Here is a 144,179-nt window from a genome sequence, read left to right as displayed (position 1 = left end):
ACGTAAAGACTGTGCCCTTCTTGCTCCAGCATATTAAAAACAGACCCTGGGCTTGTATTTTGTGGTGGCAGGATCCACCCCGAACCCCTTTTCTGGGTGTAAAGACCCCAGGGAAGAGCTCAGTTTTTAAGCCCGTCTGTCTCGCTGGGCTCACCCGTGCTGTGCGATGCCGCACATGGATGACCAGCTCCGGAGCACAGGCTTTCCCCAGCAGCCCTTTCGCAGCCGTTTCCAGGGCTGGGTGTGCTGCCTGTCCCAGGGATGCTGGCGGGCTGCCTCCCCCCGCCCTGACCCCAGGGACCGGAGACATGTCCCAGCTCGCCGGGGTGCCAGCACTGGCTGCTGAGAGGGGAGGGCAGAGCCCCAGACAAGCTCGTTTGCGGCTCGGTCTGATTTTGGCAGACAGTTTAAATAGATGCTAAGCAATGAGGGAGCTCTCGAGGAAAGGGGAGCAGGGCTTTGTCTCCTGCTGTGTTTGCACTGTGCCCAGCAGGATGGCACCCTCCATGCTGTCTTAATGGAAACAAATATCTCCCTGGTACAGGTGCTAATGAGGCTTCGTCTGTTTGGCTAAGGCAGCTGCCGCAGGAACCCTGCCAAATCCCCGGGTCCCGGCTGCATCGGAGAAAATAGCAGCCAGGGCAAAGGCTTAGTACTTTTGTAATGTAATGAGAGAAGAGGGATCATCTTGCCAAGCCTACTGGCCAAATAATGAGATTGAATCTCTGAAGTCATAATTTGGTGGTTAAGTGAACAGAGCTAATTCTATGTAAACTGACAGGTCTAATTATTGGCCCCATTTCTAGAAAAAAAAATGTGGGAGCAGGTGTCCGGCAGCCTGCTCCCGAACCAGGGGGGTTTGCAGGGGCCGCCAGCACCAACAGCCCCGGCCCCTTTGCCCTGAGGCTGCCCGGGTACCCGGCGAGCGTGCGGGCAGTGGGTCACACACTGAACCCACCCCAGGTGACGGGACACCCCTGCAGACATGTCTCACAGCGGTGGCCTTCTGCTGCATGAGGAACATCCCAAGCGCTTTGCAGGAGCGCTTTGGGTCTGGCAGGAGAGTGTTTAACTGTTGAGAGGCCCTCGTGCCAGCCCCGTAAGCTGCTTACAGCCTGCTGAGCAGCAAGCGGCCGGAATGGCATCAGCTTCCCTGCCCACCACATTAGCCCCGGCTAAGCAGCCTGACGAGAGGGACTGGCTTGCTGGGCAGTGACTGCCCTCCCTCGCAGCCGGCACACGCCTTGGGATGCTGCGCCAATGCCAAAGAGGGCTGCAGGGAGATGTGGCAGTTCTAGTGACACTGCTGTGCTGGGTCTCACCTGGGCAGAGGCAGCTGCCCCCTCCCCAGCAGCCACGTGACCGGGGTGTGAATCCGACCCTGCCTGGCTGTTCAACAGCCCGCGCAAGGAGGGGGCACAAGGGGTGGGCAGGGGTCGGGGAGTCACCGTGTCCCCAGAGCACCAGGGCTGTACACCCAGCTCCTGGCCAGCACAGCTGTGGCATCGTGTTTGCAGGGCTTCTCCCACCCCAGAGTCCCTGCAAAGAGACTGGGAATTTCTTTGACCCAGTTCACTTCCCCTTTGTCGTGATTTAACCCCAGCCAGCAACGAGGACCACGCAGCCACTCACTCGCTGCCCTCAGTCAGGATGGGGGAGAGAATCGGAAGAGTAAAAGTGAGAAAAATCTTGTGGGTTGAGATAAAGACAGTTTAACACATAGAGCAGAAGCCACGCACGCAAGCAACGCAAAACAAGGAGTTCATTCACTGCTTGTCATTGGCAGGCAGGTGTTCAGCCATCTGCAGGAAAGCAGGGCTCCGTCACGCGTAACAGTTACTCGGGAAGACAAGACAACGCCATCACTCTGAATGTCCCCCCTTCCTTCTTCTTCCCCCAGCTTATATACTGAGCACAACATCATATGGCATGGAATAGCCCTTTGGTCATCAGGGTCAGCTGTCCCGGCTGTGTTCCCTGCCAAGTCCTTGTGCCCCCTCAGCCTGCTCGCTGGCGGGGCGGTGTGAGGAGCAGAAAAGGCCTTGAGAGCTTAGCAACATCCAAAACCACCGGTGCGCTACCACACTATTCCCATCCCAAATCCAAAACACAGCACTACACCAGCTGCTAGCAAAAAAGATGAACTCCTTCCTAGCTGAAACCATGACACCCTTAAATAACATCATTGGTTTACACTGGAGGTGGCCATGAGCTCTCGCTGGGTTTGCAGCCCAGAAGGGCTTGCTGGTGTCACGGAGGCATTGCACCGTGGGGTTTCTCACCATAAGTCCGACCAACTGCCATAGGACTCTCCGGGGTCCCGCTGTTTTAGCGAACGGAGCAGGGAGACAAGGGCAAGAGGGGAGGCTGTGTGTCAGTGGGAGGACGTGCCTGCTGCTTCCCTGTCCTGCCCAACGCCTCGCTGGTCCTGGCTCTGGCCAGCCCGGTGCTCTTGCAGTTTGGCACCTGGAGGGAATGTTGGGCCCCTTGCCCTGCTTGTGACAGCAGTTCACCCTGGCACGCACCGGTGCAGGGCATTTGCTCGGCGCAAACTCGTGCAGCTGCATGGGCTCCCCAGCCCTTCCCCAAACTTTACAAATTAAAAAAAAAAACAAACAACCCCGGGATGTCAGAGTTCAGCTATAAGTCAGTCGGCAATCTCACTGGGCAGGAGTAAGCCGCTGCTTACCAGGAGCAGACCGATAGCTCTCAGTGTGCTCCCCAGAACACCTCCCTGCAGGGGCCGCTGACCCATGGGAGACAGCCAGAGGGCAAGGCGGATAAACCCATCGCCTTGCAGTCACCGACAAGGCGAGATGCCGCGTCTTTGCTGGGGTTGCTGCCTTGCTGTCTGAGTTATCTGGGTCAGTTACTGTAAGGTCACACCATTTTCCTCTCCCTCCCTGGGGGTGGCTGCTGCAGTGGCAGGGCAGGAGCATGACAATGTGCCCGAAGCCACCAGTGAGCCTGGCTGGCAGCAAGCCGTGGGTTAGAGCCGGGAATGGATTTGTCAGTAATGCGGTAGCTCATACCTGCTAGCAAATTGGAGGGTTTGTCAGAGAAATTCCCTGTGCGCTGTGGCGAAAGCAAATTTTGCAGCGTCTGTATGAAGAGGGGCTGCCTGCCCCAGGGCAAATCCAACAGGAAAGGGGTGGGTGACGGTGCTGCTGCGCTTACTGCGCTCCGCTGCAGAAAGGAGATAAATTACAGCATGGCAGAAAGATGCTGCATCCTGTGGTGGGGCATCCCCACAGCCATTGCCCCCGGCGCAGGCACTGCCCGCGGGGAGGACTCGGCAACACTTGTGGGTGCCTTGTACTGCCCTTCGTGCCGCTGACCTTCACCCTGGGCGTGCAAGAGCAGAGGTACGAACCCGTGTCACTGCCCCCTGCACCCCTCCCTTCCGATAAACACTGTCTGCAGGCCCCCGGCCAAAGGAATTAGTGTATAAGTGACACAGGCACCAAATGACCCTGACTTTGAAAACGGGAGTTTCTCTTTTGTGAGAAAACCGTGTGGCTGGTAAACATGATGAGAAGATAGTGGGGGTGAGAAAAAAGGTCAGATAAGGACACTTCCTTCACATCTCCTGGGAAAGCATAAAAAATACATTTTATGACTCTCTTGCAGGCTGTGTTTCCCCGCCGAGTCCCTGCCGGGCTAACGGCCACACGGGAGAAGACGAGCCAGCCCCGGGTCACCCCACACTTAAGGAGCGGGGAAACCTTGCGGCGGGACGGCCGTTCCAGCCGGGATGCACATCAGCTGGCTGCTTTACCCAAATGGCCACTCGAGGGGACCGCTGGCACCCCCCCACCATGTCCCTCCCAATGTCCCCCCCCATGTCCATGGGTCTGTCACCATCTCCCCCAGAGCCCCTGCCCGGCTGCCCTGCTGCTGCAGGGATCCTGCGTGCCAGGTCCCAGATTGATGCATTTAAACTTCATCTCCTTTCTTTGCTTTTCTCTAGTGGATAAAAAACTGGGGTTTTTTTTTTAATAATTATTTTTTTCAGCACTGATCAATATTAAAATGCATCTCCTTAGGGGTTGTTTAAAAAAAGGCAGAGCCTTTGAAAGGGGAAACACTGAACTGCACCAAACGACATAGTTTAATTTATATTAACTTGTTTAAATTAATGCTGGGTTTTAAAAGGCTGTTTAAAATCAGGACAAAGAAATCACTGGCAATGTTAACCGTGCCACTTAGAGTAAATAGGCTTTTGCAGAGAAATGTAAAAATAAATATGCTGTTCTTCTAGCGGCCCCAGTGATCATTTCATAATGAAAGCAGGCAGGCAGATAAATTTCCTTTCAGTGAAAACACACAGAAAAAATGACAAGCTCATGGTTATTTACTTTAGGTTTTGAAATGAAATTATGGCAATTATTTTGCTCTTCAGAACACGAAGCGCAGAATTAATAGAATTCACAGAAGATGAATATTCAATTATCCAGATTTAGGTTTTTTTTTTTTTGTGGCTGGTGCTGAAACAATAAACAAACATTCCTTGAGAGCCATCTCCAGTGGGGCTGGCTGATGGCAGGTCCCTATTAGGTGCAGTTTTTGCTCTGTTGGGGACCACAAGGTTGAGGGGCTGCTGGGGCCGCCCGGCTGGGCGATGCTCCGGGTTCTGGCCAGGGCACCTTCCCAGCTACCGGAGCCAGGAGCGGCGGCAGGTGCCGGCGGTGGAAAGGGCCAGGCAGATTTTTTAGGAGCCTGGAGGGCAGCAAAGCCCTCGCTTCTGCGCTCGTGACTTGTTTACAAAAGGTTGTAGACAAACAGTTGAAAAGTTTGTACTCGCAAACTGCTCCCGTTCACAGAGAGGTTTTCCCGGGAAAGATGGACCAGAGAGTACGTGACTGGTGTTACCCACAAACAAACCAGAAATTTAGATGGTGGGACCCAGTGTGTGGATCTGGACACTCAGTGAGGGCTCAAACTCCAAGATATTTTTATGGTTCGACACCTCCATGAGTGATCCTTCTCGGTAAAGTTGCCAGCTGAAGGCGGCTGCTGGCCAAACGCCTGGCTCTGCAGAGGTCCTGTCTCTCTGTAGGAGGGAGCGGGTAAATACCCACACGCGCATGCGAGGTGACGACGTTACTGTGCTGCAAACCCACTCCCACCAAATAATGCGTTTGTGTTCCAGAAGCAGACCCACCGCAGCGGCTGCGCCCCGGCTCCCCGCACGCTGCCTCACAGTGCACAAGGACATCAGCATCCACAGCGCCGATGCTGTTAAAAGCTGATGAGTCCCACGCCTGGCTTTGGCTGCCATCTGGATCTAATGATGGAAAGTGCTACCTGTGGGGTCCTGACCCTGACCTTGCACAGGGCCATCAGCTTTGCCCGGACCCCGGAGCAGGACCTTGCTCCACAGGATGCTCTGGCCACGGCCCTGCGGCACCTCCATTTAAGGAGCATTAAGGGCAAGACTTATTTTTCCAGATACATATTAGAAAACACACAGGTGAAGATTTTTGAAAGCATTTTCCTGCTCCTAATGGCAAGGTCATTTTTGCTTTGTTTGTGAACGCAACAACCAAGCATATGGCAGTTATTACAAAAAATGGATGGGAAAAAATGAACTTTGAAACAGTGAAATGCATCGAAACTGGCTTATTCTAGTGCTTGCAAGAAAGCAGCTCCTTCGGCAGCAGTGTCCTCGAGCAGCCTGCCTGCCTTTTGTCCCCGGGGCCACAGAAGTCTTCAACATTTCTGTGTGTGTCCAGACATTGTACAAAGCAAGTATGGAGCCAAGCAATGAACAGGAAGATCTGCAGGCTACGGCTTCTAAGCCTGGTCCACACCAGAGCCAGGAAAACACCTTTCCTGCAGAAATCAAACCTATGGAAGCGTGTTTCCATCCTGAAGCTCTGACCAGAGGTGTGACACGGTGCAGATGTTCTGGGAACCATCCCGTCACCCCAGAATGTCCTTCCTCTCCTCTCCCCACGTCCCCACTGCTCTGGTGCACATCACTCAGCGGTGCAGGAGCAGAGCATTTCTGCAGGGGGGTTAAATCTCCCAAAGCAGACAATGTACCACTGTCTTTGAGTCCCACATGGCCCAGCCTCTCTACTGCCCTTCAAACCAGCTGGCCACTGCCAAAGCTCCACTGCTGACGGGGACACCCCGAAGCCACCTCCGAGTCCTGTGGGGCTCTGCTCAGGGACTGGTTCTACCAGTTCCACAGCTTAAATTTAAAGCATTAGAGAATATTTCCTCCTATTTCCCTTTTATAGGGTATTTCTTTAAGGTTCCCGCAGCCTTACAGAAGGAGGTATTAGAGCAGCACAAGCTAACATGTTTCCAGCTTCACGTTTAAATTTGAAAAAGTGTTTTCTAAACTGATGGCTGTATATTTTCAGACCTTTCCAAAGCGCTTGTTTCTCTTTGTATAGCTTCTGCTTCATTATTCTAATTTAATAAAACCGTAGCTAAGGCACAGCGCCGACTCTTTCTGGCTAATGACAGACTTTGATTTGTTTGTACTTCTTGTTATAGATTTTTCCTAATTACAAGCATTTTTCAGAGGCAGTTGAAAAAATAAACGAGCAGCTGGTTTGAATGTGCAACCTATTATTGTATTTCCTAGAGCTGCGGAAAAAGTATTACATTCACAGTAGGACGGTTTTCAACAGAGGAGGGCAAAAAAGGCATTTTCCAGTTGGGAGTCCATCTCACCTCCCTCTGTCCCCCCAGCATTACTGCCAAGAAAAAGCTAATTTTTTAGCCTTTGTGGCATCTCTGGAGGTACTCACCCAGCTCAGAGGCTCCCCCCAGGACCCTCCATAGGGCAGTTGGGGCAGGGAGGAAGAGGAGCAGCATCCCCGGAAGCCTGAGGACAGCTATGCTCAGTAAAGGAGAAGGGCATAGAAGGGACTGCAAATGTAGCAATAGCCTTTGGGTGGAAGATGCTTTTCAAAGTAAAGGAAAACAGGCAAGAAACAGGGTGACTAACTCTGCAGCAGCTTGAGTCCAGATCGAGAAACGCACCCAGAGCCGCCCCAGCACCCATCTGGCTCCCACCTTCTCCTGGCGTAGAGAAACCCTCAGCATCTCAGCTGCAGTCGGGCCACCAACCCTGGGAATGTGGCCATGGTGCTCCGTCCCCAGCCCAGGCACTGTCCCAGTGGTCACCAGCCACACGAGACACCCCCCCCTCCCAGCTGGACCACAACTACATGAGGTAGGACCTGCCGCGGCGGTCAGTAAGAGCACACAGGCACCATCCCAACGGGGGCTTCAGAAACCCGCCCACCAAACCAAAAGCCTTTCATACGAGTCTGGGAGTTGGGTGCGGTGTGACCCAATTCATACATATCCATACAACAATTCCTCATTACATACTGGTGGGAATATCCCATCCTCTTACTCCTGAGGTAAATGCAGACGTTTTTTTTCCAAGCAGGTGATATTTACTGCACGAATGTACCTATTTTAAAGTGATATGTAAGCTCTTGCAGTAAGCGAGCGAGTTTCTGTTTATGGGCAGGGCCATGCCGAATACTGAAGCAGACCTTCCTTCCCAAACACAGTCCTGCTGTTGCCAATCGCAGTTTTGGCCACTTCTTGTCATGCAGTTCATTAGAAATCACGCACATGTTACAAAACTGTATTGCTAAACGCCTGGTTAACTCATCCAAGTCAAAGTCCCTGCATGTTTGATTCATTCTCCGAACAAAGACTGATTTTCCTATGAAAACAAACCACTGCATGCTTCTCTTTACCCCTTAGGCAAGAGGATTTATGTAGGTGGTTTCTTTTTTTTTTTTTTTTCCTTACTGATAACATAATTGATTGGAGAAACCATTTTAAGACTTCAATCAAAAGAAAAATCGATTAGGAGTCTGTGTTCTTTATTAGGGCAAGTTAGGAAAAAGTTGTACTTAAATCAAACAGTTCACATTTTCCCTTGGCAATGTGTTGCAGAAACAACCCCAGAAAAGCCAGCCGACACTTAGCAAGTCTGCCTTTTAGCTGCCCCAATTTTTGCAAAGCGGCAAAGAAGCCCAGCGACAGGGTCACTAAGATAATGCTGGTGGAATTGCTCCGCTAACTCGCCATAGCCATGTGCGTTAGGCAGCAAATAGCTATTCTAGATACGAAGGTGCAGACAAAATGCCGAGCATTACATAAAGGAAGGAGCCCGCCAGCCTTCCACGTGTGCGTTGCTGCTGTGAGTCACCTATAGATTCACAGCAAAGCGCCCACCCGTCGGTCCCTCCCGATGCCCGCCGGCGCGGAGCCGCTCCACACTTCAATGCTGAAGCGTCTCAGAAGTGTTGTCAAGTGGTGCTTCCCTTCACCCCCTCCATCTGGAGGATGATTAAGTTAAAAAGCCATTAAACCGGAGCAATTAGGCACTCCTGCTGGTACATCTATTGCTCACTTCTGGGCCCGCCGTGCAGCGCTGCCGGGCCAGGCAAGATGCAGGACAAGCGCAGGGCTGGGGTGCCACCAGGGCACCCGGCTGGGGTGGCATGCCGTGCTGCCCGCCGGGTCGGCAGGGAAAGGGCAGGAGCGGGCAGGGGCTGCAGACCTGATGGCGGGGAAGCACTCGGCTACAGGGAGTGCAAACCCAGGTTGGGGTTTATTCAGCCTCCTATATTCACATTGCATTTCAAATTGGTGTTTTCTGGTTGAAATGAAACTCAAGGGCCTTTCCGTGATTGCGTGTGTGCACGCAGTCCTGCAGCAGTGGGAGGGAAAATTGTAAGAGAAGCCCACTTTGTGCAGGTGAGGAGCGGGCTGTGGTTTTTGGGTGACGCAGAGCCTGCAGATGTGATGCTGGGTGTGTGGCTAACACCAGCATCCCCCCAGCCCGGGTACCACAGGCTCGCCGGCTGCTCCGCGGGGTGGCCCTGGAGCAGAACCTGGTGGAAGGGAGGTCACTGCCCACGAAGCAGTGGGTCACCAGGAGCAATTTCATCGAGGGACGGCAGCTGGGCGCAGGGATGGCCAGGGACGGAGGGGTGGGCAGGGATGGCGAAGTGGCCAGGGACGGAGGGTGCAGCTGGGGCTGGTGGGCAGGTGAATCTTCCTTTCAGGCCCACTTTAACACCGATGGGCAATAAAAAAAGATGAGTTTTGCTGACCTGACCCTTCCCATCAGGATCACATTGATGCGGATGCAAGGTCACGCTCCCCGCCAAGCACGGGGCTGCAGCCCTAGCAGAGCCTCTCCCAGGGGTGGGGGGGCACACGGCCAGCCGCACACAGGGTGGGAGCCAGGGGGGCTTTTTCAGGAGGAGGGCGGGTTTTCATTATTCATAGGTTCTGCCTGCTGCAGGAAGCGGGGAGCATCAAGGTTTATTTACTTTACCGGGATCTGTGCCTCCTGCAGGCAAGGCTTCTTCCGAAAAATATTCCTTCTGCTCCCGCATCATGAATATTTTAGCATGATTCATTTAAAAGAAGAATTAATCCCAGTGTGGTTGTCCAGGCCGGGCTTTTCTAATAGAAAAGTGGAGGCTGAAAGGGAGCCTGGCATTCTCCTCTAGCTGTGACCCGCTCCGACAGGGAACAAGTCCCTTCACTTGTCCCTGCTTCAGCTTGCTGGTAAGGAAATGACGATAACCAGAATTAACCAGCCTGGTAAAACGCTTGGAAATCTAGAAAAGCAAAGGCTGCAAAAGAGCTAATGGTAGAGGGATAATAGAACTTTAACATTCAACAGATGCTATTTGTGACCCAAGAGTTAAGAGCTGCAAATGCGGACTGGGATTCCGCAGTGGGTTTTTTGCACCCACCGCCCATGCGGTGCCGGGAGAGGTGGGCTCTCCGGCCGCGGGCAGAGGGCAATGCTCACCGCTCCTCAAATGGAAGCAATAAGGAGGAGTCTAAAAGAAGAGAGGAGGAAAAAAACCCTCAGAAGTCCAGTTTAAAAACAAGGAAACAGCATTATTGGCTCATCAAATCATCCTTGGCTGTCCTCAGAGTGTGTGTAGCCAAATTCTTTGTTTTTTCTCCCTGGAGACCGTGCTTGGGTGTCAGCGCCCTTGCTGCTCGCACTGGGAGGGCCGGGAGGAGCGAGCAGCAGGACGCGGGCTGCAGCGCACAGCACTCTGCTGAGGCATTTCGAGACCGAGAGAAACCCCCTCCGCTCCTCCAGCCGCCGGAGCATCCGGAGCCGGCTGGGCTGCCGCGCTCGCACCAGGCAGGAAACAGATTTGACTCTATCTGATGGCGGCTGCTGCCGCCTGACCAAAACTGCTCTATTCTCTCCTCTGTGAAATGGAAGAGCAGCAAAGGGGCAGGCAGGGTCTCCTCCAGGGAGCCCGGCCTCTCTACAGCATCTCTGTTCTCTGTTCAAGCCGGCACCAACAGAAAACTCCTTGGGAAAACCTCCCCTGAAACCAGTGGAGGCCTTCAACACAGGATCGAAATAATCCCTCAGCAGTGCATTACACTGGTAATCAGCACATACTCAAGCGTGCAGTTACTTAATTGTGCATCTGACAGCAGGAGGACTCGATCACTGATTTGCCTCTTGCTAAAGCAGAGCAGAGCCTCACCCGGGCACAGCAGCACGAAGCCCAATGCAAACAAGCTTTCCATGAGCCCTGTTGTAATTAGACCCCGACCACCCCCCTTGCTCAAGACAGTGTCCGAAGGCCGATGCTTTCAGCCCGATTTGTGCGGAGGGAGAGGAGGGGAGCAGCCCAACACCAGCCTCCTCGGGGGCCGTTCCCTGCCTCGGTGAACGGCACTCACCGGGACGGCTGCCTGGGTCTGCTCTCAGCCTGGCTGGAACGACAGCTTCACAGGGGGGTTTCAACCTGGTTAACGAGCTAATCTTCAGATATAAATACAGTGTGCAAACAGTGAGACAAACAGGCTTGACTCACTGCTCAGGCCACCCGAGAAGCCCTTCTGCATCTCCCCTCGCATCACTCTCCTCGGCACCTCTGGGACCCCCCCCACTTCTCTGCTAAACATGCCAGTTCTGGCGATGCATAATGAATGCTGGAAACTGCATTGTGTTATGCATATGAGCTCAATCCGACCTGTAATTACAGCCAGTGGAAAAATCCCCAGTTCTTGCTGCAGAAGAGACTGCTCCCTCCCTGCAGTCTCAAGTCAGAGGGACGAGCCAAGCAAGGAGGTGAAGCAAAACCAGAGCCTTTGTGGTTTTCTGCTCTTTGATCTCCCTATTATCCCAGGTGCAGGATTTCAATGGCATCTCTTTAGGGCTGTGGTTTGTTTGGTTTTGTTTTTTTTAAGCGCATAGTTTTTATTATTTAAACAATAAAAAAAAAAAAAGATTGCACTCTTCACACAACTGGCAACCACACCTGCAAGTGCCTGTCCTTGCAGTGATATGCGAAACATCATTTGAGTTGTATAATTTGCGGTTCCCACAGTCTGGGAGCACATTTCTACACCAATTCCCTTTGTGCCGCTGCCCTTTCATTTTTCGTCTGGAAGCTACAGGTGTGCAGTGGGTCAGGGCCTCCCGAGACCCTGAGACCCCCACCAGCGGGTGGGCTGAGTGGGTCTGGTGCCAACCCCCAGAGTGTGGCCACTGTCCCCTCTGCTCACCCCAGCAGAGCTGTGGGAGGACACGGCACGTCCGCCCGGCCAGGTGGGATGAGGGGCAGGGGGACAGCAGGGGGAAGGTTGGGAACAGGACCACCAGGATGAAGGTTTGCCACAGCTCTGGGCACTGCCAGGCAGCTTTCCCTTTCCCTGCCCGCAGCCCGGCTTCTGCAGGCGCTGCCCTCGCCTCCCACCGGCCTCCCCATGCTGTTCCCAGATAACACGGGCCTTAATTGATGCATTAGGAGCTGAGAGCTAAAGTACACATGCTTTCCCAGTAAAGCTAATTTCACACAAGTGATTAGGGGTTTAAGTGTCGGTGGAGGATAACAAGAGCAGAAGATACAGGGAGCAGCTGCTGCTCTCCTCTCCCGGGATGCCTCGCAGCCGGCCGGAGTGAGGGCAGGTGGGGTGGATGGCCAGGCTCCGCTCCTGCCCTCTCCCTGCCCTGTGGGATGGGATGGGATAGAAGGGGACCAGCCACCCGGCTCCTGCACAGTCCTGGCCCCTGGCTGTGGGGCAGGGGGATGCAGGGGATGCCCCATGGGAGGGCAGAGCCCTGGGCCAGGGGAGCTCCTGCCCCGAGCCAGCCCAGCCCTGCCGGCAGCGGGGTGCCGGGGACTGGGATCACTCCATGGCTTCACAGGCAGGTCAAACAATTTTTACTGACGAAAAATCACAATCAGTTTTCAAAGACTGAGAAAAGCAGTCCCTAAAGGCTCCTATTTTATCTGAACGTTTGTCTATTCGTACCAGAGCCTTTGTTGACATTTTGTAGCTTTCTTATAAATTTTCTTCCCTCCACAGTGTGCTGCTCTGCAGAAACAGATGTTCCGCACAAATAGCTTTGCAAACAGAGTTATATCTCTTAGGCTAAGTTATCTCACCGACCTCAGATACATGCCTGCTTAATAATTAATGTCTTTTTTTTTTTAATAACTGGAATACTGTGCAGATTCCTCTGGTGCGCTGAAGGAGTAAACCAGACCTGCGCTTGGCGTTTTAATAGGAGTCTTCGGAAAAACACAGCAGCCCGAGTGCAGGGGCAGAGCAGGCTCCCCGGGGAGCTCTCCTGGCTACCTGGGCTAACACCCACTGGGAGGTCAGGGATTTGCAGGTTTTAAAGCTCGCCACTCCCCACAAGTTCTGGGAATAGTTTTCAGCCACAGAACACCCGCGGGCTGTTTAAATAAGTCACCGATTCTCAGAGTCACAAAATACTGTGAATTTCCAGTAGCAGCTTTGGTGGTGCAGGCCGGTGACCAGTGCCCTCTGAAGATGGTCACGCATCTATTGAAAATGCCGAATACTGAAAGCTTCCAGGGAAGCTCCTGGAAGTGCTTCCCCAGGCAGAAACCCGAGGGCGTTCTCCTCGCTCTGTGAAGGGCCAGGACCCGTGCGTGGGACACCAGCGCGGGGCTCTGCCCTGGCAAACCCCTGCGGGCCCTCCCCGGTCACCAACAGTTCTGCTGCAAAGACCCATTCCAGCTCCTTAGCAAGATCAGAGCTGGTCCAAAAACAAAAATTTAAAAAAAAATCCATATTTCCGTTCCCTGGGAAAATTTTGACGTTTTTTTAAATGAGCTGCAAATTTTTAGCATTCATAGTTGCTATTCAGTATTTTGACCTAAAATATTAATTTTTCACATTGAATAGTGTTAAAACAAAAAAAGCGCTAGAGCATGGCAGCATTTCAAGCCGCTAACATTGTACTCTAAAAAGTTCCTATAAATAGGAAAGACCAGATAAATTACACCACACGACTTCATAAAACTAACATAAACCCATGAACAGAACTAACAGGAAATGAAACCTCTCCTCACCAAAGCTTAATTCTACACTGTAATTCTGACCTCCAAAGTTTTCCTCGTTTAATCCTGTTTTTAAAAGACCTTTGAAAATGTTCTTTTTTTTTTTCTTTATAAAAAAAATCTGTGCAGTTTTACAGAGCGAGTTACAAGGAGTTCTCTCTCGTTGCCTTTACTCCCCTGCTAGTTGCAATCCCTGGCAAGTGATGGCAAACCTGGGATTCAGCCGGGGTGGGGGAAAAAATAGATGGTAAACCGGAGAGCAGCCGTAAGGCAGCGGTCCCGAGAAGGGGCTGTCCCCATGCTTGAGTTAACATGTCCCCTAAGCAGCAAGGAGCGTGGGTGGGGTCGTCCCTTTTCCTCCTCTGACAAATACATCACATATTTTCACGTTATCGCAGTAATGCCTGCATCTGTTTAACGTCAAGCAGGCTGCAGGAATGGGGCTCTAATGACCGCTCGGTCCCCGTTGCACAGCTGCATCACACTGCTGATGGGTGCAGGCCACATGGGGACAGAGGGACTGTCCCTGCCCCGGGGTCCCACGGATCCCCAGACACCGCCCGGGGAAGAGCCACAGAGTGCCTGCCAGGGCCACGGGGCTGGGCTCTTTTGGGGTGGTTTGTTTGTTTGGTGTTTTTTTTTTATGTTAACTTCCTTGTTTGCGTGCTGTCACAGTAAATCAAGCTTCTGTGTTGCTGTGCTCCTCCCTCCGCAAAAATCCCAGCTATGGCCAGCCTCGGTCACCCCCCGGCACGTCCTGCGGCCGGGGCTGCCTGTGCCCGCATCGGCCTCCTCCGGCCAGGGAGCCTTGTCAGCTAATTAAGAGATAAACTCAACTCTCACAACCTCTGTAACCCAGCGTGTGTCTGACAAGGCGACACTTAATTAAAACAAATCCCCACATGACTTGCAAACAATCTTTTTTTTTTTTTAAAAAAATAAAAATTACAGTGCATTGCCCATCAAGAAGAATATTTTTAATGAATTGTATAGTACCATGACCGTCCCCCATCAGCTAGTGAAACTCAGGAATACACGTTCATTTCCTCATATCCTTTTTTCACCCTGCACAAATGTTCAAAGACCAGAATCTGTCGGGAGAAACAAGCACTGAGATGCCGTGGTGATGCCCGCGGAGGGGCTGGGGCGTTACAAGACTGACAGTGCCTGTGGGACCTGGTCCAGGGCCACTCGTCCCCGCTGTGGCTTGGGGGCCGGGGACACAGCACCACACGTGAGGGGGTCCGGGCATGAGCCTGGCTCCCTCCATCCCAGCACCAGGGCTGTATCCGAATTCCCATTGCTGCAGGTTACGATAAAAGCCAGCAGCTTCCCCGGGGCCATGTGTTCAACATTTTGTATTTCAGCACGTGAGCGTTGCCCAGAGCAGAGCTGGGGGGCTGGTGGGGCTCCATGGCATGGAGCGATGGCGCTGGATCAGGTTAGGAAGGAGGATGCAACCAAAAACCTTACCAAAACCACCTTGAGCCAGCCATTGGAGCAACTCTGGGAAGGAAAGATGTGCGTGAAGCCAACACGCCTCAACTGCAACAAAATACAAGCTCCAGCATGGTTTTAATGCTCCTCTACCCCTTTTTTTCTAGGGAGAAGGTGTGAACACAGCCATATTTTAGCCTTAATTAAGGCAATCCCAACATATGCAGCGACAATGAGTGACCTGTGGGACAGGGTGGTACGCTGCCGGTACACGCCGTTCTCCAGGAACAATGACATTAAGGATGAAGTGGGAAGCCACCACGCTCGCACGGAGGCTGAAGCCGTGCGGCACAGACGCTCCGTGCCTGGCAGGGAGACAGCTGGGCCTCCTCCGGACTATTAAAAATGAGGGGATGACTCAGCCTCCCCCTCGGAGCGCAGCAGGAGCCGCGCAAACCACCCGGCTCTTGCCAGACACGCGAGCGGGCGGGTGGAGGTGTCCCTGCCACATGCCACCGGTCCACAGCCATGGCAGAGGACACCACTGGTCCACAGGGCTCCCAGCAGCATCCCCGGGGCGTGGATGCCGGCGGCGCAGAGATGCGCTTGGCAGGCAGCGTGCCTCGCCGAAAGGCATTGCCGACTTGGCAAGAGACGCTGCTTTCCCGGCAAGAAGAGACACGAAGTTGTTGACACATTTCTTCCTGTTCCCATTCAAAACTACAGCGCGAGCAGCGCTGCGAGAAAGTCACGTGCCGGATTTAACAGATTTCTTCCCAGAATGAGTCTTCAGCTCGGAAGGGTAGGACGTGAGGGATTAAAAAAATTAATACAAAATTCTGTTTGCCCGAGAGGACTGTCACAGCATGCTCAAAATAGGGTGCCAAATTCTTCACTGATTTCTGCCCCGTAGTAGCCTGAACCGATGCCACTTGGAAGGCAAAAGACTTAAGTAGCAGTTCGGTTCGTGTAATTATTAACATCCACTCTATTGGGAAAGAATTTACAAATAGCGTACAAGACAATATTGCCTATCTGCCATGAGGGGGTACCTTCAAACGCAGCGATACAAACCATTGCCTGGGATTGGGGGGTGGGGGGGTGGGGTGGAGGAGGAAAAAAAGGAAGGAAGAAAATAAAAACGGGAAAGGATTGGAAGCGTGTCCCTTCCCCTGCCATCTGTCCGTCCAGCAGCAGTCTGGAGGGACGCCGAGCTGCCCGGCAGAGTGGAGCCTGCGGGCGCTGCCCTCCAGGCGTGGGGCTGTGAACTGCCGGAGAAGGGGAGCGCCGTGAGTTACCGAAACAGGGCAAAATGTAAAATGCCAGAAAAATAAATTGGGAAGTGGCGAGGCCTACGTTTTAGCGCTGAATAAGAAATGACACAGGAGAGGCATGTGAAAAGCAGAGTTTGGTTCCGGCAGTTTCTGGCATTGGGTGCTGCCCGTGGGACGTCGCCCTGCGCCTGCGTGTTGGGGCATCTCAGGGCACGGGGGCCAGCCCCATCCTGTCCCATCCTACCCTGCCCTCTCCCCGCAGGAGCAGGGCAGTGCTCAGCTCCGCAGCAGCCCCCAGCTCATGGGGGCTCATGGCCCCCAGCTGCAGCGCTCACCCTGTGAGCGATGCGGCGTCGGCAGGATGCTGGGACATGGCACAGGCTGCAGGAAGGGACCAGAAGGAGCAGGTTACAGCCCTGCAAGGGTCATCGGGAGGGTGGGTGGTTGCCGGGGCGCCAGGCAAAGCCCCAGCTTCCTCCTTGCTAAGAATGATGGCTTTTGCCGGCATCTGTTGAGCAGCGAGAGAGATGCGTGTGTGAACTAGCAGCTGCATTAGGTTTTCGCTGTCCTGAAAGCAAAGCGAAGGCTGAGTTACCGAGAAAGAAAACAGATTGGGAAACAGAAGATTGCCCAATTTACCTAGTGGTGAGTCAGAAAGTGTCAAACCTGGCACGTTGTCTCTCCAGCAGCGCGTGCTTTTTGTTCGACTGGAGTACCCGAAGGCAGCCAGTAACTACCTGGGGGGGACCAACCCCCCCACTTTGCTGGCAGAGTACCTGCACGTCAGGCTCCACGCTGGGCTGAGCCCAGCTGCTGCTGAAGGCAAAGATTTATGAGGGGACCAGGCTCAGTTTGGCACCCTGGGCTGCAGCAGCGCTGCGCGAGTCCCAGCTGGGGACCCGGGGCCAGAGATCCGTGGTGCTGCCCCAGCCAGCAGCATCCTCCCCCTGCGGTCCCTGGGACACAGCCTGCCCTAGTGACACAGCCACTGCTGGGGAAGGGGATCATAACGGGCGGCTGTGGTTATGGGGCCGTTCAATTCAATGAGAATTGAAACAGCCCAGCGTTTTCCCGACCAGTTCCAGCAATGATGGTAAACAACCCCCTTAAGGTTACCATGATAGTTTAATTATGGTCATTAATATGTTTGTTATCAAGTGCGGGTATGCAGAAGCCTGCCTCTGACAACAGGCCAACGTCCATGTTTGCCAACACCTAGTTATATGAGGTTCCTGCAGAGTAAAAAATAATCTAAGTAAACTTGAACATATAGCATATTAAAGGTCAATTACTGAGGGAGCGTTGGACACAGAAACTCGTTGAACCCGAGACATGAGGAGGAGCCTAGGTGGCAACCGCTCACTGGAGCATCTTGGGCAAGCCAGTGTGGCTAAGGCAGTGCACAGATCAGTGCGCAAACTGTTTTGTCACAGTGTTTAAGGCTACTCATGGCCAGCACTCCTGCTTCCGCAGCTCGTCCCGGGTCACAGCTCCCCTGGCACTGCATCATCCCCTTTCCCATGCCCTTGGCTGGTGGGACTGCGCGGGCTGTGAAGGAGCTGCCTGGTGTACAAGGTGGGCTTGCCAGCCCCACCACCACACCAGCTCCTCCTGCCTCTCTGGGGCTGGGAAGTGAATGCCCTCGCTGGTTTATCTTGCTTGAGATCAGCCAGGCGCCATGCTGATGCACACAAGGAACAAGGAGCACAATTCATTGCTTGGTACCTCTGCTCTGCACAAGCAGCACCTCTCAGCTCCACATACAACCCAGAGATGCCGCTTTCCTGCCCAGCGGCATCCCCGTGTCCCGTCCCAGTCCTCATGGCAGGGGAACACCCAGCCCCGGCGTGGCCAGAGCCCCCGAGCTCAGCTGCGGTTCCTGACCAGTGCCCCAGAGGCGCACTGAAGGGTTCGCAACGCAAAAGAAAAATCCCAGTAAATTAATTTGTATGTTCTCACTTTCTCTAGGAATTAAATAGGAAGCGTATTGCACTAATAAAAGACAGTGCTAAACTGAACTCCAAATGGAGGGATCACCCCTGATCCTCCTGGCATCTCCCGCTGCCTGCTCTGCCCACGTGCTGCCTGCCCGGGAGAGGGAACCCAACTACCAGCAGGATGCTGCTGCGGGGCCCCGACGGGCGGCTCCAGCAGGAGGATGGGTTGCCGTCTGCTTCCCCCATCGCACCCAACACCACAGGAGCTCCAGGGCAGCACCGGCACGGCGGGCACTGCACCTGACTCTGCCAGGATGCAGAAAGCAGCACATCTGACCCAAATCCTGCCCACAGGGGTTTCTGCTGTGTCTGACCATGGCGACACGGGATAGTTCAGAACTGCGTCTGGAGGCTGGCAGAGGCTCAGCAGCAGCGGGAAATGCTGCGAGACCAGAAACAAGGGGAGACCACGTTAAAAAAAGTAAAAAAATATCAATAATGAGACTGGAAAAAAATCCAACCAAGGCCCCAAAAGTGTGAGAAACTGAAAGGGAGGAAGGGGGCAAAAGGAGCGTAGGCCAGGAAAAAAGTAGAGGCCAAAAGGGAGCAGGAGGCCAGGAATTAGGTTTAGCTGAAAGGAATGAGATCTGGGGAAAAATATGGAGCCAGGAACAGACTGGGAAGTGAGCAGCAGAGATGGGCTGAGAAGTCATGGGAGGCTGGAAAAAGTTGAGCGAAAATTGTGGGGCTGGGAAGGGAATGGGAGTCTGGTGATGGGTTTTGGGGGTAGCGGGCATGGGGAGGGGTGGGAAGCTGGAGGAGGGACTGAGCCGTGATGGGAGGCTGAGAGGGGAGTTTTGGGAGAGGAAGGGGAACCTGGCAGGGTGGGGAGGCTGGAGTGGGGAAAGTGGCGAGGACAGAAAGGGAGAGGTGGCCCGCGGCGGCCGTAGCCTGGGTCTCCCCACCTTGCCGAGGTGGAGAGCCCCTGGGAGGTCCCTGCCTGCAGATGGGTGTCCCCCCCAGCCCGGGCTGCTCCTGCATCACTCCCGTCACCTGGGTTTTAGCATCCTATGGCCCCTCGCCTCCGGAGTGGGTCTATTTAGGGGGTTAAAAGCAGGACGATGTGCCAGGGAGGGAGGGAACGGTTAAACTTCTTGCACTGCCTGCTCACAAGCTCAGGGACTGCAAACGGGGCAACAACCTCAGTCGGCAGCTGGTTAACCCAGAGCACTGGGGAAGGGAGGGCTCCGTACCTGGAGAGAAAAATAATCCTTTTCTATGGGCACCAGACACCCGACCAGAGCTCCTTCCCAGATGCCAGCCCACCAGCAGCCCGTGTGCCCAGCTGGGCTCCCCTGTGCCCGAACACGGACCGCCTGCATCCCGGACTCCCTGCCCTGGATCCATGTGCAGCTACAGAAAGGCTCCTGCTCCTTTTGCTGGGAACCACACAATCCCTGCAGCACAAGAGCCAGAGAAGCCCTGCCTGGGATTTGAGTTACTGCAGCTGAAGTGATGGAGCTGCTCCTGTTGTGTCTCTTGCATGTCCCCAGCTCTGTCATTGAGCTCAAAACCAGAGCTGTAGATATAGTTAAAAACTCTTTGGTTTTAGGCCATCTTAGATTTTTTTTCTGTTCAAAACCCCTAAAAACTGCTCAGCCTTCTCAAGCATGTAATAGGTACAAGACTACAAACACCTTCTCAGCTGGTTTTGGAAAAGTCCCTAACGTACTCACTTACTCTCCCCGACCTACTCAAGTGATAAAACACCTCCTGGCCCTTCTCCAAGCAGTTTAAGTTGGCACAATCCAGCCGAGATCCAGAATTTTATTTAAAACAGTAAAGATCAAAGTGATCCCCTACAAAATACGCCGGGAGTTAGCTGCAACTCCGGGGTTTTTCCAGGCGGTGCCTGAGCGGGAGGTGGCAGCATTCCTCCCAGCATCAACCAGTGCTACTTATGGAGCAAGAGGACAAGACAAAGCTTTACATTATGGACAATATGCAGTTAAGAAAAACCTCCAAACCCGACCACGCAGTGCTTTATTTCCCTCTGCTCCATACAAAGCCGAAGTGGGGGATGGGCAGTTCTTAACCCCAGGGGTCACAGGGGCAAATCCTGCCTTCTTTCCCCAAACGGCACAGCTCAGGGAAACCTTTACCAGGTGGGACTGGCTGGTGGCTCTGGGCACCCCCACCTGCTGTGGAGCCCACTGCTGGGCCTGTGCCAATACGGGCATTGTCACCTGCCCCACCACCTTCACACACTGCACTGGCACACAGCCTCCATCAGCTGCTGAAGGTGAGCAGACCCCAGCCAGGTCACCCCCCTGAAACGCTGCTGAACTACAGCTGTGCCGAGAGCACAGGGCTCTTGGAACGGGCGGCTCCACCCAGCACGAGTGTGCGCTGGCAGCCCAGAAAGCCAACCGCATCCTGGGCTGCATCCCCAGCAGCGTGGCCAGCAGGGCCAGAGAGGGGATTCTGCCCCTCTGCTCCGCTCTGGGGAGACCCCCCTGCAGTGCTGCCTCCAGCTCTGGGGCACCCAACATAAGAAGGACATGGACCTGTTGGGGTGGGTCCAGAGGAGGCCACGAAGATGATCATGAGGGTTGGAGCCCCTCTGCTGTGAGGACAGGGATGAGTTGGGTCTGTTCAGCCTGGAGAAGAGAAGGCTCCGGGGAGACCTTAGAGCCCCTTCCAGTCCCTAAAGGGGCTACAGGAAGGATGGGGAGGGACTCTGGATCAGGGAGTGTACTGGTAGGATGAGGAGGAATGGTTTTAAACTGAAAGAGGGGAGATTTAGATTAGGTATCAGGAAGAAATTTCTGACTGTGGGGGTGGTGAGACCCTGGCCCAGGTTGCCCAGAGAAGCTGTGGCTGCCCCATCCCTGGAGGTGTTCAAGGCCAGGCTGGATGGGGCTTGGAGCAACCTGGTGTGGTGGGAGGTGTCCCTGCCCAGGGCAGGGGGGTGGAACTGGATGGTCTTTAAAGCCCCTCCCAACCCAAGCCATTCTATGAGTTTATGATCAGAGATAATTTAATTGCACGCTAAATTGAAACTCCATTATAGCAACTCATAAAACCAAACACCAGCTGAAGAGGTAGGTTATGTCCAGCTGTACATTACCACCCTGGCTTTCCGTGCTACACATGGTAATTTCAGTATAACCAATAAACCCCCGATTTTCAATATGCCAGCTCCCCTAGGAAACCAGCAGCCGTCCCAGCTGCAGCAGCGAGCGGAGTGGTGTGGGAAACACCTCTGTGGGGTGTTTGCACTCGCTTAAGCCCACATGCAGCCCCCACGGTGGGGGCTGGGGCTCCGGCAGCCCCCACACACCGTGCTCTCTGGTTTAACTCAGCCATGGCCTCTGCAGCTCCGGTAGAGCCCCGTGAACTGAACGCAAAGGGGTTTCTGAACCAAAGGGGATTTTGCAGAAAAATCGCAGCATTACAGTGATGGAAAATGGTAAAAGCTCTGATCTCTGACCAGCTTTCATGGCAAGGCGGTTTGTGCCCAAGGTGCTGCCAGCTTCAAAGTACACGGGGGTCTCCTGGCCAGCTGGTTTTGTGTTGCACATAAAACATCTAGAAGTGCAATGCAGACCCAAAGCTTGCACCACACGTTAGAGATGCACGTCCTCCAAACAGCACGGAGTTGTGTTAGAGAATGGACACAGTTAAAATGAGGAGGAACTTCTTTACCTTGAGGGTGGCAGAGCCCTGGCACAGGCTGCCCAGAGAGGTGGTGGAGTCTCCGTCTCTGGAGACATTCCAAACCCGCCTGGACACATTCCTGTGAGACCTGCTCTGGGTGACCCTGCTCTGGCTGGGGGGTTGGACTAGATGATCTCCAGAGGTCCCTTCCAACCCTATGATTCTGTGAGAATGACCACGATCCCTCGTATTGGGGGAAATTAATACAGCAATGTAGCAGCAAGTGAAGTTAGGAAGAAACGCTGATACACGCACACAGACCCCCAGAGGTATTTTATAGGGCAAGTTAGATTCTTGTTAATTCCCTCAAACTCTTCCATGAGTTGCTCCTTTTCACTCTGTATCTGTGCATCTATTTTAGGATGGAATTTTCAATTCAGCACAGATGTTCAGAACTGGGTTTCGTGCAGTAACGATCTTTTCACATCATTTTCCTTTTTGCACTAGAAATTACAAACAGCGGAAGGAGCTGGAGCCAGCAGCAGCTGTCAGAGGCTGGGTAAAATGACACACTGGATATATTTTCCCCCTTTTCTTATGGCTGCCGATGCTGCAGGCCCCGTGACCACAGTCCATCGGGTGTTGGCATCTCCTACCTCACTGCCAGCCCAAAGCCCACGTTCGGGTAATACGCGGCAGGGGGGCTGTGATCTCCAGCACTGCGAGGGATGCACCGGTTGCTGCTCCGGCTGCTCCTCCAGACCAGCACAGGAGCCCATCTTCCCCGGTGGCACAACCGCCTGCCCAGCCAGACACCAGAGAGAGATCGATCCATTTAGCATGTGTGTATTATGAAGATGGCATTTTAAATACAGGCGTTATTTCCCCACCGGGTCAGTTTCACTGCAGGACGCGCGGTACGCTCACGACAGCCCCATGAGAAGCGGTGACCAGCCCCGCTCAGAAGCGCACGAGGCCAGCGGTGCCGAACACGCAGCAAACGGCAAGGACGAGGCACGGGCGGGCGGCTGCCCGGCACCTGCCCAGAGCTCAGACGTATTTCCACCCCAGTGCCGCCCGCGTGGGGCTGGCAGGACCAGGTCACCCCAAGCTGTCCCCCCTCGCCCATCGCTGGAATCGCCCAAACCCAGCACTCGGCCCCAGCTCCTGCCCACCACGGGGGAAGGTGCTGCGTGGGCCGCTGCACCGGCATGACCTGGGGTGGAGGAGGAGATGCAAACCTGCAGCCCCGGGCTGGACACGCACCCCCGCGCAGGCTGTTGCCACACTTTCTGATTGGTGGTGGAAATACCCCGTGAAATGAGACGCAGAGCATCCTACAGCCCAGCAGCGCAGCGGCTCTCAGTGCCTGATGCTGGTTTTTATCCGCTGCTGCTGAGTGCGCGCTAACAGAGAGCTCTGTGCCAAGCCAGGCTCTTGCTTCACGCTTCTTGTTCAGGATTTGAGCACATCCCACGCTTCCACCATGGCGGGTCCCGTGCTCTTGCACCCCGGGAGCACTGGAGCCGGCAGCACCCTGGGCTGCTCAGCACCAAGCCAGCCCCAGACTCACCCAGTGATAAATGAGTTAAAGAAGGTTTTCTTCTGCGCGCTGATGGCAGGACGGGGTGCCCGACCCGCGGCGAGGGTGCTATCGTCAGGGCACAGAAGCCTGTTTTTATCCTGACCAAGACAAGCAGCGTGGCCGAGACGTGCCCGCTCAGCGGAGGTCAGCTTATCGCTGCAGGGTTTTCCCCCGTGACACCGCACACTACTAATGCTGACAGTAAGATACGCAGTTCATTTTGTATAAAGTGTGGTGTAGGGCTCTTAAAAAACTTGCCGGACTTGAGAAGAATGTAGAAAGCAGCAACTTCCACTGCTGACCTTTTCCTGGACCAGAGTTGTGCACACAGAGAAAAACGAGATGGGGGTGGAAAAGGCAATTAGTAACACTGCTTTACAGAAGGGTTTGTTTTGTTTTCCTTAAGCAGCATTTTGCAATGCCCCTACGGAGTGCCACGGCCAAGGGGCAGCCAGAGCTGCGAAGCTGCTCCGGGGACGCGTGCCCGGCCCGGCCCCATGTGGCACATGGCGAGTAGAGCCCCGAATTCCGTGTGCTCCGTATGCAGCCAGGGCTGCAGAACCAGCCCAGCCAGGAAGCATGCCTTGGGATTAATGACAGCACCGAAGGAAGAGCAGAGGAAAAAAAACCATTTCCCTTATAACTGGGTGTTTTCTCCAGGGCAGATGCTGCCCTCCAGCATAAGCATCCCACCTCCTTCCTGGCCAAGCCCACCTGGGCATCTCACCAGCACCCCGAGGCTCAGGCGCCCGCGCTCAGCCCTGCGGTTTCATTCCCGTTCCCCCAGCCCGGGGGGGGACAGCGTGGGCTCGCTCTCCCAGACACATCCCCCATCCTCGGGAGGTGCCTCCCACCCCTGCAGTGCCTTGTAGCTGAGGGCACGTGAAATCAGTCAGAGTGGGTTTGCTCTCTGCATCCCAAAGGCAAGGGTCCGTACCATGCCCATGGCACCCCCATCCCACCCCTCACAAGGTGCCTGCCAGGGAGGGACCCTGCTCCTGTCACCCCTAGGGGGGCTGAACATGCAGTGGGCACCCAGCGCAGGGCACCCCGCGGTGCTCGGGTCTCCTCCAGTACACGGCACAGCACCTTCACCAGCAGGAGTTTTTGCAGAAGCACCACAAAGCACCATCAGCTGCACGGGAGCAGCTCTGGAGCCTTTCCAGCACCCGACCACTCTGCACAGCAATAAGCTAGGAAGCGTTCAGAGGGGGGTCCACCCACACCAAAGGCAGGTTCCCCCAATGGAAGGGCCCCACCACCTCGGGCAGGTCAGCTGGAGGAGGTCCATCCCCCTCTTAACTCCTTAAAAGCAGCATCAAGGACCTGTTATCAGCACGCACTTTTCATCACTCACTCTCAGAGCCACGACAGAGGCATAAAGCCCATGGGAATCCCACGGCACTGCAGCCCCACCACCGCTCTGCACCGTGAGCCAGAAACCAGACGGACTGGGCTGGACCTTGGCCAAGTGGACCTGGCACCGAGCCCTCAGGGCAAGCACCAGGGCAAGGTCTGCCCAGTGCTGGTGCCCTTCCAAGGCTGCAAAAGCTGTGTCCTGGAGAACGACGCCCCAAGGACCCCAAGCCATGCCCACCCCAGCAGCAACCAGCTCCTACCTGCACTGCCAGAGGTCCCAGCTCCCTCCTGCAGCCACGACTCCCTGCTGCCTCCAGCCCTTTACCCCCAGCTGAGCCCCATCATTATCCCCCCCTCAGGGCCACACAGCACCACCGCGGGCACCTGTGCAATTCTCCAAACCTGTGGCTCGGGGGTGGCAGGAGCAGATGCTGTGCTGGGTTGCTGCACCCCCCGGCACAGTGCAGTGCTGCGGTGGGGTACGGGCTGCCCGTGCCACCCTCCCCGGCCCCACATCTCGCTGCGTGTCCCCGGGCGCTGGCGGAGGGCAGAGCCGTGCCTGACCCAGCATCTCTCCTCAGCGCTGAGGTGTCACGTGATGCCGCCGCCTGGACCACAAAAAGTGGTGTCATCAGCTCTGTATGGGCACGAAATTGTTTTTTTTTAATCGCAACGAATATCTGGGTGCAAAAAGACCCCCAGAATTATTCTGTTTCCTTCTTCCTGACACCATTCCCTGTTCTCATCACAAATCACGCAAACTCCTTTACTAACTCCGCCGAGAAAAAGGCGGGACGGTGACTGCTCCTCTCCGGCTGCCACAGGCCCTGTCCCAGTGCCTCTCGGCAGGGCTGACCCCTCCGCGGGGATCCCGTGGGAGAACGGGGCCGCGCAGGGCCGGGAGGGCAGCGGTGCCCGGGGACAGGTTTGTCCCCAGTCCCCAGCTGCCCCGAGCCAGGCTGCTGCAGGAGGGTTCTGCTCCTCCTTCCCCCAAGGCTGAGAATCCTTCCCTCATTTCAGAAAGCATCTCAGCTGCAGACACACGCGGATCACTTCAAACAAAATTCTTTTCTTTTTGGTCTTAACATAGCTGTTATTATTGCTCCTGCGGTTGTCACCATCCCAGCCCTGTCCGGCGCGGTGCCGATGCCGCTTTGGCAGGAGCTCCTTCTCGTGGCTCCCCTCAGCATCCCAGTGGATTTATTGTCTCCCGGCTCCCCGGCGAGAGCCCCGCTGCGGGCAGCGCTGCCGCTCCGTGCCCACTGACCAGTGGCTGCAGGCTGAGCCCCCGGCACCGCCCCCGTGCGACAGAGGGTCCTGGGGGACACCCACCTCCCGCGGGGACAGGGACGGGAACCCCGAGCAGCCTCCAGTCAGACTTCGGTCACGGGAGCACTAACCGATAATTACTTGGAGCTCTCTGATTAACCACGGTATCCATGGCCGCATTCATTGCTTAGAGAGGAGAATAAAGTTGTGCTATTTTTGCTAATTTAGAACATTTGCGCTGCTTGACACATTATTTTTTAACTTGGCAGCTAAATGCAACGATAGATTAAACTGCCGGTGTCATCGCAAGCACGGATGCAAACGCAGCGCAAAGGAGCTGGGTGTTCAGCCCACAGGGACCTCCTGATGTGCTGGGCTGAGAAATGGAGGCAGTAATGCGGCCTCCGAGACGCGAGCTCTTCCGTGAGGTCTCGCAGGCTGCGCTAGCAAACACAGGAGACACCTGAAATCCTCCTGGAAAACAAGTGTTCCCACATGTTTCCTTTTCCAAATTAAACCCATGATTTTTTGGTCAGTAATTCTGATTTCCACCGTCACGTGTGGAAACGGGGCTCCCTCACGGGTCTGCCACCCCCTGGCTGCGGACACAGACCCTTCTTCTACCTGCATCTCGGAAGTATTGCCACAAGAGGGTAACAACAGCTTGGTCTGGATCTATGGAATCCTGCTGCTTTATATTTATCCTCTGGATTTAACACCACGTATACTTCGCCTTCTTAATATATGTCGTGTATATTTAACATACCGCGCACTGTTGAAGGAAAAACCCCACTGGCAGCATGGAGGGTTTTTTCCACAAGTAAGTGATGTCCTTCTGGCCAAACAAACATGCAGAGAAAATGAAAAACGTGTCCTAAAGAAAGCGGTGCGCTTTTTAACCTGATATAGAAAAACATAATTAAGAAAGAGAATTTTTATTAGGGCAATTTCACTTTATTTTTTCCATACAGCAAGGTCAACTATAGCAGTAATAATAAAATAAGCATAAAAACAAATTGCAGCCCAGGACAGAGTACATAATTTGGAGCAACTACAAGCAAAAAGTAAGTCTGTGATTACATAATAGTAAAACCAAGCACATCTGTCCTTTCAGCAGATGAAAGTTGCGGGGTTGCAAATAAGTGCAACTTCATTAATTATTCAGCGTGAGTACTGGAGAGATCAGATAAAGTAATGGTCTAATCACTTCTTCTTTCCAGCTTTGGCATAGATAATGACAAGGTTTCTCGAACACTTTCCATTAAAATGGTAAAATTTCCCAGGGTTTGGTTTGGTTTTTTTTTTCACCTGCTAAAAGAACAGGACCACTACAGCAATAAAAAATAATCACATAACAACTACAGCTACGGTGTGCTGTTTGGTTTGCCTGTTCATGATTTAACTCTTTTGTGAAAGTCAGTATTTGTTTTGAAGAATCTTTTTTTTTTTTTTGTGAACAATAAACCACTGAAATTGTCAGAAACTGGTTTGAATAGCATATATCTTTAATATATTTTTTGATACTTTAAACATGCAGTAGTTTTTGAATAATGTACGGAATATTTGATCCATGATTTCACCTTGATGGTCTGAAGTACCTGCTTTTTTTTCTTTTTTTTTTCTTTTTTTTTTTTTTTCTTAATGATTTTCAGGCAGATTTGAACCAGTGGAGCTTTTGTCAGTCATGAGATCTTGGAAGGATGGCATATCTTTCCAGCTGAAAAAATCCTGGCAAACTACAAGCTGTCCACATAAAGCAAAGCAACTTTTTCGAAGGGGTATGGAGTGCTAACTCTGTGCCACTTTTGCAAGCAATTTTGTTCAGCCTGTCATTTTATTAGCCTTAACAAAACTCCTTGTAATTATAGACATTTTTATTCAAAATAAGATCTTACTATTATACAGTTTTCTCTCTTTTTTGACTATATACAGAAGTGCAAAAAGTCAACCTTCTCTCTATACGTTCCCACATGCTAAACTGCAGCATAATCAACCCTCAAGAGTTTGCACACACACACTATAATTCTTGTTACGTAAACTTTGAGTATTTGGATTATCAACAAAAAGTCCCTTGATCTATTGATTATGCAGCTTATTTATAACAAGGCCTGATATTCAGGGATTTCAAAAAATATTTAAACAATATTTTAACATTTGAAATGGATACAGTAGAAAATAAATTTTATTCTAATATCTAGGAACTAGATTTTCTCATAATAACTAATTACAAACAAAATAAATCATCAAAATATTACTCAATTGTCTGCCAGGATTGTTGCGATAGCAACAACTTAACTTCTTACTTAGCAATGATTATATAATTATAAGATATCCATATAAAAGATCTTTGTTCTTTTAATGAAAACTAGACAAGAACTAACAATGACTGACATTCTTACATTGTAATATTAAATCAGTAAAATATAAATCATTTTGTTAACAATAATACGAATACTCATATGACACTACATGTAAATTCAAAACTGAGTATGTTATGAAGAAAACTACCTTTTTTTTTGTATTTTGAAAAAGTCATCAGTAAACTCTAATAAAACAAAATTCTATAAACTGAAATGGTATTCAACTGGTAATAGAAAATGAAAACAATCTAATAAATGTAAGAAATAAAAACTACACTTTTAACAAGAAAAAATAAGTAATATTCTATAATGTTAAGTAACTACAATAACATGTGAAGTCACCTATACTTTCTTAACACGATTGAAATTACATTGGTATGGGTTTTAACCCGTAATGTAATAATCTAAGGCTTTAATAGATGTACAGTACAATCAGTAAAATCAACACATCATTCTTATACTATAAAGCATCTCTCTCAGGCATAAAAACTCGCAGTAAACTTGGAAGTATGGAGAGTTCTACAACCGAACTCCCGCTTCTTCCACTCCACGCTACGCTACCAGTGACCTGGCCCCCACTTCAGCACTTTGCTGAACAGAGCAAAAATATCCTTTACTAGCTGCAACATCCAAACCACAAAAAGGAATTCCTTTGGATGAATCCATTCTTAAAACTTGAATGCACATCTATTTTTTTGTTTTTTGTTTTTTTTTGTTTTTTTGTTTTTTATTTTATTTTGTAAAGGCTTTCTAAGGCTATAAGCAGTTAATCTGAACAAAAAAAATCACATATAAAACTCACCCAAGTATTTAACCCACCCAATTTCTACGCTAATTAACATCTCCGTTTTTTCATATTTTGGTTTGTCATGCATCTGATGATGTCAGTGCTTCTTTTGTCTTTGTTTAGAGTCACCATGTAAAGCGTGACTTTGATGAAGTAAAAGCGAAACCCATCTCTGCAAAACATTTATAGTCCTTTTGACTTTCGACAGAGGCTATAAATAGAAGCAAAAGAAGTTCCTCAAACGTTTCCTACTGTGTCTCAGAAATGGCTTTTCCCTTTCGTATATCATGTTATACAGTAAAATATGCATAAATATTACACTACAATGCCTTAAAATAGGTTATATATATATCTGTCCAGTATGGGTTAATTTGTACGGCTAGAGTATCGTTCTTGTGCTGTCTACTGGTACTGTAAGGAATAGTTGGCCATTTCTGAGACAGCTTTGGTTTGAAACAGAATGGTGCCCTTCGACTGATTAGTACTAATAAAGTAAGTGAAAATGTGGTTCTGAAAATAACACTGCAGAAATAATACTCTAATCGGATGTACAGTCTATGGCACTTCATGAGAATCCTTAACAACATGGTATTTAAAGCCATTGATGTGCTTTAAAATATACACAGTTGTGGTTTTGCTTGGCACATTCATCTCTGTCAGATACCTCTCTTACCACTTCTTACAATCTATTACATTAAAAATATTACTCTTAAACAAAAATTACTGTGCATGCACGCTCTCATCTATAATGGCAATTTTAAATACAAGGTGCACCTTTGTTATTTGTAAACCTTGAAAGAAATAAACTTACTTTAAAAAATTATATCTTGGTCTACAGACGTACCAATACATAATAGATTTATGGTTACAACATCGTCTGTCTTTTCAAGGTGACATACATGATTATGTAGGAAATAGACTACATATGCATATTCAAATCCATATGCATACTTCTGTGCTAGAAAAGATAGACAATGTTGTAGTTTTTAGACAATAAGATCACCTCAGCACAAATATCAATTAAATGTACAAAGTATATAGGCAACAGTGTGCAGTGGATTTCCAAGTTCTTGTTTCATCTCGCTAACATGCAATGTGTGGATGTCTTACTGCTGAGGGAGTTTCCGAGTGTTGCTTGACGGTATGTACATTATGGCTAATGCGCTTGTCCTCTTCGCAACCCAAACACACTGTCCTTTTCTCTTTAGTTATGATCTAGGAAGGAAAAAAAGAGAAGGCATTTTCAACACAGTCAGAACTTCTTGTTCGCACCACATCAGCCCAAGCTTTGCATTTGGAACAGGGATATCCACCACCAAGTATCGGGGAAGCCTGGACCCAAACCCCTGCGGGATTTCACCTCGGGAACGTTCTTGCAGCAGAGGTTCACTTTACACCCCAATTCTGCAGCGACAGAAGTGCACAATGCACAGGCTTTCCGCTGTTCCCAAGCCTCCAGCCGTGGGATCAGAATTTGGGGCATGGTTTCCAGAGCCCAGACCCTGGGAGGCAGCTCCCCCACAGTGCTGTGTGAGCACTGCCCGGCAGCCCCGTGCCAATCTCCCTTCCCAAGCCCCTGCTGCCCTCTAACACCCGGGAACCCAACCGAAACCTGAGAGGCACTTAAACATCCTTAGAAATCTGGGCCATAAATTTCCAAGGTAATTTTTACCCCAGCCCCAGGGGACTGCGGAGGGATGCCTGCTGGCAAGCTTAGGCTGCAGACTAGAGGCATCCCACCTCAGTCACTCAAGCAGCTTAACACCGTTTACGCTCAGCTGAAAGGAATAACTATTATTATAAACGCGCTGTGGTAAATCAGTTAATCCTCACCCTAAGTAATAATTCCATTATGGCTGAGCCATTCAATAAAAAACACAGCAGAAACAGAGCGCAAGGGAGAGAACGGGAACACAAATTGACAAGCCGCCCTAGGGGAGGTGATGCGCTGCAGGTGGTCTCAATGACAACAGGCAATTTAGTGACAGGCTGGAAACTGCAGCTCACTCATAGGAAGATAGAGGGGAAAAATATCTCTCAAGCTCAGGCACACAAACCTAGATTTCAAACTACGCAGGGTGAAAGGTTACGGTATGAAAAGCTGACAGACACCGCCTGCAGTCGCCGTTCACACCACCACAGTGCAGGTAGGAGCTGCGCCTGCACTGCGGGACCGCTCCTTGCCACACCACCCACGCCAGGAAAATACTGTATATAACACATCGTGGTCTGACAACCTGCGTTCAGGAGAAATCAGGCTTCAGCTAGGCAGATGACTAAACCTGTATTTTTAGAGATGCTGGCTTTCCAAATAGGGAGACTTAAAATTAGTTCTTTCTAAAGACAGAATGTAACCACCTCCCCCCTAGACCTGGCCCTCGGCTCCCATCAGTGCCGATGCCAGCATCCTTTACAAACAAAAAGTAAAACTCTAATTTTAGACTCTCTGATTTTGCTAGATGGATATGTACAAACTAATACTGACACTGGTCCAATACACTAGCTCACGTGGTCACTGCTAACTATGGGATCTCTGCTTATAGAAGAATGGCACGTCAGTGGAGTTCAGAGCCTCTTCCCCCATATCCTATTATTCTTAGAAAGAAAATAAAAACATTCTGTCTCTGAAAAAGACAAATTATGCACACACAAAGGTAAGAAAACTGCAAGCAACAACACATTGGGAACTTACTGTTTGATGACAAAATGTCTACATCTGTGTAACATACTTGTGGCTAGTCAGATGTTCGGCAGATATTATGGGTATCTATAGGTAAAAAATTTAAACAATGAATAACAAGCGCAATGAGCCAACCTAGAGACACAGCATTTTGCTATAGAACATAAGTTTGGAAAAGTGAGGATCAGCTATGAGTTGGTGGATTTTATATTGTAACTATAAGTTAAAGTCAACTGAAGTGCTACAACAGCAACTTAAACTGGAAAACATTGTGTTAAGTACTACTTGACAAATATAAATAAGTATTATTGGTTGTTTAGGAAAACAAGAGAAGTTAAAATCTACAAAAGTCATGCAGTGCAGTAATTGAAAATAGCCCTTTTTGTTGGCCTACACAACATTCTGTGCTTTCAGCGTATCATTTAAAACGATAAATTCTACAGTGGCCTTGTTTCAGTCTGATTTTGTGAAGTGTTCACTGCTTTCACTGTCTTGGTTTTTGAATGCCAAACCCAAGATGCCCTGAGCTTGATTTTCACGGCTGGTGAAAATCCACTGTCGAGAAGAGCTGCCTGCTCTTCCCACGGCTGCTGCGGGCATCATGGTGGGTCAGCTGAAAAGCTAAGACTCCCCAAAGCAGTGAAACAATTCTCAAAATGTTCGTCTGCGTAAACAGAATTCAGTACATGGCTCTCTTGAAGTGTCCCATCAACTCATCTTCGCATTTAAAAAAAAAAAAAAAAAAAAGAAGTATTAAAATCAGAGTAGATTACCAGCAGCAGAAATAAGAAACTTCTATTCTGCATCCCCTGTGCCTGGGCTGAAGCCCCGGGGAGCGTGCCCGAGCAGCACCACGGCATGCAGGTGCTGGAGGAACCGGGAGAACCTTCCGTTACAGACAGGCCCAGCAGTCCAGCTGGAGGGAGCAACCATGCCCACAAACAGGGAAACATGCTGGGGCGTATGACACAAAATTGATTTATATCATCACAAACGGCTGTTGCACCTGAAAGGGCTTTTTCCTGATGGATGCTAAGGCTGACCTGTTAATCCACACAAGAGAGGGAGCAGGGAGGTTTCCTCTTAACTAAATTGCTTATAGGTCTCGCTGTTGGTTTTTCCACCCCTTGTGCCCTCTCCTCCCCTAGCAACTCCACACAACTCCACAACACCGCCAACTTGTACAGAAATGTGCTTCAAGCAGAATGAAGCTTCTCATACCATTTTTTCCTACTGCTGCAGGACAGGCTGTTGCACCCAACTGTGTAGAAGCATCAGGGATAGTGCTGTCGGAACATACCAAGGACCTTCAACACCAGTCAATGAAGATGGAGGGCCAGATCTTAAGACTTTCGGCATGCATGCACATTGCATCGTGTGGCATTAAATAATTTCAGCATTGCTCACATTGTATATACATATATTCGTTATATATGTATATATTGAGGTTTGGCTGCAGTACTTTACTAAGTGTGTTATGAGGCTCCAGGGAGGATACGCATGAAATGATCAGATTCCACAACAGAAAGTTTCCCTGCAATCTGTTTGGGAAAGTGCATGGTTATTTAGACAGAGGTGATTTTAAAAAATAATGTTTTTCTGTGGCTTGGCTTATTCTCAGAAGTCTCTGGACTTACGGAGGATGGAGAGACACCTAAATTAATTGAATGGTACAAAAAATTACAATATTAAGATACTTTGGGCATACGGATGGTTGCTTGCTTAGGTGATGCGTATGTAGAGGTAATCCTACCTATAAACTAGCTTTCCAAAGCACAAAGTAATTCTTACGCTAGTTTAAATCTGTGAGTGACATGGTCATTCAGCAAACATTTCTCAAGAGCAGAAAGCGCAACTTCTCAAGTAGACTAACCTGAGTATTTTTTGGAATCGTAAAATATCCAGGTCCCTTTTGAGACTGGGGATGTGCACGCCTATATATCACTGCAAGAGTGTAATTTTTGGAATAATATTTTTGAGAGATCAGTAAGCAGACAGGTTAACAAAGAACGTACAGCTGGGCGTAGTACAAAATGGTAGTGCTCAACAGGCAAAGGTGGAAAGGCTCGAAGCCAAAGACTCTGGACTCACTCTTGCGAGAGCCCGCAGTACTTGGTGCCCCTGTGGCAGTGCGGCCCTGGTGACAAGACCGGGGGCTCTCGGCTCTGCCAGAGGCGGCTCAGCCCCTCGCACAGCGGGATCAACCCCAAGCACGGAGGTGCAGGTGCGGCAGGGCAAGGGCTTTGCTGCTTAACGTCCAACTGCAGCGGCAAACCTGACGGATTTATGGCGGGATTTTGAAATTACTTAGGGAGTTAGCTCTAAGGACTTAGGGAGCTGATATGTCGGGTGAGCCTGCCTTAAAAGCTGACATTTATCCTCGGGATTAATGCCACGTACAGAACCACACCTGCAAAATGCTAAAGAAAATGCTGAGTTCCCTTTTCTAAAAGGCACATGCGTGATTCCCACTGAGTCGAGAGTAATACCTGCATCTTAGGCCAGAACTGATGGTTTCATGACGTACGGCAATTCTAACTTCCTAGCGTATCTCAAAAAATCAATTGTTTTCATAAAAGATAGATGAGGGTCTTTTAAAAGTTTTTCCTGTTGCACTTGCAGCCGGATGTACTACAGAAACCTGCATTTTTGGCGGCCTTGCTAGATAAAACCAACTGGCCACGTTCTGTTCTCAGGTGCAGCTCCAGCTGGTCCGTGTTGGGACGGCAGTGCGCCCGGCTGCCGGTGCTTGCCTTCACAGCATTGTGTCTGGCTTTTCCGGGAAGACTTTTAGTCAATTACTTAGTAAAGCATTATTCGTTTTTTCCTGAAATACATACAGAACACGGCAACAATCGGGGCAGCTATTTAGAAATAAAACCGGATTCTAATGGACATTTCCTAACTGAAGCTTGGCTACCGCAACAAGTAATCGGCCCTTTCCTAGCAGAATCACAAGCTGAAACAAAGGTGTAAAAGAAATTTCTGTGTGGCCCACGCTCAAATGATTTTGTTTTGCTCTTGGAAAAGGAGAGTCAGAACATGTTCAGACTGCTCAATACAGTCTGTTAGAATTCTGATCCTGCAGCCCCTCTGCACAAAGGTTGTACTGGCTTTCGCTGGAGTTCTGCACTAAAAGGAACTGTCGGCTTCACAGAAATAGAAATAAATAATGGGTTCCGTTTATTATCCCTTTCTCTTTACATCTCGGAGAGCAGAACTAAGCAGCACGGCCCGTAAATGTTAAGACTGAGTCAGAAACTCCATTATCAATTATTTTTAGCATCAGAAATGGAACTGCAGCGCCTTTTGAGCATGGATAAAGGCTTATTAAGCTGTGCTGCAGGTCTTAGAGAGAATGTGTAGGCCAACAAGAGGTAAAATCAAAACCCCCATGCTCATTAAAAGCACCGATTTCAAGTTGTCTGTAAGGAACAAAGCTGTAAATTAGCAAACCTGGTTGGCTGTGGCTGTTGCAGCGAAGGGAACACTTGTGGCAGATGTTGTTGCTGCAGACACAGTGGCTGGCGTAGCACCGTGCACCATGGGAACTTTCGGAAGGAAAATCATATAAGCAAACATACAGAAGAGTGTAGCAGTATGGGAACCAGAGCGACATGTGGGAGGATAATTGAGCATGGTATTTATCACAGCAAAAAGCCCGAGACATCATTGCCAGCGCGTGACATGCAATCACAGTGCAAAGCAGGACAACATTCCAGGGAGAAAGAGGGGAGGGAAATGAAAGAGAAAAAAAGGGGAAAATGCTTGTTACCATCAAATCAAGAAAATCGACACAAACAAGCTTAACCATTTCAATACAAAAATCAACAGAAGAATTTTTAAATGCCCTTATATTTACAAATTTTTGTCTTTTAAAAATTCAACCCAAATATTTACTGCAAACAAAAATTAATCTTGTTGAAGGACAGTATACGTCTATGTGGCTACAGTAAGATACAGTCGTCATTTAACACAAGATAGTTTCTAAACACTGGAACTCATAGTCCAATCAAAATCCACCAAGGAACAATGTGCAATTCAAACAACTGCTGTACAAAATTAACAACGTCTATGTGTCCGTGTCAATTAAATAAAACGACTGCATTTAATTGACAGGTGTTAGTGCAGGAGGCTAAGGGAGATGGATTGGCACGAGAGCTCTAAGTTAAAATCTAGCAGTGGATTTTGAGGGTCCGTGAGCTGCACCACAGGTTTAAGATAATCAAGAAACAAAGCTGGCACCTACCAACACTTGTAGCGGGTGTCATGCACAATATTGAGCCTGCCCATCATGCATTGCAACAGGAAGGTGGATTTGGAAAGGGAAAAGAATTAAAACAACCCATCACACGTGTAATTAGAAATTTCATTTGAACAAAGAAGAAAAATTGTTATTATGGGAACAGTGGCATGTAACTGTCAGCACAATCAAACCATACAATAGCACAGTGATCCATTAGAACTAGTCTTCAGTGAAGGGGAGAGAGCCGATCGAACTGTGTGCTGGTATAGAGTGTTTGCCTTTGTAGCACTGTGGAATATTAGCATGGCTAGGAAAAGCTTCTTCAGCTTTATTTTAAAACTCTTTTCGATCTTTTTGCCTTTTGACATAAGCTTTGTAATGGTCCTTACCCTGGCTTCCTCAGATTATACTTTAAATGCTTTAACGTTGCACCTGCCTACGGGTGGCTGAGGTCCACCCCCCCTGGGACACGGGGACACCGGGCCAGACGGAGCGTGGGACCAGCACTGCCGAGCACTTTCCCTGCAGGAGCTGGTTCTCTCCGGGGCCGAGGATGGGGAGAGGCGAGCGAAGCTCTCCCCTCCTGCTGGGGCAGCCTCTTCAGCTGGGGACCTTCCCCGGTGGGCTGGAGAGAGCCACGGCTTGATCTGCACTGCTTCGTTATCCACAATCTGGCTGCTCCAATAGTTAGGTAATATATAGGCAAACCCCAGGTGAATTTGGCATGTAGGACTTTCAGCATATCTGTATGAGCCCCTCATATCTGTAGGAAGTGATCCTGACTGTCCTCTGGTCTCTTTGCTTAATACGCAGGTCAGAGGAGTGACTGAAGAGCTGAAGTCTCCTTCGCAGCTCATGGCAGCACCTAAGAATACTTGTTCAGCGCTTTTTGCTACACTACAGGATGTATTTTAAGCTGCTGGGGCCTGGGCTCACAACCTGCAACTCTCTTTAGGCTATACGAAAATAATTAAAGTGACAGCGCCTGGTGAATTCTGCCCTGCAACTAGAGAGCCGACAGCAGTATGGTGTTTTTAGGAACATTATCGTACTTTCTTTAACTACCGCTAAGGTGGTAATTCTGTTTACTTTACGTAGCAAAATGCCTTCCACCAGACTGAACTCAGAATCTTCTAGTTTTGCTTCCCATATGATAAAGACACACTGGTATTTCAGAATATCCATTTTTAATAATGAATTTACTCTTTTATTTAATGAATAACATTTATTGACACCACTAATCATGCCTGACACAGCAGAAACTGAAATAAACACTGAAATCTAGGAACAGGGATTGCAGTGGAAATGGAAACCTATTCTAGAAGACTGGCAGTGGGAGCCACGGCAATGCTGCTTCCTTGACATTACGTGACCGTAACGGGGGACAGGAAATTGTTTTAGCTGCTGCCAGGCATTGTAGTGCCTTGCACAATCTCAAGAGCATTTAACTAAGCAGGGAAAAGTCAGTCAGTATAATTACTGCTGGGGGACAAGGTCATTCGCTGTCATCCCTCTATCTGCAAGGCTACAAAGAAAAGGGCATAATCATGTTTCCTAATTACTCTTCTATTTCTGGGTGATGGAAGAGACTGAAAATACTCACAAAGAACGGTTAAATAAAAGAAGGTAGCTTTTCTGACTTCCCCATTCACGAATCATGACTGAATTCAATGGGACCACTTGCAAGATTAAAAAATGGAGCAAAATTTGGCTATCAATTGCAAATAGTAAGTAAAAACTGCTTTCTCGGTCCCTCTTATGACATCTTTATGGTGTTAATGAGGTTACACAGAAGAACCTTTGAGTTCTGTCTCTGCAGAAGTGCCCTATTTATAAGGTTGTACATACTTCCTTAGATTTGGAATATTACATCATTCCATGCATAATTAGGTCTACTTGCTAAAGACGAGTTAGATTTTCATAATGACTCCGAAGCTTTTCAGCTCAAAATTTTAGCCTGAGTTATCATCATTAATATTATAACCAGCGCACACAGTTTTGAAAGGGAATTGAAGCAAATGAACATAAGGCAGAAATGAAAATACTAGCTAGGGTGCAATAACTTGCAAATATGGAGACATAATGCTGTATGACCCTCTTACCAGTAATAAAAATCATTTTTGCTGTGACCTTAATACTCATCTTGACTTCAGAAGCTTTGACTGACTAATGAGAATGCATGAATAATAAATGTGCAGTTTCAAATGTTCCCTAGCTTTTCAGCACAAGGCAGAATTTTAATTCAAGGAGGTGCTCAGTTAACTGATCACAACTTCACAACCAGATTATTTCTGCAGTGGAATAAAGCTATTTTCATAAATACTCTAGGTTTACTGGTGTTCTAAGCATTTTTTTCTCTTCTATCCATCGAATTATTCCCCTCAGCCTATTTAGTCTGTCTGATCTACTAAATCCTAATTAAAAATATTGCCATAGACAGCATGAGCGCTCCTGTCGAGGTGAAGAGTTGTGCCTGATCTTTCCCTGCCTACCATTTTAGAGGAGAGCAGGGCTTTTACATGGACCCAGAAGCCCATGGAGGAAGGTGCTTACACAGACACTGCTTTAGGAAAGCATCTGTGCACTGAGTGAGTCCCAACCGTGAGCAAGGAAGCTCTCTGGAGCTGAAGCTGCAGTAACTAAATAAATATGCAATGCACTAACTTAACAGCAGAGGTGGCTGAAGCCTTGCCGTGGCTGGCGAGGTGGTTCTGCTGCCCTGCTGCAATTCTGCCCCTTGCGGGTGCATCAGGACAACAGCTCCTGGGAGTATCCTGTAAAGATGACCCCTTTCTTTTGGGAGGATTACGCTTCTCAAAGACTGTTCTGGTCACCTGGTTGACACACCAAGGCCAGGAACAGCTGTATACACACAACTGAGGAGACAGTGAGCCGAGGCACAGGATGGTAACAAGCACCAGGGCAGGAATTTCATCTAGTTGCACATAGGAGCTCTCTATCTGTACGTACAAACAGACCCCCAGCCAGCTCACAGTTACCGCAGAACAAAGAGCACGTGCACAAGTGGTGAACGCCAAGTAATCGGTGCTCTGCAAGTTCACAGCCCCACAGCGAAACGTTTGCGTGCCAGTCTGACAGGGTGTCAAGAGTCGGCAGCCAGGACCAAAGTACCAGAACAAGCTGGGAACATCTATTAAGTCGTGCAGAGCCTCCTCATTTGGGAGACTAACTCCACTTATTTCAACTATCCAGCACCACAAGCATTCCCAGCTCTTTCTTGCAACGCCTCTCAGACTCGCCTCTCAGTCTGGGGACAGCTTCCAGCAGCCAAGGTTTCTGGGATACCCCAACAAGGGAGCTGTGCAAAGATCTGTGCTTTATTTGAGAGTGGTGAGATGAGTATCTAAGAGCATGTAATCATTTAAAGTGTGCTGGAGTGCCAGTGTCCATCCCTGGCACGGATGATCCCTTTATTTGCTTTCACATGCCCTTGCATACAGGCAGCCAGAATTACGCCTGGCAATTTAGAAGAGGTATCTGGGTTTGTCTGGAACATGAGTGGGAAACTATCAAGGGTGAAACATGAAGAGTGAAGTGCCCTGCAGGGAGGAGGGTCCAGCCAAGATCCTCCACAGGGGCACACACTGGCTCTGTGTAGGTTCTGTGTGTCCTGCCCTCTAGACCTGCTGCATTTTCGTACGCTGCAGCTGAAGCAACTAAGAACACATATGAGTAATTACACTTTGGGCGCCTGAACCTGAAAAATGTCACTTTAATTCAGACCCACTGAATTAACCTGCCTCTGCTCCATAGCAGAGGAGCTGAGGGCATCCACACTCTATGCTCTCCCATCGGTTCTTAGGGACTGACAGAGAAGCTCTATTTCCAGATGACTACACGCAAACAGGACTGATGCTAGTTAATTTTAAGTGGGGAAAACTAAAAAGGGCAAGGTGGCAAATAGTTTTCAAACTTTCATAAAAGTACTGGATTACTGGAAAGCTCAGACTGCCACTATCTGCAAAATATAAAAGTGAATTTATAGTAGCTCATGCTAAAAAATCCTTTGCTTTTCTTGTTTAACATATGCTAAACTTCATTGGTCAAGAAAGGTCAAATGAAGCATCAAGAACCACTACACAAGCTGCTGTAGGTTTCAGTATAGATTTGCTGGAGGAAGAGCTGAGGCAGGTTGTGTGTAGGTGCCGACATGAAAGGTCTCAGTCAGAGATGTAGTGCAAACGAGGTCTGACGCACACGAACCATAACCTCAGCTTCTAAGTTCAAAGGACATGATTCAAAGCAGCTCGAGTTCTTCCAGAAATCACCCAGCCCCTCGCTGATTTAATGGGAGCTGGAAAATTGTGTGTTTACTAATTACATCGGTTATGCTTTGCCAAAACAAATCTGTGAAATTGTTTAATATCTACAGGAAGGACTGTGAACTCATAAGCATTTTTATATGAATTTATGTATGTGGGCTAGAGACCTGACCTAAAGCTTACTCAATCAGAGTCTTACTATTGACTCCAACAAGCTTTCCAACATGCTTTTACTAATATATTTTAGTGGTTGCAATGCATTTTTGGAACCTAAGTAAGTTATTACAATGTACTACATCAAACAACTGCTTTTTATGCCATTTAAATTACATGTGTTGGTTGTATGCCAGATCAAGAAAGAATGGTAAAAGGCATTATATGAATTCCTGGGAACATACTTGCCAAAAAATGTTTAGGATAAAATCCTTAACATTTTTTTTTGTAAAGACTGAATAGCTGTATTTTCTTTTCTCCCCTGTCATCAACTAGTCTGCGTGACGAAGGGCTGTCCTCACAGACTCCTCCCAATTTTTTGAATACAGATCTATCAGATGTCCACTGCATACCTCCTAGAACGATAGTGCTGTTTCAATGTGGGTTCATATACATAATACAGGCATAAATTCATGTGACGTAGTAGATAGATAATTTTGCATGAAGTGTTGTTTGCAGAACCAAAACATATATTACAACTTTAAGTCCCATCACTTGTCCTCTGAAGGGATTTCTGCTTATTGTAAATAGTACAGTCATCAATTCTTCAGCAATTACACTAGGACAAGCATAGATTTCATCACGCCAATAAGAACAAGTGCACCTTGGTTCTGCTTAGTCCAAAATCAGCCCTAAAGCCTTAGTGCTAGAGGCCCAAACCTCGACTTCTTGTGTAGGTTCATGATTAGTTTATCTGCGAGACTGCCTGCCTGTGCCTTTTATGATCACTGCACCATAATTAAAATTGAAACCTTCAAGTGTGTGACTCAGAACAACTGTTGCTAAGCACATGAAGGCAAAGGGGTCTTACAGCAAAGAGAAACAAATACAACAGCTTAAGAGATGTGTAACAAAGAGAAGTTAATCGAGGCAAAGAGGAACGAGAGAGGAGATTCTGAGTTCTGATTCGGGTTGACAGAGCATGACACTGATTGTTATCTTAGACTGGAAAACACCCACCCAGCTTCCGAGAGAAGCAGAGAGAAGCCAGCCTTCCTGCAGTCAGCACCTCCTCTGCCCGCGGCTCCCCGGCACGGCAGCGTCTCCGCAGGGAGAGAGGCTGCCTGCGCCTGGCAGTAGCCGCCCCGGCACCAGCGGCCGCAGCGCAAATCCCACTACGCATTTGCGACCAGGAACACACGGTTATCTCCTCGGATACTTTTTCCAGAATTCCCCCTTCCCCCTCCCCAGAAGAAGGCAAACGAGAAGCACTTACCTGGTGGGAGAAAGGCTGTATGCTGCTGTAACTGCATGTTGGCAAGAGCTTGCTGGTATTGGAAAATACCAGTGTTAAAGACTGCAGTGGCACCATTGGTTTTTTCAAGCGCAGGCCTCTTTGGTAATGGGGGAAGTACAGCTTGAGGAATTCCCTGAATGGTGGATGGGTATAAAAATAAAGTCCAGTAAAAAAAAGAAAAACAGAAAAAAAAAAAAAGGGGGTGGGAGGTTGGGGTGTGGAGGAGGACGGGAGGGAGGGAGAAGACAAGGAAAAGAGAGAAAGGAAAAAAGAAAAATCAGTAGAAGGCAAAAAAACCAGGCAGCACCATGTTTATCCATGAGCAAGCAAGCAGCATAGCAGACTTAACTATCAAATAAAAGGCGAGGTAAAAGCTTTACGAGGGAGCACTACTGTAGCCTACCATTACAGCGGCACAGGTAACGTGTTGGAGCTGTACGTTATAGGAACCGGCGTAGGTATTACGCTACTGTAAAGCTTCAGGGCTTTGGTCAGGAGCAAGGCTCTTGGGGTAGGGGAAGCAGCACTGCTAGCTCCATGAGGATCAACACGTAGAAGCGATGTTAATAGTCACCGTCCGGAGCGGATGGCAGGGCCGCTGGCGCCAACCCACTCCCCGGCCCCAGCGCCTGCCCGGGCATGCAGAGCGCGCGCCGCATGCCGGCACCCCCGGGCCACCTCCGCGCCACGAAGCCATGCCAACGCACCCTGCGCCGCGGCCGCCCGCGCGGCACCCTCGGGAGGGGACGGGACACAGGGGACAGGGAAGGGGAGGGGATGGGAGGGGGCCGGGGGGCGCGGGGGTGGCAGGGTCCCGCTCTGGAGCCCGGTCCAGCCCGGCCCAGCCGCCCCTGCGCCCCTCGCCGGGGATCAGGGAAGGGGGAACCGGGATATTCCATTTCTAGACATTAACCCCAAACTTGACTCTACGATACAGCTACATGCCAAGCTAAAAGGTGAAAGGTCATAGTACCAGGTCAAAGGTTGCCTCGAGGGGTCGCTTCAGTGATTTGACAGCCGACTGAGTCTTAATTAGCAGGCAGCGAGCACATGATGGCAATGGCCAGTGGGGTCAAGCGCATTAACATAAACAGCAAGCAGAGGTGCATCATGGGGGCAGCAGTGCATTTGGGTAGGTGAGAAAAAACAAATAAAAACAAATCACCGGATGCCGTGTACAACGGTAACAAGACTAGGCATGCACGGGGGGCCGGCGGGCAGGCGTGGGGCTTGCGGCGGGACAGGAGCGGAAAGGGGGCTCCCTGCCACCAGACCCCGCCGGCCGCCCTGCACCGCCGGCCATGCCGCTGCCGCTGCGCCCGCCGTGCGCCTCTTCCCACACCCCATGGGGCTCCGCAGACGGGACAACGTGCCACCACTGCCCTGCGCCGGGGGCTGGCCGCCCCGGGTGGGGAAACCAGCCCCGGAGAGGTTCCAGATCTGGGTGCTGCAGCTACGGGGGTTGTTCTAGCGCCCTGCGAGAGCTGCCAACAGCCCACGGGTGGGGGCCGGGGTGGGAGGGCCACGGACAGCATTAACGCAGTTATATCCACTTCAAACTAAGTCTCTACGAACACAGACTTAGGGTAACTGAAATACAGGTTTATCTATCTGTGCAGCTAGATAGATACACATCTACCCACACACAAACATACAATAAACTATATATACATATATGCACACACACATACACACACGCACACACGTATGCACACATATATGTACATATAGATACTCTGTACATCAGCAGGCAAAATTAGTGAAACACCTTAACGGTCTGAAACTACTTAAGAGCAGATCTGGCACCACATGCTGAGAAAGCTCATCGCACCGTGTCGTGAGTGGGATCCCCGAGCACACGCACACGCACCCCCCCTCCAGCAAGAACAGCTAACACCTCAATTATCGTCTCTCCTTAACGTACTTCTATTCTAGAGGTGTTCTGCAGACTCACCATGGCAGCTGCAGTCGCTGCTGCCTGGGCAGCTGCAGCTTGGTTAACCTGGTACTGGGCAGCCTTGATCTTGGCTTGCAGGTGTGCAGGAGGGTGAAAATATTTGCACTTTTCCCGTGAGCATCTCCCTTTGATGTAATCCATGCAGACAGTGACAGTGTTGTCGTTGGTGTCGATCATCGCGCTGTCGGCGGGGTGAGCGAACCGGCAGTCGTTCTCTCCCCTGTTGCAGTTGCCACGCTGGTACTCTCGACATACCTGCGACACCAGGAAAAGAAAGTCGCTTAATTTGGTTGACGAGTGTTGTGGGCATGGCTTGGAGCACAGTCAAGATTTCTGAACGTCTGCCAGTGTTGTGAGGATGGGTGCCTGGCCCCAGGAGGAGCACAGCAGTGGTGGGACGGTGGGCTCAGCTCCCTGGCAGCACGGACCTGGCTTCTCTAAACCCACTTCTGATGTCAAAGAGCATCAAAACCCATCAGGATCAAGAGCCAAGCACACAGCAGGTTTTATTTTGGCTCACGCTTAGACCCCCTCCAGGGCTTTTTCTGTTTTCTGAAGTATTGTGCTGTGGCTAGCTCGCAGAGATACCCCAAGCACCACGGTGCTCGGTCGCGGTTGGCCTCCACCGGGACCGGCTGTGCCCGAGTTAGCAGTGCTCGATGTTAATTAAGGTGACTGGCCAGCGGTACCAGGGGAACGACTGCGTGGCTGCCCTGGGCAGCCCCACTGGACAGGCGCTTCGTGCCGGTGCCGGGGAGCAAGCTGCACTGGTGGGGTGTGCGGTGCCACACCAGCCCTCACAATCCAGGCGCCTGCCACGAGAGGGCAATCCAAAACCTGCAGTGGTGGCCGCCTCTCCCGGGCTGCCCAGGATCACCCTGTGGATTGGCGGAAGGTTGCCCGCGTCGGGAAAGAGCAGAGGCTGCAGCCAGAGCGGTCACCAGCCCCGCTGTCACACCACCGCTGCCTGACAGGAGCCAAACAAAGCCAAAGGAATCAGAAATTGCACAAAGAAACCTGCTTGGCTGGAGGGCATCCCCCTGCAGTATCCCCGCTGCCCGGCCCCAAGCCGGCACAGACCCCCGCACCTCCAGCCACCGCCAGCAGTGCAGACACTCGCTTCATCATCAGTGCGACAAGCCCCAGCCCCCTCTTCACACACCTTGCAAACCCTATGTTTAAAAAATGACGTGTGTCCTTTTCATGGTCAGCTCTTCACAAACCGCAAACAAAAATGCGTTTTTGTCATTTTAGTGTTCCAAAGGCTATAGGAAACAGAAAGGGACAAAAACAAATGAGTTTGTATAAAAATAAAACCTCTTTGGTGGATGGAATTTCCTTTTAAAGGTGGGTGCCCATGAGCTTGGATCATCAGAATTTCCTCAAGGGCCTTGGCTCTGATCCCTGCAACAAACCAAATTTGGTTGTTGCTTGGTTTCCATCCATGCTAGGGCTCTAGCTCCTTTTTAACCCCTGTGTGGCTTCAAGTACCAGCTGCCCATCACCTAAGACCGATGAAATGACATCCCCAAAAGACAACAGCAATGCCATTTGTGAACCCACTCACAGGAAACATCCATTTTTCCAGGGTCATTCCAGCATGACCCTATTTATAGTCTTTTTCCATGCAGCAACAGACTCTGGATGTGTATTTGCAGCGGAGCCAAACGAGCCAGTTCAGGCACCTCCATTACTCTTGTTCCTCTCTGTGGCCATACTGCTCGCGGCTCAGTGCCTGCAGAACTGTTTTTGCAGCACACATGAAACAGATTGGGCAAATTCCTCACCTCGAAAATAACCACTTGCCTTCCAGGTAATTCTGCAGCCAGATCCCTTCCCTGGTCTACTCCCCATGCAGCAGCATGGACCACTTTGCCAGCCAGCACGACACTGGGAGTGACTGGGGAAGGAGGCGGAGCTGGTTTAAGCCATCAAAAACCACAAGTCTGCTTCTGGTATCTGTTGGGTGCTAGCACCATCCCTGCTCACACGAGACTCCTGATCTCTCGCCCCCTCGCTCTCAAGCATACACCCAACGGAGCCGACATGTCACTGCTTCTCCAAGAGAGCTGTGCTGGACGGCTCGCTCTCATTCATCATCTAGGAATACTTTCTGGGCCACAAACGGGTGTCTTCCAGCCAAACACAGACCTCCCAAATAGGAAAAAAAATGGGTAATTTCCTTTGATTATTTGTTTGCAGTCTAGAAGTTAACCGCAGTCTTTTCCTCTGCAGATAAAGAAAAAGGATGCAATAAATGTCAGTTGACTCTCTTTGCTCTTTGTCTTTTATGGGTGATCCACAAAACCAAGGTCCCAAACCCACTCCACACGTAAGCAAGAACTACTCCATTAATAACACAAAGATGATATATACAAATATATATATAATGTATATATATATAAAAGTATCTATATATACAGAGGGAGAAATAAAAAGCATCCACAGATAAGCTAGTTTTATCACAGTTAAAAACCAAAGAAGAATGACCAGAAAACTGAAATAGGCAGATAAAGACAATCTTTGGCATGTCCAGAGCAAATTTTGACAGAGCTGTCAGACAGTAGCTGAGATAAGGCAATGAATGGCTCTCTCAGTGCTCCTTAACAGATCTCTGAACGATGGTTTACAGCAGTCAGACACAAACCATAATACTGCTGGTCCTTTTAATCAGTGTGACCAGCAATGGCTTTACAACCACTGTGATGGTAGCCAAGAATGTTTCCAACTCTTGTTTGTTTAAAAGCAAGCATTGAAAATGGTGTCATTTTTTTGCCACAGGCATGCAGTAATGTATCATTCATCTGCCTGAGTAAAGAGAGGCACGGAAGCATGATATGCTGTCTGGTCTTTCAGATCTGGAGAGCTTTTATTTAGTTATTTGTTAATAGCCCTGTAATTAGTATCATAATTTTCAACTCAGTATGTTAAGAAACATGAAAAAAATGAGGTTCCTGTACGTCTCTAGCCTGTCTGCAAAAAACGCTGAATTAGTGCTGCAATATTACTGATTCATTGTAATTCACCTAACTTTTTCTAACTTTGGGCTGAGTTTATTTTGATCGCCCCGCTGGGATTCAAGTTGCCCACCCTGGTGGGGTGACAACGGCCACGTCACCTCAGCCACGGCAGAGGTCCCACGCTGCTCACCCAAAAGCGGGCAGAGCTTTGGCTGGAGGGACATGGACAGCAGAGCTGAGATCCCTGCCCTTCCCTGAGCAAGTCCCGTCTCCTTCTCTGCATTGAAGAGAATTTATCAAAATGGGCATATTGCTACCCAGTACGTTCTGAATGTTTAAAGAAACGGCACCGCTAGGTCAGATTTCCCTATTGTCCAAGATCTGAAAATCTCCACAAACTTCTAAGCTGCTTCTTTCTGGAAAAAAAATGGTATATATGAAACAAGCAGGAAAGAGCAGCTCAGTTGGGGTCATTCCTGATTCTTGAATACTTCTCATAGGAAATGATGGTATTCAAATGGAAACACATGCATTTTAAATAAAACGGTTAGGCAATTTCTTTCTCTCTCACTTCCCTGTCCTTCTCACTTCTCTTCTAGTTCACTGGAAGAGCTACACTTCTCTTCAAGCTATTTCTGGCAGGAGAGGAGTGTGTGGAAAAGCCTCAACCCATTAAATTTCCACGCTGAGATCCAGATTGCTTATGGGAGTGGCTGAACATACTGGACACCCAAACATCTGCATGCTATCTGTACAGGCAATGCAGTCCAACTACGTATTAAATCAAGCTTACTGCTATAACAGTTACCAACCTTATCTTACAACTATTCATATTAATTCAGGAGACCAGGTACACTGCCTGGCAGATTTGTGTTGCCTGCCTGCTTTCCTTAACACCCCAGGTGTAGGTAATGAGAGCTTTTAGTTGTGGAACAGCCTGATTCAGTATTCCTGAACACGTGTGCTAACTTCATTAACACCAGAGTACATCATTCTTGAAAATAAGTATTTAAAATGCTAAGCAGAACAAATCATATTCCAAGATTAGATGCTAACATCATAGCAGTTATTTTTCTCAAGGACAGTTCATTCCAAGGGAGAGCGAGCTAAGCCATATAAAGCTCTCTAATCATGACATAACAAATGACAATACGGACAGCAATAAGCTCACTTAAAGAGCAGGTAGATGTATGTTGGCTTCTCTGAGAGGTAGCAACCAGACCACGCAAAGTCTTTCAAATCAGTTCTGCACTTGTGTAATCTAAAAAGTATGTTAAAATGTTTCGCTGTTCATAAAAATGATGTGCTTATTTGCTATTTGTATACTAAATTTGGATACTCCAGATTAAATGACCAATCACTGGAAAGCACTGGCAAATTAACTTCCCACCTAGATATTTCGCTATTTAAACTGCATTTGCTGAAGGGAAAAAAGGAGGAGGAAAAGACACACAACTCCTGCCCCGCCAGATACTGATTTTGTAAGACAGCAGCGTGGTTGGAATTGCAGTCAGTAGGTCAACCTGGATGTGCTCTTGATCCCACTCAAAATAAAAAGAAAACTTGAACAGCTTGAAGGGTAGAAGAAGGGGTTATTTTGAAGTTATCTGTGTGGTGTAATGGCTAGAGCAGAGCAAAGGAAAGGCCCTGGTAGGAAGGCTGGGCTGGGACAGCCCTCCTCCGAGGACAAGGACATCTCCGAAGAGCGGAGCCTACTGAGATAAATGCAATTATGGCAGAGAAGGCTGCTGGGTGCTGACGAGCTGGGACGTCGGTCAATTGGACAACCTGGCTGAGAAGCAGCGACCTGCTGGACCACACTCTGGCTGCGAGCTGAGCCCACAGCGGGACTGGTGCCAAGCTGAGCCCATGGCAGGGCTGGTGCCATCTCCCCAGCGCTGCTGAGGGCTCTCCCCAGCATGGAGTGCTGCCCTGCGGGAGCTTGGCCAGTGCACAGGGACCCGGCCCACTCCTGCTCCGCCAGTGGTTTCCTGCAGCAAACGAAATCTGGTCCCTGAGGAGTCCCCGCACAGTGCCATTTCACCAGGAAAGGTGACAAAAGAGGCATTCCTCTAAGTCTCAGCACTTATTTTCAGGGGTTCCCAACTTGGCCATCATCTTCCTTTCTGCTCAAGTTCAAAGCAAAACCACTTGGCCTTTTTACAACATTTTACTGATTTCAGATTTTTTGGTGGCTTTTCCTAATTAATAAAAATGTTTTTTACTGCAGACTGTGCCCCTGGGTGTTTTGTGAGAGTTAATACTCTTACAACTCCCTCTCACGTGGAAGAGTTTGACTCAGCAGTGTAGCACTTCTCTAAATAGCTATATAAAGAGAAAACAAATGTCCAGAGGACCAAATCCTGCCCACTGAAGTCACAAATGTCACTAGCTCCCTGTGAGCTTTGGTTCCAGTCTGCTGGCCAGCACAAGCTCTGCCCTGGAGGCTCCACATGAAGAGCTGCCCTGGCGCAGCCCCTCTTGCGCTCCCGCTGACGGATGCGCTTCCCTGGCCATGGGCAGAGCTGGTGCTCGGGGACTTCGGGTACGTCCTGCTCCTGCTTACACACAGAAAGCTTTTGAGCCCATGTGCCCAGCATCGCTAACCAGTGCCGTAGCCCCTGCATGGGTGGAAGCACGATCAAACACCGCAACCAACCTCGGTGCTGCAACCCAAAGGGCTCCCTGCCACCGACATCCTCCTCTCGGTGCTCATTTCTCAATCTAGCATGATTTATTTATGAATTTATCTAATTGCATTTTGGTTTTAAACCACCTCTGGCAGGTATCCACTGTGAAATAGAGTCCTCAAAGGAAAAACATCCCTTGGTGAGTCGAAACAGCCATCTGTGCGCCAGCTCTCAGCTTGGTGCGGCTGCCTCTCCTGTAACCTGACCACGCTTTGGGGAACGCTTTCCTCAGAGAAAACATCTCTAAAAAGAGAAATGATGTGATCCCGCAGAAGGGGAACCTGTGGTGACGTGAGCTCTGAGAATAGTGACAGCGGCAGCGGGAAATGCTTGCTGTCAGATGACCCTCCACTCCACCCAGCTCACAGTCTTCTGTGCGGCAGCTTGTCAGTCAGAGATGCAACCAAGAAAAGGGAATTAATTTTCCTTGTAAGGAGAATTAATCCCTGTTAAGGTAGATGCACAGGCAGAAAGAAAAGCATTACAATTACAACTTTCAATTTTATAACAGAGATCCTTCTTGCTCCTCCCATCATGCTCCCTGAGCTCAGGGACCATATCCAAGAGCAGACCAACCCATCCACCCCCAACACCTCCAAGCCTTCGCACCCTCCCCATGCAGAGGAGAGGTTGCAGTACCAGATCTCCGAGACCTGCCACTGCACTAAGGCTACGGAATGCTAGTGCTGAGCACTGGCTGCCGGGGTGGGGGCTGAGGGCAGAGCAGGAGGGCTGGGGCTGCAGGGACAGGGCACGGCACAGCTCGGCTCTCTCCACCACCGATTGAAGCTGCCGCCATGCTGGAGAGGGAGAGCACCACCGGCTGTGGGAGGTCCATGGCCAACAGGCAAACAGGGTGACAGCGGATCGCCCTGCCTGTTCAGCCTCTCCCATTGCCGCCTGTTAACCACCAGGCCTGACGGCGGCTGCCAAGCGCAGGCTACGCTTGCGGCTGTGCTCAAAGATTGTGCTCACTGGCTGAACTTGCCGGCTGTGCCTACTGGCTGTGCTCACAGACTGGGCTCGCCAGCTATGCTCGCCGGCTGTGCCCACTTGATGTGCCCACTGGCTGTACTTGCCAGCTGTGCTCACTGGCTGCGCCTGCTGGCTGTACTCACAGGCTGCGCTCGCCGGCTGTACTCACAGGCATGCCTCAAGCACATGGCAGCCACGGCACATCGCTGGCTCACTGCCCACACTGCCGCAGCACCAATAAGGTGCCGAAAACACTGTCAGGCCTTTCAGATAAGAAAGATTCAGGGCAAGGGAGAGTAGCAGCTAGAGAGCACTAACACTTGTCAGGGTTGTAGCAAGGCTGATAAGCCGGGTGCGGGAGGCTGTCGGAGGACTGCTGGCACCATCTGTCCAGAGTGAGCGGAAGAGAGAGGCTGAAAGCCATCTTCTCTGCCCTTACACTCGGCCTTGGTGGTCAGTACCCATGCCCGTGCAACCTGCACATTCACACCTTCTGGTCACATACTAAAAGTTCTGAGGCGCCCTTGCTGCTGCCGCAGTCATTCCTCAAAGGACTCAGTATTTCCATTTCTTTCTGCAATGGAGGGCCTGAAGCAGAACCGCAAGCATTAACCTAGCGTATGATCACACAGTCACTCCCTGTCCTTACCCATCACCAAGATACGACATTATCGGCTGAAGTGAAACCTGCATTATTTTCTTTCAAAAGAAAAACATTTTATGTCTAGGAGACATAATAAATGATACGACTTGTGAGAATAAGCTACACATATCGGCTCCTACCTCCAGCCTGTCTGTCCTCATCAGCTTTTGGGCAGCGGCGGCAGCAGCAGCAGGAACCGGGACACCAGGGTTCCCTGTCACCAGCATCGGGGCGGTGGGCAGGATCTCCGCTGGGACCAGGCCTGGGGAGACAGGCCCCAGGTAGGGGTTGAAGGCGGCTGATGCGTTGGTGGCTAAGCTCGGTGCAACAGAAAACATCGGCTGCAATCAGAGAAAAGAAGAAGAAAGACACTTTAAACACGTAGACACTTCCCACGCCATCAGCATAATAACTTTTTGGGTATCATCTTGAGCACAATGGTGATGAGTTTCTGTTACTAGCGGGAAAGAAGCATTTGTCATGTTTGTGGGACATGAAAAACACCCGTGCAAAGGTCGCCCACAAGCGAGACCATGAGGACAGACATCCCCTGCCAGCCTCCTCAGGTTCTCCTGCTCAAGCTTCCCCTGCACACTTGCAACACGTGGCAGCTCTTGGAGCAAACTCTCCTTTGACCCACACCTGAGCAATGCCATCATAAGCGAGCACTCCTCATGGCCACAGGAGAAGTCTGGGGCTCTCGGAGGAACGCTTCCAAAACATGTACAAACGTCTGCTCCTGAGGATAAAGGCAACTGCGTGAGAGCCCCGTCACACCATTAAACCACACTCGAATTTAGACCCAGATAAATACATTTCTGACCCTGATAACAGCCAGCACTGGTTCAGAAATTACAGAGGTTTACTACAGGAACAAGACCAGATGACCATAATCATTTATTTTTACAAAATTCAACAGGCTGTCCATGCAGATATTCAGAAAGAAATACATTGCATCAAGGATATGCTTTATTTAGACTAAAACATTAAGCCAGAGAAAGAGACAGAGCATGGAAATACTGGTGTTTTTTGATTGTTTGCTTGTTTTAAAAAAAGAAAGAGTCAGATGCCCTTGTAGGCTATCACATGTTGTGAAGATAATTGGATGTAGAAGACCAAATAATGCTGTAACACCAAATGCAGAGCTCTTGCACTGCAGTAAAGATTAAATAACTCTTCTGCCCCGCTGAATGCGAAGGCACTGTGCTACCAGTGTAATTGCCAAATAAAATTTAGTCCGAAGTGGTTATCTTTAGTATCTAAATAAAGTAGTTACTCAAGGCATTTAGATTTTTCTTTCAAACAGATTTTTAGAGGGAAGACAACTACAGAGTTAACACAACTCTTCTTCTCTGTTTCATATCTGTTTAAGCCAGACAGCATATAACACCACATGTTTTTCTATTCCTGAGGAAATGACTGAACTGTTTGGAAGCAAGGAACAAGTCCATTTGAAAACACTGGACAAAAACACATTACTGAAGGAAAAAGACGGAAAGTTGTGTAAATGGGTATAATTTCTTTAACATCTCTGGTTCTTCATCCATGTGAATGAAAAAAAAACCAGGCAAATTTTCCAGGAAATATTACTTTATAATACACTATTAATTAACTGCACTTCTCATTACTGTGTTATCAGCTATGTAATAATGAAAACTGAAAACAAAACTATGAACCAGTCTGTCGGTGTGTAACTTAAGAGCTATCAATGTTTTATTTCAGCCCAACATACTCACTGTACAGTAAATAAAAGACTATCCATTTATTTTCTATTGAGATCATTTTAAACTAATATAAATATCCTGCAGCCTTTAGACCACTGCAAAATAATAGCCTATTTTATCAGAGCCACTTCATATTATTCTGAAACTCACAGGTATTTTGCAATGTGCTGTACACATGTAAATTAGGAGATAGAAAACCATCTTACAGTTGTACCAGGCCAGACTGGGAGCCACGCTGCTGGCAGAAAGAGACCGTGCAGTGCTGAAACCCGGGCAGCACATAACCCCTTCTCGGTAGCGGAGGAGTCTGCCAGGGCTCAAAGCCACCCGAACGCTCCTGCACCCAGGAAAAACGTCTGGCAATACAGTGGCCCCGAGGACAGATGGCAGAGACACGCTCTCCCCGGGGACTGCCCCCAGCCGCCCCAGCACTGGCCCAGGGCCACGGGATGGGGAGGAGCAGGACCCTGCCATCAGGGTCACCCCAGGCATGGCCCTGCTGTTCACGAGCATCAGCCGAGGGTTAGCCTGGAACTGCAAACTGGTCAGAACTGGGACCCCAATGCCACGCAAGAGTGCAGAGACGGCCGGGCTCCAGGTCAGCCCAAGCCGCTGGGCTCGTCGCTGCTGTTCACTGCTCACTGGCTTTCCAGCGAGTTTTCACTCCCCCACCTCTAGACGCAGAGGTAGTATTTCTCTATCACTATGACCAAACCATACAACTACTTACTGGCCTTGCTGTTTGGGCCCTATTATGCTGTGCATCATGCAAAACTGCTGAAAAAAAGAAAAAAGCAGCTCCTGTAGATCAGCAGAGAGAACAGAGGTGAAGAAGGACATGGCCTTGGATGCACTCTGTGCTGCGAGATGCCCCATAATCCACATCGTCCCGTCTACTGAATAATTCTACTCTAAAAATGCCTGTGCACAACCAAAGTGAACCTCACAGCAAGTCTGATCTCCATAGGTCTGCCTTTTGAAGGCACTGCTCGCTAATGGGGTGTATCGATGGGGAAGGAGACACGGGGGCACCTCTGGGAATTGGCCTCTGCAGTGTAGCAAAGCCCTAGCTCCTCCCTGGACAGACAGACAGATGGCTTTCTGCCAGCGCCCCAGCTCACCAGTCCTGCAGGGAAGGAGCTGGACTCATTTAATGCATCCTTAACAGTCATCTACCGAACACCTGCTATGCCAAGGGAAGCATAAGAGGGTACCACATACACAGAGAGAAACATCGACAACCTACAGCCTCCTTGGGAATTACATGGGACCTTGCTGTGCTGCAGATCGCCCCCAGAGCTCTGCAGAAACCCATCCCCGACTACCAGCCCCGCTGCGCAGAACTGCACAGAGCACGCAGGCTTGGGGCTGCCCGTGTGTCCCTGGAGGCGAGGGACAGCCCCAGGGTCTTCAGCCACCTTCACGGTCCTTCGCCGCTCGTCTGGTCTCACATCTGCACCTTCCTGCTTCTGTTTAGCATTTTTCACACCCTTCCACACTGGAAAAGGCAAATGCAGTGCCTGACACTGCTATTGGGAAGCAGCTCAGCAGCACCCGCTGATGTGCTGGTACCAAGTGATGCTCCAGTACCAAAGCTGTAGTCTAGCTGAGCCCAGCTCCCCCTAAACCGGTTTACAAGGAGGGCAGAGCACTCCCCTGAGCAGGCAGAGCTCTTCTTCAGGGTCTCAGCGCCTGCAGCCAGCAGGACACGCAATCCCCGCTCACTGTCTGAAATCTCCTCCCTCAAGTGCCAGACAAAGGCAGATAAAAGAGTGAACTAAAAAGGAAAAGATGGGAAAAGTCCACAGATGTTACTTGCAATTAAGATAATTAAGACATTTATCAAACAGAAATCTGAGTGAAAGGATCCTACTGCTTTGCTTACCAAATTAGAGTCTCTCATTATGTTAGTTCACTTTTATTAAAGCATAGGGTATTGATTTTTGTAAAACAAAACTAACTGACTGATGCAATGTTAGATGGGATGATATACATCACTTGCTAGAACACCCTGAAATAACATCGCTTTCAAGTGTGCTAAAAAATAACGTAATTTTAAGGCCAAATTAGTAGGATGATATCCATTTGGAAACACTATTGCTGGGACAGCCAATGGGCCTTGCTGTGAATCTTCGTATTGAATGAGACTGAATTCTGAAAATCCCCGGTCTGGAATGTTTGAATTCAAGTGATGTACACAGAAACTACGCAGGCACAGGCAGAAGGTTTGTGCTGCACTTCAAAATACACCGACTTAAATTTTGCTCGCTAGAGACAGTGTGAGTGTAGCAAAAAGGAGAATTTAAATTTTATTTAAATGTTATCCTCGCACTAGCCTCTCTTTACATTAAAAAGGAATGTTAATGCAAAGGAATGCGTTAGTATTTTTTTTCATGTTTACCCAAATGTTGGTGTGTGCCTACACACTGCTTCGTATAAACCCGAGAGAGCCCTATTTGGTTACAATTCATGAAACATCAAACAAACAGGTTAACAAACAAGAGTACTGTAAGCAATGGTCCTTACTGTTGGCTGCATTTTGAGTTAAGCTTTCTCAATAGTCCCAAACATGAATTTGCTGGCACTAAGGCTGTATCGCTGTACCCCAATCAGGAAATAAAATTGTGGCATGCGCACACGTCTGTTTTGAGCCGTGGAAAATGAAATATCATTTGGAGGTTGCTCTGGAGTTAAAGCACGCAAAGCACAGCCGGCTTTTGGGCTGTCTAGCTGTACAGACAGTTAATTTTGTCTCCGATCTGAAAGCCATCAGCAGCGGGCACCAGTGCAGAGGCAGCCCCGTCCCTCCTGCAGGAGGGGCGCGAGGAGGAGGCAGCGCGGCGCAGTGTCAGGGCATCCCCTGAAGCACTGCGGTGCCGCAGCATTCGCTGTCTGGGCGCTGATGCTGCCTCAGCTCATCTCCTCGCCTCGGTGATACAGACAATTTTATTTAAAGAAAAGCCAATGAAAAGAGAGAACAGAAAACACGGTATCTTCTCATGCTGTGCTAAAGTCAATTTACTGTGACGATCCTACCACCACATTTTCTGCTTTTCTCCCTCACATACACTTTTTCTTGAAACAGACGAGGCATAAAGTTCTGTGGGAGAACCGTAGTTATATTAACCAAACCAAATAAGCTACATAATATTTACTGGTATTCTGTAGACCCACAAAACGTGGGGTCAAATAACCATTTGGCACAAGTACGAGTCTCCTTTCTGCTGAGATGATTTTTCCTAAGGATTTAGCTATATTTTGAGGAGTATTAATTGTCACTATGTTTTTTGAAATAGAAGTTGAAGAACTCATCTAATAGAGTGAACACCGGTTTTCTAACGGAAGGTATGTAGAGATAAATTAAACTCCCTAAATTCTACCTTTGCCAGCTAGAAAGGAATAAAAGAACTGTCAGAGAAGTGCTAATACTGATATATTTATTTTATATATCAATTTCAACTTATTTTTTCCTTTGCTGCCATTTTACCCATTGAAAGAGAAGGGAGCCAAGGGAGCATTGTTTGCCTTTTTATTTAGAATATACCAGCCTTGCTCATACATTAATCAATGCCAGTCTCGCTCATACATTAATCAGTACCCTCTAATGTCTGAGACAGAAATTTATATCAAAAGGGCTCTGGGCCAGATTTATCCATAGGTTAGCTCAAATGACCTCTCAGGATTGCATTAGAGAGGGACCTGGCACAGGGTGTTCAGCTCCCAAAGGCGTAGGTGCATGGCAGGTGGATGCCAATCATCTTGACATTTGCTGAACGGAGGGATTACTGCAGAGCAGGAAACTCAGCCACGGCGTTTGACTTTGTGGAACACTGCACTGCGCTTACTTACTAAGGTGTAACAGAGACAGGTATGAGGTAATATATGATCACATTTTACTGTGACCAAATGAAAGACTTCTGATAGATTCTCCTTCCCCTCCCCCTCCGCCCCTGGCTTTCTGTAGAAGTATGATTATCTGTACCTCTCCTCTTTCTGCCAAGCTGAGCTGTGATCGTGCAGGTCAGACTGACATGCACCATACACCACTCAGGACAAGCCTTCTGCTCTGCCTGATAACGTGCTGCGAAAACCAAAGTCCAATTCCAGCAAGTAATTCCCTGAGAAGGTTCCCCTGAGTGAATGGATAACATACAGTGGGAATTTTCTCAAACCCAGGAATCTCCTAGAACTTGTGCAATCGCAAAGGAAATGTCTGTTTATGAAAATCCCATGCAGATCACTCACTTTCTTAATTTTAAGAAATAACTTGCAAAAAAGGAATTAAACTAACAAATGATTAACAAAATCAATTAAATTAACAATATTGCTCCAGGTAAGGGAGAATTAAGCACTGTATTTGATTTCTCCACCAGTACCTGACTTTTGTGGGATTTTAGAGGCATGTAAGCACACCTGCTAACTCAGTTCAACTACAACTCATTGTACTCACTGATCAAAGCCAAAAAGTGCACGTACCACAGGCTGCAACGGGGCACCAGGCATCATGGCATTGGCAAGCTGCATCTGCTGGGCCAGCATGGCCATATTCTTCTGCTGAATCAGGTTATTGCGTCCATTTATCTCCAGCTGCGTTTTTAAGTGTGGTGGTGGGTGAAGGTATTTGCAGTTTTCCCTTGAACATCGACCCTAAAGAAGAGAATTAACACAATTGGCTTAGAAGCTATAGGCGCTATCTTCGTCCTTATGTCATCGGTTAAAGCAAACACAACACGCTGCAGACCCCGGCTACTTCTCCAGGCTACCACAAACTGACCAGAGCAACTTGACAATTCTAGCATCAGCTCCTTGCTTTGCTTTTCTAAACTATGTATTCCTGCAGTACAACCCTAAAAAAAAATACTGTTTCTTTTAAAAGTTGCCGGAGGTGAGCAAATATCAGTTGTTCTGAAAGTACGGGATACCCGTCCTCTATGGGCACAGGGCTTTGCCGAGTGAAAGCTCAGCCCACGGGGTCCAGCACGGCTCCCCCTGCCCACAGAGCTGCCTCCAGGATGCCAGTGGCAGCGGAGCCAGAAACCTAGGAAAAGAAACGTGGTCCGGCTGCAGCACTGAGCCTACAAAAGCTCACATGCTACTCTGAAAATGTTCAAGGCTCACTTTTCTTTCTGCTGTGCACAAGAAGCTCCGAGTGCGCAGCAGGACATGCAGTCAAAGTAGCATTATTACCAGGAAAACAGCCCCAGCTCTGCGCTTTCACTAGACCCGGAATACATCATCTTTGAAGAAAACCTCTTACAAATGATGCATTTTAGTTGCAATTGTGTAAACCAAATAAGAAAATCAGAATTGACTTGTTTCTAAATTTTTCATTACATTCAGATGTGGTAAACAACAAATTTCATGCACTAATTTTATTTGGATGAAAGGACATTCATCAATTTGACAAGCATTCACATCAAGAAATAATAAAAAACAATTCTATGTACAATGTATATCCAAACCCCACTGCACCTCCTTGTTACCAAGAAACCATCCTCGCACATAGAATCACAGAATGGTTTGGGTTGGAAGGGACCTTAAAGACCATCCAGTTCCAACCCCCTGCCCTGGGCAGGGACACCTCCCACTAGACCAGGTTGCTCAAAGCCCCATCCAGCCTGGCCTTGAACACTCCAGGGATGGGGCAGCCACAGCTTCTCTGGGCAACCTGGGACAGGGTCTCACCACCCTCACAGTCAAGAATTTCTTCGTAATATCTAACCTAAATCTCCCCTCTTCCAGTTTAAAACCTTTCCCCCTCGTCCTACCACTCCACTCCCTGATCCAGAGTCCCTCCCCAGCTTTCCTGTAGCCCCTTTAGGGACTGGAAGGGGCTCTAAGGTCTCCCCGGAGCCTTCTCTTCTCCAGGCTGAACAACCCCAACTCTCTCAGTCTGTCCTCACAGCAGAGGGGCTCCAGCCCTAAGACATAAGCCATGAGACATCCCTGCTTGGGGATCTCTCCTAACGCGGTCTCTAGCTGTGGGTGCCCCCACCTGCGGGCTCCCAGCAGGGAGCGGGGTGGCTGGTGCTCGGCAGTGCTGGGGCACGGGGAGCTGGGCATGAAGGGGACTTCTGAAAACTAGCTCCAAGTCCCCCCAGCTGTGGCTCCACTGTATAAAAACCTCTAAAAAGAAAAGCAGAGCCTGAGTGAAGGGCATGGCCTGCCCAGCCGCCCAACTGTGGTGCATGGCAAAGGGAGGTTGCGAAGAGAAACCCCCTCTTCTTGGGGATGAGACTTCCTTCTTCTCATGGGCCTGTAAGCTGTGATCTTGCATGCCATGATACTTCAGAAAATGCACATTCATTATTACGGAAGCTTTACACACTAATTGTTCTCTAAAATTGTAACACTGGAGCCCATACTTTCACTAAAGGGATTATAACAATAAAAAAAAAAACCCAACTAAAAAGAAGAACCGAATCCTTTTCTGGAAAAAAACAGATTCCTTAAATTACATTTTTTTTCTTTTACTCATTCATCTTTGAAATAAATCCAAACAGGAACAATGACAAGGCAAAAGACAGCCTTAATTTAAGTAGGAAATAATTTTTCTCAGGAAACAAATTAATTCAATATAGTTTGACCTTATACTGCAATTTTGCTCAGAAATTTAAAATGTATTCTTGTTATAAGATCTGCCAGAAATCTAATTTGTACGATGATTTTTGTCTCCCCTTAAGGCTGGGATAAACGGTTTGCTGCTGCTCCCCTCCCAATCCATCTCTCTTGCTGGCAGTCCAAATTTCTTAAAACTCATTTTCATAGTTAGTCAACTGACATCTGAGTGATCCCTGCATAAGAGATACACCTGATACAAAGAAAAATACAGAAAGTTTTGTGGATATCTCTAGGCTACAGACCAAGATTATAGAAAGCCCTGCGTATATGCAGACCACTACTGTAACGAAGAGCAAAGAAAGGTCATCTTTCAGAGCTTATAATCCCTGAGCGTGTTTCCTTGAATGAAATGCATCTCCCATCACACGATCCCATGCACCTCCAGAGAGAGCAGAGGAGAGTGGAGCGACTGCTACCTGTCACAGCGGGCAGGCGCAGAGGAATAGACACGGCCGTGCCGTGCTCACCACCACCTTGCTGGCCCTGGGCCACGGCGCTGCAGACCTCGGTTTTCTGGTTGTGGCACGTGGAGGGTCTCCCCCAAGTCCTTTGTCAGGGGCTGTCACCTTCCCCTCACACAGGGGGCTACAGGCTGTCCTTGGCAGGGCTGATGCACGGAAAGGACCACTGAAGTCACTTGTGAGAAAATCCTCCTAATAACACAGCTCTGAGTGTTGCAAAGCAATCAAGGCAGGGGCCAGAAAACGCACAAAAGCTGAAAGCACAACATCTATCCTACAGATAAGACGAGGGGAAAAATACCATGTGCAGCCTGAGAAAATATTTTTACAGGGGAATGGAGTTTCCTACTGCAAATAAGGATTAGGATACTTCAGCAACAAACACGAACGATTCATAAGTAGAAAAGACAAACTGATGGTGGCAACAGAACTGGTGTTTATAGAGCATGAGTTTTATATGTGTGTGTATATACACCTATACATGTGTGCCTATACACACCTGCTGGTTGCTGCTCCACCCGTGGGAGCTCCAGCACCGCATGGTGAGAGTGGTGGGTGGGCACCGGTGGGGCTGTGCCCATCTGTGTCCCTGGGGGTCAAAGGCAGCACCCGACAGCCCGTCAGAGTGGCCAGACCCCCGCAGGGCCAGCGCAGCCCGGGGTGGACCAGCCGGAACCGCGCATGGGACATCTCCCATCCAGCTCGTCCGTACACTCCAGGGAAGGCACACGTTCAGCCTGGGGGGATGCTTTCAGACAAAAGGACACTCAGTTCTCTATTTTAATACCTTACTGGCAACACAGTCCAGTATTTAAGCCTTTTTGCACCAATAAACCAACCTCATTTCAGCATCATGCCCCCAAAGCATTTCACAGTTACATGAAATGGTAGGTAAGACGCAGGCACTTTGGAACAGCTTCATTTATGTCAATTTTTCTCTTGATACTACAACCCACGTTAATTGTTGCTACCACTAAGTAACACGGGGCAAAATGACACATTTTCTAGCCCCCTGGAAGATGATATCTTACATTAGCACAGTGTAAAAATCAGACTTAACTACTGCTAAATGAGTAACATGAAGCTACGTGCGTTGCTACAGAGAGGAGCAATTCCCAAACTGATTCTGAAATGCAGATTAAACTCAAATGTCCTTATTTCAATGGTGGGGTTTAGGCTGCTCCACACCTCTCCAGACCAGATCCAGAGACTGGATCATGACCACTCAATGTACTTCATAGACTCAAATGCGTTAAGGCCAGAAGAAACCATGGCAGTGATCTAACACCATGCTATCAGGCTCCTGGGAAACAGGGAGCCCCCTCCCTTTTTTCCCCATCAAGGCCATCATTTCTCTCCCTTTAGCAGCTCATTTCTAAGGAAGACAATCTACTCTGAGTTAAAGACTACAAGAATATACCACATCCCCAGGTAAACTGTGTTTATGCATAGTTATCATTAGCTACTGTCAAGAAGTTTACATCTTTCTTGTTTGTATGTTGCTTTGGAGCCTAGTGCAACATTTAACTTTCAATTTTTTTTGAATTTTCAGATCCTAGCAAATTTTCCAAAAGAAATGCAGACTTCTCTGTTTGGGAAATGACTTTTCTGTCTTATATTCCATGGACCTTGAGAAACGGCCCACAGAGTGCTCAGGAGTCAGAAACCACAGGCTGAAAAACACCGCCAAAAATCTCAATGAGGCACGTGGACTGCATTCATCTCCTTTATACCGTGAGCAAATAGCTCAATAATTACCTTTTCACTAGATTCTGGTAACTTCAGTCAACAACGTTTAAGGCAGATTTTCATCTCTCTGAAGCTTTTCTGAATCCTTTGCTATTTTTTCAATCATAAAAAAAATGAGTAATATAAGCAAGTAAATTCGGAGAAATGGAAGTTGAGCACGCCGGCAGTGTCCCGAAATGCTGTACGAGCACATTAGGGGGGTTTTACCAGAATCCTGCTGGGCTAAAACTTATTAAAAAATGCTCCCGAGGCTCCTCGAGCACTGCTCCACAGCCAGGGCCTCCCGCAGATCTCGGTCCCTCGAGCCAAGCGGGATGGGGACGCCCCCACGGGCAGAGCCAGCAGGGAAACGCAGGGTACCCAGCGTGACACTAAAGGGGGGTGACATGAGTGGTACCACACTCACGACAGCAGTGCCACTGCCAGGACGCGGCCCTGTGCCCAGCCCTCGTGCACGTCCTGCTCACAAACTTGCCCTGCGGAGCAAGGAAGGAGAGGGCGAGCTCAGCCCGCCAGCCGGGAGGCTCGGCCTCCTCCCAGCAGGAATGCCGGAGCGGAGGCCGCGCGGGCCGCTCTCACATGATGTTTTTCTCCAGCTATCATATCAACAACGTTCAGGCAGAGAGCCCAGGCTGAACTAAACAGCCAGCCTGACTGTCATTAAATTAGGGCAGCATGATGTCTGCAGTATTTTAAACTGTCTAGCCTTGGCAAAAAGCGGGTGATGGGGACAGGGACAAGGAGGGGCGGGTGGCACTCACCCGTCAGGGACCTGTGTGGGTCCCTGGGAGGTGTCTGTCCCCCCCCTCCCACGGTGCCTGGCGGGGGTCTGGCATGAGCCTCCTTGGCACCATTTGGGAAGGCGGGAGGGATGGGGTGGAGGGGAGGGGGGGCGCAGGCCCAGCATCGCCCCTGGGGCTCTGTCCAAAAATAATTTCCTTCTAGAACATACACTGATTGCATGTTTTAATAATGAAAAAGTATCTTTGGGCTTCACTTCTGAGATTGCAAGCTCCTTTATCCACTGCAGTTAGGCTTAGGTGATACAGATACTAACAATTTTTACTTTTCCTTGAGGGGGTATTTAATGGAAATATCAGCAGAAGTCAATAACTAATTAACAAGCAGACAATTGAGCTTAGTGTGCTGCAGAGCCCTCTGCGCAAGAGTGCTGCCGCCCAGCAGAAGAGCGTGACCCGCCAGCAGCCCGAGGCACACAGCGTGACATGACAGCCCCAACATTCGCCCACGGCCATGGCGCAGCCCACGGCTTCAGCCAAACCCCCCCCTGCCCTGCCAACGCTCTTTCAAAGGCCAGATGTGAACCTTCCCCGCACCCACTGGAGCAGCGGAGATCACAGCAGCAACTTTCACTGCTGACGCCAGGTGGGTTTACAAATTAACAGCACCCAAGTTGTTCTTGTCCAACCATGCAATCTGCAAAGAAGATCTCAGGGTGGCATCGGGTTGTCCAGCTCCTGCACCTGGGACCCTGGCATCTTCGGCATGCCGCTGCTGGTTTCTGCCTCTGCTCTGGGGGTACTGGTGTGAACCCCCCATCTCATGCATACTCATGCAAAAGAACGGACACTTTGTGCAAGTATCTGCACAAGATCTGAAAAGCAGGCCCCTGTGTAGTTTGAGTTTGAGTAGTTGCTATTCAAAGCTGTTTTAAGAACTTGCAACTGTCTACAGCTTCAGTACCCACACAAACTTTAAACAAATTCAAATTCAAAATAATTACTTTCCAATACCTCTCCTTAGAAATACCGTCTAACGTGCCACACAAAGGAAGAACAGCGAACTCGTCACCCTGGTGGACTTGGCTCCAGCCTAAAACTTTCCTGGAAAGCACAGCCTGGTGATGCAATAAATAAGGTCTAATTAGCAAACTGCTCTCGCAAGGTCATTAATCCTCTGGGCACAACCCATCAAGGACCCCACAGCACCTGTGCTGGGGACCTGCAGGGTCCCAGAGGAGCCTCCACGCAGGGGCACTGCCAAAGACCAGACGTCCTGTCCTCAGACACTCTGCGAGCTGGCAACGGGAGGTTTTCCATACCAAGTCCTCGCGGGGTGCAGGAAGGACCCAACACCCAACAAGAACCCTCCTCTCTCAGAAGGAGCCCTGGGGAGCCCACCACATCTGCCGCCTCCAGTACTCCCTGAATTTCAGGCTGAGGTTCCCCAAAGCAGGGCTTTCCCTATGTTTGGTTATTTCTACAGGGATGATATTTGCAGTAACATAATGTGTAACCGTTGTCAGCATTCCCTCTAGCACCCGTAGGGATTCTGGACTGTGACGGGGTGCACACAACTATGGGGTGACACCACCTGGCACCACGTGGTTGCAACCAAACCCACACAGCAGGGGAGAGCGGATGAGAGTCAACATTGTATTTGCATTTCTATTTGGTAATGAGACTGACTGATAGTGCTGGCATGCCTACGCTTTGGAGAGGGGCATTTGCAGAAGAGTTGATTTGGGAGGGTCAGGAAACATCGGATTGGGCACAGCCAAAGTAGAAATACATAATAATTTTGAATGGACAGAGACTAAATAAAGATCATAGTTACTGCTGTCATTTGATAAACACTGGAGAGTGCACACTGAGCACAGTGATCTCACCACTGTTGTTTAAGGTTATCCTTCTGCAACAATATAAAACCAGAACAAACAAACAGACCCAGCAAGCCAGTGTGTGCCATTGGCTCTGCCTGGCCCCCGTACGGCACTCACCACTCGCTTCAGCCTGACTCCACACCGAGCTTCTCTCTACGCTGCTGGAGTTGGCTAACATTGACCACCCTCTGGGTATCTGAAGTACATCTGTATGGATGAGTTTCATAAATGCAGTTGGTCTGGGAAAGTCTTAAAACGAAGCTGCGCCAGCCTGCTGAGTCTGTTTATTTATGCTATTTTTATACTACTGCGGTAGCACAACCCGAGTTACCGACCACTTGCTACACCGCTCTGCGCATGTTTATACAAGAACTACTGCTCACAAAAGCGAAGGGGAAAGCTTCTTGTTTTTCATCAATCCACCAACACTGTACCATTAAAATATCACCATAGAAGTCCAGGGGCAGAGGAGAACCAAGAGCACCACCGTGCTACTCTCTGCATGTGGAAATGTTACTGCAACAAACCCTGGCTGTTTCCCTGAGGTCTCTGGAACAAACCCCGAGCTCTCCCCCGCGTTCCCAGCCCAGCCCCATCGCAGGCAGAGCCCCATTGAGGAGCGTGGAGCCCTGTGTGGCACGGCGGGGACACCAACGGGTGCCGGTGCTGGGGTGGCATGCTCACCCCAACATGGGCTTCAGAGCTGAGACACCCACCTGCATCCCCACAGCGCTGCCCCACCAGGACTGCAGCCACTTCCCCTCACCCCCCTTAGCTAACAAAATTTGTTAAAAAGGGACTGTCACTTACAAACACAGCATAAGTACAGGACTGACGCAACAACAAATGATGCCAGGAGGTCAAAGGACAGGATTCTGCCCCTCTGCTCCGCTCTGGGGAGACCCCCCTGCAGTGCTGCCTCCAGCTCTGGGGCACCCAACATAAAAAGGACATGGACCTGTTGGAGCGGGTCCAGAGGAGACCACGAAGACGATGAGAGGCTGGAGCCCCTCTGCTGTGAGGACAGGCTGAGAGAGGTGGGGGTGTTCAGCCTGGAGAAGAGAAGGCTCCGGGGAGACCTTAGAGCCCCTTCCAGTCCCTAAAGGGGCTACAGGAAAGCTGGGGAGGGACTCTGGATCAGGAAGTGTAGTAACAGGACGAGGGGGAACAGTTTTAAACTGGAAGAGGGGAGATTTAGGTTAGATATTAGGAAGAAATTCTTGACTGTGAGGGTGGTGAGACACTGGCCCGGGTTGCCCCCCTGGAGTGTTCAAGGCCAGGCTGGATGGGGCTTTGAGCAACCTGGGCTAGTGGAAGGTGTCCCTGCCCATGGCAGGGGGGTTCGAACTAGATGATTAAGTCCCTTCCAACCCAAACCATTCGGTGATTCTATGATCCTAACTGTCTGCCAGCCCAGCCCAAACCACGACAAACAACCTTTCAATAGAAAATTTTACCATGTATTGCTGCTCAGGATGTCATGGAGCCAAATTAATTCTCCAATTAAAAATTGTTGCTGAGCGACAGAGATGCAGGAGAGAAAAGCGGGGTGCCCGTGCCAGCTGGCCATGGGTGGCAGGACAGGCATGAGGAGCTGCCTCTGCCCCGGGGTGCACGGCCTGCAGCCCGTGCTGGACCCTTGCCTCAGTGCAGGTGTCCGTGGGCCACCTGGTGTGCAATAGGTAAAACCAGCCTTCCAGTGCCACAGGGAAACACAAACTGCAGCCAAACTCTGCTCCAAACTCTTATTTGCTTATTTCAAAATGAAACCGAAGTGAAAGAAACACCAGTCCCCGTGGAGGGCTCTGGGGTTTTGAGCAAACTTTTTTTTCCTTAGGTGTTTTTGTGAAATTATAGTTGAATATGGGATCCTGCACGCAGCATTGCTGTCATTGTCACTACCATTAAATCAATGAGACAACCTCCACGCCACAGGATGCAAAGAACCCAGATTTTAAACATAAAAGCATCAACCAGAAGCAGGCTGTAATCTCTGCTGACGGCCTTTGGCAGCTACCGCTGCCTTTAACCACCTGCAATGTTATGATGGACTCAGCAAAGCATTTCTGTGCCACTGGAGTTACCAGTCCTGCTTTTCAAGATCAGACACAATAATCCTCTAATATTTGACAGGCTACCTCCTAAAAGCAGAAGAAGAAGCTTCTGTGGCCAGCAGACACTCCTATGAGTGCTGCACATCCCAACCGCACTGCATGAACGTTTACCACCCCATCACTATTGAACAATTATTAATGACTAACATAATCAAACCGATCACTTTTGGGTATTCCCAACATGCCACGATGCAGGATGGCAGCAGCCACAGCTGAGGATGCTCCTCTCGGCCGGGGGCTCTGCCGGTGCTGCCGGTACCCAACCTACTTGTCTCCGCATGAGCCGGAGCCAGCACATCAGCAGCCACACTGAACAGCACAGCTGTAACAGATTAGAGTTTTGATCCAAAACAAACATGGAAACACCTCCCTCTTCTAGGGAGTATAAATTCCTTCCGACAGCAGAGAGCTCGGCATGTTAGAACCCAAGCAGGAAGATGGCTGTTACGTAAAATCCGAATATTGCCTGTAAATGGTAAAACTATTTATACCGATGCTCATGTGTTTTACAGGAAAACATTTAACTACACGTAAGCTATGGTTTGCTTTTTAAAAATAAACTGTTTGCACTCACTTTGTTGTAGTAGCTGGCCTGCCAAGTATACATTCAGAAAAATTTTTTTTCCATATCGAACAAAAAAAATTACTGGACTTAATTTTACTGACTTGAAGCACACAAACTGCAGTCCCGGTGAGCCAACGGCTGCGCTTAGGGCTCCGAAGCCAGGCAGCAACGGGAGGCAGGACCAGGATCACTGAGGCACTACACAACGCTGATGCCCAGCCTGTTTCGAGACCTAGCCCAACACATGCCAGAGGAGGAGTCCCTGCATCCCAGCTCCTTGCCCCTGGTGCATGGCCATCCAGCCCCTGGTGCGACAGGACCATGGGTGCCTCTTCCCAGAGCCGGTCCAACACCGTAACCAGCTGCTGGTTCACTGCCAAACCCACTGGCTGGGAGCCGTGCTTGCTAACAAACCCTCGGGCAGATTGCCCATCATTGCCAGCAGAGACAGGGCCCTGCGGCACTCCCCCCGCCATGGCCAGGCCCGACAGCCCGGCAAGGGGAAGGTGTGGCTTGGATACTCCCAAATAATTTTCATTTGTGACCAGAACGCCTGCTGGTGACAAACGCAGGACTGCAGAGGAAGGGGGTGAACGCAGCGTCCCTCTGAAGACCCCTCAGACCTCCCCAGGCCTGGGCTGTGTCACAGGGACGCCAGCGGCAGCACATGAGCTGGTGCTTGCACCCTCTGCAGACGTGCTTTTTCTACTTAGGTGAAAGCTGAGAATGAATTCAGGTTTTTTTTCCAGGGGGAAACAGCAGTGATTATTTTCTTCTGTCCAAAACAGCACACTCCAGGTGTGTGTGTAGCTCATTTTTTGCTCCCCAAGAGGTGTACAAGAGGGTATGGGCATCCTTCACCCTGAAGCATTCCTGAGGCTCCTCCAGAGGCTGAGCTGGACAAACCCAATGAACAGTAACGAAGTGTGCTTCCTCGTTAGCTGCTCACATGAGCCATGTGAGCACACCAGTGCACGACACAGCCCTTCACTGGGGACCAGATCACGGCAGGAGGTGCAGATCAGAGCTGTCAGCACCACTCCATCCCAGTGACCCACAGGCTTTCCAACAAGAAGTACGCACATATCCATCCTGGGATGGAAACACCTGATTCTACACTTTACACAAACCATCCTGAGGATGTATCCTTAAAAACAAATTTATATTTTTTAAATTAGGTTGTTCCAAAACTCCTTAAAATCCAGGCAGTAGGCCCTGCCACGAGTGCCCCTGATGGCCCCTGGCACACACGGGTGACTCCCCCGACAGCGGAGGGACTGACCAGGGGACTCAGGGCTCCAGCCCAAAGTCTGATGTAGCATCTCAAAACGGGATCTGCACCTCCTGCACTGTGGTGATTTCACTCCAAGGGGATAAAGAGGGATGTTGCTGCATTTTGGTGGTTTTGGAGCCGTCTGAGTAGCGCATTACTTTGCCTGTTCCTCCACAGCACTGGCATGCTGGAGGAAAACCTACCAGCTCCAGAGCACCAGCAGAAGGGCAAATGCCGAGATGGGATAACCAATGCTTTGTGCTCGAGTAAAAAAGATGAAAATCATCTGTGTATTTCTGGTTTTGTATGCGGTTTCCATGCATAAAATGAAAATACACCACAGCACGACAAAACCCATCAGGCTCTTGTTTCTACATAGGATAACCACATTCCTGGCATCATCGTGGTCGGGCTACCCTCCGAGCAAGCGTGCCGGTGCAGCTGCCTATGACAAACACACGGAGAATTGGGAGACGCAAATGCCACCCCCTCAAAATACACATTTCCCCCTCGAGTACGGCGAGCAGCCTGGTGATGTGCAGAGAGACAGAGGACCGCAGGCACAGAGGCCGGCAGTGATGGATGGTCTCTCCCCTCCTTAGCAGCTCAAGCTGCCCTTCAGACCTCATCCTTTTCCCCAGTTATCACCGCTACACTTTGATTTGCCCAAGCACACTTCTCTGGTCCGGAAAATCGTCCCTAAATGTCCCACTGAGCAATGGCCCGATTCCCTCTCCCTGCCAGTCCCACCTCCTGCTTCCAGCGGCCATGGGGGTGAGCAGGCTGCCCCGGCTTTATAATACTAGCCTCAAAATAATTAAAGAAACTTATAAGTAAGGCAGAATCCAACATACAAACTAAGCACAGAGTGGCTGAGGTGAACCCCTTTCACAGCCGTGGGGTGCGAGCGCACAGGTCCGATGGCAGCCTGAGGACAGCACGGTGCTGAGCCGGTACGGCCCCGCAGAGACCGGCAGCCACGACACCCACGGCAGAGCCCCTGCTCGCAAAGGGAAAAAGCAGCAGAAAACATGATAAGGGGTTGATTAAACAGCAGCAGACAAGAATAAATATTGACAACAACTGCTGAATTTCTATTAAACAAAGGATTTCATACACACGCACTGGCCAGCCACAGCTCAATTACAAGTTCGGTGTTATAAAACACCGAAGCTGAGGAGCAGGACACTGAGTGCATGGCCACAGCACCCAGTGACACCAGGAGAGGGGACACATCCACACCACACACACCGAGACAGGCTTGCGGTGCGCAGCCAGCATCCCCGGCCCGGTGCGGCCCCAGGGCACTGCTGCTGCCCGCCAGGGGCAAATGGTGTCCCACTGCCCCCACCTCACCCCAGCAACTCAAAACGACTGGCATTAGTAAATTACAAATTTTATACTGCTTAAATTAATGACAAGTGGAAAAAAGAAACAACTGCAGGGAACCACTGGAAGGTGCCACTCACATCCCTTCTCCCCTTCCTAATTAACTGCAGCATTTTTGCTTCATTAATATGCCTACAAACTTCAGTTTGTTTTCACACCTGTGTTATGTACCCAGTTAATTACATTTCACCATTTAATAATAATAATAAACAGGATAATGACTTTCTTAGCATTTACATAAATCAACCTCTTCAGGACACCAAGGCATTACAGACCACGCATTTCACCCTCGTGTCCCTGCCCCACGCGAGCACTTCAGGAGGTGTCATGGGCACCAGCGGGAGCGAGGACAGTGTCACTGCTGGAATTCAGGCAGGACGGAACAGAAAAAAAAGCAATAAAAAAACCTGTACCTCGTCTCTCCCTCGCCACTTCACAACACTCTTACAAACCAGTGCCTGACCCACTCACTGCCTGTTGATTTTTGGGAAGCTGCCACCAGCCAGATGGGAGGTGCGGGGGCTCTGGGGACACACACGTCTTGCAGCACAGAAGATGAAAGAAATGGCAAGCAGCACCCAGCGGCAACAGCCCCGTGCTGCCCCACATCACCGAGCACAGATCTCTGCCAGTGCTGACATCAATGAAGTTCTCATGGAGAACATGTTTTTAATGAACAGCAACAGTAAAATAAAAGGATAAAAATCACCAGGATAACTTTCCAGAGCCTTCAGTTCAGCCTGAATATGTCTTCCCTTAAGGCTTTCTGCTGGACTGCAATAGCTGCCAAGTGTTAGCAAAGAAAAGCAGAAAGTATTTTTAACAACAACAAAAAAATGCCCTGGGTTTTATTAGGTAGCTGAAATATACAGCTACCTAATTTATTCAGCCCTTAAACACAGGTCTCGGGGAGCAGATTTGTAGTGGGGAATGTGACCGTGTCACGAGAGCAGCGGCCTCACATCCGATGGTGACACCAGCGCAGTGATGGCACACACACTGTGCCATCGGCACCAACACTTTCCCTTGCTTGTGTTCCGACCAGTCTCCTCTGCAAAGCCCCAAACCAGACAGTGCACAGTGTCAGCAAGAGTCAAAATAATTTTGCTTTTACTGATCCTTACCTTCCTCCAGCAGGCTTTAATGCTAAAGTCCCACAGAGCAGGAGTTTCCCTGGCAGCCCTGGCAGGCTCCCAAGCACGCTGGAGACCACCCCATCCCCATCCCCGCCTGGCTCTGGACAGTGCCTCAGCAAACCTGGTGCAAGGAAATGCAGCTATTTCATTTCTGACTATAAAATTATTTATTAAACTTATTAAAGGTCCTACAGTAGAAAGCAAGTAATTTCTGCTTTTAAAGCATTCCAAACATTTAGCATATACATTGAGTACATTTGGTTAATCCCTGTTTCTAGGAATACCAATCAAAGCTCAGCCACGCTCTGGAAAAGAGTTTAACTTTGGTTCGGAGCTCTTTCAAGCCTGCTATTTCTCTAAGACCTTAACCCAGGGCCATCCTGCCTCCAGCCACATCCCCACTATCCTCCCCAGGTTCACCCTCCGATGCAGGTGCCCGGCTCTGCAGAAACAGAGCCCCTCTTGGCACAGAGCTGCCTTCCTCGGAGATGAGGAGGAGGAGGGAGCTGGGGGAGCTAAACAGGCTGCCTGCAAGCCTGCTCCTTCCAGCTTCACACTTCATCACGGCTGCTGGTCCAGGGGACGCCTTCGCTCCATCTCTGATAAGCCCAACTGTAACGTGTATGCTGTGCTGCAGCTATTGCAATGCCTTATATTGATTTATTCAGCTAAATCAAGCCATCAGTGGCTGTGTAGAGTTATTTCCAAATATGCTTCACTGATTTATTTCTTTATCATATATTTCTTTCTACAGTTTTATGGCTATTATTGCAGAAAGGAGGAAAAAAATAATAATAAAAGAGGCCTTTTTCAGTTATTCCTGGTCACTTTGGGAGTTCTTTGCCAAAATCTGCACTACCAGCATAAGTACAAAACAAGTATTTCCCAACACAGCCCCACAGGAACCAGCGGCCACCACTGCAGTGATGCCAGGGCTGCCATGGGGCTGGGGACGTGCCCGGGTGTCCCAACAGCAGCAGCCCCCATGTCAAGCACCTACTGGGCCGTTACAAAAGGAGAAATCTGACTCATTTGAATTTGCTATGACGCTTTGTCTCACTTTTTTGGCATGATGTGATCTTGGGTATAATAATTAAATTGATTCAGCTACAAGTTTTATATTTTTTAATTATCTTTGTGCATCTCTTCATATCCAGTGTAGCCATAAAACAGACAGAAGTGACCACTTAATGACGTTTGTGTGTGTGTACCTTGTAGATAAAAGTCTCAAACCCTGTAATTTATCACTTTGGCTTATAACGCTAATGGCACTTGTACGGGAAGAACTGCAGAAAAGCCATCTTACTGCCGTGAAATTCAACAGGCTTAAAAAAAAGAAAGAAAAACCAAAAGAGTAAACGGACTGCCAGCATGAACCCAGAAGGAAAGAAAACAGCACAGGGGTGAAACCGGCCCTGTTTCTGGTCTGCCGGGAGCTGCCTGGGCTCTGCTCTGAGCTCAGCGCTCCTGCCAGCCCACGCGCGGGGACCAAGGCAGAGGACGCGCGCTGGGACTCGCACTGGGATGAGAAGCTCAACATGAGCCAGCAATGCACGCTCACAGCCCAGAAAGCCAACCACATCCCAGCAGCATGGCCAGCAGGGCGAGGGGGAGATTCTGCCCCTCTGCTCCGCTCTGGGGAGACCCCCCCTGCAGTGCTGCCTCCAGCTCTGGCGCACCCAACATAAAAAGGACATGGACCTGTTGGAGCGGGTCCAGAGGAGGCCATGAAGATGATCAGAGGGCTGGTGCATCTAAGATGATCCTTAAGGTCCCTTCCAACCCAAACCATTCTATGATTCTATGATCCCCAGCTCTATGAACAGTGGCAGGGGTATGGTGATGGGGACAGGGATACGGATTGGGACATTCACACCTGCACCACTTTGCTTTGCACCCTCCTCCTCCTGTGCAGCACCCGCAACGGCGTCACTGAAACATCCGTCCAGCTCCAGTCAGTCTGTAACAGGGGGTAAGGCGCTGCAGACTCTACCAAAACACCCCGAATCTTTGTTTCGCAACAGCCACTGGCAAATGCATCAATAGCTTAAGGAAATATAAATATGTTTCTGATTCTTTAATACCATTTGGGATTGATATTCATACTATCACAAATATTTGTATATCCACATGTCTGTATATACACATTATAGGTATCAATTTATCAATATTTGTATTTGTAGCACTGCTAGTCCCAAGACCCACAAACTCTGTAGACTGAGAAACCCGGGATTTCTCCCCAAGTAACGCTCCCCCTGCCCCCAACCCATGCTGTACTGCAGGACACCAGGGAACTGCCCCTGCCTATACAGGAAAACTGAATGTCCCCCAAGATAACCCCTGGTTATCTCCCAGGGGTTGCACGTGGATAACGACGGCGTGACAAACTACAAAACCTTTCCAGCGAGGGCTTCAGAAACTGCTCTCTCTCAACTCCTGAAGCCATAAAATCCTGTTAGAGCAATCTCTAGTAATCCGTATGATCCTTACTCGAGATTGCAATAACTAAGATTTTAAGAGTAAAACGAATGACTTTGTATAGATCAAGTAAAACGCAGGCAAGATTTAATCTATTTATCATTACTGCTGGTACCAACCAGCAAGTGCTTGTGAACAAAGCGGCGCTGTGCAACGTCTCGCCAGCTGCAGGTACCGAGGATTACTTTTATCAACATTTCTGTTCACAGTGTATAATCTCCTTGTAAATGACTCGGTCTGAAAAAAATCTTTTCTTTTTTTTGCTGTACAACCTCTGCTCTTAGGATCTCAGTAGTTCCAAGTAGATGATTAAGATGAGCAGTAAGCTGAAGATCCATCGGGTTTCACTGTAACTGTTTAATGGATGTGCTGCAGCACAATTATTATTTAATAATATTTTCAGGCTTCCTATTTGTTTTGGTGTGGTATGACAAAAAACAGGTAAGTTGTCAAACACCACATCCACACTGGGGGAACTAACAAAAGGGACACAGCCCTTGTTCAGCAGAGCCGCTGAAACAAGTCAACGTTATTTATGGCAAGTTTAAAAGGGGAATACCACAAGAGGTGTGACGCCATGGATGTTATCATATACCTTTTACATAGTTCATGCATTTTAAAACTGTTTAAAAACCTGCGCTGGCTGTCTGCAGGGGTGTTCCCACCGCCCCAGCCCCGGCTCCCTCGCTGCCGCTCAGGGTGTTCGCTGTGTGCTGCCTCCAGCACCTGCCCGCATGCTCTTTACAGCCCCCTTGATTCAAGCATAGCTTTCTTATTAGATATCAAATGTAACTTTTAAGGTAGCTATAGGCACATGTAAAATACAAAAAAAAAATCCAGATGCAACTATTTTCCTTTGTTTTTGCAGCGCACTGGCATTTTAAGTCTCTTCTACCTGGTGAGAAAGGGAAGGTGGCTGGCATGGTGATCTAAATTGGATAATTAGTGTCCTCACCCAAGTGTAAATACGCAGCAGAGTTCTCCATTATAGCTGCTATATTTAGACGTGAATTGCTAGGGTTTAAAAATAAAATCTTGCTTTTGTGATTTCAAGCGAGAGAAACTGCCATCACCTGTTGCTCGCATCTGTGAGCAGGGGGGAGCTGAGGCCGAGCACAGCGAGCTTGCCAGCCGTGCCCCTGCGGCCGCAGCGATGCCGCTCTGACGCTCCATTTACAAAGTTCTTCCCTAATTGTGCAGGGACGACACCGAGCACTACTACGGCATCTTTGTAATAAATCTAACCTGGGCCAGACAGACCAGGCAAAGCAAACAAAGGGCACGAGAGGAGGCAAGGCGCCATCGCTGTGCTGGTCCGAGCGCGGGAGCGAGCCCAGCGGGGGACACTTGCTGCAGGAAGGACCCAGCACCCCTGAAGGCTGCATTTCGCTCCCACTGATACCTGTGGCTGCAGCACGTCCCCAGCCTGGCATCCCCCTGCCCTGTGTCACAGCGACAGGACCAGCACCCCCATCCCGCGGCTGGATGCAGCCAGAGGGTCCTTCCAAGACGTGCCCGGGGGACTGGGGTGAGCTCCACAACAAGGACCAGGGGGGAGAAGGGAACGTCTCTCCTCTTCATACTCAATCATTTACTTATAAAGGGGAAGCGCACTTTTCCCTCCTTAAAGCTCTGACACTGCTTTATGGCAGGGATACGCCATTGCATTGCAATTACGGTGTCTGAGACACGAGCAACGTTAAACAGATTACAGCTGCAAACTGCCACGCTTCTTTCTAAACAGGAGTGATTTGATCAGCAATTCATAATATACCCACTGCAAAACCAAACATATCCTTTAAAAAAGATATAAAATATTTTCAGAAAATTTCACTTTAATTATACATGCGATTAATTTCCCTCTTTAAGCCCTGCATCTCATTTCCAGCACATTGCTCCACCAGCTTTCCACGACACTGTAGCTGCACGCACAGCTGCGCCTGCCTGCACTTCCACCGCTTCTGCAAAGTGCACATTTTTTTTTAACAATAGTAATATGAAGGCAGTCCTTTACATAATGCAGGAAGAAGCAGAAGCCGGTGAATCCTCAGCAATCCAGCGGTATCTAGAGCTGCCCACACTACACCTCTCCACCACTGCTGAAATATATCCCTGTTTTTCAAGGCACAAAACCAGCAGAGCGCTGCAGACCTGTGGGACCAATTTAAAAACAAAGATAAAACCAAGAGCTGACAACAGGCTGCTACAACACCCAAACAAGACACCGTGTGGAGATGCATTTGGAAAAGAAAAGCCTGGATGCAGGTGTTCAGGGTATAACCACACATATCCGGCAAAGGGGTGCCGGGCTAAGACAGCCAAACAGTATTAAACTAATCTCGCCAGTTTTGTTTGGCTGTCCGCAATCTTCATTGCTATAAACCTCTTCTGTAACATCCTACGCCCATCAGTTGACAGTGTGACACATCATACTGTGTCCAGTTCCGGGCTCCCCGGTTCAAGAAGGACAGGGAACTGCTGGAGAGGGTGCAGCAAAGGGCTACCAAGATGACTAGGGGACTGGAACACCTCTCTTATGAAGAAAGGCTGAGGGACTTGGGTCTCTTCAGTCTGGAAAAAAGACGGCTGAGGGGGGACCTTATCAACACTTATAAATACTTAAAGGGTGGGTGTCAGGAGGATGGGGCCAGGCTCTTTTCAGTGGTGCCTGGCAACAGGACAAGGGGTAGTGGGCACAAACTTGAGCATAGGATGTTTCACCTAAACATGAGGAGGAACTTCTTTACCTTGAGGGTGGCAGAGCCCTGGCACAGGCTGCCCAGGGAGGTGGTGGAGTCTCCGTCTCTGGAGACATTCCAAACCCGCCTGGATGCGTTCCTGTGTAACCTGCTCTGGGTGACCCTGCTGTAGCAGGGGGGTTGGACTAGATGATCTCCAGAGGTCCCTTCCAACCCTATGATTCTGTGATTCTATGATCAGACTTATTCTGAAGGCTCATTCCGTATTCACTCCATTAAGAGAAGTGATCCCTACAAACTCCCATGCAGTATTACCCACTACAAGGCACGTTACTTTTGCTAGTCTATTTTTGCAGCGGTGGTGTTTAATCTCTCCTGAAATCTGCTCGTGCTGGGTCCCTTGTAGGGCTAGGCTTTAAGCAAATCAGCATGTTGTATTACACAGGTAGTGAAACTTGGGAGGTCTCTCATCTACCTCCATCCTAATTAATTAATCCTTGGCTGCTGAGGGATGAAGCCCCAGGTGAAGTGAGGACACAGACTGCAATGCTCTGCTGTGCCGGGCAAGACGTCAGTGGCCGCGCAGGCTGCCAACGCCGGGCAGGCTCTTCTCACATTTATGGTTAAGGTCATTGCAGAATAACAAAAAAATTAATGCTATATCAATAAATTGTTCTCCACTTTCCAGCAGTATGCCGATGGCCCTCCTTTAGCGATCTGAAGGTCAATTGCTGTCATTATTTTTTGTCTGGATTTTTATTTGAAGAGAGGATGACTTAAAAGCATTGGTGAAAAGTGCAGCCCCACACCACTGGCACTGGAAATCACTGCTGGAATCCTAACCTGAAAATGCCAACGCATTGACATGTTTGGGGTTCTTACTGATGTAGTTTATGTAACTATTACACATTTCTCTCTTTTCTTGCCTTGCAGATGGAGTTTTTAGGCCTTGCTATCCTTTTTGTAGTGTTTTCCCTTGTTCTTCGCAAATATGGTATCTCGACACATTATTTTAAGTACAGTTGGAATGAATTTGTCAGGTAAATAGCTTATTGATTGAAAAATAATGACTTTGGATTGACTGAAATGTTTTCTAAATTTTACTAAAAATAACCTAACAACAACTGTGGGAAAAATAATTGGTAAATTACTATTTTATTCAAGTAAAGTTAAATAACAAATTCAGATTGAAATACGGAAATTTATTAATTTCAAAATAGCACTTGCCTTCACAACTTAACTAAACACAAGCGAAGCAAAGCTTTCTGAGTTTGTATTCCAAACTGCATCCGAACATAGAACCACACTATTTGCTTTCTGACGGTGAGACCTCCCAGCAGGGTTTCCAGCACCCTGCTCTTCCACCCCATCCCATCCCATCCCATCCCACTCCACATACCCCATACGGCTGCTCCGCAGTGGATCCCGTGCCGGTACTGGGCATCTCCACGCACCCTGCCCTGTTCGTACCGCCCTTAGGCGCTTTTGATTTCTTCTCCTGGTAAAGTGTCTCTCTCAACCAGATTCTTTCCCAAGCAAACCCAAACACACGATGTGCCTGTTCAAGTCCACTTCTGCAGCAGAACTACCCCACTGCAGGCCAAGGTGCCTCGCCGCTGCGTACCCTCTGCTGCAAGCTTGCAAAGTCAGAGGTGAATGGATCCGCCAAAGGGTTAATTAGAGGCTGGAAACACCAGAACTGTGCTTCCTACCCCAAAACACAGCCAGCCCTGCTCTAACACCTCATTTGTGACAGGAGAGACCCACTGACTTGAGATCAAACGAGCACTGGGCAAGGTCAGCTCCCCTCCGGGATGCTACCAACCCCAAACGGTAACTGAAATTACTGGAAGCTGCAGGCTTTCCCTGCCCTGCGGGAGATACTCAATATTTGGCACGACTTAGCCGCATCACTCCTGCTGCTCTCCCTCCTTTGGAAGGGACCACACTGGGTATGCGCTAATCTCGGCTGATTTTGGAATCTCAAAACTGTGCTGAAAAATTATTTTATGTTCCTGTCAAATGCTGAAAACTCCGAATTTTAAAATCTCACCTAAACGGTCACTCCCACCACTAAAAGGCAGATGAGGTCTCAGGCAGGAGGACCAGCAGTTCTCCTGTGAGCAGGCAGACTCACGCAGAGAAGGAAGGAGATGCCTGAGCATGCACCAACAGCAAAGAGCTAAGCGATGCCTTCTCCCTGCTGATACGATTGGTTTAGGGAGAGAGGACAGGTTTCTGGGAAGGGGGCAAAGACAGGATGGGAAATTTGTCAAGTCTTGAGGTACTAGTTACAAATATGAAAATTATTTTCAGATAAATAAAATGCTTCCCTGAAACCAAGGTGAACCAGTCAAATGGGAACTGTTTTGTGAATCAATACCAAAGCCCAGGGAAATGATTTTAAAAGCGTCCCCCGAGCTCTGCCCCAAGATGCCACTTCCCTTTGAACGTGAAAAGCAGACAGTGAGTCTTCCCCAAGTGAACACCAAGCACAGGGCTCAAATGAATCTTTATCCAAGTAACAAAGAGCAGGTTAGTGGCACTATGGGAAGCAACTGCTATTTTTACCTGGAAAAGTGAATAGCTACTTTCTGTCAGACTGCTTTCGCCACAAAATCACCCATATGCTAAAATCCTCATAAAATGCCTGAAAAGACAAAAACCCAAACCTAAACACTGCTTGTGAAGTGTAAGATAGTTTACTTCCATCCCCAAATATTTCAGATAGACAATGAACAGGATCTCTGATCTGCAGAATTCCTGCTGCATTTGATAGGCAATATACCTACTCAGACTCGCACAATCAGGCTCACCACGAAGACCTTTTTTTCCAAGTTTACAAAGGATCACAACTTTGAATTACCAGCATGAGAAATGATCTTGAATCTCTTTCAGTAACACCACACTGAAATCCCCGCTGAGTGACAAGCTCTGCTTCTCTGTGCAGTTCTGCAAGAGCTGCCCGGCATTTTTAGTCAAACGAGACAAATTAAATCCAGCACATTTCTCTTGCTAGGAAATCCCACTAACTGCAGGGCACGGCTCTCCACTGAAAGTCACTAAAGGAGGCATGGAGAAGCAACCTGATTTTCAGGAATGCAAACAACTCTCCAGTCCCTAACTCCCCCATGACTGAGACATTTTACAATACAGTTAACTTTTTTAGATGAGAACATATTGCTTCAATAACGTCCAAACCTTTCTACTTAATTATTGCACTTACCCAGGACTGCCAAAATAAACTGAGAGCAGCAGCTATGGAGGAGGAGGGGAAGGGGGAGAGATGTCAGGGGACTGCAACAGAGACTCTCTTGGGCATTTCAGCAAATAACTACATTTTCACAGCTGTGGGGACACCTATGTGGGTGTCGTTTGGGCAGAGGTGTGTGACAGCAGAAGACAGGCTGCTTTTGGCAGCTGACACCGAGTTCTGCACTCGGCAACTGAAAACTTAACACTTCTGGCCCTTTTTGTATGGTTTGCTTATAGAGTAATCAAATTAAGGCACTTCAATCTACTCAGTAATAAAAAAAAAAGGAGAGACTGACAGTTCAGCAAAACTCCAAGGGTGGTGAGATACTGTCCCAGGTTGCCCAGAGAAGCTGTCAATTCCCCATCCCTGGAGGTGTTCAAGGCCAGGCTGGATGGGGCTTTGAGCAGCCTGGTCTAGTGGGAGGTGTCCCTGCTCAGGGCAGGGTGTTGGAACTAGATGGTCTTTAAGGTCCCTTCCAACCTAAACCATTCTATGACTCCATGATTCTATGAAATAACACACACAGCCACACAAGAAAGGCCTGTGCAGGAGGTATGGTTCATATTTACCCCTAATTGCACTGGATCTCAAAACCAGTTCAGTCTAATGTCACCACTCCACAAAGCATTAAGCCTGGAGACGTAATTTCCAGGGAGGCTTCAGCTCTGAGGTACATGAAGATGCCGGGGCTGATGGATGGGCAGCAGTGGGTGCTGCACAGGGCATCCTCTGCCGTGGGAGGGAGAATGTGCCTTTTGTCTGTGCCTGGCTGCCAAAGGTGCAGCTAATCCAGCGCCAGGCATGAGACAGAGTCCTGCAAGTCAGCACAGGACAATGAAATAGCCCAACGGAGACTTAACTTATGGGGTTGTTTAAAAAGAAACACAAAAGAGAAAAGAAAAACTTCACAATACATAGAAAGGGAAAGAGAGCCACTGAGAACTTCCAGTAATGAGACACATCAAGCCGGCAGACACCCCTCTTCCAGCCAGCATCACTGCTGTGACCGAAAGGACTAACCTACAAAGTTTCTTGAGTAAAACAGAAAATACTTCCCCTGTCGAAAAAGAACTTTATGAACTAAAAAAAGGTGAAGAAATTCTGTTCTGAAAAAAAACCAAAAAATAACCAGGAAACCTTTTAACAATTTTTAAGAAAAAACTCCACCTGTTTTTGACAACAGGGAACTCAGTGAAGCCAATGCCTCCAGCTTTTGACAAGACAGTGATTTCCAACAAAACACATCTTTAAGAAACAACCACCACCCCCTCTGCAGTCAGCTCGGTCCTCCTAAGCCCAGCGGCAGAAAGGAGGGTTGCGAGCAGCGGCTCACTGCCAGGCTGATGCACAGGTGCCGGTCAAGCCCAGGTACAGGCTCTTGCACCCCAACAGCCCCCATGGCACATGTCCGAAGGACAGTGGGCATCGCCACCAGCACCCTGAGGCACAGTCACTTGTGTGACACCGGTTCTGGCACCCCTGTGTGCCCCACAGCCTGGTGGGCACAGACTGCCGGAGACGTAGCTGCAGTGGCAGGTACACATACCGTGACAAAACAGGTATTTAATTTAACTGCATCCCTGGGATGGGAGCAAGAAGAATTGAGAGCTAACAGTTGGTCTGCATATCCAACCAAGCCAAGAAGTGCCAGCATCTGATTACTATTTATTGCACTGATGGAGCTGGAGCTGTCAGAAGCGGCTGTAAGCAGAAGTACACTAAACAAAGTGGTAATTAATGGCCAATCATGCACCAGCGCAGGACAAGGCCAGCTGTCCAAGGGTCAGTGTGAAACACAGCTCCTCACCACATCTCACCATGCTACCTGTGCTGCAATTAGACAACTACAAAGTTTCCCATAGCTTGACACTACTACACTTAACAAGTTATCAACGGCAAGGAAATTTTGCAAGACCTCATCAGTAGTTCAAGAGGAATTAATGAACCCAGCAACATGCACCTATGAGCAAGGACAACACATGGACCTCAAGCCTAAAAGCCTCCACAGATCAGCAACCAGCCCTGAAACCTCATGTGCCACCCACCCACAGGGCACTGCCACGTCCCCACACCTTTCCTCTTGATTTCTGTTGGCTGGCAATTAAATACTCCCGCACCTTTGAAAATTTTCTTTTAAAGCTTAACTCCGTCTTTTTTGAAGTGAAAATCAAAGAACGATCATTAAAGATTACGCTGACAGAAAATTAGACTTGCATTTTTCCTTAATTGCACAAGACAGAACAAACACTGCTCTCCTCTTTTCCTTTCTACTGCATCATAATTACAACATAAGTAAAATTGTTAGCTTTGGCCCTAGCCATAGCCACAAAACCACTTTCCATCATTTCGGCTGATGGTTGGACTCGATGATCTTAAAGGTCTCTTCCAAACTATGATTCTATAAACTTTATATTCTATGAAATAGTGAAATCTTTCTCCTAGAGTTAGACTGTTTACTAGAAATCATATATAAGAATAAGTTTTATGTAAAGGAATAGGAAACACACTTCAAAAGGAAACAGGGGAAGGGCTGGCTATACGGCACACAACTCTCATGGGAACTTCTCCATTAAAAAAAGTAAATAATCTGCCACAGGGTAAAGCAGGCGATATTTTCTGTTGCTCTTCACAACTCCTTCTCACTCTCCTTGCTGTCTATTGGGTGTGGAACGAAAGGAGGTGTTTGAAGAGCAGAGGATTTGGTGGAAAAGAGAGATCATGCGTGAAATTTGTCAGACAGCAGGTGCTGAAACACAGGGGAGACGTATTAAGATGAGCTTTTAAGAGACCTGGAGGACAGATCTACGAAACGTGCCAGGAATAGCTGGTGACAGAAAAAGATGCCCTCAGGACAGGTAAGCAAAGCTCTGGAGAACTGTGAAAATCAGTGCCATTACAAAAAAAAGAAAAGGGACAGGGAATAGAAAAGAAAATAGAAACAATTGATTTTGATAGGTAAGACAAAAGAGCATGAGGAAAAAACACTGCAGAGAGCACACCACCACAAGGCAAGTGAGTGGAGAGGTGAGGAGAGAGGTGGAGGACTGAAGAGGAGGAGAACAAAAGGCTTTACAAGAGGAGGACAGGAAAGCCCAGAGGCTCAGCTCTGCCCACACCACGGCAGCAGCACCCCAGGGGTTGCATGGAAGCTCACGTCTCTGGTCCCAAGGCACTCAATGAATGTGGACTGCAGGCAGAAAGCGGGCAGGAGGCACGGTAACAGCTCACTGCAATCATGGTGCCATGTGTCCTGACTGCATCTATGGCCACAGCCCAGCTCAGTTCCCCATGCTGCCCTATCTTCCTTCAAACTGTTCCCAGGCCAGCACTCATTAAATCCTCTCTGCTCATTAACACCCACTTGTTACCCTTGTTCCTTACCCTCAACAGAGAGCAGAAGGCTTCCTCCTGCTCTGGTTTACCAGAAGATCCAGAAGACACCCATAGCTCATGTCCTGGTGCCTGCAATATGAGGAGCTGCAGAGAATGCCAGAGTCAGCGCCTGTGGGCAGCCGGGGGGCACAGCAGGAGCCAGGGCAGCTATTTACACGGTTGCAAATAAACAATGAGTACTTGCACAGACACCTTTTATAGTCAAAAAAGAGGCGTCTCCTTCCACACACATCTAAGGGCTGTGCAGGTGGCCCTTTGGCCAAAGCAGCCAGGGCGGCCGCCGGCACCTACCCATGCCACAGACAGTTTGGCACCCAGCAAGGTGCCCAACAGCGCTCTTCCCCGGCCATGGAGAGAGCCTGTCCAGTGCTAATGATGCATCTGCATAAGCAAAATGGGGATAACATTAAATCTAAAATACGGGCTCCAGTACAAGCACTTACACAGCCTTGCCTGCTCCTGTAGAAGACAACCTCTACAAGTGGACAGGGAGAAAGCCTAGAGAAACGAGGAGTGTTTTGTTATACAGCCATTGCCCATCACCATAAAACCCATGAAGCCTAACTGGAAATGGGTACTGCTCCATATAATTTAGTAATTGACAGAATTCAGCAAGTGCAAATTAAAACAATTAAAATGAATACCTTTTACAGTGGTACAGTGACATCAAAACAAAAAAAAGGAGGGAGATGGTCTCCCCGGCACGGCCAGGCCTGCTGCAGTCTGTAGGTGACAAGTGTTTTAATTCTACGTAAGAGAAACTATTTTCCGTTCTGTGTTATTTTTCATGCCCAGTTTCTGCTGGGCACTATTGATTTTCTACCAGTTTTCTATTTTCCTTATTAACTTTTAGAAAATGTTTCTCTCAAGGAAAGCGAGATCTTAACCTTGTCCGAAGGGGGCGTATGGCCGCAGCGTCCTGCAGCGCGGCTGCAGGAGCAGGCAGGGAGGTCACAGTCAGCTGCACCAACTTTGCAAGACAGGCTCTTTTCCTTCCATTTCACTGTGCCAGCAGCATTTCAAATATTACTAGTTAAAGAACTTAGGTATAAATTTCAGGTTTTTTATAAACCTGATGATTTTCAGGAAGGCTGAGTGCTTTGTATCCCTTGTAGTTTGTTGAAATACCCATGTAACTAGCAGTGTCCTGGGCACAAACACCAGCAGAATTGGCAGTGGCTCGGGCAGGACAAGCCTGTCTTGCTGCAGGACCTCTGGACCTGGCACTTGGATGCCCGCTGCTCCGAGAGGCAGCAGCACGGTCCAGCAGCCAGCAGCCCCTCCTGGGGCACCAACACCCCACCACGGACCACTGGCCCCCATCCTGCCTTACGAAAACCAGGGGAAATGCCTCAAGTTGTTTCTAAATGCTCGGGATGTCTAAGTAAGCCCTCGGTGGCAGAGCACGGCGAGGCCCTGAGTCAGTTACACACAGCCACCCCTAATACACAAAAATAACTTGTTTATTCCTCCTGATGTGTTATTTTTACCCTGGCAGCTCCGGTAGCCGTAGCGGTTCGCTGCCGCCGGTCCCAGTGAAGGCAGGCAGCAGGGGCCGGGCGCATGAATGCTGCAGGGCACCAGAATGGGGATGTCCCCGGCTGCCCCATGGGGCTGGGAGAGGTCTTCGTATCTGGAGGGTCGGTGAGAAATACCTTCAGCTACTGCCCACCCTGCCAGCTGGGACGAGCACCCGGGGACTGCCATGTCCTCCTCCTCCTCTGCCCTTGGAACTCCAGAACAAAATCCTGCCTGCGCCTGAGCTGCTGCTGCCGGAGGAGAAACATTTGATTTCCAATCATCTGGAGGAAAGCCCTTCTAAATCACAGTGAGCCCACGGTTTCTGATGAGGTAGAAACAATTCCTTCATACACACGAGCTGCATTTATCAACTCAGGACAGCTGAGGACAACTTAATGATGCCTACTCTGGCTGCACACACACCCGTGCTTAAAGGAAGAACCAAAGTTCGACTTTCCTTTCTGCAGACTGATCATTAGTTCATAGTGCATTCCTGGAGTAACTCCTTCATAGAATCACAGAATCACAGAATGGTTTGGGTTGGAAGGGACCCTAAACACCATCCAGTTCCACCTCCCTGCCCTGGGCAGGGACACCTCCCACCACACCAGGTTGCTCAAAGCCCCATCCAGCCTGGCCTTGAACGCCTCCAGGGATGGGGCAGCCACAGCTTCTCTGGGCAACCTGGGCCAGCGTCTCACCACCCTCACAGTCAAGAATTTCTTCCTAATATCTCATCTAAATCCCCCCTCTTTCAGTTTAAAACCATTACCCCTCGTCCTATCATGAGAGTTAAAGCACTTCTGGTGTTGACTCCTCTTTATAAATCCTGGTTTGGGTGGATACAAGTGCAACCACGTGAATGCGAGCACCCGCAAGGGCTGCTAACAGCGTGGCTGTGAAAGGTACATGGGAACACAACGGAGACGGAGCGGGACAGCAGCAGAGGAAGCTGCTGGCAAGTAAATATTGCTCAACACAACACCAGTATCGGGGAAAAACTGACAGAGTGGAATAACAGGAAGCTTAGTCACTTCTGGACAAAAAAAGCCAAGCGTATGAAAGCGGGGCTAGGGGGAGCTGGGCGGCTGCGCTGGGGGGGCCAGAGAGTGGAGCCCAGCTCGCAGGGCAGCAGGCGCAAGCAGGGGACACTGGCCTGGCCAGAGGAGGAGGAGGGTTGTCCTGCCCGGGTGCCCCCACGGGGTGTCGGGCTGTGTGATGGGCACCCTTACTACAGCAAACCCTTTGCGAACACAGCAGGATCTGCTGCACAGGCTCCTCTCATCCCCAGCCAACTCTGGCTAATGAGTGGTGCTAATGACTGAAGTTAAACTCTGACCTAATTAAACCATACCCTCACTTCTCTTCCGCCTTCCGAAGCATGGACAGCACCACAACCGCTTGGCTTGGGCAGATAAGAAAATACCAGGAAGGCCAAGGAAAGCTGACATACAGCAATTAGAATTTAAGGATGTATTTAGTTTTGATTACCATTATCGTTCAAGCCACAGAACAGCTTCAGAAGGCGAGCCGAGTATAACCGATGCAGGACAGGACACCCACCGCCTTTCAGACAGTGATCGCTCGCTCCCATTAGGGACTACCAGAGAAACCGGTGGCTCCATGGGAACGTGTGAACCACAGCCGAGGACAGGACCCAGGCGGGCAGAGCATGGACCATCACACCAAAGTGCAACCCTCAGGCTTCACACAAGCTGGAGAACATTTTGCTTGTGTACAGAATTAGCCCATTTCTGGCAGCTCTCAAGTAATCTGGTATTCAGACCATAAAGGCACTTTGCAGAAGCCTCAGAAGCGGGGGAAAAAAGTTGAAAAGGTTCTATTACTCTGATGGCGATCTTCCACATTGAAAAGTACTCATTACCCTTAAAATATGGTCTGGACTGCTCACTGATGAAGGGATAACGACACTGGATGTCAGTAAAGGGACTATGTTAGGAAAACACAAATCCAAAATTTTACTACATCATCTGGAAGGGCACACATAGCAGAGAGAAAGATAAATTTAAAATATTTAGAAGATACACAAAGAAGCAACTAAACCATGCCAAAATGAAGACAAGCTTGATTAATAAAGTTTTTCACTGCTTAGGCAAAAGAGGGAAGAAAAGGATGTAATGAATAAACGGTTCAGCAACAGAGAAATAAAAAACCTTAACCAAGTTTATAGTTTAAAAATTACTGCAATGAAGATCTGTCTATAAGTGATTCAGATTTCAGTGGCAAAGAAAGAGAATCAGTAACATTGATATGTTTGGCAACGGGAGGAAAAGGGAGAGTTAAAAGTATTTAACAAAGAACAAGTTTAAGCAAGCAAGGCTAGCAAAGGAAAAGTGTCATGGGCAAATAAAGGCTGATACATCAGGTTTGTTTTACCTAGCAAATGTGTGCTAAGGCACAATAAAAGCTTCCTAACCAAATAAACAACCCTCCGGTCTCTGCAGGCCAACCGCAGCTGTGGCAAAACCAAGCAACTGGGTGCACGGCCAGTGAATCCCAGCGGCGGAGCGACAAGTGAGACCTCACGTAAAGCACTGCTTCACCATACTGTTTGCTACCCACTTGTCACATGTATTGAAAAAAAACACAAAAAGCAAACCTGATGCTGAAGTGGTGTAACGGCTACATGGAAGAACAAAAAGAATGAGAAGGGGACACCAACGTTTGCTGGCAGGAGCGAAGCCTGCACGGCGCGTTAGCAATGTGCATGTCATGGGGACAGCACCAGAGTGGCACGGGGAGGACAGCCAGTGGCCAGCTCCAGTGTCCTGGGCCAGCACAGGACAAGCCCAGCAGCAGGCAGGAGCACTGCTGGGTGCTGTGGCCTGGCCCTGTAGACATGCAGGCAGAGGGCCGAGCTGACATTAGCTCTGCAAACCTCACCCAGAGGACACGGTGCACCATCCGCACCCATGGCACGACAGCCCTCCACAGACCACAGGACCAGGGAGCGATGCAGACGCCAGGTCTCCACTGCCCAGCTCCAGAGGGGATCACCTGATGCCACGAGTAAAGTTTTGTTTAATTTCTAACTTGTGGTGGCTGGTTGCAGGTTGGCTTCAGCATGCAATAGCAAAACAACACCCAAGGCACAGCCACAGTCAGGCACCGCACCCCAGGTCAGTGTCCAGCTCCACCACCCACACGCCACGCCATGATCCAACAATCATTAACACTGGGACATGGAAAGGCTAACAAAACCTGAAAGTTTCAATGCATACCAATGAAGAAGTTCCTGCTCAGAGCTCTGTGCTGCACTGCCAGAAGTGGAGGGGAATGGCAGGACGCTGCTGACCCTGCAGCAAAGCTGGACTCAGCAGGCCCTGTATCAGTCACAGATTATTATTTTTTTCATACAGCTTGAGAATAATTTCCTGCACTAAGTGCTTTCCAGGACTCATAACACTGATACTGTAAATCAATATTTTACAAAGACAAAGCTGCATGACGGATGTATGCACTAATTAAACCATATCTAACAAGCAGCACTGCTGTAATCACACACTCTGTATCCCTTTTAGCTTTTACACCAGAGATTTGGCCTTGCTTACTTTCTACATAAAACAAAATGACAATAAAACAACAGAACAAAGGATCCACTGTAAGTCACAGTGTGCAAATAAAGATAGTAACTACTTTGTCCATACTGGTGCAGTGCAAATATAATTAAGGCTACAAGAAAACATCACTTGCTCTCAGCAGCTCTCCATCTTCTCTCTGATAGCGCCCCTGTATCAGCTTTACTTTTAAAAATACAACTCTTTGTTAGAGCAAATAAATACAGAATTTTCACTCCATTGCATAGATCCATCCTATTAGAACAAGCCTGATGGTTCTCACACTTGAGGAGCCGGGACTCCGTACAGCCCCAGACAAGGCTGGCAGGACACAACCACACACGGCAGCTCTGTCACGGAGTGGGACGGAAGCTCTTGGCACAGCTGGGGACAGTGCCTGCCCATCCCCCTTGGCTGCAGGCACATCCCCGCATCCCCTGCCCCTTCCCGAGGGGAGGCTGCTAGCTGGCCTTGGCACCAGCCGGCAGGCCTGGTACAATTTTGAGGAACACGTGTTGTTCTCGTTGGAAAGGACCCAGGTAAAAATCCCATCTGTGCTCAGAAATGTGGCTGCAGGATAAATATTTGATATCAAAGCCTTGAAAAGCTTAACTCTGTCAAAGTCACGTATTGCGGGAAAAAAAGGCAATGATAGCTCAGAAAAGCTTATGAAATATGTGAAATATGACATGAGAAGAGCAGAAAGTACATATAAACAGCAGAAACTTTTTCAGCATCTGTAAGGACTTACAGAGCATCTGGGCTCTGAAGGAATAAAGAGGTGAAGATTAATCTGCCCTTGCTATTTTGAGCTGTTGAATAGAGGAGGTCAATGGACACGAATTAGTGGGAAACACAGATGGCAGGGTTTATTTTTCTAAAGTTAAATAATCATGAAATATGCCAAAATACTGCTTTGCGGTTGGAATTCCCTTTCATTGTTTATTTTAACATGGGCACCGACAATTGAAATGTCCTGTCACAAGCATAAACCGTGCAGGCAGACGCAGCAGCTTTCCTCTGGGTGGAAGCTCGGTTCCCGGGTCCCTCCAGTGCCGGGCGGCAGCAGCAGCTGCCCCTGGGACAGGTACCAAAACCGAAACGCAATGGTGAAAAGGGCGAGGGGGAGTATTGGTTTTACAGAAGCAACCTTTCTGTAGGGAAGTGGCATTTGTACTAATGGCAGCTGAAGTTCGTTATAAGACATCTCAACAGTTCCACTACCTTTCCTGTATACACCAAGAAAAAGAAAATACAACCTCTGCAGATATTATCTGTAGTGCGTATGAGCTCAAAAACATGCTTACGACCTGAATACTTGAAGACTCTTGCTTGAAGTGTTCAGCCACATAGCTGGTGGGAAATTAAAAATTTTCCATGTGTGGGAGCCAACTGAACTGATGAAACAAAAAGTAACATTCAGAAGGAAGACCAGCATATCATGATCTCATCTGAGAAGCACTTTTTCCCCAAGTTCAGCATGTGTGAGGCAGAATCAAAGTCACGGAGATGAGAGCATTGGCCTCAGGGCTGGGCCGGAGGGCTGTGTTACAGGTGGTTGCTCTTCAAGAACCTAAATTCTCCTTTAATATATTTTACACAGCTCTATGGGGGAGGAAACAACTCATTTCTGAGTATTAAAAGGAAATAAAAACACCATTAAATTCCCCTCTTTTCCCCCACCTTTTATTTAAAAAAAAAAAAAGTGAGACCAGATTGGCTCAAAAAGTAGTAAAACAAGAAATAAGTGAAATAGCAAATGAGAACTTTCTACACTATAACCTCCCTACAATCAAACAAGTTCAAGCTGAAAGCTTTGCCCACCACCCCTGCCAAGCCTTGAAAGCTTTGCCCACCATCACTGCCAAGCCCTAAAAGCCCCAGAAGCTATTTCATGGGACTGGGAGATGCTCGGCTCCCTACAGCCGGTGCTGTCCCTTGCGCTGCCCCAGTGCTCACATCCCACTCCACCACAGCACCCCAAAGGGCAATGGCGAAGGACAAGACATGGCTTCACCGGCACACACCTCCCTCCTTTTCCTCTGTATGGATGAAGCCACTTAACATCAGGCTTCTCAGCAGCGCTGGCAAAATTAATTTTCCCACCCTGCGAATGAGGGCTGGAGCCTGTCTGCTCCTGTCACAGAAACAAGGGGAGGATGGAGAAGAGGAGGGCGAAGGAGAGAATGGGACCAGAAGCCAAGATGAAAAGTAAGGGGGAAGAAGGCTGAAGGGAGACCTGGAATTTCTGCCCATGATTGCTCTCACCACTGTTCCAGGCGGTGCCACACCATGCACCATTGTCCTCCTCCTCTTCTTCCTCAGGCTTCACGATAATGAGAGCAAGATCAGAGAGCAAAGAGGACCTCAACTGCTGATGCCTTCATGTGCTCCTGGACTTGCCCCTAACAACAGTATCTGACTTGTATTAGGCAAGCCCTTACAGAGTTCCCCGTCCTCCACCGAGCGCTCAGCACTGAGTGTTTCTGCCTGGGAACACAGGTCCCAGCTTCCAGCAGGTAAAGCACCTCCAAGCACTCGAAGTGACACAGCAATACCACTGCCACTGGAAATCCCTGCCTTTCGCAGTCCTGAGGGCTAAGACATTTTTTAAACAAAGTTAAAGAGCAGAAGCTGAACTGAGCAATTTGTCAGCTGATCAAAACAGAACTTCAGTAGTCACTTAGTAACATTTAACTACTTGCCATTTAAGTAGAACAGAGAGAAAAGAATGAGGCAACTATGGATGGTGCTGGACAAGCGACCTTTTGCTGTACTCCAAACAACAACAAAATTCAGCAATGCTTTCCAAATTTTAAAAATTAAATATGGGTGTATTTTTAGCAACTGCTATTTTCAATTTGTTTAAGCACAAAGCATACAAAAATCAAGGTCAATACACAAAATACAGCAGCCTGAAAAAATCTTGGAGGAGCCACCTGGCACCAGTTGCTGGAATAATCCACAGTAAGGCCAAGAATTCAAGAGACATGGGACAAAATTGCTGGTGCGTAAGCATTCCGCCCCAGTGATCCACGGCCACTTTATCTCCTTGCTACAGGCAGGGTCACAGGGTGTATCACGGTCATAACAACTCTCTGTCAACTCTCTGTTGTACCAAACTACCCACCTCCCGCCCTGAGGGAAATCCCCATGTACGTCCCCAGCGAGAGTGCCCGTCTACTCCCGCCTGCCCAGGGCCGCATTTTGGAGGCCAAGGGCTGTGTGCTCCTGCTGAACCTCCGCAGCAACACCCTCCAGCATCATCCTGCCCACTCACAGCCCGAGGTGGCTTCTGAGTGTCAGACGGGTGTCACCATTGCACCTTCCGAAAGACTGGCGGCAGTTCTCTCTGATCTCAAGCAATGTATATGGGTAACAAAATTAGGAAAACATTCCTTTTCAGAAAGTATTAAAACCAAACCATCAGTGTACTGCAAAAATACACATAGCAGTAATACCTGCCCATACGTACAAACCAAGGAAAACCACCGCAACCAACCGTAACTTTATTATAAGGCATACGCACAGAGACAGAAAAAAAAAAAAACAGACAGGAAAGGGACGTTTCAGCTCCAAAGCCCTTCTGGAATCAGCAGTAGATAAAGTGCAAAACCAAGAAAGTCGTTTTGAAAGTAATTTACATCTTAAGATTTAATTTTTAAAAATTGTCATGTGAAATTAAATAGATCAACACCAAGCTCAGCTATTTTTCAAACCCGTGCAGTTAATAAGGGAGAAGAGCATACACAGAAATCAAACCCAAACCCAAACTTTCAGGGTCTTTTTTCCCCCTTTGATTAACTGTAGGTACATGAGACAGATGCAAGGTGAGACCAGTCCTAAAGCAGGGAGATCAAAGACCCTGTTTGAATACTACCCTGATTTACCTGGAGTGCAGCAGCTCACTATGCCTGTGTTTTCCATCCATAAGGCAGTTGTCGGTTCTGTGCTATTCCAGCAGAGCTGCCTGTTGGTCCAGCAGATCTCCGGCATCAAACAGCCGTGCACCAGGAGAACTGTACTGGGTGCTGACCTAAACACCCAGCATCACCCTGAGGTGAGTCTGACTCTGAATTAGAGCAGGCCGACCTTGCCACCAGGGCAGGACTCAGCACCCGGACAGGCCAGCAGAGCCTGTCCTGCCCACCCCGCGCAGTGACCGCTCTGGGGGCCAGCGAGGGAGCACCACAGTGCGCCACATCTGCCCCAGCTGTGCAGGGCCAGAGCGGGTGAAAACTCTCCTCCGCATCAGCTTTCCACCAGCAAACGCTGCAGACACAGGAATGAGATGCCCTCAGGGACCTCCTGATCCTGCCAAAACTTTCGTCTCCCAAAGCCGGCGGTGCCTGCGGAGCTGCCGGCAAGCCATGCTCATCAAGCCCAGTCCCAGCCGACCGCAGACACTGCCTTTCCCCAGCCTCAGCTCGATAGAAGAAGGGGGTCTTGCAGTGGGGCGTGAAAGAAAAACACTGACTAAGCCTTAGCTTTTGTGAATGTCTTCCTTTTCCTAAAAAGTTTTTTTATGTTTCAAATACTTTGCTGTAAAAGTTTTATTTGCAGATTTTGCCAATCTAGAGTTTGAGACAGGTGCTTTAAAAAAAAAATAAATAGTTCACCTGTTGCATGTCCTGTACTTTACTAAATCTTTAAGCTTTACCACTGGAAAAAAAAAAAAAGAAGTCAGTGGGTGTCTAATCCTACTCAGATTACTTGGTGTTTCCCTTGTGTCTTTGGAGGGAACAAAACTCTATCCCTACCCCAAAACCCTGCTTCTGTTAAATGTAACGAGAGCACTTCCCCTGCCTCTCACCCATGTGTTCGGGGGCGGGGGGGGGCTCTCCTTTCGTTTCCTGCACACTTGTTAACTGACGCCAAAAAGAAAGCAAGTACAAAAGAATTTTGAAAAACAGATTGACTGAAAAAACTATACATGATGTAGATAGATATAAAGCCAGAGAAAGCAATGCACTATGATTAATAAATCACATAACAGTGGGAGTACCTCTTGCTATCTACCGTATGCAAATGCACAACCGGGGTATCACAAATAACTGCTGCTGACATGTGTGTGCACACACGCTCCCAAGGACCGCAAGCCCGTCTGCTCGCAGCCACTTAATGAACGACAACACCTCTCCGTGCCTGGCTGCCAAACGCTTTCATCAGGATCCAAACCCATCGCTGGAACCTCAGAGTGATTTTGATAACAGATCTACTTTAATTGCGTGATCCTTTCAAGTACATTTGGAGCAGCTCTTGCCTGGCTCTGAAGCCAGCCGGCTCGCACACGAAGGCTACAGAGCTGTGCGGTGGAAGCGGGGCCAGGTGGCACCTCGAGAGGCCCATGGTGTGAGCTGGCTCCATCGCAGGCGGCACTGGAAGCACTGGCACCCTGGGGAAGGGAGGACTGACCACCTCCTGGAAACTGCTGACGTTGGCCAGGGGGCCCCCGCAGCTCACACCACCGGGGTGGTGACCAGCTCCAACAAACCCCAAAAGCAACACAGCTCTGAAAGTTCACAGCTCCTGTCCCTCACCTGCCTGCAGTGAACCTCACTTTTTGTTATTTTCTATCATTAATCTGTGATACATACAGACCTATATATAATATACATGCTATATACTAAGCATATATATACAAATAGTATACAGTGCGTATATACACACCTAGGTATAGCACAGAGTAAAACACTTAGCTGAAAGCTTTATAACAAGCAACTTCCAAGTAATTTCCACTGTAGCCACTTTAGCAGTGTCTAACCATTGAGGTATTTACACATCTAAACGCACCAGAAACATCTAAACAATAAACATGTGACAAACACCGAGTAAAAATATTTTACACTGTTACAGGCATTAAAAATATCTTCAGCTAATGGCCTAAAACATTAAGAAGCGGCCTCTGCTTCCCTTCGTGTTTTCAGTGTCTGTCTTAATTAAGCCAACTGTTAAAAGTTTCCAACAAGTAAACATTAGGTGCACTTTCCTCCATATTAAAAAAAAAAAATAATCAACAAGCATTATATTTCTCTTCAGATATATTTAAAATCACACCAGTAACCATACTTGGAACTAGGCACAAAAGAATGTCTTGCGAAGAGCTGGCAGAAAATGAAAACGTATGCATTTTCTCAAGGAATTAGAGCGCCTTTCTGTATGCTACACCCAACTGATGCATTGCCCTGAACAGTTCTGTTCTCGACATCTATTATGTTTCGCTCTTTCCTCCTCTTTCCCTTCTGTCTGCTCATGCTTTTAAAACCGAGTCCTCTCTCCTTTGGTATCCATCAGGTGGTGTGACAGTATCTGACCTCCTGCAGCCTCGTACCTTTTTTTAGTCTTCTGTCTCTCCTCTTAATTTCTTTCGTTCTTCCTTCTGCTTTGTCTTCTTGTCTGGTTAGAGATTTAATCACCTCCTTACACATTTTATTTCTGTAAGCTGAAGAAGGCCCGTGGTCGTCACCTCTTCTTCCCCTTTGACTACTTTCCTTTTTCACTTCCCTCTGAAGATCTCCTCTTCTGCCCTCACCCATGACCTGCGCCATCTCACCCATGAGCGCCTTCCCCAGCACTGGGCTCGCCCTGAGGCATGGAGGGGTGGCCACTGCCACGCTCCGGTCTCTACTCAGGGCCCCAGCCACGGGGCCATGGCCAAGAGGAGCCCGTCAGCGTGGGGGCCACTTCCCCGTGCACCCCCTGTGCCGCGCTTGTCAGACGGGGGGACGCTGGGAAGAGAAGTGCATTGAGTCTGGAGCACAAGTCTTGTGAGGAGCAGCTGAGGAAGCTGGGGTTGTTCAGCCTGGAGAAAAGGAGGCTGAGGGGAGACCTTCTCGCTCCCTACAACTACCTGAAAGGAGGGTGTAGTGAGGGAGGGGTCAGTCTCTTCTCCCAGGAAACAGGCAATAAGACAAGAGGAAATGGCCTCAAGTTGTGCCAGGGCGGGTTTAGATTGGATATTAGGAAAAATTTCTTCACCAAAAGGGTTATTAAACATCAGAACAGGCTGCCCAGGGAAGTGGTGGAGTCACCACCCCTGAAGGTATTTAAAAGATGTGTAGATGTGGTGCACAGGGCCATGGTTTAGGAGTGGACTTGGCAATGCTAGGTTAATGGTTGGACTTGATCTTAAAGGTTATTTCCAACCAAAACGAATTCTCTGATTCTACGATTCCCCTCGGTGCAGGGTGCGCCAGCGCCGAGTCCCGTGCTCTTGCCCCAGCCAAGACCAGGCCGAGAGTTGAAGGCACCTTCAGGGCAGGAGAACATGTCCCACCATTACAACTGGCACCCTGCCTGGGGGCAAACGCTGAACCCATGCAGGGCTACCAGCCAGAGCCAGCTGCCATCTGGAGAGCTGCAGCTCTGTGTCAGAGCGGTGTTTTACCCTCGGAGACGCAAAGTGAAAATACACATGCAAAGAAGGGGTGAGGGACCACCTCCTGATCCATTCGGCCCTGCAGCTGCTCCTCCTCCCAGCCCCCAACGCATGGCTATGCTATCTGCTTTCTCCCTTGCAGCTAAATGTACTGTAAAAAATGAGGCAAAATGCCATTAACAATGTACCAGTTCCTTAGCTGGCTATGATAAGGCCATTTACATAAAAATTTTAGCACCCAAACGTCTTTGTTCTTCCAACCTTGAATTCAAACAAACCCACTGACTTCCTCCTTATGGAACTTCCTGCAAAAATATGTTTTTAACGTACTAAAGCAAACTAGACCTAAGAAAATTGGTTAAATTTCTTATGTAAGAAATAGAATGAGATTAAAGAAACTTCTGATTTCAAGAAAAATTTTAAAAAGGAAGGAGTAAGTGCAGTAGATGCATTCAAAATCTTGTATACAGCAACGAAAATTGTATTTTTCCTTCTACACACAGTTGTACATATTTTTAAAGAAACTACTTGTAACACATTCTGTTCATCAAAATATTCATGGCTCCCACCCTGTCAACATTCACGTACTTTTTAAAGCACTTACCCATGAGTTACCCCCAAAAGAGAAGGGAGCGGGGGCTGCCGGGTGCCCCAGCAGGTCCCTGCCCGCCCACCCAGTGCCTGCAGGGCCATGGGGCTGTGCCGTCTGCACAGAGCCCACCACCCGTGGGGGCAGCACCCTGACGAACCTGTGTGATGGGGGCAAATGAACCAGCCTGCCACCCACGCTTCTGACAGGTCCTAAGTGGGGTAAGTAACATGATAACAGTTAAATGAATGTTAATTATAATTAGCCACTTCGTTATAGAATCATAGAATGGTTTGGGTTAGAAGGGACCTTAAAGATCATCTAGTTCCACCCCCCTGCCCTGGGCAGGGACACCTCCCACTAGACCAGGTTGCTCAAAGCCCCATCCAGCCTGGCCTTGAACACTACAGGGATGGGGCAGCCACAGCTTCTCTGGGCAACCTGGGACAGGGTCTCACCACCCTCACAGTCAAGAATTTCTTCCTAATATCTAACCTAAATCCACCATTTTCAGTTTAAAACCATTCCCCCTCGTCCTATCACTCTACTCCCTGATAAAGAGTCCCTGTTTCAGATCATTTGGTTATGAGATATTTGAGTTTATACTCAATAAAGTTTGTTTCTGTTTCTCTCCCTTTTTGTTTTCCATAAGTATAAAATCAAACCATCCATAGTTCAAATAGGAGATGTGATATAAAAAAGCAGCCAGAAATTCTGGTATTCTGAACCTTAAACAGTACAACTGGCACCTCTCCTTAGGAAGAGCTGTTTACTTCAACATAAAGAAACCATATTAATTTATACCTGCAGTGGGTAATTAGAAAAAAACAAACAAACCCAAACCCAACAACTAGCACTTCAAGTCAGTTTTTTCTGTCACTTTCAAGTCAATTCCCACGTCAGTTTTTTCTGCATTTTTTAAATCAGCATTTGAATTAATTATCTGCATGATTCAAAAATTTTAAAAGTAAAATGAGCAACCTTGCATAAAACTTGCACTTTGGAATGCTCACCTCTATTCAAAGGAACCAGGCATATAAAAAACCTTAATCATTTACAGCTACTTTAATTACTGCCTTTTAGTGGTACCGACTATAGGACAAGGCAGTTGTCTGCTGTGACAACTCACCGACGGGTCTCTCTCCTGCCACCGCTGCCACCAGCACCACAGAGCTCCGCAGTCACTTCTGAGCAGAGGGCTGCGAGGTCCTGCTCCACGGAAATTTAACTGAGGAGGGCAGCCAAATGATTGCAAGATAACAGGAATCACCGTAAGACCTCTGAATAAAGCAGAGTATATACACCAGACTTTGACTCTGTGTACAATTTAAGCTTATTTCGGCCAATTTCCAGGCTTTAGGAAAGTAATCTTCCAGGAAAGCTTTAAACACAGTAGTCCATGATCTGATAAACTGAATACAGTTCCAAAAAGCTGGTATTTCTGCTTTCTCACAATGGCATTCTTACTTTTGCCATTTCATTTATTTTAATAACACAAGTAGCTGTACCACAAGCAAAAGTCAGCTGCATTACACTGTGCAGACATTTACATTTTGGTTTATATATAATCACTGTGCCCTTCTCCCTCATGTACATATCTAGATCTTTTCTGAAAAATTATACAGGCTATTTATAAGGCTGGTCTTATTTTCCAATGTATGTGATATCACCCATTCTTCTCTCATTCGAGCTACTAGGAAAACAGCCGATTTAAAAAAAAAAAAAAACACAAAAAAAAAAGATTACATGTGTTTCTACTAAACTCTTCCTAAAGTCAATAAGCTTCCTCGCAAATGTATCTCCCCTCAGCACAAATACTGCTCCATGCACTGTGGGCTTTCACAGGGGACAGCGCAGAAGCGACACCCGTGTTCACTGCTCTGTTTGCACATTAGTGAAAGCAACACTAAGAATGTTTTCTGAACACAAAATACAACTTGCAAATACGTTGTTACAAGTAAGTTACTAGGGGGAAAAAAAGAAGTTTAAATACTTCTAAACACATTTTCTAGTGATATTTTAAACTATCATCTAATCCTGTACTGATATTACCTTTGCTAGTACAATTAGGAAAGTGCAGATAGTTTTACTTTCAACGCAATGAAAAGCTGAGTTGACTTTAGAGTCTGGAGATCCTTTTAAGTAGTGCTCTGCAGCGTTCATAATCATTTCCAAAAAAGACAGTCTTAACTGACGCTGTATGATACTACAGTTCTAAAAATCCCTTTTTTCCTTCTGTTCAGTCCAGGCGCAGAAAAAAATGAAAATACTTAGTTTTAGTTACAGTGTGTTTACGCTTTTGCTGCAGGTATATTTTGCCAGTTTGCAGCTCCACACACATTCGCTTCTGTGCAATGAACGCTTGGCCAAGTGAGAAATTCCCCCGACTGACAAACCCCACCACAAGCCCCCCCCCCCCCGGCATCAACTGGAAATATTTAAATCACAAATTAATTCTTTTTTTTTTTTTTTTTCCTGTGAAACAGTTCCCTCCACTATCAAAAAGAACTTTGCACTTTAAGGTACTTTACTTTGAAATAAAGCTGCCATATATATCCATGAGTATCCATCCATCCATCACCTGCATGCCGTGTTCAAGGGAGGCATCTTACGTTGCTCCATAAACACCAGGTGCAGCCCCAGCGTTCAATAAACAACAGGAATAAATAACACCGTAATAAATACAAAGAACTGACTCTCCCGTTTCCTCTGAGGACCTTGAGTATGAAATCTTTGATCATTCGGTTTGCCCAATAAGGGTTTTTCCTAACTTGCCTGCATTTTTATTCAGTTGCAATCACTGCATAAATCCTTATACTGTCCCTTAACTCAGCTCATTGCAGGGAAGATTCCACCAGTGTACTGGACAAGCAAGAGTATGTTAATGGGAGTGATCTTTTGAACACGTCCTACTACCAGAAAGCTGAATGACAGGCACAATTGACCATCAAAAGCTGGCTCTAAACCTCGATTCCACCATAGAAAATGGGGAGTGAGAAGAGAGCCAGAAGCCTGCCCAGCTTCAGCTCGCCCCCTCCAGCTGTACAACGCGCTCTGAGCTCTGCACACAGACGGATGAATTCTGCTCCAAAAGCAGGACCGAATGTACAATTTGGTTTTTTTTCTCCAAGTACTTGCTTCACCAATGTCAGTTTATAGTGAGTCTCAAGATCCCAGAAAACACTTAATTCTGTCTGCTGTTTTCAAAAGACTTCAGCGTGTACTCTTGTTCCTTTATTAAAGACACAAATTTAAAATGTGCAGTTCTCGACACTGCTGCGCTAGCAGCTACACACAGCTAAAAATCTGACAGGCTCCTGGGAAGTGAAAACCTCTCCATGGGCCAGTCAAGGCTGGAAAGAGTTCTTTCAAAAAACCGCCATACAACCTCTCCCTCGCCCAGTACAGAAGGCTAGCACCGCAATCGCACAGGATTTTAGACTGACTCCTGACGGGATAAAGAAATTCACTTCTGCAACGGATTATCAGTCTGTGCTCGTGGAGTGTAACCACTGTGACAAATTCATTGTGCCACTCTGCGTGCTCACTTGCACACTTTTACACATGGCTATTCCTTAGATTTCGCTCGAGCATGTATAAAGCACAGACTAGACAAATTTGTTAAAATTCACTCTTGTGTCTTTTTGCAACCTTATCCTAGTAATGTTTATGATCAGCTTGTACTTACGCTTTCAAGACTGAGGATGTTTTTAAAAGGATACGCATCCAGGGAAAGGAAAGGGAAAACAACACTGGAGAAGCTGGAAATTGAAGCAGCGTTAATATTGCTATGGGCTAAAATGCCATAGGGCTTCCGATGGCCCTGAAGTTCAGCAGGTGGGTACTTCCCTTGGACGGCAAGTGAATCCATCACCAGGAGATAGGAAAGACTTAAGAGCAGAAAACAATGACCTTTACTCCTGCAAAGTGGTGGTTACCTACTACACCTGCAGCTGCCCTGGGCTGGCACGGCTGCTCCTGGACTGTGGTTTTTTTCAGCATGTCCACAAACGATCGATCCCATTCCCCGGGTACACTGCAGACCCCCTTGTACCTGAGCCCATGATCTGCCCCAGTCGAAAACTACCACCTTCCACCTCGAGTTCAACGGAGCATTTGCTCCTCCTGGTCCCACAGGCATCTCCCCTGGTGGAGGTGGCCTCAGAGCCAGCCCCCTCCTGTGACCCCGGAGCCCCCTCTCTACATTGTGATCCATAATATGCCCCCACAGCCCCCACTCTAAACCACTGCTTCCCAGACCCTTGGGCACCTAAGGACATGTGCCTTCTCCTGCAGCCAGGAGGGCAGCACAGAGAGCACGCACTTACATAAAGGACAATTTCAAACTTTGTAATTCTTTCTCAAATTTAAATCTCAATCTCACAACTATTTATGCTTATATTTAAGCCTGGAAACTATCCCATTCAACTTCAGTGAAATCATGCTGACAAAAAGTAAATGGCTTTGTTTCCCAAAAAAACTTCTCCTTTCTTCAAACAGTATTCTCTTCCTTTTTTACTGACTCTCTGTACTATTTCGCCAAGTTAGGAATGGTCCAGAGGAATCTAGAGCCGAAAAGAGCCTTTCCAGGAACTTCAGAGGACTTGAAGCGCTCTCAAGATGCAAGCTCAATCCAAATCTGCTACCCCAGCCGGCCCCTTCAAACCCTCCTGCTAAAGCACCCCCACTCTTCAGCAGCCTTTGAGCATGACACTCCAAAAGTATCAGCATTTTCCCACCGGAGCAGCACGAGTGCTCCCAGCATCCCGTCTCTGGAAAGCGAGAGAACTTTTCAGGATCTCCAGGGCTGAGAGCTGGCAGCCCAAATGTACTGGGGAACAAAAGGCCGCAGAGTTTAGCATTTCTGTCAACCGTGAAGTTTATGCAGTGACTGGGACATAAAAAAATGTAATCTGAGGAAGCAGATCCTGTTTGATTATCAATATATCTGCTACATCCAGGAATGCCCCTGAAGCAGGGACATTACCTCTTGAGGCAGCACCCATGAAAAGCAGCTTTTTCTCTGTAATGGAGGGGATCTCAAACCAGCATTGCCTGAGTAAGTGACCGGTTTCCAACACACCTTCTGGTGGACCACACGAAGCAGCAGCCCTGCAAGGTCTCCCATGTTGCTATTCCTAATGCAGCAGGAGCTCGTGAAGCTGCTGCATCCCACAGCTCATCATTGCTGGTGTGAAGCACTCCAGCATCACTACACCCTGCAGATGAAGTAGCTGGATTTATTATTCTTCTTTAAAAATCCACTTCATCAGATGTTAATATTTTCCTTTATTTGATCAAAAGGTTGCTTCCAACTACCTCAACAGGTGTGCTGTATCAATTAAATAATGAGATGTTCCCTAATGAAGGGGATAAGTCATAAGTATTTCAATAAATTCAAACACGAACCCTAAAAAGGTTTTCTTATTTGCATAATCCTGTGTTTCAGTACTTGACAATTCAGCATCTACTTAAATCTTATTTCAATAGCAGTAATCCTTCTAGTGGCACCGTGCAAATGAAGGAAAAAGACAGAACTCTGGATCAGAATAAAAGCATCTCTTTTGTTATTTTATATAGGGACCACCTTAAGTGCTGCTGTGCAGCCCTGGATGAAGAAACTAAAAGCCTGGGTCTCCCAGCCGTCATGTGGGGCTTGCAGCCAGGCGAGCAGGGCCCAGCTGCCACCGTGCTGCTTGCGGGCAGATTCACCTGGACAAATCCAGTCCCACGCGATTAAGGCTGCCAGCAAGCATGCCAATTAGCACAGCCGGCAAGAGAGAGACTCGGTGAGGTGGCTTCATATCCTTTAAAGGCTAGAAAGATCACCCTCTGATTTTCCCCAAGCAGTATAACACAATGCTGGTGGGAGGAAACACACAGTGAGGCAGTCGGTGGGCAAAATCAAGCAATTAGTGTCACTGAAATTGCATGCCACCTGGGATCCTGGTCCTCAAAAGGGGCGAGCTGCCCTGGCGCCGCAGGCAGTGCTGCCCCAGGCTCTGCTTTCTCCTTTTTGTTCCCTTTGAAAGCAACACAGAGCAGGGAAAGACACAGGATACACAGGAATACTTTTTAATTGCTCTTCACCAAAGCTTCCTCTACCCCAAGCCTGTGCTTGAGCACAGGGCACTGCTGCCCTCCCCCAAATCTGGACCCCAACCAGTGGCAGGACGGTGCCGGGAGCTGGTTCCCAGGGCAAGAACCGCTGCTGCCAAGTAGGGAGAGCAGGCACTCTGCTCTCCACTGAGCCCGGCCCCACCACCAATCCATGCAGAAACACAACGGGGAGCAGAAGGAAGTGCAAGAAAACAGAGAGAGGACTAAAGAGGTGCCCTATTGCTAATCATCCCCAAAACAATGCTGTTTTTAGTCTTAACAGGGTTTTCACGATCTGACCAAACTGGTAGGAGGGTGGCAGACTTGCCTTGGCTTTGAGACTTCTTCTCTAGAAGACTGGCCATTCTCAAACACTAGACACGGCTCCGACACGGGAGCTATTCCTGATGCCAAGCACAGGCTTCTACACAGCACCCGGGGCGGTATTTCCTAAATGGTGTCCAGTTGGGCTAACACGGCTATGCAGTCCCAGCGAAGAAACATTAGTGCTTCTCCAAAGTCAAAAACCAGATGTGATCATTCAGTCTTGAATGTAATTTGTTGCTTCCAACAAATTTAAGAGTGAACCTTGGCAACAAGGCATCTGTATTCAGAAAAACAGAGCAACAGAGACTTGGGGTCATCCCGGGAAGGAGAGGGGCCTCACAGGCTGCTTCATACCACTTATTTGAAGAATTGAGACAAATGACTGAATATGCTTGATATGAGGTTCTCTTATTTTATGCCTCCTAAAATTCTCCCCACAAATTAGTTCAGAATTTTACCGATCTTGACTCTACCCAGCAGAGTTCCTGCCTCTATGTAACACACTGGTTTCTATTATGTACAGCCGCTAAAAAAAACTACAGTGCAAATGCTGCAATGCAATGTTTTAATTTTTTTTTAATTTCTTCCTGCAGAGGTAGAGCTGAAACTGTAATATGAACTCTGAACACCACAGTGAGCTGTAACTCTTTTGTCTGAGTATCTGATAAGATTTCAAAATACCATTTATATTCCCATAGAGGAACACGCATGGTTTCAATTGTTTGTTTTCTTAATGGACTATTTGCCACTCAGCCTAACAATTGTACCATTTTCCCAATGTATTTGCCACTTTCCCTTTGCTTCCTCTTCTGGAGCTCAGCCTACTGGCAGACACACAGGCTGAAGAGGAGAAAAATGGCAAATTGGATCTCAGGAATTTGAACACTGTTTATATTTTAATTTTTTTTCCAAGGGTTACTGCTTTACAAGTTTCCTTGGAATCAGACGTGTGGTCCAGCTGCCTCCCAGCCCTTGAGCAGAACTGAACCTCTGCGCCCCAAATGCTGTTAGTGCCTCGCAGTCGAGTGATGCCGTACACTCCAAAGTTAAAATTACTAAAGAATCACCCACTAAAGTGTTCTGTAACTATGTTTCTGGATTTTTTTCTTCTGCCTTAATTAAAGCAGAGACAGGGCAAATGATCTGCCATTCTTACATTACTAGTGAAATAGGCTTACAATTATTTCCTTTTCTTTGCATTAAAATAAACAAATAAGGTTCTTATTCTGTACTCTTGGGTAAGTAAACATGAAGGGGAGTGACAAGTCAAAGAAATCATTATTTTTTGAAGCAGTGACAAAGTACAGTGATTTGAACAATTAACAATTACATCTCTGAGGCGGTAGAAATAAGTTGCTCACCGAGTGAATCTATAGTAATAATAATGCATTTTTATATTTTTAAGGCTTCTTGGTAAAAAAAGTGGCATGTCACTTTTACAGAGCTCAGGAGTTTAATTTTTAAAAAATAAGTACTTGTACAACAGAAGATAAAATACGAACATACTACATATCGGTGGATCTTAGACACAAGGCACCAGGGCTTCAACCTCAGATATCACCAGTGAAGAGACCTGAACTTCTAATCTCTAGCTTTCTCTTAGAATTTCAAAAAAGCAGAGAAATGTGAGAGTTAAAGACTTCCCAGCTGTCGAAGGAAGAGCAGGAAAAAGCTTTTTACACTTCATCAGGACATCCAACTCAAGCACGAAATAGCTACCTTAGCAGGAGCATAACTTGAGAGAGCAAAAAGTTATTTGAAAGTTGCAGTGCCCGTAGCGGAGAGCAGCTCCAAATGGACAAACTGTGATACAGCCCAAATCCTGCAGTGTTTACCGAGTCCTCTGAAATCATGTGAAGTTCAGATGAGTTATAACCGGCATGTTTTGGATCCCAACAGTTCACACCCCACAGAAAGCCGACTGAGTACAGTGGAGAAGTGCCGACAAACATCAGCGCTGACCACAACCCGGCAGCACAACAGAAAAGACAGTCCCAGTCCCCATCACCCTCTCCCTACTTTCATCCTTGCTGGTTTTATACTTTCAAAAAAACACAGCTAGGGAAGACCCCGTGGCAGCCGAAGGATGCGGCACACGCAGACAAGCTGCAGGCAGGCTGACGGGGTGTCCTCAGCGCATCTGCAGCCTCCCACAAGATTTGCATTTGACATCCATCTCCCCATTGTTAAGGCATCTTTATCTCAGTTTTCAGGAAGCGTCAGATGACTCATATATCGGAACATCTGATGAAGCTAACGTAATTTCAAAAATGAATTCTACTTGGGCATATTTTTTCCAAGTAAAAAAAATGAAGAAAAATGTTTTAAAATTATGCTAAAAATCTAATTTCTGTTGCAAACCAGTTTCCTGATTTAGGAACTTAAGAGCTTATTTCTGCTGTAGACAGTTTAGCAAGCTTTTAGGCATCCAAATTTAGGAAAAAAATCCTACGGCATTTAAACAACGGAGAGCCAGAGCTGGAGCTGACTCAGCCACTCAAGCACACAATTTGAATATACTACATAATCATTCTTGTTTTAAAATTATCCTCCCAATATCTAAGGGCGAGATTATCCCACATGCATTTATCTTGATTAATGCACTACCCTAAGGACAGCCTTGCTGCTTTCATTAGGACTGATTATGAAGCAGGGTATTCACCGGGGGGATGATGAAATCTTGCTGTGACTGTCGTGGCCCTGACCTCCTCCTTGCACTGCCCCGCTGGGGTCACAGAAATGCCTGCGTGTCTTCCTTTTTCTCCCCCACACTTCTAATTAACACATAACAAGTGCTGCTTGTTACCAATTCAGCTTTAAGAAAGAACCCATCAGATGCACACATGGGACATGTTTCCCAACAGGCGACACGTGTCCGGAGACCAGCGCTGCGGTCGGTGTCTCCGCTCCAGCAGCTCCCTGCAAACGCCAGCAACGGTACCTGCCGGTGGCTACACGATGTTGGGGAGAGACTGGTGGGAGGAGATGCCCCTCTTTTTTTGCTCTAGATCTATGTACACAAGTTTTGCTTTCATTTCAGTGAGGGAAAAAGAAAAAAAAAGAAAGAAAAAGAAATCTTTTACCTAAGCTGAAAGTTCCACTTCTGAAATCTCTTTTTCCCTCTGGATGAGTCGCCCTTGCTGGTGGCTGGCTGCGAGGTCTGTGCGCCCGTCCCTGCACAACACCCTCTGGGACACCCGGGACGGAAGCCAGAGCTGAAGGGTACTGCCATTTCACGGGGTCCCCGCAGAAAGTATTTGCTCGGCCTGTTTGTGTTCTAAATATAGCAGAGCACACCGGCCATCTCCAGCTCATGAGCAAGTATCACTGCCGGGGGCTGCAGGGCTCTGCAGCACTGACACACACCTGCCTGATGTCACAAAATATAAAGCATTTTTTCTAAGACACACTAATTCTTGGGAGCACTGTGAGGGGAAGATGCATCCATCGCTTGTAAAGAAAAACTCAGTGACTAAGTACCTATCTTATGTCCAAGAGACAATACAAGAATAGCTGTTCATTTAATACTAATATTACATACATTTATAAGAAATCAAGTATTTTAATATTAAGGCCGCTTTTTAGGTGTCCTGCTATTTTAGTAAAGAACAAGGACATTATATCCACACCAAGCTATTAAAATATCAAAAATTACTGCCCTAATCAAAAATCCTTTTTTTTTTTTCCCTTCGAAAACATTTCCCTAAATTATTTTTGCATAACATCTAAAGTTTGTGATATTGCAGAAAAGGTAACAGAGTAACTAGTGCCCTTTTAGCCCAGCACACAGAAAAATTGACAAATACCTGAAACAAAACCAAAACTGAGCAACTGCTTTTCTGTTATGCGGACTGGACAGGGAAATCAATGAGGAGATATTCCACTTTCTGTTCACCAAAGGTATCTTCATAGATTATAGAAGCTATTTAAGTAAAAAGGGGAGCGAGCAGCCTTCCCAGCTCCGGCAGCTCCTGCTCCCCGGGCTGCAGGGAGGGGACCCCCAAACCCTGGAGCTGCTGCAGCACACCGCAAACCATGAGCCACTGGAAAACCTTTTAGCACCGGCACTAGCGAACGTACCTAGTAAGCAGCATATTTTTAAACAGCAGGCTCCTTCCGAGCTTACAACTCGGCTGCTGTGCTGACTTCACCTGGGCAGCACAAGACTCTTCTCCACAGGGCATTCTGAAGCAATGTAATAATGCCGTAGTGTCACCTACAGCTCCTATCCACAGACCTTGCAGCTCTTTACAAAGGTGATAATTATCTCCTTCATTAAGAAAGGAAGCGGAAGAGCCATGCCGACGGGGAGCGGGAAGCCTGGCCATCCCCGCTTGGTCCCTCATCCGGACACAAGCCCACGCTGCCGCTCCAGCCCCAGTGCTGCTGGCCGCCACCTCCAGCACTGAGATTTTAAGGCACTTCCCATCACCATGGACCTCAGAAACCTGAGTGGAAGATGCTGATGGACAGCAAACTCAGGTGGTGCCTCCCATAGCGAAGGAGATTCACATCTAATTATTTCTGGTGACTTTTTTCAACCTTTTTGTTGGACCCCGGCTCTGAAAAGCACAGGCCAGTGGGGTGAGGCTGCTGCGACCACCGTGTGCTGTGCCATCAAATACCAGCTTGGCAGGAAATTAAACTGGGGATACTGTGGTAGAATTTTACCAATAAATACATCTTCATTCTCACACAGGGGCAGGTTTAAGTCTCCATGGCCAGGCCCACGTTCCCAGCAGGCATGCTGCCCTGGGCACAGCGTCGTGGCATGGCCAACACCAACACACCAGTGGGACAGCTGCGGCGGCATCTGCGGTGCAGCGTCCTTGCAGCAGCAGCTGGCCTGCACCACGCCATGCCTTGCCGCGTAGAAGCAGCACCAGGTGGGCTTGCTGTCACACAGGGGTAGCGGCCACGGTGGCCACAGGGGCAAAGGCTCTGTGCCGCACCTCCAGTGACAGCAACGGCTCGGGGCTGGGACTCCCCATCGGCACTGGCGGCCCCTGGCACTGCTCCTAACACAGTTTTTAATGCATCGAAACATTTTATTTCCACATTCTAAAATGAATTTTTCTTCTGCCCCCCCCATTATAATTACTGTAATTTTAAAATAAATTTGAACAACACAAACAAAAACATTTCAACATCCGTAAGTTAAAATATGGGTGGGGGAGCTGGATATTTTGTGACAAGAACATTTCAAAGGTTCACCCTCGTCGTGGTTTAACCCCAGACAGCAGCCAGGACCACGCAGCCGCTCACACAGCTCCCCCCTTCCCCCAGAACGGCAGGGAGAAGAGGAGGGGATCTGATCTGAGACAAGACACATTTCTAAACTGAGGAGCGTTGCAGGATTCACATAAAACCGCTACAAACCCCCTTCCTGCCCGGCTGCCGCTGTGATCGGGGCCTGGCTGCACAAGCGACCTGCAGTAGCTGGTTACAGCTACAACTCCCTCCCAAGAGCACGTCTCCGCCGTGAGCCAACTCCGCGCACCCGGGCTCTGCTCCGCTTCCCAGGATTTGATCCCAAGAAGAGAAAATTATGCTGTAGAAAATCTGACAGGCATATTTCTGTTTCACAGCTTTTGATTTTTTTATGACTCTACCAAATTAATTCTGTACTGTTTGTGGGATGAGTATTTTAAATGTTAAGATTATTTAATTCATAAAAAATGAAGGGAAAGGACAAGGATTCACACATTTAACATGTGTTACTGAAACCGCAGCTACAGTAAAACAGCAGCCATATATTCACAGCGCCTAACTTGGATATGCCTCCTAAAAATCACCATGAGGCTGTACCCTCTCTGCTGCAGCCCTGCCTGCGTGTCTAGAAGCACCCTGCCTCCTGCTGAGTGTTGCCCTTCCCTTAAGCAAGTGCATTTGTGAAAAAGACAGGATAACCACAGCAGTCCCAAAGGCAGAAATACAAGCAGGGTGCTCACAGGCACCTAAATAACCTAGGGAGGAAAACACTCTTCTAAGATTCACCATCAGCTGTCCAGAGACACCAACAACCCGCTGGTAGTTATGAGATGGAAACAAATCATCATATTGCTTACGTGGTTTGTGCTATTAAAAACAAAGAATCCTTACAGTGACTTTGCTGTTTCTACGTGAAGTGCCCTTTATTCCAGCTACAGGCAGAGAATAATTCGGAGGCAAAGAACCAGTCATTGTAGCCATACCAGAGGATTTGAGCCCTGCCAGGCGTATTTTCCCTTTATTCCCCCTATCCTTCCCCTTCCCCTGAGGAAAACAGCAAAACAAATCAACAAGCATCAATAAAATAAAATAACAGCAGCAAAACATGCCACTGCTGGCAGCCAGCAATTGCTCCCTGTCGGGCTCCAGGGTTTCTCTGGCTACAACTGCTTCTTTCATAAACCGTATATCCTTGAAAATAATATAATATTTACTCACTTTCAATGAATCAAAGCAGGCGATTACGCGTCCATTTTCAACTTGGCAGCTTTTCGATGGGTGTGCAAATTTACATTCCGTGTCTGGTCGTGAGCAAGTCCCCCTTTGGAATTCCCTACACACTTCCAGCGTTAGCCATTTTGTGTCCCGAATCGGCGTGACACTAACAGCCATCTTTAGATTTTACAGGTAGTCAAAATTTCCAATAAAACGGACAAACGAGTAGCTGAACTGATAAACTGGAAATGATGAAAGTGCCACCTCCAGAATACTTTTTTTTCCCCCCCACTCCCTATTTTAAAAGTACGTGTAAAACTGGGTGGCTGCAACCTCAAAGACGTGCCACCAGGAGTTCACAGCGTGACGCTGTTAATTGACAGAGGTTTCACACTTAGAGAAATGCTAGGATTACCGGCAAGGTGAACGTTAAAAAGTGTGGCCTCGTGCGCTCAGTAACCCATCTTGAGCGCCCGCCGGGGCCCACGCTGCCAGCATGAAAACACAGCAGACCCTCTGACACGGGATTTCCAAGCTGCTTTCGGTAAAGTTGTCTGAAAGGTAATCTCCACGCAGCAGAATTTGCAGCGGGGTTTTGTGGTGCAATCGGTATCGATTAGTTTGGCATAGAGAGATGCAGCAGTTTAGAGCAACGATTGAGACGGGGTTTGTTTTTTGTTTTGTTTTTTTTTTTTCCTCCTCTCCTGGATTTTCGGGCAGAAGATATCTGACCTTCTCAGCACACTTTTATTTTTACAGTAAAGCAGCCTGCGGCAAGGCCCGCCAGCGCCCTTCTCCCGGCCGGGGTGCAGCGGGGGTGTCTGGCGGCGGATGCGCTGTCGTCGCTGGCAGCAAGCAAGGCAAAAAGCAGCGGCGGCGGCTCTAGCAGCGGTCCCAAGCAGCAGAGACGTCAGGAAAGGCACTTCTTAGTACCAACCTGTAGAGAGAAGAGACACGTTACAAGTCAGCGGGCGGCTCGCCGCGGCGCCCCGCCGCCGCCGCCCCGCGCAGGGCACTCACGCCAGCCGGGCTGCCAGGAGAGGGGCCGCTTCCCCGTGCGGAGCCGGGGCATGACGGGGAGCCAGCCAATCGCAGAGAGCCTTGCAGCGACAGTCCGGGCAGGGAGCCAATGGCGGGCGGCCGTCTTATGAAAGGTCGCGCCTGTCAGACGCTCGCTGCGCTGCCCCGAGCCCGCCCGACGGGGCTCGCCCGGCCGCCGGAGGACGAGCCTGCGGGCCCGGGCGCTACCCGGCATGCAGCGAGGGGGACGGACCATGGCGCCGCCGCCGCCGCAGCGCCGGGAATGGTACCGTCCGCTGACCCGCCTGCGCGCCACCGCGCCCCGCCCCGCCGGGCTGGGCCTCACCCTTCCTCCCTCCCCTTCGCCACGGGCCTCGCCGGGCACCGGCTACTTTCGGGGTACCGGCTCCCCCCGGGGAACAGCCGCAGAGAGACGGGCCCGCCGCCCCGCCCGTTACAGCGCTGCGGGCGTCGCCGGCCGGGGTCAGGCGGCGGCACGGCCTCTCCGCCCCCGCCGGTACTCGCCACAGGACAGACCCCAAACGGCGCTTCCTCGCAGGACCGGCTGGGCCCCGGCTGCCCAAGGCATTACCGTGCCCTGCTGCGCAGCCCCAGTCGTCACTGGCACACAGCCGCGTCGGGGTCACCGCAGGCTGGCCCGGGTCTGCAGCGACGGCATGCCCGCATGTGAGCGACTGCCCGGTCCAGGAGAGAATGATGATTACTCAGCACACTGCTTCCTCCCATTAACATACTGAAGGTGAACTACGAGCTTCATGATGAACACCATCTGCTTAAAAAAACACCCCAGCATTTAACATCTAGAAACAAGAGGGTAAACCTTGCCCCTTGGATGCCAAGGTGGAATGGGTGTTTCTTTGAGATGAGTTTCAGATGCCCAGCTTTGCCACAGAAGTGTGGTGCCACATGTAAATATAACTCCATAATAAATTATAACTCCTGTCCTGCCTGGGGACCCCAAAAGAGCCGCCTGGAGCACAGAGCAGAGGGGCCCTCACGGCAGTGCCTGCAGGACAACGCTGGAGCCCGCTGGCGACACCGACGATGGGAATTGTGCCAGCACTGGAACCCCCAGCAGCATCCTGCATTTAGGGGGAAGGTTGTTCACATCCTTGTGTTTCTAAAGACACCACTCCATAATTTGTACATTCCCCCTCCACCCCTCAAAGCAGCATCACTGACACTGTCATCAGAAACACATCTTGGGAAGTGGTGCTGCTCAGTGTGGATCCAAACCAGTAGACGAGGAAAATCTACGAGTGTTTTTCTAAGGACTAAATGATTAGAACAACAAACTACAGCAGAAGTAAAGCACACCTAATACAGCTAATAAGATTATAACAGGCACCATGGTTTCCTTGCCAGGACACTTCTAATCATGCCCAGATTTTTAATCCCTACTAGCCGGAGAAACAACTATGTACAATTACTTGCAAGCACAAGTTAACAGCTAGGTGCCTTCTTGATAAACACAGACGTTCATTTGCTTCAACTGGCTAAAATTCAGAAGTCAGAGTCGTCCCATGCCAGCAGTGACTACTGACCAGCACTTGGGGATACAGCAGAGACTCGGGTCTTGAAAACTCATTCCGTAACAAGTGCTCAGGCTAACAAGTTTGGTTCTCCTACCTGTGCTCCACTACCCAGCTGTGATGGGTTAGCACCAAGAGATTTGAAAGCAGCACAGAACAATATGCCAGGACCTCACGATGCCACCTGCCCTGGCCGCATACCAGCGGGCCCATCTGGGCACCCTGGTGGGACAGGCTCCAAGCATCCCCAGCCGCCTCGTGCGGGACTGCCCTTCACATCAGAGAGCTTTTGGAAGCCTAAAACATCACCCGGCCTCCAGCCAAGGTGTACCGCAACTCACTCTTGTCCTCCACAGGTACAGATCATAGATGTATCTGCTTCCTCCCACCATCGCTCTTTGCACAGCACAAAATGACGACTTTTGAGTGTTTTATTTTGTTATGAACGTTTATTCCCTGCGGGACCCTCAGGAGAAGGTGATGCCGATGCAGGCAGTAATAGCTCTACAACAAAGCTGTGAAACAGCTCTAAGCAGGGATTTTCTCCTGTTCATCAGTTTGGTATACAATCCATACCAACTATTGATTTTTCCAAATACCAAGAACAGTTAAAGCAGCAATTGACATATTTTACATGCTACAGCCAAAGCAAGTTAAAGGCCACATTTTCAAAACAAGATACTTAATTTCACTCTCATTACAAGAGCAGTCACCCCTAATGAGGAAAGAAAGACAGCATGAAGGCAACATACAAAATAAAAATAGCTGAAAACTATCTTTTGTGCTCACATATAATAAAAGGAGTAATCTCCCTGGTAAAACCCATGAAACTATGTTTTATTCCTAGCTTTGTAATAAGTTTTCTATTTGGAGTCAGACTAGCCGCTTACTCGCAGTGAAATCCTGCTCCTGTTGAGGTCAGTGACATATCTGTAACTGCGTTGAACGAGGCTGAATTTCACCCTTCATTCTTCAGGCTGCCAGGTACGAAAAGTATTACTCCAAGGAGCTGTGATGCCTCAAAGGTAAATCTTCTGGATGTGAAGAAATGCTAGATGTATATTTTGTCTGCACAGTCACTTGAAGAAAAATTGTTTTGTCAGAATTTGTTATCTACCTGAAAACATAACCAGAAATGTCAGCTTTAAAAATAGCCTTCTAGCAAAAATAAAAACTGACTTCAGACCAGAGGTCTATTTTCAATATCTCCGATAAATAAAGGAAGATGTTAGCATAGAATTATTTTCTTGTATCTGCATAAACTATTTTCCTCTCACTTTGAAATTCTCTTGTGATACTCCAAGTCAGTAAGGAGTCCCCAGTAAGCCTCAAATACTACAGGATATCACTGTCTGACAAAAAACCCAGCAGATATATTCACATCTCTCTTTGAGCTGTCTCTGATAAGCTAAGAAAGACTGCAACAGATCCAGAAGGAGAAACCGTAGAGAGAGGACAGGAAAGGGGTTGAGTTGATTTTTTTAACAATTTTTTAAAAAATTTAATTAAAATTTACTTGGAGGCTGACAGTTTCCAGACTTCACCTAGTAGGCCATTCAGTACTAAAGTTCTTAATCCACAGCTGGTTTTTGCAGTTCACCTTTTGAAATTTGAAAGTATTTGCTACTTGTCTTGGGACTGTTGCAACATTGGTTTGGACAAAGCATAACCTTGCCTTCACTGATTATCAGGAATGCAAGGAAAATGAAACTAAAAATATTGAAAAAGAATTAGAAAGTGATTCTCAGAAGACAAAAGATTGAAGTAACACTAAGTCATTCCTTAAGAGGGTATGAGGGGTGACTTAGTTGTCTGCTGAGCTGGGTCAATGAAAATGATTAAGAAACAGCTTCAGAAATCAATTGAAAGGTTATCTGGAAATGTCCGAGAAAGGGAAACTAACACAGGAAGGACCATGTGCATATGGTTTCTAAGTTCTGATTAAATATGTTCAATTTTTATTACTTCCCATTATTGCTATAAAGAAATGTTGTACAGCCAGGTTAATGATATGTTTTTCCTCCTCTTTCGGTTACAGTCTTTGACACAAAAATAAGCTATCTGAACGGGAGTGTGTCACTCCACTGGGAACCGTTCCCAAAGAGCCATTGTTTTCACTCTTCCTGTAACTGGGTTTGCTGGACGTTCCTGTTTTCTCTATCTCAATTCACACACGTCTCTTAGAAAGAAAGATGTTTAAAAGCTGGACAGGCAAAAAAGCACAACACTAAAGAAGAACATGAAAAGACGAATGCTATTTTTATGCTTAAAGTGGAAGCTGAAAATGCCAGTATCAATGACATGAGAACTGTCAGCAAGAACAGATAATTACACAACATGAATCCACCCTCATGACAATGACTCTAATGAGATAGGAAATGGAATAAAATCAATATTCTATTTACATTGACAGTACAGTCTCAAAGCTTGAAAATTGCCAAATGGCTGTCTTTTAAAGAAAGAAATACAAAAATTACTGACTGCCTTACAGTATTTTCAAAACACCTCTGCCAAATTCAAAGTTTACCAATAACATATCTCAACATAAAATTTGGAAACGATACAACAATTACTTCATGGCACAATTGAGGGATATAATTATAGCACTGTCACAAAATTAAGCTGAAACAATGAGCTAATTAACATCTTGGCCACATAACAGCGAAGGACTGGTTAAAGAAAAATACTCTTTAGTAAAACTAATGCCCGGGTACTACACTATTTGAGATGTATTTCACAGCCCCCCGCAGCCCAGCAACTTGTGACTTAAACAGAGCTTGGTAAAACTACAAGTGTGTATTAGCATTGAACTACTAAGCAAGTCTCACATTGGATTTGTAAAAAAACTGCCAACACTACTTCTATGACCCAGATATTTTGCATAATATACATAGTTTTAGTAGTAGTAGTACTAGTAGTAGTGTTTTAAAGGTTATTTCTGTACTGTTTTAGCTCTGACAAAGTTGCTTGGGAAGGCAGCGCAACCTCCCACTGCCTTCAGTGGGCTTCTTAGGCAGATCCTCATCAGACGCGTTTTTATCTTGAGTATATTTCACAGTTTCTGAAACCGTTTTAGCAGAAACACCTAACTGTGACATTACATCTGAATTTAACACATCCAAGTGTGCTTAGTTCATGAAAACTGGGTAAATAATGAAAAAAGAGGCAACACGTCATAAAGTACGTGCCCCCAATTGCACATGCGTTACTGCAGTGTGCAGAAAGAAGATACTGCCTTGAAATCAGTTCTCCAAGACTTAACGTCCTTCATCAAACTGTGAACCAATTCCCAACAACACTGTCATGGCACTGATGTACAAATCCCATAGACCAATCCTTTCTTACTTTAGATTAATTAGTCTTGGTCACTCCGAACTGTCCACCCCACACTGTCCCCAGACACCAGAAAGGCACATTTCACCTGGAAAATGTTTCCTACTCTCTCCTGCATCATGCACGTGTGTGACTTTATATTACTTGTTACTTCTCCTGTTTGTTTCAGTGGGGGCAGGCTGGGGTGCCTGTCGATTATGCAGCCAAATGTTGACAACAACCACCCTGCATGCAGCAGGTTTGGGGTGTTTTCCTCAAGAACACAGCCACATGCCGAACCTCAGGATAAGTTCCACAACTGAGACTCCAAACTGGGAGGTACTTGTAACAGTGGCAAAAAGGATAGCTACACACCACTGAAAAACACTCCCAATATTGACAGGTGATTTCTAACTGTACCTGTGTGTGTATATAAAATGTTATATATATAAAACCCAAGATTATTAGCATCATCCATGATAACAACTACTACAGAAAAAAAGCAACGTCCATGACTCAGCAACGGAAGCAACCGCTTCCCTCTAACATTGAATTCCGCTGATGCCGATGGTTTCAGAGAGGAAAAGTGACCCGGAGGAGTTCTCCCTCGTATGAGACGCAGCAGACACCCAGCCTCGCGTCTTGCAGGTCAGATGCTTTAATACCTACTTTAGAGCACGGGAAAACATACCAGCACCTTATTATTGCTAAGGTTCACACTTTTTACAATCTGATATATAATTTTTCACTTCCCTTCCTAAAGCAGCTGCCACACAACCCTGGTTGCAAAGGGTGGCTTTTTCCTTCTGCAGAAACGGATGGATAAAGCAGCGGGTAAAATGAGTTTTGGGAGACCACAAGGTGAGCACCTGATAGATTATGGTATATACATGGTCAGAACTAACAGTATTATTAATTTATTGCTAGTAACATTTGCTCCAGCCAACAAGCTCCTCCACTTAGCTTCTCTAACCTGCCCCAGTTCAGGCACCCCCTCCCATGTTTGCTCCCATCACCAAACTCCAGATTTCCAAGTTCTCGCCCTTATTCTTCTTGACCGCCATGCTGCAGGACAGCATGCTGATCATTTTGTTATGTGAATAATTATGAATTCAGAGCCTGGATGCAGCTACCACATCCTTGCACACGTCAAGGGCCCTGCTCACCCTGTGGAGAGGCGGCTGCTGCAGACGGACTGCTGGGGAGCACTGCAGCATCTTCAGTGAAATCTAATGCAGAGCACCTCCCCACCAACTGCCCGCTGCCCCAACGGCACGCTGCTAGCCAGGCCAATCAGAAGTTATAATTACGTTCATTGCTTCATCTTGCATCTGACTTGAGGGCAAACAAAAAGGGACACGAATACAGCTAATGAGGAACTCATGACACAGTTCCACTTTCAACTGCAAGTTAGAACTCAGGTTTTGATGGCTGGGTCACTTCAGCTCAGTAATGGTGAACTGTGACAATCACATGCTTCTCTCCCAAGGATGAGAAAATGGTATGGGAACGGGTGAAGACGGGGTTGCTGATGTGGTAGGAACTGCAGGAGAGCAGCACCCCCAGGACCCCAGCACAGACAGCAGCACCCTGACACAGCACCTCCAGGGACCCACGCCTCTGAAAGTCCCACAGTCGCCCACAATAGCACCACTGCCACACCAGGGCCACCAAGGACAGGGAGCATGGACAGCTTGGTGCAAGGATGTCACTGCCTGGCTCCCGGTAACGTTAACATGAATCACAAGGCAAGGACAGTGCTGGAAAACTACTCCAGCATCTGTTGCAAGACAGGAGATAAAGCCGGCTGCCTTTCAGTTCAAAGCTTTCTGTGTCTCAAAGAATCTCAAATCCAAACCAGAGTATTTTCTAGGTTTTAACACATTCTGGCCTTAATTTATAGTTATCAGTCATCTCCTTCCAGCACAGTAAAAAAGCCTGTATGACTTATCAGAAAAGACAATTAAACTAAAATAATTTATTTTTATTATTTATGTTAGAATTTAAATCCCAGAGAATGGCGTGTTTAACTCTATGCTCTGTCACCATCTGAGGTACCCAAGATAACTGCTATGCACTACTATAAGAGCAAAATGATTCTTCAGTATAGAGCAAAATTAATCAAGTTTAGGAGACGCTTTCCTTGACTTAACAGAGATCACTACGCATACAGTGCTCAGCATCACAGAAACACTAATTGATGTGATTAATTTTGTATCGTGAACAATCTCACCCAAGCTAAATAAATACATGTGTCTTCAGACATCAAGGAAAAGCTCCAAATTAGTCACCAGTATTAAAAAGAAGTAACAAAAACTGAATGACTATGCTTTATCTTAGGAAAGAAGTGAAAAATGTCTTTGAGACCATTTTTAAAATCAGTATTTGCTATAATTTTTTGTTATGCGTGTTCATCTTGAATCATGATATTTACATAGCTAACAATAACCATGAAAAACAACCCACTAATGGCCCCTGTTCAGAACAGCTTCTTCTGCACAAAACCTCAGCACGGAGAAACATGGTGGCTGGCGGAGGCGAGCTGTAACCCCTGAACAGGGTGTCCCCAGCAAGGGGGGCAGTGAGGCAGGTCCTGGGGACAACCTCTTGCCACAGCAGTGCCCTGCGCACAGGTGTTTAGGGTTTGCCTTCCTCCCCTCCTCCATCAAGAGCTGGCTTTGGTGATGAGTTTTAATAACACTCATCTTGCTCATGGATTCCCCGTTGTTGGAATGACCCAGCTGGTGTAATGCTGCTTCAGTGCACACTTGGATACAACTTTTCTCTCATTTTTAGCCTTTTGCTGTGGGTTATAAAGATGAACTTGGGGGAGGATGAAAAAAAGATTTCTGGTTTCTTCAGCTCTTCTAGGGGTCTGTGCTTATACAGGAGGGAGCTGCAAGGCCAGCACGCCTGCAGCCAGCGCTGCAGCAGAAACCCCAGCCAGTGCCACCATGGGGTCCTGGGGTGTTCCTGAGGCCACTGAGCAAGAACGGCTTCAGGGACACCGTTGGTGTAACACGTGAAGGCACAAGGGATCTCCCACAGGCTTTTGTCATCTGAGCTCACTAAACTTATCATATTAAAAAAAGAGAAAAAGAGCAAGCAGCATCCTGGCGTGGAAGGTGCAGTGGGTGTGGTGGCACCTTCTGCATCACCACAAATGGTAGCTACAGGGGGTTTCCAGCTCAGCCAGACAGATCTTTAATAGTTTTTGTTTCTGGGTTATAGATTGCATTGTAACCACTACCTTGCTGAGTTTTTATTTATAGCTGTCACACAGCTGAGCTATCTGAACTCCCGAGTTCAGATTCCGAGCTCCCATCTTCCACGGAACAATCAAGGAATGTCTCTGAGGCAGAACAAATGCAATCCCCTCATTACCCTCTTGCGTCCTTGCACTCCTCATAGTCTCACATTGTAAGAGCTGCTGGATTGCTTTTATTTGTCATCCCCCCGAAGACGTGCCCATGACTCGCTCTGAGCCCGCTCTGCCGAGGGGCAGCACTGCCCACCGCCCCAGCAGAGCCCTGCACACAAGGCTGACAGTCCAGGCTCCCTCCAGTAGTCTCCTTCGTGAGCAGGGAGTGAACTGTCTCCTTTCTGCTCGCTCTGTAGACAACCTTTTCTATGCTCAACTGCTGCCAAATCACAAAACACAGAACCTTCAAACTCCCATCACTTCTTCTTGCAGAAGAAATGGCCTCTATATATACACGCAACATAAAAATGGATAATTTTCCCCAAACCGCCTGCTACAACAGAATAAAAATGCCAATGTTAACATGTCAAAAGATCACAGGTGTGGACCAAAAATCTTAGACCATTTTTTAAAATTATCTGAAAACTCAGCTTATACCCCTGTTACTTTCAACACTCATCATGTTGAAACAAGCCAAAATAACAGCTTCAAGATGACGCCCTATGAAAACCCAAGACAAAAAAGTGCTCATGCCCATCTAATGGTGCCACTTATGCCCTGAGCACTAACTCCACAGCTCCTTGTCTATTTTCTTTCTAGAGAAGAGCTGTGGCAGAGGTCCCCCGGCCAAGTAGACAGCAAAGCTGTGAGCCCACGTGCTCAGGGAGCCAGCACAGGGACAACAGCCGAGCCACCCATCAGCCTCCAGGGACAAGAGCACCCAGCGATCCCCCCAGCACCGCTCCAAGGAACTCTTGTCTTTAGGAGGCTCACATCATACCCAAACCATTTATCATCACTGTCCACCTCTGCTGTTCTCATCTGCTTTCCCAAAATATTCCTCACATGGAAGATTCCTCTCTGTCTTCTACTTGAGTTCTCCTCAATGCGTCTTCTTTTTCATTGATGTACCTGCGCAAGCTACTCAAATTGAACAGCACAGGGAAGGAATTTTGGAAAAAAGCTCAAAAGGTTACCATTTTCCTTGTGTTCTCACTCTTACATCTAAAAGCCATTTAAAAATACCAAATATGAAAGCTTAAAATTCTAGTCTTACACTAAAAACACGGGATATCTGGAAAATAGCTTCTGAAAAGATTTAAGAAAAAGCAATTTTTATAAAAATGGTGATTAAAGACAGAATGCTCAGATGTTGTAGAAAACAAAACAAACAAACCCAAAGCAATAATTTTGCCAGGCAGGCAGAAAAATGAGTGAAAGAAGTTCAAATTCTTGCATTTTAGTTGACACCATGAGCTGTATTTAATTAGAAGAATTGAACAGAGCTGCGTCTACTTTTCACATAAAATTGCATCATTAAAGATTTATTTATCAAATATATTTGCACATAAATACAGGAGCTCAATAAAATGCTGATAAGCAGCAAGCAAGATATTTTCCCAGGGACTTTCTTCTCAGCAGTCTGCAGAGCTAAGTCATAGCAGTAAGTGCCTGCACTCCCAGAAGAACATTTCTAACTGTTACACATCAAAAGGCTGAAAAGCACAAAATTACATTATCAGTACCACGGACTCACTACCTTTGATTTTGCACTGCTTGTGAAAGAAGTCTCAAAGTCACTTTAAGTTTTGGCTACGTATCCAGCACTGAAGGATTCCCCTATAAAATTACATATGGAAAGGATTTCACTGAAAACCAGAAGCGATCACACGAAGTCAAGAACGCTGCCCAGGCGCTAAAAGAGTCTTCCAAACACTGGAAGAAACATTTTTGCTCGGATTTTTTTTTCCCCCCAGTCTCAGAGAGTCACAGAAAAAAAAAACCCATTAGAGTGTATTTCTCACAAGTAAATCATGCTGTGTTTATCAGTATGCGCAGTTGACAGGACCCTTCTTCCATGGAAACCAGATGGCACAAGCACCGCCAAAATAGCCAGCGTCAGTCAGGACGGCGAGTGCCAATCCTGGGGCTCGGCGAGGAGGCGGAAGGGCGGGTGGTTCCACACAGCCAGCCCCCCATCCCGCCTGTGCCTCTGCCAACAACACTGGGCAGATGTTGGAGCACCGGCTCTTGGGCGCCTGCGCACACCGAGACACGTATTTTCTATGGTGAATCCAGGCCTGATTATTGCTGCCTTCAGCTTGGCAACCTGCTCGGAAAACCTGACACATCTGCCTGGTTCAGCGAGCTCCCGGAGCCTGCACGCTCCTCTACGGTGTCCCCAGGGAGCACGGAGTCTAAAGGCTCAAGACCTCAGGTATATCTAGACCCAATTAATGCAGCAAACTTCATTTTCTCCTAGAGCAATTTACTTAAACTTAAAAGAAAAGCTTATCTCCTTGAATACTGTGTAGGTGTCACTGCAGCAGAGATAATGTGATTGTGATGCCAGAGCTGAAGCGGTCTCAGGAGCTCGCTCCTGTCCTGCACGCTCCCATCCCACATGCCCCGCTGCAGCCAACCCGCCGTGGGACCATCTCCTCCCCATGCAGAGTGGGAGCTGGGGGCCAAAGGACTACCAAGAGAGGAGTGCAGAGGGCCTTGCAGAACCGAGCTGAGGAGCTCTGACCGCTCTCCCTTTTTTAGAAGGAAAAATTCCCATTAACTTCTCTGGAAGCAGGATTGGGCCCGGAGCCCAAACATGCTCAGGGTTCCCAAGCCCTTACTCACCGCTCGCAGCCGGACTCGCTGGCACAGGAGCCAATGGCACAGCCGGAATGTGGGCAGCGAGGGCTGCAGGAACCGGCGGTCCGGCAAGCGCCACCTCCGCTCCTCCAGCCTGCGCTGAGCACGGCCAGACGAACCATTCCATGCTTGGGACCTGCCGCATGAAATACTGTCATGTACTTTACAAACACCGCTTGCTCTATCCATGGATAGGTATAGATGGTGAATGCAGACGCTGTCAGCTGAGCTTCCCATGCAGGCTCTTCACACAAACTTGAACTTGCAGCCACCCAAGTCAGGCCAGGTTATTTATAATGCTTTCAACGTTTTACATTTCTCTCCAAATAATACCTGCTCCAAGTTCAAGCCCAAGGCCTCTTTTGACTTGCCAGATGATCTGCAACCGTCTCATGACTTATTACATTGTTATCATCACTAAGCTTAGCAAACAGGGCTGCTAAGTCTATTAATCTTCTGAAACACAAAGCCTGAAACCGTAGAAACAAAACATCTCACTACAAGATATATAAAATGTGGTACAGTGCGATAAGGGGAAAACTCAGTGCGCGCTCCGTTAATTTTTTTCTGTGACACTGCAAGGAAGACTGACGCACTTTTGTAAGAACCCACTCTGAATGTAACGTTAATGGCAGGTATGCAAGTGAAAAAAATGCCTTTTACAACAGCAGCCTCCCTCAGGGGCCGACAGTAAGGTATGCTTCCAATAGGAAAACCTGGGCTATATGCAGAAGTTTAAACTGCCACCTGTAAATTCAAAGAAAGAACTGATAAAATGAGTCAAATACAGCTGGGCTAGCAATGGAGGGCTATGTGAAAGCTCACTTCTCAAAATGTCAAGTGACGAGACAAATTTTAACCCATATTTTAACTTTAAGAAGTACTTGCATCTTTTTATTGCACTGAAATTCATTCTGATTCAGCCACCAATATACAGCTTGCATATTTATGCCCCAAAATATTTTTTTTTTTTTTGTGAAAACAAATATTTGGCATATTTGCCAAAAGGTCCGAAGAGCAACACAGGCAGTTGCACGCTTTCTGAGAGTGCTCAAAGAAGGGCTGGAAGTTGCTTCTCCCCAAGACTCGTCGCCAGCAGCGACCGGCAGCTCCAGAAGGACACACAGAGTCAGGGGCAGCACTACCTGTGCCCCCATGCTGGGTAACGCTGATTATACACTTGCCTTATGGAAACAATACTCTGGCTACGCAAAACTCACGGACAGTTTTGGTTTACTTAGTCCCGGCTTCCTCGGTTTTCCTGTGCAAACAAAAATGAGCTCTGACTGCACTATTTAGCATCCTAGTGACAAAACTATACTTTTACCTTATAAACTGCTGCTGATATTTCTAATTAATACCAAATAGTGATCATTCCATTAAAAATTCAAGCTGCATTTAGTGAGAACTAAAGTGAGACTTTAGTGAGGACAAACAGTAGCTACTGCAAATGTTGACTTTTTTTTTTGTTATAGTACATTAAAATAGAGTTCTCCCAGGTACTTCTAATAAAGATATCTTGGATAAAAATATTCTTTTATAACAATGCAGAATATGCACATAATTTAAAACAAGGACTATTTCACAGGGTAGTAACTGACAGCAAGCAGACATTTTAAAAAATTAATTGATCCCAGGGGAAAGGCAATTCTCCTGACACATAGCTGGATTTCATCTCAAGGTCAGCACACACCAAACCCTCACACGGCCATCAATGAGCCCGGCAGGCATGGGCAGCCCTGTATGCGGTGACCTGCACCAGTTCGGCGCTGCTGCTGGGCTCTCCTCTTGCTTCCACCCAAGTTACAGATGAAATTTCATACCAGCCACAGAGCAGGAAAACTTACTGCTGGTTCTGAATGCACAGAACAGCGTAAAACAACATTTGTCACTAGCTTTATTCTCCAAAGGAAGCAATGACTAAGATGTTCGCCCTGCACAAACTGCCGAAGGTAGAATGGGAGACATGGACTGCTCGCTTGAACAGCCTTAACAGGAACCACGCTCCACTAGACAGTGCCATATGCAAAACCTTCACCTCTTTTTATATTAAATGTGTATTTTTTTTTATCTTAAAACATATTTTTTTATCTTGGGATGCGTTCACGTTTCATCACAACTGTGATACTGTTTTAATGGTTCCTTCTCTTCCCTTGTTAATTGCTGCGAACTCTCATTGACACTAATGGGAATTACAATTGCACATACCCCGAGCAGAACAGACTCCAAATGTGACTGAGGATAGCAATAAAACACCATTCACATGTTTATCCTTTTGGTAAATAATTATGGGGTACTAGGAAGGAAATGTTGTTTACTTTGCTGCATTACTTGGGAAACTAAGTTTACAATATATAATTGTTAATAAAATAAAAATAATAATAATAACCCTAGGCAACTGCTCTAATCCCTAAGGAACACAAATAGTGGGGACCACCACATACGCAGGCAAAGGAAAGCCCTGGAGCCTCTGCCTGCCCCAGGTCCCCCTGCAGGGCTGAAATCAGCAGGACAGATTTAAACGTACAAGTCCCCAGGGAAGTGATCAAACCCAGCCAGATTCAACACCTTACAGCTGTTAGGTGTATAAAACACATTAACCGAAATCCTGGATCTACACATCCGAGCTTTGCTCACGCTGCAGCAGATCTCTGGACCCTCTGGCAGCACCTGCACGTTTGCGTGCAGGATTAGTCTGCCACCTCTTACAAATGAACAACAGTAAAAAAACCAGATTATTTCAGGTAACACCTGATCACCGACATGAGTGTCCTTCCCTGTTCATACTGGAAAATCGTCACAAAAATATACAAAATACAACCACAGTAAAATTCCTTCTGGACAGGAGTAGCTGCAGGAATTTTTTGATAAATATTCATAATTACTGAAGTCATCCTCGGCATGGACAAAAATCATAAAAATATGACACCAAAAGGGAACAGCACTTTTTTTGCAGTTTTATCTTAATAAGCTGGTCTTTGCTAACAGCAAAATCACCTCTTCATAGCATTTGAAATGTGCATGAGGCAAAGGAAAACACACATTAAGCCTTTCAAAGTAATGAAGAGTTAATGCAAGGCATCTTTTAAAATGCAACACGTGTGACTTCCTCTGTGTTAGTACTGTTAGAAAAACGATGTTTGCAGTTTATACACATGCGGTTCCTAAGTAGCAATCATCCTCTATTCTGGACATCAAGAGGTGCTAAGGCTCATCCTCCTAATTACAGGCATTCCTGTGTCGTTACCACCTTCGCATTAAATCTGAAGCAGCAGAATAAAACAAGTACTTAAAGGAAATAAAAACAGAGGGGAAAGTGTATGGTTTAATCCAAACCGGACTCTATCTTCATCTACAGCACGCGAGATTTTCATCTACAGCACGCATATAAGAACCTTTGCTGTGGCCATGGACGGTTAAAACCATGCAGCTTTAACAGTCTGTCTCCTCTGGGCAACCAAAATAATGGCCCTGTGGAGCAACACCCTTTTGACTGTTTAATGTTTGTTGCAGCTGTTTGGTGTGATGCATCACCATCTCCTGTACTTCAAATTTATTTTCCAGGTTTACAATATCCACGGGCTCTAAGCTCAGGGAAGTCATATTTGCAGGGATGCAAAGCGATGCCGCTGGGACATTGTGCAAAGGCCACGTTTACCAGTCCTCTGAAAATCCCTTGCTGGGCAGGCTGCAGTGAATGACGTTACAGATTCTCTTCAGTAGTATATTCCCTGCTTATACGCTTCTGGAAAGTAGCATTTTCAGTGCTCCTGAGACGTGCGAACTGGACAAGCACCAGAAACCTCCATGCAAACTAGGTTATAAAAGAAAGCAACAGCAGCACCTGCTACTTTCAAATGCTTGTCAGTGTGTGGTATTTGTCACAGAGGTGTCTAAAACTGTCAGTTTATTCAATCCTTGGCCTCACTATAGGCAGCAGAATGTAAATTCAGTAATTATTACCTAGTAATACTAGGAAAATATGAACAGCATCTGAGACTTGGTGAAGCAACAAAGTAGTAGAATTCAAGACGTGGATTAATACCAAACAAAATTAACCTTTCTTCAAAACTAAAAATGAATGTCTACATCTACGGCTTGAAGCAGCTTAAGTCACACTTATTTATTTCTGATTATATTGCTGAAATTCCCAAAGCAGAACAAACTAACGGCATTTCCAGTCTGAAGTAAAATCAGCCAAAACCCCTGGAATTTTCAGGTGCCCCCCCAGCATGCTGTGGCCGGCAGTGGCAGAGTCTGCCCACGGCCCCAGCCCTTCCAAGGGGCCTGTGGTGTGGCTACTGTGCATGATGGTGAGGTGCTCCAAGAACCCGCACGGCACCCTACTAACCACCCATGCCCGGATCTTGCTTAGGATTATGCTTTCACAATCTCCCAGGTCTCCCCAGGATGAATCGGGCCCATGACACGGTACACTGACCGCAGCGAGGCAAAGAGAGTAACTCCTTGGCCCTCATTGCCTACAGAGAAACCTCCAGGTAATATTCTAAATTATGATTACTTCCGCAATTAGATAATAATATACCAGAGAAATTTTAAATTAAAATTCTCTGCTTCCACTAATTAAACTGTTTTGTTGGTACTCCTGAAGACAGATACTATCCATTACCTCGTTAATCTCCCAGATCTACAACTCTAACATCTTCTCCCACGAGGGTGAAGAACGTGGATCAGACATCTGCCTCGGAGGCTTGGAGCTGTAGGCAGTCATTGGATACCTCTGAACTGGCCACTTCCCGTGTTTGCAGTACAGCTTTCAGCCCAGAAAAACATGAAGCTTGCGCCTGTCCGGCACGTGGCACAGCTGTGCCTCACAACACTTCTGAGACAGCGAGCATAAAGGAGGATTTTGTGGCTAAATGAAAAGAAATCACAAAGCAAGGCTGTTCCCATCGCAGGGAAGGCTGGCGCTGTGCAGTCGATGTATAGAAACCATACCCTCCGCTGCAGCAGAGAGGGGGTTTCACAGGACAGCTTTGGCACTGTTTCCCGACTCAAGCAAACTACAAATTGCTCACACAATGCCCCAATTTCGCCCATTGATACAAATGCCTCAGAGTACAACAAAGCATCCTTGGACTCAGACCCTTGCCTGCCATTCAAAATAAATTTAATCCAATGATGGCTTTAAGGAAATGAGACAATAAATACGCCCTGTCACTTTCTCTCTCATGTATCAGACTAAGAAACCTGTTGCCTGTGTATCTTCCCTCAGTAGCCCAAGTAAATAACAACTGCACAATCCTGTATTTTTAGGTGTCACACAGATTAGGCAGGCTTCACAACTACCGTTAATTCATACATACAACGTACAGGGTAATAAGTTTTCAAAATTTTCTCAAGTCTGGAGACTAACTGCTTGTTAAACTTGAAACGTTCAATCACCGCCATCACTTTTCTATTTAAACACCTTTTGTTACAACTAAGCCTAAAGGAGTTCTGTAGCTCAGAAGCCCAACCTTTAAATCCAGGGAAGCTCAATTCCATTTTACAATGTCCTGGTCCACACCCTATCCGACACGAGCCGAGGATAGCAGACTGACATAGGCCTCACAAAGTTTAAATTGTCAAAGCACAGGCTGCCACCGCAGAGCTCAGCTCGGCGTGCACCCAGCACCCGGTCCCCTCCGGAGGGGCCATCGGGATGCTCCACGCCGCAGGAAACCTCCTGGGCAGTGCTCCCCCCGCAGCCCGGCAAGTGGGGGGACGCCCAACACCTCAGGTTTCTGCACTGCTACCTCCCGGCCTTCCACCCACAGCACTTCTGTCACCCATTCCAGTGAAGCTGGGGATGCCAAGCCTTTATTTTCTTTTTTATCTACTTTAAATTGTCATAATATTGTTGTATGTATGTCAGCTCCCAACATAAGCAGGCTGGGCCCAGCCAGGAGCCTGAGACTCACCCAAGCGCCCAACCTCAGGTGCTCACCCTGAAACCTCCTCTGCAGTAGTAAGTACCGTCAGTTAATTATTCATTATGCAAATTATTTCCTTGTTGTCACTCTCATTAGAACCCTTTTTCCGTACTGCCAAAGATGTAGTCCAGCTATTTATTCAGTGTTACTATTCATTATTTATGTACCTGTCAGTTACATCTCTGTTGAACCTGCTCTCATGCAGTTTCACTAATCTCTACATCTTTGTCACCTGTGTCCTTCTGCGACTGACATGTTTTGCAGCATATATTCCCCCCTCAAAAAATCACCAAAAAAATAATTCATTTCTAAAAGAAATAATCATATGTTTTTTCTAAAATAAACATTCTAAAAAGGCTTTTCTCCCTTTTTCTCTTCCACTATACTAACGTCTTCACAAACTGATTTGTTTACAGTAACTCGATGTGAGACAAAGTTCTGAATTCAAGAACTTTCTCCAAAAAGAATAAAAAAATAATACCTATTTCCACCACACCGTTAACGCAGGCACTCCCGAGGGGACAGGCAGCACAGCCAGTGCCGGGATGCGGCCCGACGCCGCGATGCGCGCCCAGACCGCCGACGTCCCTTTGAAGTTACACCGTCTTCTTTAACAATCTAACCCAAATAACTGCGCTTTTTTTGAGCACCCGCATTCCCAGGAGAGAGGCGCGGCCGGGCGGGAGCCCCGCACCGCGGCCTGCCATGGCCGCCCCGCCGCCCCGGACCCCGCCACCGGCCCGGCCCGGCCCGGCCCGGCCCTCCCGCCCCCGGGGCTCTCCCTCCCCCGAACCCTGGGGCCGCTCCCGGCTCCCACAGCCGGGCTGTCGCACCCCCGGCCCCGCCGGCGCCAGGCAGGGCGGCGCGGGCAGCGGGGCCGCGCCGCTCCCTGCCCCCCCCGCCGGAGGACGGCGGCTCCCCCCGGCGGGGCCGTGTCAAAGCGGGGCCGAGAACCCCCCCCACCCCCCCGCCGCCGCCCCGGGCAGGCCGCCGCCCACAGCCGCCGCGCCGGGAGGGGGCCGCCGGGCCGGGGGTGGCGGAGCCGCACGGCCCCCGCCGGCACTCACCTCAGGCATTGCTGGCGGGGCGGGCGGGCGGCGGCCCGGCCCGGGCACGGCGGTGGCGGCCGCGGCGGCCCGGCCCAGTCAGGGGCGCATGCTGACAGCGCCGCCGGCGCGGCGGGCGGGAGGCGGCGGCAGCGGCCCGGGCTCCCCGCGCCGGCCCCGGCTTCCGCCGCCGCCCCCGCCCCGCCCGGAAGCGCGGCCCCGGGCCCCGTCAGGGCCCCGCGGGGAGCCCCTGCCCCCCACGCTCACCTAATCCAGGCGCAGGCTCCGGGATGCCGGCGAGACGGGACGGAGGGGACGGTGGCGGGCTGGCCTCCCCCGGGGACTCGCTTCCCTCATCCTCCCCGCGGCGGAGCGGCCCGGCGCCTCATGAGTCACGGTGCCCGGGCCCCAGCACACGTGCCCGGCCCCGCCGCCGCCTCCGGGCTCGGAGGAAAGGGAAAAAAAAAAAAAAAAAAAAAAAAAAAAAAAAAAAAGCGGGGGGAGGGAAGGGAGTGGAAAATGTCTCCGGCAGAGCAGCCCTGCCGACTCCGCCGCCCGCCCCGGCGTCCTCAAACTGCACTAGACATCGTACTACTGTTTTTCCAGACCCCCACAACAAATGCTGGTCCTTTAATGAGGCGATAAGGCTGATCGTCGTGCCAGAGCAGGCAAAAGGGCCGCGCTTTCATCCCATTTCCCACGCAGCCTTCATCCTGGCAAATAAAGCACGTTGCGGGTGGGATATTTTAGCCCGTGAGGTTCCAACAAGGTGAGCTCGAAGGCCCCTAGGGTCCCCGGGGGGCTGTGCCGGATGGTGCAGGGCACCCATGGGCACCCCGGGGCACCCCACAGATGGGGCCGGCACCCACTGCGATGGCTGGGCACTGCTCTGAGCCTCCTGGTGCGCTGAAGAGACATGGTCCCTTCCAGACCAGCACGCCCATCACTGAGGCACCAGTTCTGCTCTGACGAGGGTCACTCGGGTTGGCATTGGTACAGCCATGCTGGTGATGCCAACAGGAGCAGTGCAAAAAAAGGAGATGCATTAGAATCATAGAATGGTTTAGGTTGGAAGGGACCTTAAAGATCATCTAGTTCCACCCCCCTGCCCTGGGCAGGGACACCTCCCACCAGACCAGGCTGCTCCAAGCCCCATCCAGCCTGGCCCTGAACACCTCCAGGGATGGGGCAGCCACAGCTTCTCTGGGCAACCTGGGCCAGTGTCTCACCACCCTCACAGTCAAGAATTTCTTCCTAATATCTAATCCAAATCTGCCCTCTTTCAGTTTAAAAGCGTTACCCCTTGTCCTATCACTCCGCTCCCTGATCCAGAGTCCCTCCCCAGCTTTCCTGTAGCCCCTTTAGGGACTGGAAGGGGCTCTAAGGTCTCCCCGGAGCCTTCTCTTCTCCAGGCTGAACACCCCCAACTCTCTCAGCCTGTCCTCACAGCAGAGGGGCTCCAGCCTCTGATTATCTCCGCAGCCCTCCTCCAGAGCCACTCCAACAGGTCCATGTCTTTCCTGCGCTGAGGGCCCCAGAGCTGTAGATTAGTCAGACACAACGTAAATATGTCCCTTGCTAGAACACTCAAATCTAGGGCCACATGCAGAGGAATCTCAACAAAACAACGTGGCACTAACCTAAGGGGCAGAAAAAGAGAAGGACGTACACCCAAAGAATGCAGAGAGGCAGACAGGCTGCCAGCAGCAGGATGCGTGAGACACCAGGGGACGCATGGGGGCCAGTCCCAACAGTGTTCGCCCATCAAGACAAGGGAAGCGGGATCGGAGCTCCAGAGATGGTTGTAGGGACAAAACAATGGAAAGAACTGGAAATAGCCTGCCAACGCCAAGACTGGAGGAAGCACAGCAATGATCTTCCAAGATTTAAGGACACCATAAAGAGCAGGGAACAATCTCGTCTGTATTTATGGTAGTGAGGACAAGAAGATGGGCTTAAACTGCAGAGAGAGAGATTCAGGCTGGACTTAGAGGGGAAAAAAAAGGACTGGCAAGCATACTAAATCAAGGTTAGGCACTCATCTGGAGGAGTGATTTAGGTATGCTCCATCCTGCCTGGGGTGAGGGAATGGATTAAGTGACCTTCTGTGGTCCCTCTTCTAGCTCTTTCTTCCTCTGACCCTGCTGAGGTTTACTCTTTTTGATCTATACTTCTCTTTTACAGTCTGCAGTCTGTTCCATCCCTGAGGCTCACAATAGACCTCTTACATTGTTAATTCCTTTTTTTTTTCCCCATTTTCTATAAGAGAGTCCCGTGCCTTTAAAAACTATGTTTTTCAGTTCTCTATATTTTACCATTTTAATAAAAGCAGTGGCAGGATTCTCTGACTTTCCCATTTGATATCAAGGCAGCAGTTGTGTCTTAGCCAAACTCACACCTAAACCCTACAAATATTTGCACTGGTTCCAGGAGACATTTTACTTAGTATTTTTTTCCAAGTATTATATCATATGAAGAAACTGTTTATTGATAAGGCTGAGTATACTTCAAAAAACCTCTCTTTTCCCATAAATTTTTAATTTTTATTTCTGTTTTCTTCCATAGGGAACAATTCAGAGAACTGTTACAGCAAGCGCTCCAACAGTTTCTGTTCCTCCCTGGTCCCTGTTACTAAATGTAACAGTAGGTGAATTAGTCAAGACAAGGAAATCCCTTCTTGCCCCTCAGCGCAGGCTCTGCCCCAGCAGCTCTGGCGGGTGCTGAAGCCTTAGATGATGCCCGGCCCCAGCCCACAGGTCTCTCGGTGGCTCGGCGACGGCCACTGGCTGCCATTGCTGTGCTCCCACCTCTGCGCAGGAGTGACAGGTACCACAGGGAGCTTCCACAGAGGCTTTATCCGCTCTTAGGTTTGGAAAGCATTACAAAACGGACTTGTCAAATGCTTGCAGCTACACATCCAGAGAGCTTTCTCCTCGCTTTGGTTAGGAAAATTAAGAGCCAATCAAACACATGAGTGTTTACAGAGAGAAAGAGTGTGAATCCTATAAACAAATTCTGCTGCCAGCATAATCTACACCATGCCAAAAAGACATCACAGTGTCTGTAAGGAGGCAATTTTTTCTGAAGTCCCATAGCTGTTATGCATCGGTCCTTCACCGGCAGGGCCTACAGCACAGGGGGATGCACGGCGAGAGAAGGGGTTCGAGGGCTGCTGCAAGGAGCTGGGTACCACGCACTTCAGAAATTAAAACACAAAAAACTATAGAAGACTTTTCCATGGTGAAGTTTTCAAATTTGGCCTGATCTGCCTTCTAGCTCCCTGACAGCTCAGGCCAGTGCCCCAGTCCAGCATGGGCACGGCCCAGGGGTTGATTTAATGCTTCGGTGCATGTGCTGCTTGGGTTGTCCCGTGCCCCACATGCCTCTCCCTGCCCACCACCTTTTGTGTGGAAACACCAGATACTCCGAATGCCTCTGTCCTTTACACCTTATGCTCCTTGCTGACTTTATTCTGAATTCTGATCCCTTCTATTGCTTACTACCACACCGAGTTCTCTCGACTGGAAGCACGCGGTGGCCACAGCAACACTTGAGGCTGGATGCTGTGACAAGCAGCGGTCGTGCAGTGGTGCCCTGCGGCTGGAAAACAAACACATGGCCTCCTTCCCCCCCCTCCCCGAGCAGGCTCCCATTTTCAGACGTGGTTTGATTTCAGCCTCTCCCTGTTTCCACAGACTGGGACTCCCATGACATGTATTTTTTAAAACTGTGAGGCCGGTGTTCACCCCCAGTCAGCAGGAACAGCAGACTACAAGGTGACTACAAGGAAGCTACAAGGCACACTGACATCAGAGAAGACAAGGAAGAAGGCAAAGGGTTTATCTCAAGTATCAGGAGTATTTAACACTTGCTAGCGTTAAACATCTCTATCAACACAGACACATTGTTCCAAATTCTTTTTTTCCGAGCAAACACTCTGGGGGTTATAGGGCTGTGAGAACTTTGTCTTTCCAGCTTCTTCCTTTTGTGCTTGTCTTGTTTCCCCCAAATCTTGTAATTTGTGTTTATAATTCTGACCATCACTTGTTACCCATACACAGTTATTCCAGAATATGTTTATTTTTATCTTATAAATGAAAAAAATCAGTACTAAAGTGGCATCTCCACTGCAACTGAATGCGACTTTTATTCATTTATAGATACTGAGCTTTTGTTGACTTCTGAAATTTTAAATGATCACTTAGAATTACATCCGCCACATCCTTCAATCTGTAACAGAATAAGCCAAACCAATTTGCTGTTTGCTTTGAACTTTATTAGGCTTGGAGGCCAGAAGACATTTTCCCTTAAATTTGCCTTTTTTCCTGATCTGTACTCAGGGGTGAACTAAGCAAAGAGTGATATTTTGTGAAAAAATGTGCTTTTCAGCTTTAACAGATAATTCCTCGCTTTACTTTGGGAGACAAATAATATTACCCGCTTGAAAGATCTGAACTCCAGCTGTTTCCTTCTTAAGGCTTTCTGTTCTATTATACAGCCTGGCATGAATGTAAGTAACTTTTCTTCTTGTGTGCTCTAATCACACCCTGCAACAGACCGCGCAGCACTTCTGAACCGGCAGTGAAACTGAGATGCCTTGAGCATCCCTCCTCAGGAGCTGCCCAGACGGAGCAGCCTCAGGAGTGCTGAGTGCCTGGGGAAGAGAAGGCATCTCACCGACTGGGAGAGCGTTCCAGTATTGTCTGTTTATCTTTTTTAGCTTTTTTTAATAGAAAACAGAGACTGAAAAGACAAAAAGAAATACTCCTTTTTCTTTCTCAGGAAAATATGCCATGAATTTACACTTGCAGTTCAAAGAAGTTTCATCCAGATCAGTAAAAAATTAATGATAATTGGTATCCCATCATATTTTTATATTTGCCTGACTTACCTGACTTTGCCTGTCATTATATATAGCAGTGGTGGTACAGATGTACCACTCAGATAACTTCAGCACTGGTTGCACGTCCCTTGATAGTCTCTGGGAACGAATACCATAATGGATCATTTGTTGCTCTTCCTGTTTCTGTTCTATCACAAAGAAATACGTGGGGCCGTTTCCTTTCTATACACTTGCATCAGTACGCCGGGCACCTTCACAGCAGTTGTTCCGGTCACAAAGTTTTCTGTACAAACTCCTCGCTGCCCAGATTTCTCTTAAGTAACTTCAGTAGGCCGGTGTCTGCACAAATGATCTTTTCTACACACAGAACCTGCTTTAAAAAGTAACTGGTGTCTAAACTGTGCCTCCTTGTCCTGTCTTGACAGTGGGAGCAGGGTGGGTGTGGACACTGAGATGGTCCCAGCTGGAATGGCAGCTCCCTACCCAGCCCCCTCTACCTCCATGTCAAAGAGCCTCACTCCGCAGCCGTTATTTGGTTGTGCTGCTAGATGAGGTTTATTTAGTTTCATTTTCCCCGTCAAGTCCATTTTGACACGACAGCATGCAGCGACCTGCCTGCTGGGTTCGGTACCTGCTGCCTGCGCAGGCAGCAGCCCTGCCAGGCGTTCCTGCTGGGAACCCCCTCAAACACCTCCCGTCTTTGACAAGGCACAGGGACAGTTTCCCTTATGCCCTGTCCATCTGTGATGTCATTTCTCACTATATCCTACAAAATGAATGTATTCTCTTTCACAGAGGTTAAACCCTAGAGCACAGAGGCCAAGCACAAGCTCTGCAGTAACAGGATGTCCAGGCAGGGCATGGTAAAGAGGAAACCGTAGATCCAGGGGTCTCCCAGATTATCATCTGATAAGGGTAATTACCATCTGAGTTATCAAACAAGACAATGGACTAATCATCTTCCAGCAGAGAAAGATAAAGAAATATGTCATTGTACACTTAGCTTCATATGTCATTCAAACAAAAAGACATAAATTAGGAGACAAGGGAAAAGAGAAACATGTTGTGTACAGAGAAAGTATTTTGGGGGACATTTTATGTTTTAGAGTCACTAGGTGTTACTACAACTGGAGCAAAAAAAGAGGAACTCTCTTGGCTGGGCTGACACAGCCCTCTCAGAATTGAAGCAAGAGTCTGACCTCCAAAACTTGTGCAATGGTTGCCTGCCTGTCCCTTAGAAACCCAGTGAAGAAGGCTGCAGGGCCAGTGAGGACGCAGCCCAGGCCGGCAGAAGCCCCACAAGAACGGTGGTGGGACACCAACATGTCCTGAGTGTTGTGTGTGAGGATGGCTGCAGGCACCCTCCTCACAACCATGCCTCAAGCAGAATAAAAGCACCTCCCGCTTCAGTTCCTACTTCAAAATGATCTGAAGGAAAAAGTTTAAAGGGAAAACTCCGAGTGACAGGTCATCCTGTAACAGGCATGGCATTAGGGACATAAGTGAAAATATATTTAAAATTTCTCTTTGCCATTACAAATGTGATAAATACTCTGAAAGATGACTTAAGTCTCTAGAAGAAACTTGTATTATGGAAGCCTCATAGAGGCTTCTAGCCCTCCCTCAGAGATGGGTTTCTTATGACATTCGATATGGGCAGGAGAAGGTAACTCGTCAACTCAGCAACCATTTTTTTTTTTTTTTTTAATCATTACTCCATAAAAGCAGCCACCCTGGCAGCCTGCTGCCTGCCCACGCAGCCCCAGGGTCCCTATAGAGGCCTGGTGCCTATAGGCAAGCAGGCGTATGTGACTGGAGGTGCGCAAACTGATGTGCACACACAGCCAGCAAGGACCACAGCATCGAGCTCAGCTCACACCAGCGCTTTCCTTCAGACCCCAGCTCCTGCTTGCGTAAGACTGAATCAAACAGGAATCTTTTGCTAAAGAAGAAAACAAACAAACAAACGAACGAAAGTCAGTTAAGAACGTAATTTAATTCAGAAATGGCTGAAAAAGGCCCTGGACTGCAGCCAGCTGTGTGGCTGGCGCTGGGTGGGAACCGCCTGGCTGATCCCTCCATCCTCCTGGATGCTCTGTGCCCGGCATGGTCCCACTGCGCCCGCAGCACCCCTGGGCTTCGTCCAGCCACGCTTCCAGCTGTGCTCCTGAAAGCAAAGCTGCTCTCTTCAGCATTTACAGCAAGGTAGCGCTTAAAGGATAACTACATTAAGGGATCCGCAGTGTCCTCCGCAGCCTGCCCCCGATGCGCTCGGCGGCTGCAGCCCGACTGCAGAACCCCCACCCGCCAGGGGCACGGGGTGCCGCTGCACCCCCGCCTCTCACACAGGTAAATAAAAATCACGGTGCAAATCAGTCTAGCTTGAAATATATCTCATGGCTTCATTCCAAATAGCCGGAATACAATGGTCACAAAATAAACCTTGTACTCTAAATTTTCCTTTCCTCTTTTTTTTTTTCCCTGGCCTTTTTTAAAGGCAGATACACAAGTTACTGCAAACACAGACTAAACACAATTACGATCCTAGAGAAGCTATTGGCTTCCTTAGGCTGTTATTTGTTCGACACTCATGAAACTCCAGTTCCCCGAAAAGGTCGGACATTAAATTTCAGTCTTACTGATAAAGAAAGCAATCGTTACATCTCTCCTAACACAGCGCAACTTCTGCAGTAACGAACTTCCGCTTCTGCTTCACGGCAACATGGAGGCCATCGCTTTCACACCACAGTGCTGAAAGATTTAATTTTTTTTTTTCTGTGTTAATGATATTATCCGCATGTGCATTTTAGTAAAGGTAATGTGCAAATTTCAGACTTGGCCCTCCGACTGCACTGTCCTTTTATTTTAAAGCCTCCTGCAACTATCAAGTGACAGTATTTTTGTTAAAAGCAATAAAATATTTTAAAGCTCTACTAGTCAACAAGCATACAAATGAGCAAAAAAACCACACTGCTAATTTCACAGCGAATAATTATGATGCGTGCTGTGTCCTTTGCGCTCTCAGTAAAGATGGTTTCTTTATCACTCCTCCGTCAGTGCTGGAGCCCAGCCGGCAGCGCCGGGGTCTGCTCTAACCTCCATGGGGAGCAGCGTGGTGCTCAGTCTGGCTGGACCCTGCCTGTGATCCAACATTGTGTTTAATCGCAGAAAACTGGTGGGACATTCGCCGGCAGCAGCGTATGCCACGGCAGGAAGCCGAGGGCTCGCTCTCAGGGGATTAATACCATTTTAATTTCGCGTAGGTTTTACTGACGACCCTCAGGGAGCCGGAGCGGAGCCAGGGAGCGATGCTCCGGGGACAGGCACCCACCCGCCTCGCCCAGGGCTAGAGGGGACCCCGGCGCAGGGGGAGCTGAGGAAACACCCCCGAATTGCAGCACAACCATGGCGGGGGTGCCGCACATGAGCATCCCGCCCTGCCGCCCTCTGCCAACAGCACGGAACCAACCGTTACACCGACCTGGGGGCTCTTGGAAGCACGTGAAAACCTTTCTCTCAGCTTTTCCAGTGCAGCAAGCACCACGGGAGATTAATTGACAAAATGAGAGTAAAACCAGAAGACGAGAGAATGATGGACCCGCGCCAGGTTTGTCCCACGTATTCCCGGGTGCAGGTCGGTGCTTGCTCAGGGTCCCGGAGGAGCTACATGCCACAGGGGTCCTGCTGTGCCCCCAGCAAAGACCAGGAAGGGTCTGCTTTGGAATCTGACGGCTACGTTTAATACTCTTCAGAACTGCGGAGTTTTGTTACTTAAACTTTGCACAACAAAACCTTACATTTAGTGCTCATTTCTTCAACATATTATTTAAATCTTCCCTAACTTCTCTCAAACAGCAAGACCTACATGCCACAGTACGCGCAATGAAACGCAGACATAATAAACCTTTCTGAACAACTTACCGTGACCCACTAAAACGACCGCACACTATTCTGCTGCGAGTTTGCATGGCCAGCGAGGGACACAAAGTGGGGTAAAAAGGGCAATTCTTACCTGGGGGCCCTGGTGTGTGGGGTGCGTCGCAGCGTGCTGCAGCGCTCTGGCAGCGCGGCCACCGCCTCCTCCGGCAGCGCGCGGGGCTAATTACAACATGCTTTTCTTGCAACAGCAGGATGGTGGCCTAGCGAGAGGGGAAACGGTGAAAGGCCAAAAGAATTACGCTTTCCAAACCCTATAGGTCTAAGGATGTGAAATAAGCTATTCGCAGTAGCATACAGCAGTAACCATGGCGACGGGCTGTGGTTTGCATATATATTTTCTTAAAGAAGCAAAAATTACTTTCAGCTAATAAAAAAAGAGACGCAAGAGGAAGTGCTTTTGCATTGCGGCCACATCTCCAGTTGCAGCGTGGCGCGCTGCCGGGGAGGCTCACGTCTCGGGCACAAATGCACGGTTTGAAACAAGTTGGTGGAAGACGTCTTGTCTGCGCCCCGTTAATCTGCCCCTCAGCATCTGGCAGGGGGACGGGCTGGGGCCACTGGCCAGGCCATTGCCCGCCGGCCCTGGAATGGGGGCGATGGTTGGGGCGGTGCCCACGGGGCTCCCTTCCTGCTGCGAGCCGCAGATAACGGCAGCCCGGCCGGGGACATTTAGACTCATTTTTGTCATTTCTTCTGCGGCCGCCACCATCTCTGGGCTTTCACAGCCCTTGCACCCCAAAGCCCTGTGGAGTGAGAGCTTGCAACACTCTGTGGACCTTGCTAGAAACGTCCCTTGCTTGACCCAGGGAGCGAAACGCAATGTCCCCCAGAGTCACCAGTCACTGCCAGCCTCCATAAAACCACAGAGCAGGTCCCAGCCCAGGGCAGCACCTCGGCAGGAGCCATCGGGCCGTGGTGGGTGCGTGGGTGGCAGCCAGGGAGCAGCAGCACCGGCCCCGCTGCAGCGGAAACCTTGTCTGGCTTCCTCTCTGCTCGCCTGAGCCGCCTTCCCCACCAGTGCGGGAGGCTGTGCTGGCACAGGGCACGGTGCACAACACCTCAGCTTGCAAAGCAGCCTGGTTCTCTGGAGCTGCTTCCCTCAACTGCCCCCCAGGGCGTGCTGGAGTTGCAACCTGCAGGTAAATCGGCCTGGAAACCACTGCAAAGGGATGCTGCAGTCAACACTAGCAGTAATTATCAACAGGATTTCTTGTTATTCCCCTCCACTCCTCTACCAGTGCCTCCCTCTGCTACTGTCGTGTTGGCAGAAAGCTGGTGTCAAGGCACAGAGGTTCACCACCTCACCATACAGGATGTTACATCAGCTAACAGAAGGCTTCACAAGAGTTACTCATCCCATCTCGTGGCACGTACCAGCTAACCCAGAGCTGGCAGAGCAGTGCACAGCCCCAGCCAGCCCCGCTGCTCGGCTGCAGCACTGTGCAGTACCAGCAGCAAAGGTGGCTGCACCATGGACCAGGCAAGGTGTCCAGTTTTGCACGGCTTCCTCACTGAGGTCGCTGCAAGAGCTGCCCTTTAGCCAAACGGTGTTTTTTCAGCCCTGGTCATTTATATTGGCATTGCTGAAGCCAGAGGTGGGGTGGGAATCATAGACAGGTTTAGGTTGAAAGGGACTTTGAAGATCATCTAGTTCCAACCCCCTGCCCTGGGCAGGGACACCTCCCACCAGACCAAGCTGCTCAAAGCCCCATCCAGCCTGGCCTTGAACACCTCCAGGGATGGGGCAGCCACAGCTTCTCTGGGCAACCTGGGACAGGGTCTCACCACCCTCAGAGTGAAAAATTTCTTCCAGCTGGTTAATCTAAATCTACCCTCGTCCAGTTTGAAGCCATTACCCCTTCTCCTATCACTACATGCCCTTGTAAAATGTCCCCATCCAGCTTTCTTGTAGGCTACCTTCAGATACTGGAAAGCTGCTATAAGGTCTCCCCAGAGCCTTCTCTTCAGGCTGAACAATCCCAACTCATCCCTGTCCTCGCAGCAGAGGGGCTCCAGCCCCCTGATCATCAAAGCTGGCAGGGACAGGCAGGACCAGTGCTGGGCCCCTGGTGGGGGCAGGAGGAAAGGAGAAGTTGCACCGGCACCAGGGCTCCCTTCTGTAACCGCTGCCAAACTTCTGTGCGGTGGGTGGGCTGGAGGGGGAGCGACAGCGGGGAAGGCTTCTTGCTGCAGGAGCAGCACTGGCCCTCACGCCTCTCCCTCAGCAGTGGCCCCTGAGGTCCCCCTGGTCTGGAGGGTTTTAAGCTTTTGCTGTTGGCTTGACTCTTTCAAAGAGCAGAGCATCGCAGAGAGCATCTCTCCAGGATCTGTTGCCAGGAAAGAACAGAAATAGGTAGAGTGCTTAGCACAGTATATTTGCTGCACTATGTTTACATTTGTTTTGCAGGCAGAGGGACTTTACTAATTCCTACAGGTTGAAGCAGCAAAAGCTGTTTTTTTAGGGAGTAGGATGCTCCACGTTTGATACTTTCGCATCTTGTATGATACCACGTTTCACCTTTATACCTGGAAATTAGGAGATGATTTATAAACGAGGCTTTTTCCGTGTTAAAAGCCCAAACAACAGCTATTAATGAAATACACCTTCACAAGGACAAGTCTAGGAAATATTTTTAATGACTCACGAAGAGCATTTTGCGGGGCAGCTGTGGTTCAATGGCGTGTTTCAGGAGCGATGTCCCACCATGCCACTCCGAGCTGCTGTCCCTCTCCTCCTCCCAGCATGGCAGAGCAGGGCAGGGACACCTGCCCGTACAGACAGTACAGACAGGCTCTCCTTCTGTTCGAAAGTGAATTGACTTGCTTGGCAGAACCCCTGCTATGGGCACTGTTAAACGGGGCCAGGATTGTTTCAGCTGAGGCACAGGGTTGAATGAGATCAGACGCTGCTACCCTGACTGTCCACCTGCGAGTCCTTAACCCACAGCAGCTGCGGTGGGGAACATATTTAATCTTTAAGTGTTAATTGCTCTTTAATATATAGTACATTAAAATACATTAACTATTTAATGGAATTCATGCTACAGACATGCACTAAGCAGTGAATTTTTAAATGACTTATTTATACAGCTACTGCTCGTTTGAGGTGGGGGATGAAGCCCAAGCCCACAAGCTTCACATGCGTTCCTAGGTTTTACGATGAAAAAGATGAAGGAAGTTTACACTGCATAGGTCATATTTTATTTTTCAAAGTTACGGGTGTAAAACATGCGAGTCGCTGACCACGACTGCAGGAACAGGGCTGGCCGGAGGCGGCAGGGAGCGGGGAGGCGCAGCCAAGGAGGAGGGGGAGAAACACTGTCTGTCCCACACAGGGTAGCACCGGGGAGATTTTGTGGCCAACGCTGGAAGGCAGCGTGTGCCATCTCAGTACATATATTTACCAGCTAAGTGCTTCTCACAAGATGAAAGTCTCATAAATATTATTGCTCAATAATTGGTCTTGAGCCACCAGCCACAGGGAAGCAACTGAAAGAGCTGACAGTGGCCTGGTGCACCGGAATGATTTTATGTGATTTTTCAGCAATGTAAGGCTTTTCAATCTAATTTAAAATCATGCTTTTCTTCTCTCTTCAAAAGTACCCCAGTCACCCCAACTCTACCAGGACCACGTAGCGTAAGAGCACATTCGGTGTTAACTACACGCCCTGCGAGGCACAGGAGAAAAGTTTATTTTTGTCTGTTCCAAGGATAAAAATCTTTCCCTGCTGGGGTTTGCATCATTAGTTTAATCAACTGATGTAATTAACATAGTAAACAGAGCAGGAAAAACAGAGTTACCTTTTCCAGCAAAGCGTGATTCTCTCCTTTTGGTAACCATCAATCTTCCCCAAAGAGGGAGTTCAAATGTAAAGCCAGATCCAGGACATCGCAGAGATCCAAATCTTGAGGCTTGATTTCAATTCCTAATAAATAACAAAATACGCATAAGTCGCAGAATGCAAATGATAAGCTGATTTGATTTTACAACACTCTTCTAAGAAATACCTGTTCCTAGTGTAGAATTTGGTGCATTTGTGCAAGGGTGTGGATACCGTGCGCGAGGGAGCTCCACTTTTCCCATCCAGAAGCCTTTTTCCAGGCAAAGCAGAGGCACGCGGGTCATTTCTCTGGGCTTTTCAGAGGTTCAGCAGCCTGGTCAGCGTAAAACCTCTGATGAGGGTGAAAGGTACCCAGAAATTTCAATCACAGAGATACAACAGATAAAATTTTCCCTGTGTGCCAGCCGCCCGTCCAGGAGTCCACACACCCTCGAGGTCTGCGTCAGAACGGCGGCATCCCCGGAGAGGGGTCCTGCTCTGGTCTGAAAATCACAGCTAAAATGGCAGAGAGGTTTTTGTCATTTGTTGTACAGTTCTTGCACTGTTGGGCATAGCATGTTAGCAAACATCCCCCTTTCTTCGCTCCTTGGGTAATTCACTTTAATAGGATATTAATGCACGGGCTTGTAAAATGTTCAGAGCAGAGCCAGCACGCTTTCCCTGCGGTGTCAGGTATGCAGCTGGGGAAGTCTTCACGCTGTGATGAATGAGTAAAACTGTTCGTTAGTTACTGATTAAAGATGAACTTGTTGACACGTTTTTGCTCAGGCTGTCGTTTGCTTTGCTGTGTTTCTTTCGCACCGAGCTGAAGGGTCGTCAACACCAGAGTGCTCGGGGAGATTTATGGTGGTATGTCGGATGACAATGCTTTCTACCTAGCTTTTTTCCTTTTTTTTTTTCTTTTATTATTACTCCTAAAGAATTGTCCTAAGCCTGAGGTCTCTCTCAGGCCTTATTCCACAGATATTAAAACAATTAATTCCTTCAGAAGGGCTTTCTTCTCTCTTGAGCCTAAATCATCCCCGCTGGGGGCTCACCAGGAGGACGACAGCAGAGACCAAGCGCGGTGTCTCCGTCTGCCTCCTGCATCTGCGCTGGAACAACATCTTTGCTGTTTGACAGCTCCCCGACGCTTCCTGCGTGTTCCCCGGGTGAAGTCACAGCCCTGCGTGTGACTTGTTGCTGTGGAGATGCCGATATCGCAAACACGGGAAGGCGATGCCAGAGAGCAAAACAGTACACAAAAGCAGAGGAGCCGAGCAAAATACTTTCTTTCCCTGCAAACGTCGTTAGCAACGCTAACCCTGTGGAGGAAGGGTCTTCAGTGAGGACTGTGAACCAGCCTGTTCCCGAGGCTGTGCTGGGACCACGCGTGCCATCCCCAGGGCAGATGTCTGCACCCAGGGCTTGTGCGGCGGCACCAGCAGCAAGGCCACCGCTGCGTCACCGCGCCTGCCGCCTGCGCTCCAGGGGCTTGACATGATCTGGGCTTTTGGTTTGAAAATGCAAGTGTGCTGAGATGATCGATTCACAGTTCTTGTGACAAAGCTCTGAAAGAACCTCTTGCGTGGCACGGCAGCCACTCGAAAGGCCTCAGAGGAGAGGAGCGTGCGGTGCTGCGGGCTGTGCAGGACCGGGGGGCCATGGGGGTGACAATCCCTGGGCGAGCTTTGGCGCCTTCCCTCCTGCAGCAACCCTTCTGGGGAGCACTTCACCCCCCCGCCGAGGGCCATAAACTGACCCTGCCATTACAGGGCTGAACACGCATTACAATTCTTGGGGGCGTTCTGGTATTGTTCATTCTTACAGACCATTATTGTATTTTTAATTCTATTTGGGATGCCACTGCAAAAGAGAATCTGTGCGTTGGAAAGGCAGGCAAACATGACCTGAGGATTTACCAGGAAGCTGGGAGCCCAGCAGGTCTCGGGTCAAAGCCTGAAATGCGTGCCTGGTTCAGGAAGGGCGGCTCCGCCGAGCCCCTCGGTGCGGGCAGCGGGAGCAGGGGGGCTGTGATGCTTGTGGCCCCCCCGGCGAGCCAGGCCCAGCATCAGCACCCACTGCTGCCTGCGGAGGCAAAGACCCCAACAAACGCCCAGTTCAGCAGCCGTTGTGGTGACTGCTGGCAAAACCAGGGTGTGCGACCGCTCATGGCTTGTAAACAGCCCTGCATGACTTCATTTTTTGAGTCAATAATATGATTTCATAATTATGCAAATCATAGTGGCTGCAGAAGAGATGAAAAATTCATAAAGCAAACTGTTCTTCCAAACCCAAATATACTCCATAATGCTGAAATGCTGAAAGGCTCCAAGTTTATAATCAGTAATTTTTTACAGAGAATTTCTGCTTTTTGGGGCAAAATAGCTCTCATTAATACCTATTCTCTTTTTAAAAAAAAAACAAACACCCAACATTTGAACAAGAACCAGAAATGTAAGAAATACCATCTATGTGCTTCAAGGAATTCATGGGTTATGAAGGATATAACGGGCACGTACAGTCACATATCACTCGCATACATGGGATTTCCCAGTTAGGACACACACGATTCAACAGAACAGGACCTGAAAGGGAACAGCGTAGCCAAGAAGGAACAAGAGCTAAAACGAGATAGTTCTCCGGGGAAAACTGTGCTAAAGTCATCAGGGATGCAGCCAGTTCCTGAGAGCCCCAGGTAGATCCGCATGGAAGTCCCACTAACACAGGAGAAAAAAAAAAAAAAAAAAAAATCTTTGTAAAGCCCACAGAAAATCATCAGAAATGCTGATTTGCGCAGCAAACCCATGCAGGTGCGCTATAGCCTGGTACTGGCCTGTGGCCACTTTGTTCCTGGGATCACACAACGTCCCACCAGCCACTGCTGTCACAAGCCTCATTTGTAAACCTCCCGACTTCAGGGAAAGCTCTGCAAATTTCTTGGCTAAAAGGAGCCAGGAAGGCACACCGCAATGTATATAACCCCCTAAAAATATCAGTGCTCTCCTATGAGGGAATTTATAAAACTGGCCAACACCTTCCCAAGCTGGTTTGCTCTGTGATAAACAAGCTGGGCATCCACTCTACTTCTGCTTCAGCAACAGCACATGTGGGGCTGAGCAGAAACAAAATATACAGAGTTCCCTCTCTTTCTCTTGTCAATATTCTGGTATACAGCCCCACCAGCGTACATCTCACCAAGTGGCATTTCCATCACCAATATCATCCATAGTTAGAAGCATCAGGATTGCACAGTACGAAAATGTTTATGCGCTGAACCTGACTCTATAGTACGAGCTGTATTTGTGCTCATGTCCTTTGAAAACAAACTTCATTCCAGTTTTGTACGCGTTACTGTTTGTTAATTGCAGGAGGCTAATCTGCATTTTCGTTCCTTCCTTTCTCGTTTCACACTGTTAGCAGAGGAACAAAGAACCCCAGAATCCCAGGTTGGAAGGGACCTCAAGGATCTTGTGGTCCAACCCTTCTTGGCAAAAGCATGGTCTAGACAAGGTGGCCCAGCACCCTGCCCAGCTGAATCTTAAAAGCATCCAACGATGGGGAATCCCTCTATGGGGCTATGACACGCCAAAACCTTTTAAAAATTAGCGTTTCCATTGCCCTGGAGACCCCTTGCATTTTCTGACACTCGGTGTCTGTGCTTTTGATGAGCTGGTAAAGCCTTAATAACCTTTTGCCAAAGGGAACAAACTTTGGAGTACACCTGGGAACGGCAAAACGCCCAAATTAGTCTATTTCTAGAAAAAGAAAATAGGATCATGATTAAAATACTTTGTACTGTAAAAATGAGATTTCTAATAAGATTTTTATACAGCAATCACTAAGAATTCAGGAGACAGTTAAATGCTTCACTTCCAAAGGGCATGGGGCAGACCTGGATGTTGCTGGAAATCCAAGTGGGAACCTGTGTTATCTCCAAATTTTAGTGATGACAGAAGTCAAAATTGCTCATCCCCACCCAGGATTTGTTGTGGAGCGCCGACGCCGGGTTCGATTTCTGTTCTAGATTTTTTTACCAAGGCGGGAGCCCTTACCAAGGCCCAGAAAGCCCCTCTGGAGCAGGTACACCATCCCAGCACTGGGAGCTGCCCTGCTCCGGCGGGATGGGCTCAGTGCCTGCCTGGATCTGGCACTGGCGGCTCCTCAGACCCTTGGCCTCTCACTCCAGGGGAGTCCCAGCACTTCCCAGCACCTCTTTCCCTACGGCCAAACCCAGTCCTGGCACCTCAAACACAAAATGAGGGATGATGCCGCTGACGGTGCAGAGCTGTGGGGTCATCCAGACCAGTCTGGGGACATCCCAGCCTGCTGA

General features: G+C 48.4%; 1 protein-coding gene across 45 annotated transcripts; it reads right to left on the bottom strand.

The window, feature by feature from the left end:
• Window positions 1-26,798: 26,798 nt before the first annotated feature.
• MBNL1 (muscleblind like splicing regulator 1) lies at window positions 26,799-141,023 on the bottom strand. 45 transcript variants are annotated; one of them, XM_074592741.1, is made up of 13 exons: window positions 140,034-141,023; window positions 139,827-139,951; window positions 136,099-136,225; window positions 108,313-109,246; window positions 57,111-57,281; window positions 51,051-51,251; window positions 43,640-43,897; window positions 42,659-42,712; window positions 41,665-41,818; window positions 35,956-35,991; window positions 35,163-35,257; window positions 31,719-31,793; window positions 26,799-30,241 (listed from the first exon to the last, which is right to left on the bottom strand). In XM_074592741.1, exons 4-12 carry the CDS (start codon window positions 108,484-108,486, stop codon window positions 31,737-31,739), a joined length of 1,200 nt encoding a protein of 399 aa, XP_074448842.1. In that variant the 5' UTR covers window positions 108,487-109,246; window positions 136,099-136,225; window positions 139,827-139,951; window positions 140,034-141,023; the 3' UTR covers window positions 26,799-30,241; window positions 31,719-31,736. The 45 variants fall into 45 exon arrangements, with proteins under 45 accessions (XP_074448842.1, XP_074448840.1, XP_074448839.1 ...); XM_074592739.1 differs by lacking the exons at window positions 136,099-136,225; window positions 139,827-139,951; window positions 140,034-141,023 and adding exons at window positions 109,330-111,999; window positions 127,511-127,941; XM_074592738.1 differs by lacking the exons at window positions 136,099-136,225; window positions 139,827-139,951; window positions 140,034-141,023 and adding exons at window positions 109,330-111,999; window positions 127,265-127,422.
• Between the last annotated feature and the right edge of the window lie 3,156 nt (window positions 141,024-144,179).

This window comes from Larus michahellis, chromosome 6, assembly GCF_964199755.1.
Source record: "Larus michahellis chromosome 6, bLarMic1.1, whole genome shotgun sequence".
NCBI classification, from domain to species: Eukaryota; Metazoa; Chordata; class Aves; order Charadriiformes; family Laridae; genus Larus; species Larus michahellis.
The sequence above is the reverse complement of the archived record's forward strand: the minus strand, read 5'-3'. Positions and strand labels throughout refer to the sequence as shown.

Coding starts and splice junctions, on each gene's coding strand:
- MBNL1 (XM_074592741.1), bottom strand. CDS start 108,486: ATGGCTGTTAGTGTCACGCCGATTCGGGACACAAAATGGCTAACGCTG. Junction 43,898..51,050: donor TGAGGACAGACAGGCTGGAG/GTAGGAGCCGAT, acceptor CTGGTGTCGCAG/GTATGTCGAGAGTACCAGCG. Junction 42,713..43,639: donor CAGCGACTGCAGCTGCCATG/GTGAGTCTGCAG, acceptor CTGCTAATTAAG/ACTCAGTCGGCTGTCAAATC.